This window comes from Falco cherrug, chromosome 1, assembly GCF_023634085.1.
Source record: "Falco cherrug isolate bFalChe1 chromosome 1, bFalChe1.pri, whole genome shotgun sequence".
Taxonomy (NCBI): domain Eukaryota; kingdom Metazoa; phylum Chordata; class Aves; order Falconiformes; family Falconidae; genus Falco; species Falco cherrug.
In genome coordinates, this window is record NC_073697.1 from 21,281,921 (window position 1) to 21,426,099 (window position 144,179).

The 144,179-nt window shown below is 39.8% G+C and overlaps 1 protein-coding gene across 2 annotated transcripts; it reads right to left on the reverse strand.

Moving 5' to 3' along the window:
• Window positions 1-282: 282 nt before the first annotated feature.
• Window positions 283-70,390, reverse strand: LOC102052020 (bifunctional heparan sulfate N-deacetylase/N-sulfotransferase 3). 2 transcript variants are annotated; one of them, XM_055698618.1, is made up of 16 exons: window positions 70,198-70,390; window positions 61,287-62,413; window positions 40,348-40,435; window positions 36,562-36,716; window positions 32,757-32,942; window positions 29,954-30,082; window positions 17,201-17,383; window positions 15,079-15,175; window positions 14,104-14,227; window positions 9,989-10,163; window positions 9,384-9,554; window positions 6,564-6,673; window positions 5,850-5,952; window positions 4,532-4,642; window positions 2,813-2,887; window positions 283-1,257 (listed from the first exon to the last, which is right to left on the reverse strand). In XM_055698618.1, exons 2-15 carry the CDS (start codon window positions 62,265-62,267, stop codon window positions 2,816-2,818), a joined length of 2,685 nt encoding a protein of 894 aa, XP_055554593.1. In that variant the 5' UTR covers window positions 62,268-62,413; window positions 70,198-70,390; the 3' UTR covers window positions 283-1,257; window positions 2,813-2,815. The 2 variants fall into 2 exon arrangements, with proteins under 2 accessions (XP_055554593.1, XP_055554591.1); XM_055698616.1 differs by lacking the exon at window positions 283-1,257 and having other exon boundaries at window positions 1,861-2,887.
• Window positions 70,391-144,179: the final 73,789 nt, after the last annotated feature.

Here is a 144,179-nt window from a genome sequence, read left to right on the forward strand (position 1 = left end):
TTTTCCTTTGGACGTTCATACCATCTTTAGAGGTTTCTCTTAAGAAGGGTTTTCTCAGGTCTCTGTAGACTGATGCATTGGCACAACTACTGAATCTCTGAGGCAAATAATTTGAATGAATTCTGCTTGTTATCTTAAAAATAGCAAGCTCTGGAAATGTCTCTATAGCACATTAGCAATTTGTGGCACAAGAAATAAAAAGGAAGCAGGAAGCAAAAGCAGTAAAACGAGCAGCTGCATAAAGCAGTAACATTCACTCATGGAGAGAATAAGTAATACTTTTCATTTCTGAAAACATTTCATGCTGCTTCTGTGCTCCTGGATTGTGTTGTAGCTCAGTGTCAAGCTGCAACAGCTGCTAGCAAACCTGGAAAAGGACAACTTTTGTGAACATAAGAATCACTTCCACACAGTACTACATTTTCTTATCAGAGTTTATTGTTGCACTTCAGATACCATGCCACTATCAGAATAATATCTATTTTTTATTTTAAAAAACTTTGAGAAAAATGTTTCCAGCAATTTTCATTCAATGTGAATGACAAGAGTATTACATCTATAAACATTGAAATATCTATTTAATTTCTTCCTGAGGAAGTTTCACATATTTAAGCAATGAAAAAGGATACTCTGTACAAGATCAACTGCAAATCATTGAAACTAATTCTTTCTGCACAAGTAGAACTGGGAAAATATCACAGTATTATCAGGAATTTTTGCTCAAATAATTAAGTGATTTCATATCAGGCTCTGTATTTACGCCCCCTCTAATGGTCACTTTCTGCTCATAATCACATCTATTTTCAATGGCGCAGATGTCTGCAGAAAGCAAATTTGGAAATTGTATTTAAGAAAATAAAGGTGAAGCTCACATAATCAACATTTGTTAAAGAAATTGCTTGTGCAGTTATCTACTGGGTGAACAGAAACCATGGCTGTGTTACCAACCACAATAAAACATCTGACTTTGACTAGCAAATATAAATTCATTGTAATGAATCAGAGTTTTAAAAAAGTGTTAATATTGATAGTCTATTTCTGGAAATCAAACACTGATTGTAGGTAAGCTGTGAATAGAAGAGGTTAAGCTTTGTCAGGTAACTCATGTTGTATGACTTGCTTACTCAGCTGCACTCATGTGCATCCTGTGATTTGGAGAATAACTCATCTAGCTGTTGTCTGCATGCTTTGCTCAGACTCTTCATTCTTCACCAAGTTGACTGCACATTAAAAGTCATTCTGTTTTTTTAAAGTCTCCTGTTAAATGTAAGAACATATTTAAATAGAATAGTTCTGGAGGGAAAAAAAGTGGCTCCGTACCATCTTTGTATAAACAAGTAACAAGCAAACATCAGACGCTCAGAACTGCAAAGAGCACCAGCAGTTTGCCTTTACTTCTCTATTGCTTTTGTGTCTCAGCCTAGCCTGCCTAGTGTACAAAAAGGTAATCCTGCAGCAGCTTTTCTAAAGATGCTAGTGCTTAACAGCTGCATCTCAACAGGATCTTGGAATTACAGAGATTCTAGATCACGGTCTTTCAAACGCACAGTACCAGGTCAAGCTACTTTGTTCACAGTATCAACTCAGGTAAAGTTACCACAGGAGTCCACTGAAGATTTCACAAGGAACTCATTCATCTTCTTCCCAGTTCCCTCCCTTAGGAAGGGCACTGGGATGACACCAGAGCTCCACCCTGCTGTTCCTCATTGGGACTCGAGAGTCACTGTGGCGCTCCTTCCTAGAGCATGACTTTGTGTTTAGCTGCAGAACCAAGCCTAGTCCACCCAAAGCCAAGGCCACGCACGTCGGGGGCTGATCCTCCCAGTGCTACTTGGTGACTGCAGATGGGCTGTTTTACCAACCAGCTCACCAGCAATTGTAGGGGGTCTCCTCACCATACCTCAGAGAGGGCTTCACAGTAGTAGTCCTCAGATCTGAGACATGTCACCTTCTCTGTCATAAAATTTCTGGAGGGATAATGCGACCGATGTCTACGTCCCCATCACCACTCTATCCTCGACTGCCCACTCATTCTCTCATTCTCGTTCTGGGGGGAGTGGGGCTTGATTTCCCAGAGAAGGAAAACAGAAAGGGAGTTCTTGAAAACAAAGAATAAACCATGAATGTGGCTGAAGCCCATCCCTCCTGCATGTAGGAGGCACTCGGTTTCTGTGCAGAGGGTCCTCTCACCATGAAAACTTCAGGCACTTGATAGTGCCCAAGGTTTTTCCTATATTCTGCTATTTTATAATTGCTGCCCTGAAGAATATGGAGTAACTGACACAGCAGTGCACATAACAGGAGCTTCGTGCAATCCCTGCGGATTTGTTAAAAATGTTTGAGTGATGTTACATCAGGTTATATCAAGGGTAAAATCAATCATGCCAGGATGAAAACCCCAGGTATTTTCTACAGTTATTCAATTTAGTTGTAACAAATCCATATAGATGCTTGCAGGACGCATGAGCTGTCCACAGCATGCAGAGTATTTGCTTTTACAGATGTTCAGAATCCAGAGTGTTTCTTTTATCAAATAATTATTTTAAGACAAGTCAGCTTTTTGGACAAATCCATATGACAGTGACTATTTAAAGTGATGTGAAAATTCTCATTCTAATAAATAATAAAGATGTTCACCTTAAAAAAAGTCTACTCTAGTAGGTCCTCATCATTAATCATGCATATTCCCTTAGCAAAAATGTGCTGCGTAAAGAATATTGTTATATACAGCAAATTTGTCTAGATTTTTTCATTACAGGCCTATCAAAACCACGTATTACATAGACAAAAATCAATAAATAATAAAGATTACCAGTTAGAGGTACAGTAAGGATTTCAACATCTGTTTTCTATTTAGGGAGTAACAGACTGGTTTCCATTCCACTACCTTGAAAGTTAAATTATATGATTACATAAATGTCATAAACCAGCACTGAGACACATAAAGTTTTTCCACCATTTGATGCATGTTTTTAACTATTCACCCTAAAACAAATTATGGTAACATTATAGAGCTACTGTAAAAAACATTGCATTTAGTACTGTAGTTCTGTTTGGTTTTCAGTACCTCTTCATGCCTTTAGACACACTCAAGCCAAAGTTCAGTGGAGAAGCATTAAGGCTGTACTCAGCTGAAGTTTTCATTGATCTTTCCCAGCTTTCAAGTACTAGTAACCACACTTTTACTCACATCTAAACTGATGCATTGAGATGTATCATTGAAATGTATCACATAAATATAAGGCTGCATCTTTGTGTTTTCCATGATTACAGCATAATTTTCTACCATGTTTACACCCTGTGTTAATTTCCCCCCCCCTAAAGCTTATTCCTAATATCTAACACCAAACATGTTTAAAACGTCTGGAACAAGAACCAGTATTTTCACCTGACAGATCTTTGCAGCTGACGTAAACTGAAGGTTACTGAAAGATGCTACAGTTTTGATCAGGTTGAGGGATCTTGGAATACACAAAGCACAGACTGAAGGCAAATAAATTAAGGAAAACATAGTGGTTGAAATTAAGGCAATTTAAGTATGGATCTGTTTCTGCTCTTTACAAGTTCTTCATTCATTTCAGTGGAGTCACTCCTGATTCACAGCAATGTAAGCCCAGAGTGCAGCACCCAGATCTGGCTGCTCACAGAAGCCAGGAGTGAGAAAGCCTGTTCATTACGCTGCTTCAGTCTGGTTCACAACTGCTGAAGTGTAACACTGCTCATAAGGATTATACTGCAACTTCTGTGCTTCACGTGTCCAGTTAAATTTCTGTTCACGTAACAGCTAGATGCTGTATTTTGCCATTTCAGTCAGTATAAAATCAGACACAGTAATTATGGACAAAGGCCCATACCACATTGTAAAGGTTTGCTGTTACAGGCTGTAATCATAGGTAATGATTTTTGTGTGCGTGTGTTTTTTTCTACACTGCTTCTGCCTGTGGCTTCCAGATTTTGGTCCACGTATTTTGTTGCTGTGCACAGCTAAATCATATATGATAACTGTACTTCTCACCCTTGTTAGTATATACTTTGGGTATTAGCAAGCTGATTCCAAAGGCAGAAGTACACTTGGCATCTTGTGCTACGTTAAATTTTCTTATTTTATGCAAGACAATAATCAAATAGTAAGAAAAACTGTCAGTGGTCTTAACAATGGGCTACAAAACCTACATGAGACACAATACTTTTAAACTGATTTATAAAAATGTAAATATTTACTGTGACATTGGACAGGTCATGTATCTCTGAAGCTTATACTAGCTGCAAATAACTTCCACATAGGTGCACAGTAGTCCACAAGTCCACAGGCCCAGAAATGTTTATGAGAAAGATTTGGCCCACCAGAGATCTAAGAAACACATGTATTTTCACAATCCACATGCCAGCATATGGAAATAATTTCTATCTTTAACTCTTTTTTGAAGAGGTATATTTTACAAGACCTTCTGGCAGCTACTGGAGACTTTGGGTATGATGACTGAAGTGTGGAAGAGAGATTTCAGAAAGCCGGTTTCCAATGCTATCTTACTTTCTGTAGCTCCTGTCTCAGCCATGATGGCAGGGGTTGTCCCAATTTGTGTAGGAGTTTTGACAGTTCCACATTGTGATCTCTGTAGTAGCTTGACAGAAAAGCCCTGCACTGATGGATACAAAAGGAGATATTTTTATTTAATAAAATGCTGTACTGCAGTTGCTGTGAATTCTAGGTTTCAAAGTTTGTTTTACCTCTGTCAAAACTTTACTTTCTCTTTTGCAATTTATATTGTTTTATGCTATCTACTGCATGCAAGTTTAAGCTCATCAGTTAGGAGCAGAATTTGAAAAGGTAATTTCAAGAGAAACAAAGGTTGTCTAAAACAAACACTGAAATCAAAGCATAGAACCTGATTCTACTCTCAGTCACGTAAATTAAGAATTGCACTGAAGCTGATGCAGTTACTTTGCATTTACCAAAGTGTGATTGAAACCAAAGCTTCTAAAATATCTTCATATGCAGGCATGTATCAATTAGTAACCCTATCTTCAGAAGCATTTAGAGTTGAAAAATAGAACAGTAAACAAACAAAGTCTTATCTCTGGTCAAAAGCCTTCTCACCCAATGATTTTATATCAGTATGATTCTATTGATGTAAAGTTAATTAGAATTTAAGTAACGTGAGAAAAAAATCCCCACTTACTCGCCACATTAATATCTACTGCTGTGCACACTGAAGTTTTTACTTGTGTTCCAGTCAGGCTAAATGAAATGGGAATACAGGACGGAATAAACATAAAAGTTACAGCTAGAATAGTAGACTAAACTGCCCTTAGGTACAGGCTGCAGCATTTGATCTGATGGAAATTTCTTCGTTTGAGCATCTGTCTGGGGAAGATACTTATAAAATTCATAGAAACAGGACCTAACCTCTCTTAAAACTGGATTACATGAGAGCCTGCATTACTTGTCATGGTCTAAGTACTCTCAAAGACAAGGGACTAGACATAAATACACATACCTGATCCTGACTGAGAAAAAAACATGCGCTGTGGAGCCTCTGCTGCTTAAATCACTTTGGTAAAGGGGACAGGTTTCCACATGAATTTCAGACATACAAAGTTTATTTTTTCTAAGAGGTGCCAAAAAGTTGTTTTTTTTAATGACTTAAACTCTTCACATTTGAAATAAAGAACTGAAAAAGTCTATGCACTCCACAGCTCTCTTAAATGTTTATTTTGTAGGGAAAAGTAGTTAGATAATCAACGTCTATTTCATTTTGTCTCATGTCCCTTCTTATGATTTTGCCTGTGTGGTGTCCCATATGTGTCAACTGAATCCCTGTATAATGCCAATGAGCATAACTGTTTACCTCAGAATCCATAGGAGGGTATTTTCTACCTTTGCTCTTTCCAAGACACTTTGTTTTTCCTTCTTCCAGAAGCTGACACCAGAAACCTTTATGTGAATCGAACCTGAAACAAATATTTGGCAGTGTAAAGGCCGTCAGATACTGCAAAGAGGATGCATCTCCCAAATTTAGACTGAAGACTCAAAAGAATAAACCTAAGGTTATCAGTCTTATTTTAAGGGCAACCAAATCTAAATGTCTAAATCCAAAAGATTGTGTACATGTGTATTTATGATGTGCAGAGTGAATGTTACGTGCCTGACTGATACCGCTGAACCTGTCTTGCAGCTAATGTCAAAAATAAAGAGAAGCTAATTCTCTTTCCTTTCTGTTTATATGCCAGCATTTCACGTTCCACTTATGGAAATAAAATTCCTTTTGATTCATCCAGAATTCATACACAATTCTCACAAAGCAATACTTGCTTTGTCCATTTGTCAGAGGTCTACTTGTGTAACACTCAAGCTCCACAACTTTGAGTGGCTTGGTGGATGGCTCACAGAAAATCTAACCCTGATTTATGTTCATTGCAAGCATTGAAGAATACATGCTACTGACAGCTCAAAGGAGTATGAGAGGCTTTACTTTGCAGTGAGCTTACATACTCTTACATACTTAATAACTGGTATTTTAAGTATGTAGGAACATGTGAAAAGGATGATTGAAGTAACTCACGTTAGGGCTTCAGAGTAATTATAATGAGGAGAGACTCCCAGAAATTTCTGTACTTCATCCATTACGGTAGACGGGTCAGTTCTCAGCTGCTGGCCATCAATAATTAGCAACTACAACAAATAAAATAAAAGGAAGTTTAATTTAAAATTCATTATTTCAAGCTTCAAACTGAAACCTCCACCTCTGTCAAACTCATTCATTATATAGAAAGTACTGCCCCAGAGACTGATAATTGGTTCAGTTTTAATTGTCATCATTATTAATGACCTGGGAGCAGGGTAAATGGCATGTTAATTAAATCTGAAATTATATTAAATTGGAAGCTGTTATGACAACAGAGAAATAGCAGTGAAGGATCTAGAAAGATAAGGCAAGTGGGCTGTTACCACTTTTCTAACAAAAAGGGGAACCTTAGCTATCCTGTTGCTGCTTCTACCATTTACTGTATGCCTGCTGACTTCATAACAGGTATTAAAACTTCAGTTCAGTCACACATGTAGAGACCCCCAAATTTAAACACCATTAAAAACACATAGAGACCCCCAAATTTAAGCACCATTAAAAATGCCAGATAGCCCTAGATAGTCTGGGTGAGAGGTCTTTTGCTGAAGGAAGGCTCTCATTTCTTTAGTGAAGGCTGCAATTTTAAGCTGAGCTGATTTTAGGTCTGCCTTATGTAACTTTTTATGCTGCAGCTGTTCCTTGAGCTTGCTAACTAGTTTGGATATGGCCTACTGCCTATCATTGCTTTTGTAATGCAAGTTAATCCCTAGCAGTATTACAGAGAAAACATAAGGCTAACCAGGGCTGGTTCTTCACTGTATCTGTGGGATGTAAAACCTGGCAAAAATCTGCAGGACAATGTATATTGTTCAGTATTCATGGGTTACTTTTGGAGAAAAGCTAATGAAAACATAAGGCAGAAAATTTCCTGTGAGTATCATGGTATTACAGTACTGTGTATCGCATGAAGTCTGCAAGGCTTGCCCAAAAGAGAATGTGGGGAGATTAACATCAACTAGATGCATCAGAGCCTCCTCGGCACGCTCCAGGAAAACAGAAGGTGCAGGCTCCAGCCAACTTGCCTCAGCTAAGTGAGTCCTGGGTAAACAGAAGTTTCAGGCCACAGCCAAGCTCCCTCAACTAAAGTAATCTTTAAATGTTAGGTGGGGAGCAGTGCCAGACACACTGCCAATGCCAGAAAAATTAATTCCAGAAATAAATCTAACAAGGAGATATGGGTCATGTGATATTGCCTGCCTGGTCTTGTATATCCCATGATGTTCAGGGCTTAGGAGGTGCATCTTTTGAGGCCAGATCGCACACAGGGCCAGCAGGAGGCTAATGATTTGTATGTTATATGCCAACAGAAGCTTGCAGGCAGATCTGATTTTCAAGTTGCTTATGAGCCACCTGTTCTGAAACCTACAGGTCCATAAACACGCACCCTTTGAGACTCAAAGACAGACAGAGAAACTGGTCTTAACACAAAGAATACGTTGAGGACTCAGGATCAGTGACAGATACGCAATGTAAATGATTAGGAACACCAAACTGTTTCAGTGCATGAGAGAGTCATAACAGAGGCTCTGGTATGTGGATGCACTGGTATGGGCAGCAACATGTGAGGAATTCCCAAAAAAAAAAGTGTGCAAAAGAAACCCAGTGCTTCGACAGTTACAGAAGAGTGGTTAGGCAAAATGTGAACTGACTTAAATAATTGGTGATGCCCGAGTTGGCAAACACGTTGATGTACACAAAGGCTTTATCTATATTACTCACTAAACCAAATTAGAGACAGCTTTCTGGTCTCAGGGCCAAGCAGCACAGCGTGACCTGGGTCCACATTGCTAAACTTTCTCACCTGCAAAACCAGGTTGATTGTATCCACACTCCCCAATGGTAATGGTTCTTGTTATCTTTCCAGCTGTGCTCTGGAACTGATTGGGAAGATACTTTTCGCTCTGGGTCCAAACTGTGCCAGAAGTGTGTTAAAAATCAAGCAGTATGGACAGCAGTGGGACAGTGTGTGAACTCTTGCTCAGGTACAGGTTTATTTACTACTACAATCACAGCCTAAGGAGGCTGACACAGTGGGAGGTTATTGCATGGAAGGACCAAGAAGTGGGTGAAAACTGATGCGTTTAAATATCAAGGTGTTACAAAACCACTAGATCACATGCATTTCCATGTGGTAATCCCCATTTCAGATGGAAAAGATACTTTTTACACTCCAAAGTGTACAGACACCAAAACTCTTCTCAGCCCATGCAGGGAGGGCTGCTGACATCCCTTGCTGCTCGCTGACACTTGCTACCACTCAGAGTAGGCAGAAATATTGTTGCGCAGCTTCCCTTTGTTTTCCTTCATGTTTTCTTTTGGGAACCCTGATGGAACATCTGATATTAAAGAGACCACAAAGCACTGCATGCCTGGTTCTCTCAACATTACTGGCAAAGAGCCAGAAACAGAGTAATGAAACTACGAGCAAATGAAAACCAGCTGTAAGTTAAAGGCAGTTCAGTGTACAAGAGAGTTTAAGGAGCAGTAGTGACATTTCTTGAGCTTCCAATTTTTGTTCTGATTTGTTTTGCAGAAGAAGCTCCCAGCCATAAGGTGCTAAGACATGATATCCCTAGCAATGCCAACCAACTACTTAGAACATGGCTATGAAGAATCACAGTCAATGACTTACAACATGCTCTAGCATATCTGGGATATTCCCGAGGATCACTATTCAGTAGGCAAGATTTTTACAAAGATAATCTTTCAGGATAGTGTATATATAAGATTAGGATGTCAAGTTACAGTCTTATTCACCTGATAAGGTGGGAAGTAAGTTAGCCACCTTTCAATATGGGTAGCATACCATCCAGGTGCTAGGCATCTCTTTTGGAGAGCTCTGAGCTCAGATGGGGCTCGAGGTCCAGCTGTGATCACCTGGTAGAAGCTGAATTTTAGAGCTGCAGGGTCTTCATGTGATCGCTGATGCTGTAAAAGAAGTTACATTGCTGGAACTTTACAGACCACAAAATGGGAAAATAAGACATACTGACCTGGCCTTACTGACAAACATTTTTTAATCTATCTTTTATTTTGAGCATGAACTAGATAACTGTGTCTATAAACTAATTTTTGTATGTGCTGATTACATAAATTAATCAAGTTAGCAAGCATTTTTACATGCTTATATTACAGGGAGACTTTTGAAAAGGTGGTTTCCGGTATTTTAACCCTTGAAAGATTTTCAGGTTGACATTGATAGACACCTCAGCCCACGGGTGATCATATATGGTGCACTGACTGACAAATAAAAGCTTGTATTACCCAAACTCTTTCTGTACATACTCCCTGAAAGGATATACAGAGAAGATTCAAGGTGGAAACCTTGGTATGTGCCTGCCCCTGTTCTTCGAAGTGCATACCTGATACCAGGAATATGCCCGATCGGATGGGTCGATGAGGATGGTGATGATCTTGGCCTTGGGGATGAGGGAAGCAGCTCGCTTAGGAGCTTCCTCAGAATGGAAATAGTTGGCACTTTTCTCAAAGAGGAAGTCCGTGGTGACATTAGAAGGAGTGGGGAAGAAATCCATGTACCTAGGAAAGCAACATCATTCTCAGAATTACTTCGAAGTCACAGAGAGACTGACAAATCTGTTAAGTATATTTTATTCTAGAAAAACCAATTAAAACAATAGCCTAATTGCCAAATAAAAGCAAACAGAAGTTTACATTATATTTTTGATCATATTTCACTTGGTACTAGCTTTCTTCTTCTCACTACATATAACCAGACATTGCAGCTTTTTCTTTTGGTAACTGGATGAAAATGTTATGATATTCATATATTTTCTTAAAATTAGTGAATTCTCACTTTTCAGTCAGAACAAACTCCCATCAAAGTCAAAAGCAGAAAATGAGTTTTCAAATGTGACCTTTTGCTGACATCGATTACAGAGCAAAACCATAAGAAAAAGATACTCAGTATCAGAATTGCTTTTACTCAAAAGAGAAAAATGCTCATTTATGCAGGGAAGGGGCACTGGAAAAATCCCCTCCACAGCTTCATGATGTAAAAGGTTTCTAAGCAGTGCCAGCATCTTTCACTTATTGTTCTTTAAGTCACATTTAGGTGAAAATATGGGTTGTATTCCTTTTAGTTTTCTTTGTGAGCCTTCCTCATGTGTTATGAAGTTAAAGTTACTTTTCAGCAATCTCCTGTGTCACACACAGACTTCTTTATCCATGGCCCTCAGACCACTTTTCATTACTGCATGAGAAAAGAATAAATGGGAAATGCTGGTCTTCTTGATTTTTGAGTTAAATTCTGTACTGATATAATAAATGTAATTTAAAACAACCTCTTCTGAAGATCATGCTTAAGGACTGAAATTTCTTCCAGTGCTTAGACTTTGTTCTATTCATCATGAGTTACTTCTACTACAAATTACATGCTCCTGTTTGAAATTGCGACCATTGCAGCCAAGGCCATCAGTGGGATGGAACTGACCAGTGCACATGCAGTTTTCTTTAGGATATGGATCTCACAAGGTGATGATTAGCACACAGGCACCCATTACAAGGTACTTAGGGAAAAGGAAGGAACCTACAGTTGTTTAAAGAAACTGAAGTCTGTGACACCCAATTCTGAGAAGTTAATTCTTATGAGGGACTTCTATTGTTTTGTGCTTCTTTGGCACATGAATGGATTTCTGTTGTCAAAATTGTGCAAGAGAAGTGGGCTAGCGTTCCGGTGACCATTTTAATATGCATTAGATAAGGAATAATAGCTGTGGATTCATTCAAGGTCTTACAAGTAGTGGCTGGTAGATTACCTTGTACCAGAGACACCTAAATGACGTCACGTGAATGGCTGATGGACAGGTAGGTCCCTGCATAATATGCTCCAAGTTGCATTCAAAAATTCTGCTACAACGCTGCATAGCTATTGCTAGTCTCCCATGCAGACTGTATGGGAAAAAGATGAAATAAGAGGACAACCAAACAGAACAGAATGAAAGGCTGTCACTGCCCTGCTAGTTTATTGTTTATATCTGCCTAATGCTAATGCAAAGATCTGAGAATATAAGACTGTTTCATTGAACAACAGACTCTATTTCCCAAAAATATTAGGGCTGATTTGATGAAAAGGATGAGGCTATACCAATTTCTGCTCACAGATAAAATTATTTGAAACTAATGACTCAACCTGACCGTGTGACCTCATGATGTTTTACCAGCACATCAACAGCGAAGAAAACAACTGGCTTTGAAAGAAGCAATAGGCACTACAGGCAAACCTGCTCCAGATCATGTATCGTGTCATGATGCTGCTCCGCTGAAGGCCTGGTAATAGACTGAGTAAATACAAGGCAATGAGGACTACAACCTTACATGGAAACATTCAACATTAAATATGGGACTATACCAAATTTTGGAAAAAAGTTAATTGATTCTTTAGATAACATGGCAAATTTGGAAAAAGTAGAAGTTGATGTGGTGTCAAGGAAAAATGCTAGAGAGATCGGACCAGGTGGGGTATCAAGAGGTTACAAAGTTTAGTCTCAGCATTTCTGCTAAACACAGACTGCAAAACCCTTGCCCAGTACCTCATTCATGAGACAATTACTAAACTCGACAAGGGCAAAGCTGAGAAGGCTTTAGAGAAACTTGGCTAAGAAATCTGTAACAATGCTTACTAAAGAAATGCCTGGCTGGTTTATTTAGATTTCTCCGTTTCAGGAACAGAGAGATCAGTTCTCATCTTGCTGTTCTGTCATCTCTACTGGGAGATTACAATATACCTCTATACCTCTTTCAAGATGGTAGTACTGAGGTTGCCAAGGGCTGAAAGAACCTTTTCCTGCTTCTGTAGTTAGCCTTGGTCTAAATGTGAGCTCGGACAAAGACAAAGTCAGAGTCAGCCCTGGGAAAAAGCTGTATCTCCACAACCATAAAAGAAATTGAACTGATTGTTATTTGTGAATACTCTTGCCTTGAAAGAATCCTAGCCAATTAACGGACTAATGAGGAGAGACCTTGTATCTAATTACCATTCGGTAAGCTCATTACATGCCAGCATTAAAATACACTATCAGATTGAAGGTCTGAGAGATTTGTCTGGCAGCCAGAATGCAAATGTAAGAGTTAAGAAACTACACCAATGGGTAGCTCTGAGCATCCAAGACTTAACTGTGAGAACCTGGCAGGGGTGAGTGGGGCATGTAGTGCAGAGGTGCAAACAGCCAAATGAGTGCTGCAGAGTGAGAACCTGTCAAAAAGATGTGCCTGGTCTGTACAGGCTGACCACTGGGACCTTTACGCACCAGTGCTGTATTAGGATGAAGGTAATTTGGCACACGTCGAGCAGCCAAATGGTATCTGCATGTGAGGGAAGTGGATACGGCAGGAGGAACGCGAGAGGCAGCAAAGTGCTCTTGTAGCAGCATGAAAACATTGACTTTGTGGAGGAACTGGCTCACTGTACTTCGGCTGGCTCTGTCAGTGTGGACCTGCTATGCCTCGCTTGCATGTCATCCCCACTGACTTCAAAAGTCTCAACAGCAAGGAGTCAGCTTTCTAATTCCCAGTCACTCAGCCAGCACCTCTCTATCGGTAATAACTGGCTGACTCACCACACTTGGTAGCAGGAATCTGCTGCAACAATTACAACTCCGTAAAAACTAAGCGACTTAAAAAGAAATTGGATCTGACGTATCTGCACTAAGACCATATAACAGTGTTTTCACCCTGTTAATTTTATGGATGAATACAAAGTCAAAGGCAATAAAACTATTTTCCCTTAAGCTGGGGGCAGCAGGGGGATGAAACAAGACAAAATATCAATAATCTTCTACTGGTGCTCCCCAGCCACTACAGCACATTACCGCTTTTCATCTTGCAGTGTTTTATACTGCAGCATTTTCTGAAAGCAAGAGAAATCAAGAATGACCTTCTCGGTGTAGCTATGTCCGCTGATTCCTGGTAGTGAAGATGGCAGCAGTGACACCGACTCTTTTTTAGCACCACTTACTAACCCTGCAGAGACACCAATATTCTCCTAATGAGCTGTTTTTTGAAAAACATTTTGAGAGGCTTTCCCTGTCCCCCTTTTACCTGATTGATATTTCCAAATCCTATTTAAAGGAAAAATTGCCTCTCCTTGATATTACCTTTTTTTTCTCTTAAGAAATAAGATTTCCAGCAGGAATATAGTTTTTGCCTCCATATATCCAACTAACAACCATTACTGTCCCAACTTCAAAGGCACTTGTAATGAGAAATACATATTTTGTTGCTGTTTTCCATATTAATACATGGATATTTGCAAGACAGCCTCACAAAAGTTGTGCATTTGTAATATTCTGTAGTAAAATTGTTATTCAGTTGCATTTATTAACCATTTTAGAAGGACACTGAAGGTTATTTTTGTTTATCTCACTCTATGTATAAACAGTTACCATTACCAACACTAACGTCATTTTTGTATTGTTCACAATATATAAACTTTTATATTTATACTAATAACCCATCTTACCAATCAATCCCCCTGTGGTAGTTATTTCTATTAAAGAACTGTACCTCCTCAAAGGTTTTTGGGCTGGGGGAGTTACTAATGATGGAAGGATGCATGATCAGGAACAAATACAAGGCTGTGGTACCTGCAAGTAGGATAAAAGTCCAAGATTTAAAAAGTCCAAAACATACACACACATTTTTTTTTCCCAGGTTCATGCTTGCAGATGGACTAAATAATTTTTATTCCATTTCATTTCAGTAAGGGAATGCTGATTTATGTCACCTATGAATCTGTGCTTTCTGTGCTTTTAAATTGAAGACATTTAAAGAACTGCGAAGAGTTAACACAGAAACTGGAGGGCCAGTGCTGAAATCTGTTTTTCACATTTTTAGTAACTGTGTTTTAAAAATAATTACTGGTTTTTATGAGACTGTCTCAAAAAATAATTTAAAAATCTTGCACTCAGTAGCTATTGAGGACTGGCGAAGATGAAAGAAGCACATAGGCAATTTTCTGATTACAGAGAAGAAAATTAACCATTAAGTGAATTTATAAACTACTGCAACCTTGCAATTCAAACTGTCCGTTAGGAACTTCTGGGCTTGAAATAAATGTCACACAATAACAAGTTTCTATAAATAAGACACTAGCTGGACAGACAAGAACTTGCAGTTAAGGATCTACACCATGTGAAAAACGGCTGCCCTTTCCTCCTTCCACTTTGACAAGATCTTGTCTATCTTGTTGACATCTGTCAAATGAAGCCAAAAAAATCCAACACACACTTGAACCCTGTATTTTCAGTATGTGTACTGTCTTTTGTTGTAACTTACATTATTAAACTATATTTGGATGGTATCTGAAAATTACAAAAAAAAAATGCTTTTAGATGATCAAGAGCTATACACAGCAGTCTGAGTAAAAAGTGATTAATCGGAATAATTATTTGAACTTACACATAGCCTATCTTGTTGAAATACAGTAAAATCTCACCAGTTTTCTGTGGTCCTACAACCAAGAATTTTGGTAATCTATCACAGGTTTTTTCTTTAGACCAGATATCTCTGTGCCGTTTGTCATCACAGGGATTCTAAAATGGAAAAGAACAACTAAGAATTTCATTGGTAATCACACCTGATAAAGTTCTCAAATTCTGTTTATATAAATTACCATTTTTTCACCAACGTACAAATATTCTTACCAGAAAAATATTTTTTCCCTTATGACAAAACCCCACATTATAAAGGTAATTGCAATGTAACCATGTAACCAGGGCAGAAACTGTATCTCTTAAGTTTTTTGATTTAGGTTTGTTTTTTTTTTTTAAGAGATAAGTATGTTATAGAAATGTGGTTTTCATTAGACATATATATAATTGCCCCAGCTGTTCGACACACTCCGGGTCAAGATGATTTCTTGTATGAAACATCAGTACGTTCAGTGGAATTATGACAAAGACAAATTTGATCCCACATACTTAAGATGTGGGAATATTTCAAAATCAATTGATCAATTGCATACAAGTTAGGAAGACCTGAAATTGCTAATGAGTTATCTAATTACCGACTTTTGCGTTACTCTAACAGCTACCACCCCACACACGCCATAGCTCCTAAGCTAGAAGAGTAAATCATTTATGATTTAAGGCTTTCCATTCACAAATACATATTCTAATGGTCCAATTCAAATCAGTACATAACATTGAATCTTGTTTTTCCATTTGCTGCTTTACAACTGAAGCAGTTTAAATTTGTTTTAGAAATGCTGCTTTCAAACAGTTTTTAACACTGTTGTTTGGCAGTACCGCACTGAGATGAAGGGAGCTGCCAATCTTCTGCGCTTAGGAAAATTTAACTGTATTCAGATTCATGTGCATTATAGACAAAAGACACCATATTCAGTGACGTCACTGTCACTGTTACTTAGAAATGTTTTTTCTAAGTAATTCTAATTTTTCAAGTTATTTGGCCACAGGCTAATTTCCATTTCTTCAGTTCATCCTTTTTTAACATTATGCGATATTCTTGACATTTTTTCCCCTAGTCCAAGGTTTTAACCAACAACAGCACGAATTTCCAGATGTCTACCAAAGCTCAAATCTGCAAACTCATACTCAGATTCTAAGTTGGCAATTCTTCATCCAATGCTAGAAAACATTTAAGTAAGCAAGCTTAAATACATTTTTATGTTTGATTTAGTGAAATTTGCTCCTTAGAATATTTGTAACCAAGTCACCTCAACAGGATGATATTTGGGATATCTATTATCACTGTGAGGACACATGTACCTACAGCGCTCTGACATTCCCCTGAACTGGTTGAACCATCCCCAGGCACGTGCAAGAAGAACATGCCAGCGTGCACTGCTTGGTGCAGCAGTTTCTCCTTAAGGACTGTGCTCGTCGCACTGGGTGATGGGCTGAAGACGTGTCAACTGCAAGGTCAGCGCAGGCTTCAGTCCTATCAGGTCCTCACATTCCTGCTATTTTCAATTTGCTCAATTACGAGCATAGGATAATCAAGCAGCAGAGTAAATAACATCCATGTAATAAATTCTGAAAAACTTCTTGCTTCATCAGTTCTTGGCCTTTTGTGAATAATTTTCTAATCTGTCTAATCTATTTCTACTTGGCTGATCAGTTTTAGCATTAAGGTAGCCATGGTCTTAATGCTCTTTTCTCTTTTTGGCTGCCCTCTCCTCCTCACACATTTGGAGAAAAGTTCATGTCTTTAATGGCCAGTCGCTAAAATATGCATATATCTCTGTCAACTGCTTCATCCCTGCAGGTTCAAAAGGAGAAGAGAAACAACATAACATTTACCTTTCCTGCGCTTCCCACATCTCTAAAAGCAAGTAAAATCATAAATAAAATGTATTAAAGATAATTTTAATTACACATCTTAATACATATTAATTTTGCAACCTTTCTATGGAATTTAAGCGACAGGGAATAACAAGCACATACACTGAAGCCTCAGTAAGCTGCTTCATGGAACCAACTAGTAACTCTAACAATATTACTGCTTTCCTCTACAAGAAACTGAAACAAAAAACTCCAGAAAAAACACCATCAAGACGATTTTCTTCTGATCTCTTCATCAACAAATGTGCCTACCTGCCAGAGAGGGTCCTTTTGCTCAGGGAACAGTTCAAAATACTTGTGAGCCAGCTGAACTGGAGGAAGAGTCTGCAGTTTCAGGTTTGTCCAGGTATGAACAAAGTTGGCCAAATTCACAAAGGTGTATAACCCCAGGCGGTCGTTTCCATAATTAGACAAATGTGTCATGAAGATGCTAATCTTTAGAAAACAAAACAAAGCAAGCCGACATTGACTCTTGGTATCACTAGATGGCAGTGTAACCACAGATAACACAAATTCAATTTGCATTTTGCTCTTAAAGCTGCAAGACTTTGGATCACATTTGCGTAGATTTTACTGTCCTTGCTCTTTGTTGAATTACATCCTCCTTCTCAAGTCAAATCAGTGTAATCAATGAAGGAAATGGTGGAATAGGTACTATGAGCTCTGTGCAAACTAGGATAGGCAATCCTGCCCCGGGGTTGTATACAATATTTACATAATCTTTATGTCAATTTACTTAATGGAGCAAAACAGCAAAAACAATACTCACAGTTTTACTTCCAGTGGAATACAAATGCAATATGAAAAATGTGAATTATGCTTACATGGAAGAGTAAAGTCAGAGATCAAGAGGACAGCTCACCTCTACTGGTATGGTTTAAATCTTGTTGCTCCTACTCTTTAAGTTTTTTAGGATAAGTAGCTTATCTCTTCTACAAAGCTATTCTGCAAGCACTGGGCAGATAGTCTGATCATAGGCAGAAACAAAAAATATCTGAAACCTGATTGAGTACTTTCAAATAATTGTGCATTAAATACTCCCAAGTGAAAAAGACAACAAAACTCAATATCCCATCAGTTGTAAGGCTGCTTGCATTTTGCTCTTCCAACAGCTGACTATGAAATTGCTAGTCAGATAAATCCTCCCTGGTACATCCCTTGCCCCAGCTGCACTCTCACACTCCCAATGGAAGCAATGCTTGCCACGAAGGCTTCTCACAGGAGGGGCACATCTGGATGCATGTAAACAGTGCTGATGAGCAGCACAGGACTGCAAGGATGGTCTTGCAGGGACTGGGGAAGGGCTGAAGACTAAAACCTCTGTTTTGTGAAATGATCCACTTCCAAAGTAATTTTTCCCTGATGAAACAGTCTGCTCTTACACCAAAATCTGCAAACCCTTGCTCTCTAGCAGTGATGGTTTCTTTTTAAGATTATTTTTAAAATAGGAAAACTCTCCCAAGATAAATTTGCCAGACTAATTTCCATTAAAAAATCAGAAACACGACTCTTCTTATAAATAAATCTGCTAATGCCATGAATGGGCAATTGCTATTTAAGGTAAAACTTGATGTAAGCCACTTTAAAAAGGTTTACTATGGCCATAATTCTGAAATTAGTTCAGGAACTGAAGTTAATCTTTTGCAAAGGAACTCCAGCCTGCACTTTACAAAAGGAAAAAAAAAAAAAGGAATGAAAAACTGGTATCTACAGCTGTATTCTTTTGTTTCAGAGTATTTAAAACACCACCTTCCTTTGATATAAAATGTTCAAAGCTACTGAACTGTTTTTGAACACCTAACTGTAATGCTACAGGATACTTGCCGTGACTGGACACAGAAACTGTGTTTTATTAACAGTGTTATTTGGTGACACCTCTTACCTTATAAAGTGCGGCCTTCAGTTTGGCTGACTTAAGCAAAATTAGAAGACATACACTGCTAAAACACTAGGATACAATCTTCCTTTTCAGATAGGACTGACACTGAAAAAACCCCACCCCTCCACTTTAGGGAACCAATAATTAGCAATTTACCTAAATGTATAACCTTTTCCCGTTTCCTCTTTCATTTCAGTTCTCAAAGCAGGAAAAGACCAGCTGTAAGACTACGTTGTTCTCAGCAAAGACACGCTCTGAGGGTTTCTGTATAAAAAGGTACACTTGTTTTCTTGACAGCCCCTTTCTTTCCTACACGTGGGCTGACCTCTTGACGTTTCTAATGTCAGTTCACCTCCTGGCAACTCCTTACCTGCCAACAACTACAGCCCTGCCGTGGAAGAAAAAGCAAGAGAACTTGAAAAGATTGCTAGTTTGGGGAAAATAGGTATTATCTTTTCCCCGAAGAGAATATCACTGTAATTTTAAGAATGTCAGAGTGGAGGCTGAAAACTGATTGGACATATCACCATAAATAATTTCCAGAGTATGAAACTGTCAATGAAGGGCAAAAATATATCAGAGACCCTAGTTCCCAATTTATGGTTATTTTTTTATGTCAAATACTTTATGGTTAAATATTTACAACAAAAAGAAAGATAATCAAATGCTGGTAGGTCTTATAGAGTCCATACTTTGTGTAACCAAATACATGATCCAACATACAACTTTACATTGTAGAAAAGATCTCGTTCACCTCTATACGGCATCAAAAACAGTACAGATAGCTGAGACTATCTTCCAGGAAAATATGAACAAAAGTTTTTCCCCTTCTTTTGGTGCTGTACAAACAAATTCCTAGTAAAATCACTACCAATCCTTGTGTAACATTAGCAAAGGACAATCCTGTGCTTCATAGAACAATGAAATATTGCTGATCTAGGGCCTAATCCACCCGATCTGCCCTTACTCTTGCTTTTAGCTGCAAAAGATCTTTACAGGCTAAGCTAGCAGCCTGTGTAGCTAGCCGGAGCAAATTGCTGCAATGGCCACAGTCACACTTCTCCGAGCAGGATCTTGGACTGTGCTGCACACCAGGGATGCTGATGAGAGGTAGCTTACGGTACGTGGTGCCCACCTGCCAGCCACTCTTTCCTACTCTAGGGGTGTTCCTGCGAGTTTCTCAACAACAGCTACGCAAGCCACAGCACTGGGAGAGACGTATAAGCTGATCCTCTGGTTTCCCTGGTTCCAAGGAGAAACTGATATTCAAGTGCCATTTTGAGGGATTTCACCTTGGCGCTGGCCCAGCTGCAAGGGATGCTGTGTTGCTACCCGCTTCCCTGCCCTCCCACCAAGCTGTGCAGAAGGACGGAAACTCCTACCATTAATTACCCTTCCTTTTGCAGGTGTGCAGTTTCACACCCAGACAAAACACAGTTACTACTTGTTGCCTTCTATACTGAGTTACACTGCTTTGTTTTGCTGTATCACACACATTCTGTTTCATGCAAACAAGTTCTAACTAATGAGAATGATTACTCTTTCCGTGCCAACTAATAGTTAGCATGCCACGCTATTGAAGATTTACTCTCTTGAAACCACATACCAAGAGATATAAAAGGAATCCTTTGTGGGCATCTCAGAAGACTAGACCTAGTAAATAACACTATTTGTTCAATAACCTTGCACCTCTGGGAAATGCTGCAGAATACAAATAGAGCTTCACGTATTTCTTTATTCCTTCTTCAAAAGGGAAGCAGCTGTGAATGGATTTACATTTACTCTAATAAGCATTTTAGCCTACCTTTCAGTTAAAAAGAACTTACTTGATTTTATTATTTCCAGCCAACTTCCAAAATAATTTCTTTCAGGGCATCTCAGCATTTTCTTTATCTTAGTGCAAGAAGGATCACCCTTTTTAGCTGTTCCTCATAAACAAACTATCATCTTGGTTGCACTTCAATGCACAGTCTCCACAGGATTTAATATCTTTCATGACGAGACTGAAATGGAATGCAGACAATTTTTAAAATGATGGTTTGGGACTAAATCTGGCCTCTGGGCAGCAGCTCCTTTCTCATTCCCACACATTTTCAGATCAGAGCAGTAAAGGTGCCTTCCTGTACTCTGCCTTCTCACAGAGCCTTATAGGCAACTGTACGACCCGCTCCTTTCAGCTGCTCCTTAGCATTTCTCACTCCCTCTTCCCCAGAATGAAAGGGCAGAGGGCTACTTCTGTTTTGCTCTCCTTCCCAAGCTCTGATTTTATTTGGGATTCTGACTAGTACTGCAGGGATGTAAGGAAATGAGGACAAGCGCTCAGATAAACAGCTTTTATCTTTTTGAATGCTCATTCTGGGCTGTGTATTTCCTTACTACAATAACACTTCCCAATTAGAGGCAATAGCTTCTAGGTCAACAAATTAGAGTTGAGACCGAGATTGAGTTCCTGCTGTTAAATCACATGTACCAGGAAAAGATGAACCAGCATGATCTAATTTATGTATCAAGAACAGAGGAAACAATAGATGCTTGACAAACAACTTACAGAAAATGAAGGAAAAAATATGCAACAAGTTAACCCAGCTTCTAGTGATGGATGTTATTTTAGCAGGCTGGGTATTTAAAAAAATATTTATCACTACAAAATCAACACTATTAGGATGCTGCACCTATTAAAATTATACAGTAAGGACACTACTCACTAAGTTTCTACAATCTTGATAAGAGTTGTTGTTTTCCTGGCAAAACCAGAGGTGCCTGCCTCCCAAAAGAATGACGTTACCCTTCATTCACAAGCACGAGAAGCCTCTCTTACAGCTGCTGGCTTGTGCCACTGTTGTATTCCTGGCTTCTTCCACCTGGTGTCAAGGGGTCTCTGTTTTCGGAAAGACAGGGACAAGAGGAACCATTCAAGGACAGTGGATTCCAGGGTATTTTTTTTTTTTTTTCTTACCAAGCTCCCTGTGAAGGTCTGGAAGGGTCAATTATGAAGCTTCTCTACTTTGGGACAGAAATGATTTACGGTGAGCAGGACCAGCTGTTCTGATGGAAAACAGCAAAGAGGGTAGTTTGGGCTGGGCAGCCTGTAGATATTCCCACTCCCTTCCATGCATACCAATAAGCAAAATGTACCTTGCTTCGTATTCAAACTCCATTTTACACAAACATTTTGCAGATGAATAGGTTGCACTTATACCTCACTATTAACTCTTCTTCATACTCCTGTTCATACCTCCTTAATGGTGTACAGCATCAGGAGGACTTTTTGATTTGGCTTCAGTTACAGTAATAAAGCAGGAAAGAAAAGAAGTGGCGATGTCTACAGCAGAGTGAAACAAATGAAGCACAAAACCCTCTAGAACAATAAAAAGCATGTAGAACAGGAGTCCACTAAGCCACTGGTCTCCAAACCTTTTTGATCACGCACACCTATTAGTAAAATTTTTTTGAGCGTGCATCCACAGTGTATGTATATTTATTTATAAATTATATAATTCTAACACTGAAATTCCAACGTTTTCTTCCCACACCTAGATGGATTATATTGCGTGGTCCCTGGGGTGCACGTGCCTCGCTTTGGAGACCACTGCACTAAGCTGTCAGGGCTGGACTGCAACCCAAGCGCAGAGAGGAGGCTCCCTTTCCACAAGTTAGCTGTACCCTCTTGGCCAAGCACCAGGGAAGTGGAGGGAGGACTGAGACCTGCAGTGACAATGATGATGTTAAGCAGATTTATTATTATTTTGGCATTTTCAACCTGGAGCTCGACGAGTTGCTATAAGAAAAAACCTGGTAATAACCATCTCTTGCAGACTGGGCACATCCTTCCTGTTTTTTACTGTATATAAATCTATTGCAGGCAATCCAACTTAAATAAATTCATAGCGTTAAACCAGTCATCGAGGCACTTTGGTCACGGGCACTGGTTACCCTCCAATCTGTGCAACAGCATTAAAGGGGTGCACTGAGGCCTCCCAACTCAATGGAGTTAAGCACAACACTTTAAAATGAAGTTAAATTATGATTGACAATTAATTACATGATCTCTGCTAAGCACTAAGCAGATGCATTACCAATTTAGGTTATTGCTGATATTTTAGCTACTGAACAAATGTTTACAGGTCACAAGAGTATGTCTAACTCTCAGAATGCCTATATTCCAATTAATTTGGCATTGTGCACACTCTGCACTTCAGCTACCATCTCCACATTACTCAGAACAGTTTTGTTTCAGGTATTCAAAGACTCAGTAACAGCTGGTCTTGCTCCATGAGACTAACAAAGTGATAGAATAATGAACTAGATTGCAGTCTATGCTCAAATATGTATTTTTAGTAGTTGAAAGATATTCCTTTTAGACCTGTATGCTACCAGGAAAGCTGTGTTCGGTTCCACCACAGAGAAATTCCAGCTTGCAACTCCCTGTTTTGTTCTGAGGCTGTCCTGCCCATTTCACAGCTGTCATGGATCTGCCCACTTGCAAAGACACCAAGCTAACTAGCTGAATTTGATGTGTATAGCACTGTCTCCACTACAGATATAATGGAACCGGGGAAGATATATAGGATCAAACAAAACTACGTATTTGGTGTAGTTCTGAATTATTAATCTGATAGTCAGGAAACCAGAGTTTATTTTCAGCTGTTGCACAAACTTTTTTTGCCTTTCTCTGTCGATTGCTCGTTACCCTTGTGACTCAATTTCCCACTTGGCAGTACCATCCAAAAAGCTTGCTTCACATAGCTACCATGGGATGCCTATGACGAACCCCACACATCAGGGCTTAGGGGGGTACCTGCACATCAGTGTGCTTCTCAACACAGGTGCTATCTTCCCTGCTTCTCACACTCAGCACGATCATATATGAGGTTGTGTGAAGTGAGACAGATAGGGAAGATGCCTTCATTTTTCTGTTTTCCTCTGTAGTCCCAAAGCCTGACTATTCATCTCATTCAGGGTCACATTAAGATACAGTAGGTTCTGCTGATGCTCATAAATTCTCTCATTTCTAGTGCTAAAGGAGATAATTTCTCCCTTGCTGCAAGTCGATTAGCTTAATAGCAGGTCTACTCACTGTAACTAGGGAGAGGTAAAAATTAGAGGAAAATAATACTTAGAACTGAATGCGTACAAAGATTACAATTATTTTAAGATCAATCCGACACAGGGCCTAAACCGTTAACAGCCTTGATCAGTACTGCTGTAACCATACGACGAAAACACAGCTGGCTACACATTAGTTTCATTGTTGGGCTGTCAACCATTTGAAGGCTTTCACCAAATTCCTCTCCACAGGGCATTTTCCCTTTTCTTTAGATCTGTAGACACGTAGTACTTTGCAAGGAAGTGTATGTAAGGGCATGTAATGCAATTACTGTATTCTGCTCTGTTTGTTTTTCTTGGGGACAGAAAAGGTATAGAAGATCTTAATGAACCATTGTTTTCCCTTAAACATTCATCTTTTAGGATAGCAAAGCTCCCGATCTGTGTCTTCCAGATATTTCAGGACTGGCTTATGTGTGCCTTCTACAAATATGAACTGAGGCACCTTAACTTCTACTACTGGATGCTGCTGAAAAAGGAAAAGCATACAGTATTGTTTTAGACCATGTCTCTCATCAAAGTTGCAGCCTAGTATTAAGAAAAATGGGGTTTACTAGATTACTTGGATTTTAGAATAAAAATATACCTTCCACATCATCATTTGAAAACTAAACCAAACATTAACAAATTGGAATAGACTTTAGGAATAAAATCTAAAGAAGTGGTAGAAACCAGATGAGATATACTCAATGTCATATTGTTGATCTGCTTCATGAATTTTCCTATTGAAACTCTGCACTTAGAAAAACAGTCAGCTTTTCCATATATATATATATGTGTATATAATAAAACTAATATGTCCCTCCTGCATTTTTTCTGTTTATCTAGTGCAGCATGCTGCCTACAGAAACAGATGGCATCAGAGATACGCGTGAGGAAAGTACAGGATACTCTACACCTGGGAGATGCGTGAAAAATAATCCTCTATGAAAGTCCTCCCCGCTTTCAAGGGTTACCTAAAGCACGGAAGTATACATGGAATCCGTTATTACCAGATACTACAGGCAAGAATACCCAGTCAAATTTAATTCTGTATTTCAAATCTTGGTAAGTTCTTCACGTCAAAACCACTACTTTGGAGGAAGATCATGATACAGTTCTCATTAAAATTCTCATCCTCATTTAATTGGCTATCCTCTGGTTTTCTGTTTCAAGACAGCTAACGAGCTCATTGTCTAGGTTCTTCATGCAATTTCATAGTTGTTTCTGTTTTTTATCTCTTTTCAAATATAATCAATCTTGATCATTTTGATTTCTCTTCAAATTTGAGTCCTCCTCAGTCCTTCACAGTTCTCTTCATTCAACTGCCTCCAGTTCTGCACATAAGATTGAGTCTGCAGACTGTTCTGGATGGACCTGTACCATGGATTTCCACATCTTCATTACACAACTCTGCATTATTTTCAACTCTATTCCTTCCACAGCGTGTCAATGCCTTAAAGAATAAGGAACATGGATATACCTATGTATTATCCCACTAATAGGAATGACAAATGGAAGGAAATGAGAAAAATCCTACTGACTTTGGTGTGCAAAATGTGCAGATTTACGTTAAGATTATTGATTTTTGTACATTCCCTGGAATCCGAATCAACAAACTCACAGACAGGAACCTTTCTCTTCTGTTACTGTGATATAATGTGCTGTTCACAGTAACACCTTAAAAACAGGCTTAACTATAAGCAAGTTATTTCATAGAACAGTGAACTCATATTCCTATTGTCTGTGTAGCACTGAGTAAGCTAACACACCGTTTGTGTCAACATAGGTGGCTGCCCATGCAGCCTCAAGGAGAACAAGTGCTGTTAACTTGCTTGCCTCTTACTCCACAGCCTCCATCAGCCCTGTGGGACAGGTGAGAATTTCAAGTGTTCATCTGACAATAGCTGCTCTAATAGCTGCTCTCATGGGACAACATGTACATCAGGACAGAAAATGCTGCAGTATGCAGTGCTGTCCTTAGCAGAATCCTCTTCCAGTCACAATTTCTACCTTTCCTGGAAAGATGAAGGGCGTATGGCCTTTATGTATACGTATTATCGTAACAAGCATAGCTACTCACCAAGACAGTCAGATTTGTTATGTTCCTGTTAATGATTGAACAGTACTGTCGCATATCAAACAGTTTTGCAACAGATAGCCTTAGTTACTCAGTTAATCAAGTTTTGGTACTTAAATCCATTGCAACACATGTGCAAGCTGAAAGAAGCTCATTTGCAACTTAGGTCTTTGAAAACTTTATTGTATCAGTGCTTTTTGAACCATTTTGGTCTCAGGTCTTACTTAGCTAATTTTATTGCACATGTTCCACATCAACTACAACAACCTACCATGGCTATGGCACAGATCAGTAACTAGTACAGACATATTTTCATAAAGAAGCAATATGTGTGCCTGTTCCTACTTGCAGATGAGTAAAATATACAGTGGCAGACAAAGAAATGTTCAAATAATCTTTATAAAGGTATGTTCAGTTCAGCTATGTTTAGTTTGGTTTGGTTCTTAGGTCTAATTATTTTCAGAGTGGTACAGAAGTACTGATAGTCTTGTCAGTATTGATAAAGATTTGCTAGCAAATCTGAGAAGAAATGATTGCAGTGTCTATACCTACCTCATCAAAATATCTATATCTAGATATATCTCAAACTCTAATTGCTTACTTCCTTTATCATTTAAAAGACATATTTAGGTGACTGGTACGATTTCATTCTAAGACACACTGAACAGAAATTTTGTTAATCCAAGAACTTCAATCAATATTGCAGACAGAGACAGATGAATCTGAAGTCACTGAAGATTCTAACAAGTTTATCTGGAAAAATACTTGTTAAAATATTTTAAAGTCAGTACAGTGCTATTAAAAATAGCAACAATGTGAATTAGTAGAACTAAGGCAAAGAGCTGCCTAACTGCATAAGATACTAATCACTACAGACTTCTACAATGCATGTTCTCCTTGTGGCTTTGCTAAAGAATTCCCTGGTTAGATCAGTGCAAGTCACACAACCTTCCTCTAAGTCAATTATTCAACCAATAATGTGGAGAATATAATGCCAGTATACTCGTAATACAGGGTTACTGAAGGTTACTTTTTCCTTTTTTTCCCTTTTTTTTCTCCTGTAAAACATTTTGTGCAAGATCCTGATATAGCACGATCTTGCCTAAGGGCCGCTGAAGTCAGCAAGATCTTTAACAGAAGACAGACATAAAAAATATTACTGGAAGAGCAGGTGGAGTGTTATATTACTACTTAGGCTCTATTTCAGCTTGGTGGCACTTCAGCATTCTAGAAGCCTTATGAACACAACGGGCATAGCTGTCAAGATCACTTTACAGCCACCATCAGATGGCAATCGAACCAGCAGTGTGAGGATATAAATGTGTACCACATAAATACAGCTAGGCCAACCACAAGACTAGCCACTCCAACAAACCAACCGTTAGTTCCCATATAAAATATAACTAGCAGAGATCACTTGCAGAGCAGGATTTCCTGATGCTTTTCTTGCCTGCAGGACTTTGGACCGTACAATAGCCTGGGAACAGGGCAATAATGCTGGTTCTCATGTCAAAAGCTTACAGATGCACATATGGCCCCATGGTTTTTTGTGGTTTATTCTGCCGAGTATGGTTGATCTCACATACGATAAGGAAGCAGAGCCTTTCTTGTGAATAGCTACCGTTACAACCAAACCACAAAGACATTTTGGGCTTTATTCTTAGGGGCTTTTATTTCAGTGTAGGGCACTCTGTTTCTAAAGCCTCAGCCTAGTAATTTACACCTCAGAAACTATATTAAGACCAGTTACCCAAATTAAGTCAGGAAATGTAACAGAGGATTTACATTGTTAGTTAAGTTAACATGTAGTGTTAAGATTTACATTTAATTTACACTCCCATTTTCAATTTTTGGAAACTAAATATTTATGTACTCACTGTTGAGAATATTTAGCTGACATTGTAATGATTCTCAGGTAATGTTTCTTCTTATTTTTGCATCGTGAGAAATAACGTTTAGAAAATGTCTCATAACGCAATTTTTGCATCCTCTGAAAAGCTGTGTGTTTTGTATTAAGAAAAGCCAGCAACTTTAATAAAAACACAAGAAAGCTTATGAAATCCAAAATACCACTTCATAATTAGACAAATTCTTAAAGCTACTTAGTTTTCACTTTAATGTTTAAATCTTTGCCCAACTCTGACTTGCATATTATGGTATAAATACACATAATACTTAGAAAGCACAAAGATGCAAACCCTAATCTTTAAATTGATTACATGCCAAGCTAACGCTTACCACTTGAGAAAGTGTTTATAAGCAGATATTTAAAACCAGATACATCATCTTTTCAAAGGAACTCTTTAAAGGAATTGCAATAATTTGTCTTGGGCAAGTTTTGGCCTAATATTTACAGTTGTATTCAGAAAACAGCATATTTAACTCCTATTCTTTTACCCTGTACTGGGGACATCACATTTCTCGGAACCAGGTGATCACACAGTCTACATTACACTGCATAAATCAAAGATCTAATTCTAATATATCAAAAGTAGGCAGGCACGATTAAACTTCTATGATTAATACCAATAATCATGATTGTTTCACTGCTTATCTTGTCTTTCCCTCCATTCTCTTCATTCTTTTAATTTGAAAGGCTTATGCCTCCAGCATCCATATTAAAATTTGCTGTTTCTCTACTCTTTAAGACCCTAAAATAGTTTTTGGCTAAGTTGTGGCTGTGTTCCAATATGGAATATGGTTTGTCCTAACTCAAAATGTTGTTACTATGCCTTCTTCTAAGTCTCATTTGTTAAGCTAGTAACTCTTAGCTAAAATCATATATTGACAAAGCATTGCTATGGTGCCAATAGCATCCATCCAAATAATTTTGCAGGTCTCACCTGTGTTAACACACTGTGCCTGAAATATATATATTATCATAGTTAGGACTGGAACTACTGCCATTCTCTGGAAGAGACTACATGTGTGCTGAGGAAGTGAAATTTTTGTTCCCTAATTCCACTCTGTGAACATTAAAAAGGAGAACAAAACACAGGAACTGCTCTGAAAGAACCAAAACTATAGCCTGAAAGAATTTGAGGCTTGACAAACAGACCTGCATATAAACTGCTGAAGTAGCTGACAGAAGCCTTTTTCCTTTGAATTTCCATTAAATTATGGAAGATTAATAAGGGGCACAAAAATATTTAGGCTATTATTCCAAAGTATTTGAGTGGAAATATGTTTTGTTCCCTTTGGTTTTCTGAAAAAATGAGTCCTAGTGATTACATTTATATAAACCGGGTAAATTTTATTGGTATGTTTCATTTGGACTTCAGATGAGAAACTCACCTAAAAGCTTGTCTAAAAGGTCAATTTTGATGCAATTGACCTAATCCCATGCCATTCTGAAGTACTGTACTGTTCTCTTCTGTCAGTATTCCATAGTTTCATAGCCTCATTTGTTTATCCTTCCATTAAAGATAAATGAAGGGTTAGGCAGATGTATTAATTGCGTGGTTCATTTACTTGGATCTTTTCTTTGAAGCTGATATGAAAGAGCAACTAAAAATTCTCAAAACAGATTTAAGTGCAAGCACTCCTTGCTTGCAACTTTCTCAAACCAATAAATGTTATCAACATTTCTGATTATGAATTTGGCAAAGCAGGAAAATGGACTTCATCTGACATACTTGTCTGCTAGTAGTATCGGTTCTTAATGCTTGAACTCTTTTAAAAATTAAAACTCAAGGTTCTTATTTCATGCAAAAATAAGGAAGAACAAGAAAGGTTTACACTACTGCATCACTAACAGAACTTGTCAGAAAAAGAATAGAGATTATCTTTGTACAACTAACAGAACATACATGATATTAGATATTAAATTAATTAACTGAAAAAGTAGAACTCACTGTGACTAATCAATACTATTGCGGAGACCCAGCTGATGAGCGTTGAAGAATTCAGTGACTTCTTTAACTACTTTTTAAAAAACATTTCAAAGTTACACTGTACTTACTGGATTGAGAACCAGTGTGAAGAACAACTCTCCTCCTTGAATACTTTTGTCTAGTTCCTTTGGGCCTCCAGGATATTCTTTATAGAAAATCGTGTGGGTGAATAGACCACAAGTTTGCCTAGGAAGCACCTGAATTTATTGAAAGGAAAAAAGAAGGATGTAAGAGACATTCACAAAACAAAAATATTTATACTTCTAAGGAAATGATACATGCCAGGTAACCAACACATAACTGATAATGTTCCTTTGTGATAACTGCTGGGTAGATTTGCCATCACAACTTTGCCAGAAATCAATTAAGATCTAGCTGAATTAATCGACTGGCAGATCAATAAACAGTGCTTACTGAAAAATACAACATTTTTATTATCAGTGAAATCATAATGTCCAAAAATTCATCACGTTTTGTTTGAAACTGGAGATCGACCTCAATCAGTAAGTTACAATTCAGCAACTTCCTCAAACTAATTTTGTCCATAACACCTGACCCTAAAACCAAATATTTGAAACCTAGTCAACAAATATTTCTAAAATGTTAAAATATTTTGAAACATAATCTGAAATACTATGTCTATGCTTTATTTATCAATTCTACTTTTTATTTGAATGATGGCTTTGTTGTAAATTTAAACTGGAAGTCGAAAGTCAATTATTTTTTTTTTGGCTCAGGCATCACGACCAGTAATAATTCTACACTGACACATGATGAATTTTGCCGATAATGCTCACACTGTAAGAAAGATCTGCCTCCCATTCAACTGTGCTGTTTTTTTTAAGACCAGTTGCAAAAAAAAGCCGCATAAACAAAAGTATTTTTAAAAACATGTAAAGAACAAGTCTTTTGAATAGGAAGAACTAATAAATGCAGTTAGGTTTTCCAGTAGAACTTCAAAATATTTTGTATCAACTTCAGAAAATAATTAACTGGAGAGTATTTTGTCTATTTTTAATAGAAAATAATCAGCTGAGTATTGACGTTTATGTGTAATTCTTAAACTAGGATTGTTTTCAAACATTTTATTCCCATTTAGAACATGTATTATATGATAGCTTAAACTTTTAAAGCATACAAATCCCTTGCTTGATATAGACTGTGGCTTTGTAAATACTCCTTATTTCTTGTAGTTTAATTTCTCGGCATCCTTTCTGTCATGTATGGGATACTGGACCACAGATGGTAAACTGTGTTGTCAGAAAATGTATGAAATTTATACATTTGCTATAAACTTGTATATGCTTTTTAAAAACCTTTGGATTTTATCGTGAAATATGAGAACAATTCTTCACAGAGGCAGGCAATGAAGCTGTACTAGATGGGAAATGCTCTGGCAAATCTTACACAACGATTTTATTACTGAATGTATTCATCACTGTAAGCCCACAGATGTAAAATTCTAATGCATTTACCCTGGAGAACTGAAAGCCTGAGACACCCAAAACAGGTGGTTTTATATGACTGTTCTTGCTTGGAAATAGATTTTTGGCCCCAGCATCCTTGTATTAAATCCTATTACATGTCTTCAAATGACATGTTTTAACAAAAATTTATGAGTTTATTTTTGGAGATTTTGAAAGTCTGTCAGTCTGCCTCAAATCCTTCATGCCCCCTGAGCATATCCACAAACCTGTTATTTTACATGCAGCAATTGCTTTGAGGAGAACAAACTGTAGCTCAAATCTGTACGGTGTCAATTTTTTTCCTGGATGTCTGGAGATCATTTTAGTTTGCTTCATCCAAAAATAGATCAAAACTTTTAAATACTATTATTCTGCTTAGAAAAGTGGTATCCGTGGTAACTTGAGGACAATACCAGAATTCTGTTACATGCTGAGTGGCAGTCTTGCGCTAAGGCGCTTGACCCTCTCCAAAACTGCTTGTTTGCAGCCAGAGGTGTAACACTGTACACACCCTAGTAGGATCTCTCCCATTCACCGCTCTCCTACATGCTCCAGAAGAAAGTTACTCGAGAACATTCCATCAAGCATTTTGGAAAGTTATTTTGAAACACTTCTCAGACAATATTAACAATACGGGACCCAGAAATAGCTTGCATCCTGGTGACCAGGCAGTTGTAACTTAACACCTTCCATATCAGCCGTGTAGAACCCCTTTTGGCAAACGCTGCTGTCAGTGAACAACGCTGTGAATTATGCGATACCAAAAAAGTGTGTGATTTGACTTGCGGCTGCCTCAACAGAGTGGTTTCATACCCTGGAGGGGTGTGTTGGGGGTGTGTGTGTCTCCCCCTTGCTCCAGCCTTTGGAGCGTTTGACCTGCATCCAGCCTGGTCACCTGCGCCCACAGCCTAGGCACAGCTCACATCTCTGTGTGTCAGGAAGCAAAATCAGGGCAACCGTGCACTGATCAAATGGAAGAAAAATTTGTATGCACAAAGATCCAGATTCTTACATGGCATAAACTGGCAGAACTCTTTCGCAGTTAATGGAACTATGCAAATTTAAAACCTGCTAGAAATCTAACTCATAATATTCTGTTAAAAGATGCAAAGCTGACTTTTTCCTTGAGCTCTCTAAACCAGTATTAACAGCAGGGCTAGATCAGTTAACAGCCTGTTAAGTGTTAACACTGGTGTGCCTGGAGGCCACCTTCATCAGCAGTAACATCATCAGCAACAGACTGATTTTAATTAACAAGATACTGTCAGATGTATCTTGCTACTTATGCATGGCAATATCTGCTTCTCACAATGTGAACTTTTGGGATACTGTGCTTTTCCACAAAAATAAATTGTTCATAAAACTGTAGAGTGGTTGTAATATGAACATCATAAATACAACTCACCATGATATTTTTGTGGATGAAGCCTCGTCTATACCTTGCAGGCTTCAGATGTGGGTATTCTTCTGTGCTGGTAACTCTGATATTCCAGACCTTTTTCCAGGCATCGTAAAGTTGAACATGTACTGGATAGACTCCAGAATGGTGTGGAGCCACCGCATAGCCCAAATCAGTTGGAATACCATGTTCCTAAAACATAAAAGAACAATGACTGCTTTCAAAAACTTAAGAAATTTGATGCTTTGGCACTTCTCAAATCCCTTGTTTGTGAGAGCTCAAGAACTGGTCTGAAATGCAAATAGTGGTGATATCAAAATATGCTGATATGTAAAGGAGACGGAAGGCAGCATGGTCAGAAGAAACATAGGATTTTAATAGAAAAGCCTTTTAAATCAATATTTTTATGAGAGTGTAGGGAACAGTGATTAGATATATTTTACATTGATTTTTTCAATCTACATTAAACAGAAAACTTCTTTCAAGTTCTTGCAAGGAATTTGCTCACAAACTAAGAATTCAGAGAGGAAACTACTGGCACATATTCAACAGAATAGGTAGCCTTTGACAGTTACAAACAAAAGTGTGATTTCCACTACATGGGCCCTACACCATTATATGGATTGTTACCCAAATTTCACAGTCACTGCATTTCCTTTCTAGTCCACTTGAAACATAAAAACATATTCAGAAACCAGCTTAACCATTTTAGTGTCATTTTTAAAAAGGAGAAAGATAATCACTTGTAAAATTCTGAAGATAATAGGCAGATGTCGTAGACTAACCCCTTTTGTGGTACATCTTCCATTTTTGCAGACTCCTATCATTTATCTTGTTTACATACTGATCTTGCTGGTATTACCTTCTCTTGACATTCAATATATTTTGTTTCCAGTTTCTGGTTTCCAACATACTCTAATAAATTTTGACACCTTTTCTCCTTCCTTTCAGGTAACTTTTCAAAGGAACAGTATATAGCAGATATTTCTTTGATAGTCTGATTAGCAGAATACACTGTCCATAAGATGATGTTGTGTAGCAATGATTTAGGAAAGCTGCCTTTGCTCAACCTTTGAATTTCAAGGTTTTTTTTGGATTGTTTGCGCTTCTATAGTCATCTTCACCCTGTCTTCTAATTATACTTTGTGCACAAAGGTAAGAGTTGGTTGATACTTGAGTCTCTTCCTTTGAGTAAACTAGTTACTAAGGAATATGAAAAACTCTCTAAGTTTTATCGCAAATAAAAATGGGTGTGTGACCTTAGCAAAATCATCCGTCCTCATCTTTTCTGGAGGAGGACTGGACTACTGCAGGAAAGCTAATGACTTGAAAAGCTCAGATGGTCAGGATTCAGTATTAGACCTATCTGTTATAATTTAAATATGACAACTTTACTCCCAGCTCAAAAGAAAGCAAATTCACAAAAAGCAGCATTTGCTTTTGCTCTGGAAAACCATGGGAAATAAGACTTTAAAGATGTGAAGTGTGGAAGGGAAGAAAGCTATTTTTTCCTCAATAAAGGGCTATTTTGAACCCGGTGTAACACCATGTGTAACAGACAGGTATGGTTTAATCACAGCCAAGAACCCTAATTTTTCTATATTTAAAAAAACTGGTGAAATTACTATTTCCTTTTAGCAATTTATGGCACACATAATGGGGCACAAGATTTTACCACCCTGAGGCTGATGCAGCTTTTGGAATACTCATAAGGCTGTAGCATTCCCGGATAAGATCCAAACACCCCATCAGAGACCCCGCTGCACCCTGGGAGTATGTCGTCTGCTGGTTTACAGCTGGGGTGCACTATGTAATCTGGCAAAGTAGCAATGAGTAAGATCTGGCCTATTGGTTTTACTGTGTGGGGAGATAAAGAATGGATATGCCATCAGTTACACAGCTTTACACTATTCAATTCCATGGCAGATATTTCAATTCTTCTTCCTTTTACCTTTCCTACCCCCCTTAGGCATGCATAAACATTAGAAAGAAAAATCTTTACAGAGCATGTAAGAAATTGCATTCTCTAGTGCCCCATTTCATCTCCTTCATTCAGCTACAAACAAATGTCTGATTTTTAAGGGTTTTCCCCTCAAGTTTTACAATATGCAGTAATAAATACGTAATTAAAATCTTTCATTCTAATTATGAGCCTATCATCTTCAATGTATTAGTGTCTCTGTTATTTCTTAGTGACTGTAATTCCCAAGTTGCACATTTCACACACAATATACACATTCAGTTTGGTAATGCATGAGGCATGAGCAATTTCAGCCTCTTTCAAAAAAGCAGGATACTTATCTTTGTTATTAATTTAAATGCTTTAAGCAAATGAAACATAATGAGTAGCTTCACGTCTGTATGTCTATACATAGCTTCAGACATGAAAAACATTTAATATAAGGTATCTGTCAGTATTAAGAGCATTCAAAGTAGTGAAGAAAATGGAAATTCATGAAGTTACTTAAAACAGGGTTGAATATGAATGACTCTAACGACACACCTTAATGGTTACATACTGTAGACTAATCCCAGAGGATGTCTTAGGCCACAATGGAACTACAAGAACTTAATCTAATTTCCAGTGGAGCTTGCAACAGTACACAGATTCATAGAAAAACGGGAACTTTGGGCACTTGATTTTTAAATTTTCATCATTCTCATTTCTACTGAAATGCTTTCTTGAAAGGAAACATTAAAATTGAGCTGGCCTGTACCCAGTACAACTACAGTTTACTGTAAACCTGGTAAAATCTTTGGTTGAAAGAATGCATACATCTTACTTAAAAGCAAAGTTTTCAAATACAAATTTTAATTGCTTGATATTCTAGGTCTATCTCCTCTTCCTCCAGTCACTGACACATGGCCATAAGTGCACACTTTTCTGTTCTGGTATTGCAAATTCTGCTGCTCTTTCAAGTAACTAAATCATTACCTTCCAGCTGAAGAGCAACCAGTGTATTTTGCAAAGGGAGAAGTAAAACTAGGCTGTTGGAAGAGTAGATGTATTTATTTCAGCAAACAAGTAACGTTTGCTGAGATATTCTGATATAACACTTCTTTATGTCTTTGCATTGCACCATTTCTTCAGACAAATAATACATATCATTGCATGAAATTAACTGTAGAGAAAAGGTAATCCTGTTTCTCTAGTATCCTCAGACCTAAAAATCTGGTTTTGTTCTTCTTACATTCTCACCAAAACATTTTTTTTCAGAGTTTTACTGTGAATAAATAATTAGTAAAGGCAATACTTTTCAAAACAAGTTTTTGTAATGCCGATCCAAAAGGAATATAGAAGATGTTAATAGGTATCACTGCAGAAAACCCTTTCGAAAATGTGGTATGATTAGTTAATCCTAACATGCAGTGTTTTCATAAAGTCATTTGACATGTTTTGACAGAGTATTTATTCTTTCAGTAAACTGGGTTTTTCCTATTCTAAACAATAGGTTATTTAGAAAAAAAATTATGTAGAAAAATATTGAAATAGAAGAATTTTTATCTATATTGACTTTTGAAGATAGGAACATATTTATTCTTCATTCTGAAAGAATTTTCCATTCAGCATTTTTCATAAAGTAATAAAATAAATTAACATTTAATGGAGAAGGAAATACAAAATTCAGAGAAACAAAATGTTCATAGCACAAACCAGCATGATTGCAAAAAGCACTTTTTCATAACTTTTTTTTTTTTTTCCAAATCATTGAGATGAAAACAAATTCCACAAGGACTGATTTTCCAACAAAATAAGAGTAATGGTTTTTGAATGCCTAAATTAAATATAAAATGTAAAAATTTAACTCACTAAGGCAAATTTTTTGTTGAGGATCATCTGCTCCACCAGTGACGACTCATTGTGGAAGAGATGAGGCTGCATGTGGCTCCACATATGGGGAAACCACCAAAACTCATCCACGGACCTCAACAGCAGGTCATCACCCTCATCTTCCTCCTCGGTGCCTGGGGAAAAAAAAAAGTATCTTTGAAGTAAAGCCTCTACTTTTATTATATTCTTACAAATGTTTGCAAATATAAGAAAGAAACTGGCATGATAAAATGTGACCATTAAAAAGCAGTGAGGATTTTAAATGTGTCCAAGTCCATATTCCTTTTCCTGAAGTAATTACAGCCAAGTAAAAGCCCTAGTGCCCTGTTTTCACCGCATCTCGATTGCGTGCTACAGCACTGTCCTCACGTGCATGTGCTGTATCAGTAATGTCAGTAGCTGAGGGATGGCATCGGATAAATGGTATATGAGACAGTTCAATACAGAGTGTGAATGAAAATGCTAGCAACTCTCTTCTAGTATTTCTTATCCAAACTAAATTCACTCCCCAATCACACTTATCTTCTTTTTGTTACATCTGACATGTGGAAGTATTTTTTCCAGTGGCCTTTTCAAATTATAATGCAGAATACAACTATTTGCTCTTCCCCACTCATTCCTACCTCTCCAGTCGGGGCTTATTCCAGACTTCCCAGGAATCTGTGTCTTTGAAGGGACTTACAGGGTGGCTGGAGCTCCCAGCATTAATCCCCAAGCTCCGAGCTCAGCTTTCCCAATGCTCTCCCGCCTGCCCCTGAGGATGCAGTGCAGGGATAAGGCCCCACTGCCATCCCTAAGCACAGCCCCAGTGAAGCGGGATCACTGGGGCCCTGCTGCTCTCCCCACCTCCTACCTACAGCAGCGCATCGGGCAGCGGTGGGGCCTCTCCTGCACCCCCGAGCTGGCCAGCCTGGTGCTGGTGGGTCCCCAGGCTGTGAGAAGCATGGGCCAGGATAGCCCCGGCTCCCTGGGGCAGGCAGCAGGCCCACTGGCCCCCAGCACCCCAGCAGTTGTTCTGGTGGTCCAAGGGCCACGGCAAGCCGCTCTCGGCACTGGGGCCCTGCCGCAGCTCTGCTAGCTCCTCGCCGAGGGTCAGCCTGGGTGCCTGGCAGCCCCGTGGGGACGGGAGGTGTCAGGGTCTCGCTAGCTGGTACAGCAGGCCGCTCCCCCTCCCCCTCGCCCTCAAGCCCAACCATTTATCCTAGTCCCAGGGCACTTCTAATGACAGGCTAGCTCTGTCAAAGGCCGCCAAATGTCAATAAGCCTTTCACAGGCCGCCATATAAAGATCGTACGAGCTGAACTCTGACAGCCCGTAGCTTAACACATCTCCATGGCCCACCTGCTTCCTTCCTTTCAGATCATTCCTACTCCCGCCACCAATACAACTTGACAAATCCTTTCTCTCTCTCATCATTCTGTAACATCTATTTTTCTTTTTCAGTCTTCCAGCCAAACATTTGGCTCCGATGCTCTCTGCATCTGCACAGTCATACTCTCACTAACCCTATGTGCCTTTTGCTTTTTCCCCTTTCCTTCAGCAAACTTTGCCAGACATACCGTCACTGTTGCAATTATATTCCTCATTACCTCTGAGGGAACTATAGCAGGGAATGAAAAATGTGGGCAGACATCGGTAACGATGTGTCAATATTTGTAGGATCATTAGACTTCAGGACTCCATCTGAGTCCACAGGGCACTGTGTGATGCTCACATGCTACCAAAGAAAGCGCCAGGAGCACCTGAAGGTCGTGCGATAGCCAGATCGGGGAGAAGAAACCACACCAAGAAAGGGAGAAACCCACAGCGAGGGATGGGTTGTCACACACACAGGCTCAACTCATTGAGTCTACAGCCAGTAACTGGGTTGGTTTGTACTACAAACATGCAATACCTTTGCTAAATCCTACTCATCCCAAACCAGGAAACCCATGTGCGTGTCCCCCTCCAAAGCATCTGAACTGTCAAGTGAGGCAAAAGACATGGTCTGAAAAGTACCTCTGCCTGCTGAGACACTGGTGACAAACCAGCCAGTTGGGACCATGTTGATGGCAAAAGAAAGGGGAAGAAGGAATGGGAACAGAAGGAGGAAGGGATGTCCTGAATGTAAAAAAATTAAGGCACCTCTAGTCTCTCTGAACTGTGCAGGTGACACTGGGATTGCAGAGGTGAAACCTGGACATGTACCAAGCCTAGCTGAAGTCTGCTGAGCCCAAGAGAGACCTGTGGAGGGACTGTACAGCCCCAGCCGCTTTCTTCTGCAGCTGTTCAGCTCTAAATAACAGATTTCTTTCCTTGCCTCTTCTCTTCTTAATATAAGTAATACTGACCAAGGTGCACAACCGAGCACAGGAAAAGTTATGCTTATCCCTCTGCTATGTAATTTCCACAACTGTCGAGCATACTCAAGCTCTGTATATCCTTCTCTGGTTTTGAATAACTCCTTTGGTTCCTAGTCTCAGCTAATATGTCACTTCACTTCCCTCCTTCCATATTAACATCCTTCAACTATGACACTATCTTGTGCTATCTTTTGTCTCTCTTCCAGGCTCTGCTGTTGTCCTATTTTGCACCTGTGTCTTTTTTTCCCTGTTTGACAGTGGAGAGCACCTTCTTTCTTCTACATCACATCCTATTTAATAGCTTATCTTTTATGTCTGCCTTTTTCCACAGCAGTTGAAGTATAAAATTATTTTAATGGGTAATATATTACTGTATCTCTACAGTAGAGATTAAAGTATCCAAAAGGATAAACTGTAGTAGCTCAACAGATCTCTCCGTGAAGTCAACGGGAAATTTCATTTGATCGGTGGAATTTACCACTCAACAACAGGATGAAAGGAACTGCATTTCAATGCAAGGGAAGAAGAATTCAATATGTTCTACACCTGCACCTAATGAAGGCATCACAGCTTACTAGAACGACAGGTGTCTCATCCCAGATGCTCCTGCTCACTTAAAATCACCACCTAAATTCTGTGTGCTCAGGAAATGGATGCAGAGAAAAATCCAGCTCACCTATTCTATCTGCCTCCCTCTCACTGTTTCCTGGGAGAGGTTCTGTAGTGAGCATCTGAGCTAGCTCAAATTGAATGAAATTATAAAGCAATGGTAAGAGATGTGTTTATCCCACCCTCAGGACGGATGTTACTGTTATCCAATGACACACATGTAATGTGTAGAACCCCTACACAAAGCTGTCAACCCAAGCTTGAAATGCTTCTTGCAAGCTCTCCTCCTGGCCCTGTGACTCTTGGGCTTCTGCATGTCCCAGCTTGCAGGAGGAGGAGGAACATTCCTCTTTTTCAGGACACTTCATATATGGTCTGACAGTACACTTCTCTGGAGGGCTTAGTCTCTCCCTTAGAAACTACAGCCTGGCTCTCCTACTTCCACATCATTGCTCTATTTATTGGACTATTATGCAAAGAATGAGCACCTTTTTTCTTTTCTTTTTGTTTTAAAAGAGAAATGCTGCTGCAAAAAGATGTTACAGACTCTACCTATGTGGTTATTTCCAGACAGACTACAGTTCAAACAAAAGGTTAATCAAGTATAATAACTTTAGGAGAAAAATTTGATTTGCAAATTGCAGAAATGCATGTCCCAAAGCAATCTGGAAGAAGGAACAATTTGAATTTTTAGTTATCCTGTTACGAAGGAAACTCTTTTCTCTACTCAGACCCTCAAGTCTACTTTCCTACTTCCCTCATATTTACAAAAAACACCATCACAATGAAATTGATTTTAGTATTTCATTCTTACCTGTGTGATAAAACTTCCCTGAAAATCCCAGGTTGAAAGTAAAATTTGTAATCTGAGCTCTCAAAAGATTCTGAGTGTCAAGCAGGGCCTGAAAAAAAACACAACCCACCATATAAACATATCTGCAGAACACACACCTGACACAGAAATGTAATATAACAATATATATATATATATTTACAGGTACACATCTTTTCAATTGGTTTTGCTATTTAAAAACAGCTCTCTATATATGACAAACAAGTAACAGGTATTTCCATTACCATATAAAGATTAAAGACAGCATGCAAACTCCATCATTTTCCTTATAAAGGTGCCCAGCTGTTAAATACTGTTTTACCCCCTGAACCATGGGATAGGAAAACAAAGGCACCGACCAGACAAAAGACCTTCCACTGATTGATTACTCAGTAAACCTGGGACACAGCCAGGAATGAAATTCAGATCTCTTGTGCTCCATTTTCTAGGGTGAACAGCATCTATTAGAATTATGTTTCTCTAGATCTGGTCAAGTACATACATAGCATTTAAGTCGTGTTTCAAAACTACTGGCAATGAAAAAAACCCCACACCCAGAAAGACCAAAAGAAGCTAGATGAAGCCTATTCTACATCAAAGAACTTAATCCTAAATTCACCCAAGTTCTGACTCATTTCTCAGACAGTTAGCATACTGGCTGTCAGCATACATGTACTTGCACTAAATTAGTACAAACAAAAAAATAGCATGTAGGAAGAAAGAGGAAAGCTATTATTCATCAGATACAGCTTCACTCTGATTTCAGTCTGGTCTTCTTGATTTGTTGCTCTCAAGATTTACATATTATTTGCAGGAGTTATCTCCCAAGCTCTTACTCTCTGCTGCTATTTGCTCCCTCCGTTTTCCAGGTGTAACAAAGAAACCTAGCTCTTCAACGCAAAATAAAACTTTGCAAGGCAAGAACAAAACAAAAGAGCAAAAAGACTCCTCTAAAATGAGACTTTGATTGCACATTTCTCCAAATAGCCTGCCTTTAACTGAGCACTTGATAGTTGGTAATTTATGAACACATTGGACTCTTTGGAGATTTGTGATGCTGCACACAACACAGCAGAAGTGTACGGCCGGCTACAGCACGCACACACATGTGCACTCTTGGAGACAGGCACTCATGCAGTAGCTTTGAATGTAAGGGAAGTATTTATATGTCAAAGGTGATAAAAGAATTTTCAAAGTCAACATATGTTATAGCACAATGATTTAAAAAAAGTAATTAAAAGCATTACTATTGTCAGAAATGAGTAACTACGCATGTTATGAAAGGGGAATGTATTTAAAAGCACAAAAAGATTAAAGTAACTGGAGATCTTCAAAGATTTAAAGGTCTAGTAGGCTCCCTACTCTTGAAATTCAATGACAATTTGGTGCCCTGCAAAACATGAGCCAGTAATTTTAATAACAGTTTCTTTGAACATTTTCTTTATACAAGTGATTTGTCTACAATTATTTTTTTAAACGGAACACCAATGACCATAAAATGTTAGCACAGAAGTTGAGCCCTGCTTTAGACACAGGCATAGCATGGGCGAGTTACACGTGTCCTTACAACATGACCCATTTTACAGAAGGAGGCGATACCCGCCTTATCAGAGAAACTTTTGGGGGTACGAGCTCTTCTTCAGCTCTTTTCCAGGGCTCATCTCTATCGGTTCTAATAACAGTACGAACTCCAGCCACAAGCTCTGTCAAGCTCATTTCCTTACACTATCAAACCTACACCAGCACAGTGACAAAAGGCAAAGGGTGCCAGCAGCAGGGGCTCCCCCCTGCGCGCCAGCCTGGAGAGGCCATGGCAGCAGGCCCAGTGGAGCTCCCGTTCCCGGTGAGGGGTGGCCATGGGCCATGGCCACAGCCCCTGCCCCGTGCCGGCCTGTCCCAGCACTCCCTTTCCAGAGCCCAGCATTCCGCCCTGGCCCTGCGGGAGCACAGCCGCTCTCCACTCCTCCGCCACCTGGCCTGGGAGGGTCGGTCAGCTCGCCAAGCTCGGCGCTCTGGCCGGCCCGGGAAGCTGGTACCGGAGGGAGCTCATGGGCAGCGGCAGTACACTCAGTTGTCCCCATCCCGGTGGGGTGCAAATTTGAGTTTTGCTGACATGGCTGACAAAACCCGGATCGTTTCAATTTAGAATCATCAGCAGTACTTGCCACCTTCACCACATCGGCAGAGCAGAACATTATGCCTAAGTGGATTCATTCAACATATATGAATCACAAAACTACATCTATGAAAGCACCATCACTTTTCTGCCTCCTATTAAGGTCCTCTCAGATCTGGAAGTAACTTGCCTCTCCCACTGTCTTCTCCTGCAGCGTAGCTCCAGCAACAACAGTGCAGGCGTTTCAAAGAACAGTACGAGTAAGGTGAAGATCATCTTCTTTCACGAAAGCCTGAAAAATGTCGTGTGAACAAGGGACTTTCTAAAGGGATGAGTAAAATACAGCACAGAATGGAGATAATTGAAAACAAGCTCAGGACTTCTGAAGTGGAGTATTAAGACAGAAAAATCTTGCAACACTGTAATGAGGGCTTTTGCACAGGCTGAGTGCAAAGATCGCTGAAGAGACTTCTTATTCTAATGAAAGGGAGCAAATCTGCTGAGGATTTATTATGAAAACCATCCTTGAGCTGCTAGGAACCTATTCAATGAAATAACTTTATCTTTGCATGGTTAAAAATGTAGGAGGCAAATGATATGGCTATACACTTTTTACGCCTGTCGAATGAAAGAGATGTGAGTGCAGCTTGACAGCGAGGCGGCATGAATGGGCTGCGCAGCTCTTCCCCACCAGAGCAGAACTGTGAGCATTTTTTGAGCTGAAGGTCTTACTCTGTACCTTTTTAACATCTTCTCAGCTTTTCAGCTCCAGTCTAATCTCAGCATGATGGATAAACACAATGGGAAAAACGAAGAGCAGCTGGAAATGCCAGAGAAATACAACCTGGCAGGAGATCTTTGCTGCACCCCCCTGGCCTACTGCAGCCACAGGGCTGATGGGAGAGCCGCAAACCCAGGACTGCAAATGGGAGGAGGGTAGCAAGAAGCCCATGGCATTTCTATGATAATGCAACACAGAGTTTATTCTTTGCTGGGAATTAATTTTGCTAGTATAGTTACCACCTTCTCACCTCAATGACTGCCTGGTAGTGGCATTTTATTTAGGCCAGCAGTCACAATAACACACTCCAAGTAACAGGAAACTAAAGGAAATTGGAAGTTCACTTTCTACAGAAAGAACTTTGAAAGCTATGCCATTGGTTTTGGTTTGTTGTTTTTTTTTCCTACATTACTCTCATAAAAATCAACAGGAGATTTTCTGTGAAAGCCTTGTGGTGTTCAAAAATGTATCAGATAATACCAAGGGCGCACCTGCTCACCTGCTCTGTCTGCAGCGAGGGAGGGCACAGACCTGCTGTGAACCACTTCTTGTACAGACAAGCTGAGATAACATTTGAGTTGTCATGCCTATGATTATTTTCTGGGTGACTTGACATTTTACTCATCTTTCAGGTTCTAAAAACAAAATGTTAAAACTCATGAAAAATATATAGTAGCAGATGGCAGGGCCTATTACTGTGAGCTTCTATCAGAAAGAGAGAAAAGCAGGAGGACGAAAAACCTGAAATTTCATTTCTAAATGCTGTTTTATATGCTGAAGGTAAGCTGGTGATATTTTCTGTATATTTTATGACTGGTTTATGAACAGTCCCTCTGGATATCTGTGTGAGATGTTACACTAGTACTGAAGATTATCTTTAAAAAACTGTCCAGTTTAGAATGCAACACATGATGAAAGACCCCCTTCTTCACCAAAAGTCTAAAAAAATCTCAGAAAAAGGCCCTGTTACAATCCAAGGAATAGACAAAAGTTATCCTGACAGCAAAACAACACAGCTCTTTCAATCCTTGCATCTGACAAGTTTATAGCATAACAAAGGAATATAAGAAATCAGGTATGTTGTAAATAAAGCCAGATTCTCAGATTAATCAGCACCATCCCATTGACGTTATTTCTATTTAATTTCTGATGAAACACCTCGGCAAACATAACCTGCTGTAATTGCCACTGGGATCTCAACTAACTGAGAATTTAGGAGAAAATGGACTCTAAGATCATAAACGGAACACAAGGAACCATGAGAGTTATTCTTCAATTGAAATATCTGTGCAATGGAAATGTATGAAAATTCCTGCCTTTGTATAGATGGCCTCTTTCTTTCTCAACAACCGTAATGTTTAGCTCTTTTAATCAATTTTCATTCAGAAATATCAACTTTGTTTACAAAGCAAGCAGTTTTATTCGATTTTTCTCACCTTACATATGGGACAGAGGCACAGACAGATGACACAGGCTGTCAAAAGCTCCTGCTCAAGTAAATCAGCAGTAGAGCCAAGGATAAAACTCGTCTCGCCAGACTTGCTTCCCATTTCCATCTCCAGGAAACCACCCTGCATCCCATCCTCCAATATTTCTTTATATGATTTCATTTTATAGTCTGTCACAGAGAAGTCACAAGTGTCAGCCTGTCTTCAGTAGACAGAATGAAGAAATAGCAATTTCTTCAGCACCAACAAAAACATTCAGGCCCAAACACCTTGGCTGATGAAACAAAGAATTCAAGAATGTTTTGTTGAACTCTGCTTCACTGAAGAGGAACTATGACTTCTTTCTGTAGTCATGCCAGCATAGCTACGACTGTTTTCCTACTGAAAGGCTGCTGAAGAACTTAGCCACTTGAAAAGCGGAATAGCTCAAAATGCTGTTAATTTTACTTGTAATCACACGAATTTTAACTAGATGGGCAAGCACACAGACATAGCCTCACAATGCTGGAGCAATAGTATATTGAACTTCCAATCAGTGCATGCTTTCATGTCTGTAACAAAAGCAAGGCCAGCTTCGTAATTTTCCAAAAAGGCTACCTCCTCCTCCTTTTTTTGGGAAGCAGATCACATCTCTCAACTCTTGCTTTACTATTTCGTGTCTAACAATGCTATCAAAGGAGCCATTACATTAGGAATTACTTTGCTTTTGAGGAAAACATCTAATGCTGTACTGGCTCTTTAATAAAGGCACATACCTTCTGAAAAGGTAAAAGAAATTAATAGAAAGTGTAATGTGAAAGCACACAAAGCCCCTTTATGGGAGTTTGTATGCAGAAGTAGCTTTAATTTTCTGTATGTTATTTCCTCCTTGGTTTAACCCCTGCAAAAGAGGGAAGAAACAGAACTAAAGCCAAGTTTTTTGAGGAACGTAACACACATGTGACTGAAGTTTGCATTTATGACACATATAAAAATTATGATTTTGAGAGTGTTGTGTTGCTCTTCAGAGTTCAACAAACAGTCTTTAAAATTTCCCAGATATATTTTGAGATTTGCTTTATCAGGTTTTATATACCAGTCCCTAAACTTAAAGGCTCCAGTGAAGTGTCCCACATCAGAGCCAGTATGTGGCACAGAGGAGAGGCCAGGCCAAGCAGCCATGCCTACTTATCAGTCCCCAGGTTTATCCCGGCACTGCTGAGGGGGATGGCAGAAAGGCAGGAGCAGGGACACGCTGACTCGGGAAGGGAGAGGGAAGGGGAGGGATCCACAACAAATGGTGTAGCAGCAGTGCAGCAGGGCCCGAAAGTGAGAAATGCTGAGACCGTGATGGCAGGTGGTCAAGAAACTGTGGCAGCGATGAGGGATGGGAAGGCAGTCGCCAAGAATTTGGGGTGTTTGGAGGCAGCAAGAGGCAGCATGGCAAGAAGCATGGAAGACAGTCTCCACGAAGGTCCGTCCCAAATGGCTGGGAATCATTATTCTATTAAACTATTTTGCTACTGAGGAAAAATGTTTCCCTCATGATAAATTATGTATTTTGGAACATCATTAAAATTCAACGTCTATTCTTTCTGGATTTCCAAGATTAGCATTTTGACACCCATTACCATAAACATTTAATCTATGCAGGAGAATGAATAATTGCTTTGGGCATACTGGGTGTATCTGAAAAAATATTCTGAATATCCTTCAGACAAAAGGAAAGGAATACTTAAATTTTTTTTTTTGACTGTACTCTCCTAACAGATCTGACACTACAGGAGAGGGCAAGAGAAAAAAACAAAGAAAATCCTCGGCTTTTCCTGCCAAGTGTTTAGCTGGCAGAGACCATAAATTATAAATAGACCCTAAACTGTGTTCTACAGTTTGGTGGAAGCGAGATGTCCAAGAGGACACAAGCCAGCATAAATAGAAAGACATGAAACAGGGCTGGAAAAGCTAAACTGCTGACGGTACATATATTCAAGTTTATGAAATATCAGATTCCACATGAGCTGAAGACAACAATTCCTGTTACTTTGTACAACAAAATTAAAATGGGGCAGAGGATGAAACTTAAGTTTAAGATACAGTAGCTTCAAGAAACTAATTATTCTTTCAGTTAAAACCATGGATTTTGATAAGTCTACCAAGTCCTTCAAAAGATGTAACAGTTACAACAGTACCACATGCCAGTAGGATGCCTATTTACAAAGGGCCATGTAGCATGGTAGAGTTTAAAACAGAAAATGTGCGCAGAAATTCCCTGGAGATGAAACGAAGTACCTGGTTTCAGTGACTTGGTATTTACTGTACTTTACTGACAGCTAGGTTCTACCTGCAGCAATTGTATTTTGAAATTATCACACAGAGATGCCTTGGAGCCTTTAATGTGCAGGACAGGCAAAGCTCCCACTGATTGCTTGGGTTGATCTGGACTGTTTGCCAGATCCATTTACCCGAGTATCCTACCTGACCTCCTATAATATCAGGGTCTATGCTCACCAGCTGAAGAAGTCAGTGTGAGCCTTTCCAATAAATTCAATAAGCACCATTAACTAGGTAATGCAGCTTCTCTTCAAAGTGTCAGTAAGATGAGATATCAGGCTGGAGCCCAATTACGTGTATCTTATATTGGACACTGAAAAACTAAGACACACCGGACCTGATTTAAAAAAAACCCTCAGGTGCCACAACTTTATTTTATGTGCACAGTCTCCGCAACTAGGTATCTGAATTCAAGGTCTACTAAAGGATACTACAAATATATGTAGCCACTTTGGAAAACATTGTCTCAAATGATTTCATTCGAAAGTTTTTTTCATCAGAACACACAGTTTTAATGTCACTGGGCCTTCCTTTGTAGGTATTTTTAATATCACACACAATAATGACCTTGATGGCGGTCCAAATATAAATTTTTGAGTAATTAGGCTCTTTCATCTAGGTAAATCATTTGTACAACCAAGAGATTTAAGAAATATTTCTAACTTCCTTCACCAGCTTCTTACTTCTCGGAGGTTGAGATAGCGGCTAATGAGAATAAGCCAATTATGGCAAGGTAAGTTAAAGGATTTAAATGCTTGGTGTCAATACTTTTTAATAAGGTAAAGTAATTAGCATGCTGTTTTCAGGATTCCATATGAAATTCTATGTTATTAGTTCTTGATTAAACTATACTTTGATGAAAGAGGTTACTGTTACTAAACAGCTAAATGATCTCATTATTCTGTAGTTAACAGAAATAAAGTCCTGCATTTCCTTTAATTAAAGGTCAAACACCACCCCCCTTCCTTCCCCCCCCCCCCCCCCCCCCCCGGGCCAACTGAAATAGAACTAATAAACACCCAACTGCTGCATATGATCTTTTCCCCTGGATTTTGGTCAGACAGGATTCAATAGAAAACTTTTTGGGTCTTGCATTTTTGTCTAACACTTTGTCTGTTTATGAAACACCAAGTACGAAGAGGTTAAGTTCTCAGAGCATAACAGAACTCAAAGTACAACCAAAAGTGACGTCTAAAATGCATTTAAAATCTCTTCATGTTTATCCAGTTAAGTTCTTGTGATCTGGTGACTGTTAATAAGCCAGTACAGTGGGAAGCCAAGGTTTGTTAGTCACAACGTGAGAATTCAGGTGGGTGCGCTGCAAAGCCACGCACACCCCTCGCCCAGCTGCCTCGGCGCCAAGCATGACCAGCCATCTCTTGGGGTGATGGAGCAGTCCAGACCCTGTTCCAGGTCACTTCTGGGCTGCTTTGCTCTGCCTGCTTCGTCTGCCTTGCCTCTGTTGCATCCCATTAGCAGTAGATAAACTGTAAGAGCTGCTCACCAATCCATGCTGACATTTGTCTATCTACCAGTAAGTGTTCGGCCTCAAAAACTCAGGTTCAAATAACAACCTCGGATACAAAGTATTTATACCTCTGCATCCCCTCATCAGACAACCCACGCTTCTACAGCTTCAGGTCTTGTTTGGTAGGACGCACAATATTTTGTCATAAAATTTAAAAGGATGGCACAGCTCTTCAGTCTAACGGTGCATATATTTTATAGTCACCCAGCTCAGAAAGAACAGAGGTTATTATCCAAGCTCCTAGTAGCACATTCATTATGAACAGCACGTTTGCTTCTTAATGCCTCCTCACACGCCAGCTGCAGCTTTAGCTTTCTCCGCAGCCAACATGCACAGCAAGCAGCTTGGCTGGAGGACAAGGGCTACTCCCCATTAGGTCCCCAAAGCACCTCCTTCCCGCTCTGCCCCACGCAGCCTGTCTAGATGAAAAAGGGACAGTACGTGCTATCGCTGGCTCCGAGGCACAGCACGTGGATCAGCCAGGGGCAGCTCGCAGTGAAGGATAAATGCAGAGCTCGCTCTGAAACCTCTGCTTCAGTGCAGGCATGGCTTTTGTGTACAGGCCTTGCCCCATGCTGAACTCCAGGATGCCAGCAGGAATTCTACAGCCTTTGAGAACAGCGCGTTATCTGTCAGCAGGTTCAAACGTCATTAGATTGACCATAGAATCACAGAACAGTTTGGGTTGGAAGAGACCTCCAAAGATCCTCTAGTTCCACCCACCCCTGCCATGGGCAAGGACACCTCCCACCAGCCCAGGCTGCTCCCAGCCCCGTCCAGCCTGGCCCTGAGCACTGCCAGGGATGGGGCACCACAGCTGCTCTGGGCAGCCTGGGCCAGCGCCTCGCCACCCTCATTGTAAAAAATTCCTTATGTCCAATCTAAATATAGCTTCTTTCAATCTCATTGCTGGACTGACAAAGAGGGACATGAAAAATACCCAATTTTTTTAAGAAATGAAAGTAAAAATGGGGTGTCTGTTGTATACATCAAATTCCAACATTCTGCAAATATGGCCTTCCAAAAAACATTCAGTATTATTTTTTCCTTCAATGTCAGTATTCTCCAGACCTCAATGGCCACGCCTGGATAAACTAAGACTCACCTGTCTCCATAAGACCTGAAAGCTGTGCTTCCTGCTCAGCAGAATTTTAAATAAACAAGATTTCAATGTTTTGTCTACATCATTATATAGATGATCACAGTTAAACAGTAGGTAGTATTCATCTGTTTTTCCAGAGCACATAAAATTCAAAGCATTTAAACTTTTACAATATTTTCCCATCATTGTGAAAGTGATCACTGAGTAACAGTGGCCACAATTACAATATAATTCTGTTATGCGATCACAGAAAAACTCAAGTCCACAGACCAATGTGTAAGAAGCTGCTATTTAGGTAGCTTGAAAAAAATACTGGATACAAGCTATGCGTAAAATGTTGTTACCAATCAAAAAGAAACACTCTGGGCTTTGTTTGCTTCTTAGTTTATACTTTCTGCCCCTCATAAGACTGAAGCTTCTAGACAAGCACAATATTTGTGTTAATGCTTAGTTTTATATACTAGAGAACAAATACAGTGGAAATAAATCAAGACTCAAACCCTCTGTATAAAAATCACAGTAGAGCTGGTTGCTCCCCCAATTTATTAAAGCACGACAGAATTACCACATCACTAGCATGTTAAATACACTGACTACTCCACAGGCTGCGCAACACACTGATGATGAAGTCCATTCACAGATGTTTCTTGGTTTGTTTTCTTCTCCCCCTAATAGAGCAAAACACGATACCTGTGCTTCTCTTATAATGTATCTGATTAAAAATATCTACCTGTCTTTGTACCTATGTTTGGGGTGAGCCGAGGCATACCAAAAGGTCTTTTTCTCTCTATGCTCCACCTTTATTGAAAGAAAAAATAAAAATCTCTCTGATCAAATAGATTTTCGTATTCTCTTTCTGCCTGGAAAGCTACATGTCAGAAACAGCTGGGAATTCACTTTTCAGCTTGCTCACCAGCTAAGGGTCACAAATACGTATTTTTTTTCCTTGTCTTTGTGAGTAGTCCTTAAGTTGCTGAATGAAATTCCCCTGCTACATGAGTGTCGGTATCAAAGAAATGACAGAAAAAGAGAAAGCAAGACAAAGTTGCATGAAATAACAGATAAAAAGTTTTATGATTTTATGTAGTCAACAAAGAAAAGATGTTAAGAACTTGAAGTTAATAAAAATTTGGACAGTTTCATTGACTCCTACGTAGTACCTAGTCTAAGGGATATAGTTTAGCAGAAAAACAGCCGAGACTGTAGTGAAACACAGGACATTAAGAAGAGAAACACGGGGGATAATTTTGCTAGAGGTGTTAATACACATCTTTCCTGTTTTTGCACAAAAGACATTTCTAAAAGACAGGATTACGGAAAGTAGATCTATGTAGATAAACATCCCAGCTTGCCAAATTCTACACTTGCAGCCTCAAACTGACACACAGGAATCCAGACAGAGTTCTGCATTTGATTATACTGTAAGAGATTGAGAATATATCTTAGTACAAATTCCCTGCCAATATTATATTCCTTCCAATAGCGTATTTCATACCCTTTTGCCAAGTCTAATTTTTAAAGACTTACATAATCCTTTTACTTCCTTTTGGTTATTAGCCTCTACTCTATTCTGCCTTCTATTGGCTATTCAGCCTACACTTAAGTATCTCTGTGCCTTACATTAAATATTTTTATCTATCCTCACTGTTTATACCCTGCAGGCATCTGCAGCCTATTGCTTTCTGCTTTGTTCATCATTACTTACCGAATTCTTTAGCCTTTATTTTTTAATTTTTTGCTCAGACATTTCCTGACTATGCTGGTGTCCCTACACACTCTCTGAATATTTCTGATTAAGTGGTGCATAACTGAACACAATATTCTAGAAACCTCCTCAGTTACTAAGATGAAGTACTTTCCTGATGTAAAATGATAGCCTTCATAGACAGCTTGAATTTCAACCCCGCTTATGTTAAAAACTCAGGTATATTTTAGTATTCATCTTGGTTTTAGGATGTTTTCTGGATTACGACTTCCAACATTTCTATTACCTTTAACAAAGGCAATGAGAAAGGACAAGGGATAACAGAAATGTTTTGCAGCATAAAAAGCCCACTTTTTACATCAATGCAAAATTCTTTTTCAGCCTCCTTTTGAATGCCATTAGAGTTTTATCAAAAAAACTTATTTTAGTCCAAGTCTGCTTTAAAACAGGAGAAGACACAGTTGGGTTACTCCCAGCCGTGCTAACACTGAATGGGAGCCTGGCGTAGAGCTGTGTGGCTTACAGCTCCATGGAAATACCCGTGGTGTTCCCAGCCCTACCTCTGCACAGCACGGCATGGCTGCTGTCCCTCTAATTTACTGGCTTGGATTGGAACGAATCCACAGAGCCTTACTCTTACACAGTCGCTGACTTTTTATTTGTCCTCTCCACTATTTCTATTTGCAAATGTATTGTAATTTGCAAAATTATTGTAATATTGTAAAATTATATATAAAATGGTATTTCACTTATGATTTATTCCAAATAGGAAAATACATTTTAAGGAGCAACACTAACTCATCTCCAGGACCGCAAAGTATCAGAAGGAGCACCCTAAATTGTAAAGATTGTTAAAAATTGGGCATAAGGTTTTTATGCTCTGTCAATTGTTCAATAGGGAGTAACACTTACACAAGTGTTGACGTTTGCGCAGGAAAAGAAACTGGAATTGGAGATAGAGCACTGTTATTCCATGAGGGATTAGATATACACTGGCAACCAAGCGCTTTTCTTTTCTTTTGTGAGCATAATCACCAAGAATCAGTCACATAGTTGCACTGACTTCTTTCAGACTGAACAGCTAAGAAGAAAGGACATTCCATGCAAAAGAAACTAAGAAAGAGAGTCCCACTTCTACATTAATTTTTCTCTCTTTGCCAGACAGTGCCTTCTTGATGTGACTGAAGATGGGGAAGGAGGCAGGCTCAACGCTGGTATCATGTTTTACAGTTAATTGCTTGGATTTCTAGATCTACCTGTGGTGTGGTTTTTTTTATTTGATGACTGTGAAAGTTTTATTCAGTTCCACTAACAGCAGGAATTGGATGGTTAACTTGTCGTGTGAAAAAGCCCAGGAGAAACCTTGCAGCAGCCGTCAGTACCGCAACAAATCTGTACAGCTCTGTGGTAAGCTGTAGTTGCATTATTATTATTTCTATTATCAAAGTGTTTTCTGAACCAAGAGAACCTGTAAACTAAGGAAGGAGAGGGATTTACAGAATAGCTGAGGGACACACTGCCAGGAGGCTGGAAAGCTGCTTCAGCACCTAACTGTTGTTAATTATGCCTCCAGGTGTGCTGCAGACAGAGCCAGAACTCTGCCCCCAGTCCGGTGCTTTACCTCTGGAAAAGTCATGCCCAGCAAATGCCATCTCAGAGCATCCTTCCTTTGCTCCTGAACATTGCTACTCAGTGAACAATGGGCAGCTTTTAAAATACTAATCTTGAAACACTGAAATAAACTGTTTTAGTGGAGACAAATTAACCAGTAGATTTGAACATCTTATGGTGCACACGGAAGTTTCAGTATGTCTTGACACACATTTCACTTCATACATTTTGGAATGGCAGGTTTTGCTTTCACAGCCAGGTAGATCAAGCCAAACAGAGCCAAGCTTAGGCTGCATGGATGATATTTGAAGGAAATAACACATGTGATACTGCACACTTCTCATCCATGAGAATATTCATGTACATGATTAAAGTTTAAGTTTCTAAGTGGAGAGAGGAAGACAACTTGCTAACTACATGGCTGTGAGCCAAACATCATCACTGAAGGCTGGCACGCTGGGTGGACACAAGCATTTGTGTAGATGTCTTTGCAAGGGAAGCCTTATGCTTAAGTATAAAGTTATCTCCACATAACAAAATCAAGGGAAAAATAGCAGCAGTGTTACAAAGCATTCAGTTAGCCCAGGTGATCTCAGGTGAGTGTAACTGCTTAAGCTTGAACTAAAAGAGCTACATCGCTCCACTCCACTGAGAGCAGGAATCAGAATACACAGAGACACCACTGTTACAAGAGCTCCAGTAAGCCTAAGGATAGCTAAGTATTCACCACTACAGAGAAATGTGGGGAACTAAAAAAATGAAAAAAAAACCCCTGCAAATTTCTGGAAAGATGCAGATGACTGTATCCATAGTGCACATCTACTTATTTGGGAAATCAACAGTGGATTCACAGAAGCCATGATTTCTTTCCTTTGGTTCTATCATGAAGAGAGACCAAGGACCAGGGAGTGTGTAACCCACAGTCAAATCTGGTGCTGGGGTAGAAGAGCCTGAAGCAAATCTTTCTCACTGCCTTTGAAGATCTCATGGGATTTACCATGCCAACAGGCAGTTTCTGCAGTCTCTCTGACAATTAAAAAAGCTCAACTGAGATGGATTTCTCTTGTTCCCTGCCACTGAATTCAAAACAGGAGGAGATGGCACAATCCTTGACAAAATCTGTTTCAAAATTTACATTTGAATGAAAGGGCATACTATCACAGGTTTTAAATTTTTTTATAAAAAGAAACATAACCAAAACAAACAAATTGGTTACTCCAGCATTGCAAAAAATAAGCAGAAGAAAAAATACTATATATTTTAGAGAAACAACCCCAAAATACCATCAACAAAACAAACAACACCAGCCGTGAATTTCAACAAATGCAGAACTAACGAAACCCACCAAACCAACAGGACCAACGACTGAAATTTGGTTTCCTCATGACAGACATGGCACTGGAACTATAAGCCTGCTCACGCTTAGGACTGCTAACAGGAATCGACTCTGCTGGAAATAACATCTGCTGGTCAATCAGTGGTCGCTCTCTTTCACATGTTCGATGTAGAACATGATAGCTCAGATACATAGCATCCGTTTTACAGCTGCTGTGCCTGAGAACTATGGTATAGGTGAACAAAGTGGATAGTTGAGCCAACTGGTAAGAAGGGACAAATGCAGTTACCATTTGGCACAAGTGCGGCTTCTTGGGTAGCTATGGAAGCACATGCCAGCGCTGCTCTCTGACAAACACTCTCTTCTCACCCATCTCCTGCGCAGGACTGTGCTCACCCCACAGCCCTGGGGAACGAGGCAGCATGGTTTGAGCAAACATTTCTGAACCTCACCCCTTCCTGCATATAACACCTATACGTGTATCAACACAAAGCATTGAACAGGGGCATCCAAACACACAAAAAAGGTAGGCTCCTCTCCGTTTGCCTGGCAGCCCACAGATACGATGTGGAACCTGGCTATTATTAGACACACCACTACCATGCAAGTTTTCTGTCTTCATACACCATGGATAAGCTGTAAAATTATTCTTGGTGCCATGCTTACTCCATGGAGTTTGGCTGTACCTAGCTTTACACAGCTGTGGAATGGGAAGAGGAAGCATGCGTGGAATTCCCAACATCACCCTGGCGGTCCCAGAATTGTTATAGCCAAGGCAGAGCCAGCTCTCCTGTGTCCCAGTCACCCCCCTGCAGCCACCCTCCTCTGGTGGAGGGCTTTTATCCAGCTTCCTGTTTCAAACATCAGTACACCTCTCTTTAGAACAAAAGCTGGGCTGTACTGAGCAAAAGTTGTACCAATCTTGCGAGATTAAAATTCACATAAGCTGGTACATAAACCAAATTGCTTTTAGAAGTTAAATTTTAAGATGAATGACTGGTAAAGCCTTCTATATGCTGGCAGGAGCCCATAAAATATATAAAACATTTTTTTCACTTGTTTTAAAGTTGTATTTTAGTTCTGAGATCTAATTCTGATTCTCTACTGCTTCATAGTACATGATATTCCACACTATTACATCTGAAACAGTACGCTCAAGAAGTTAAATCAGTGTTCCTAGTGCATCAGACAGCTACAGAAACACCACCATTGTTAACATTCCTTTTCTTTGACTCTTTTTAAGGACAGAATGTACTTTTTACTTGTTATTTCAGCCAAGTCAATATAAAATACCTTAGGAGCTTCAGGTCAAATTAAGAAGGAACACATGTACACACCAGTAAGCACACTGAACAACAGCATAAAGCTACTACGGCTTTTGCATGGGGAATGTAAAATGATTTAGCAGAACAAAAGTTCTCAACAGTTAATTTCTTATGTAATTTAAACAGGTGATTAAGAAGATTTTTTGATTCTCCCCAAAGGAAAGATTCCAGTGCAGCCGAATAGATGTGAGCATCTCTGGTGGTTCTGCAGCTGACACATTTGATGACATATCTATCATTTCTTTACTGATAACCTTCTATGTGATCCTATCAATAAAGAAGCAATTAACTTACAGAATTAGACTTCCTCCTATGACAGGAACCATTCTGTGTCTTGACAGTTCAGGCTTTCTGCACCTTTTAGCCATTCTGCCTTAACACAAAATGTATCTAAGCTTCTCTCTTCTGAGGCAAACATTTAGGTGATTCCTATGCAAGAGTAACTGAAAAGGTCCATTACTGTATTGTTTAAATTTATATCCAAGTGGTATGCTTTACCATGAAGTTCTGGTTTCTTTCCACATGTGCTACACAGGGTGAAAAGACACTTAATGGGTTTTAAACAACTGTATTAATTTAAGCTGTGCTGACTAATGTGGATGAATTTGTAATATTCTGAATAAACAAACAATTAGCTCTTAGGGTAGAAATCTGTTATTAAACAAAATAACATTATATTAAACAAAAGATTAAGCCACCAATGCACAAAGGAAATAACAAAAAATGTGACAGCACTGGCTTTGGAACATGGAAGAAGACTGGTTTGACCAAATGCAAATGTTTATATTTGGTCTTAGTCACTCTAGAAGCATTTTGTGAACAACAGAAAGAAACACATAGTTTTAAAGTGCAATTCACTTAACCATGCCTGCCTAGAGATGAGCTATTTTTTCTACGCTGTCTACTACAGAAAGTTTAGAGGACTAGCTCCAATATACACATCTACATTATAAACCTAAAAATCTGGGCAAGATGACAGACTGTGCAAGTGATGGAGACTAAAATACTACGAATTTATTCCTTCTGGCTAAATCCCCTCCATTACCAGAATGCAGTTTGGCACAGATGATTCACAAAGGGCTCTTGTTGCCTAAACCTTCACTGACTCTAATGCTGAAAGACTGCAGATTCAAGACTGTATTGCCCATTTCAATGCACATATACTAACAGACGCATTGCCTAAGCTCTCACTAATTAGAACAGAAAAAAAGATATATATCATCCCCTTCCCAATAATGTAATGGACACTGTTAATCTGAAGCTTTTCCCTTGGCAATTATAAAAGAATAATTACAAGTGTAGCAAAAGATTGATCAGGTTTATATGAAGAAAGTGAAGAGATCCCCATCCTGACTTCAAATTTAAATGTCTCTTTTGAACTGCACACAAGGACAAGACAGTCAAGAGGATATCACACAGCTAATTATTTGGAAAAAGTAATTTCACAGTGGTCTAATTTTTGCTTTTGAAAATGTGATCAACTCTTAAGGAAGCACGGAAGGTGCATGTGTTAGGGAAATGAAGGAAAAGGTACACCAACTTACTGCCTAGACCACCAGCACCACACAAAGTGTCGACAGGGAAAAAAAAAATCATATTTAATTTCCCCCCATATTATCAGCTGCTTTTCCCTTGGAAAAAATCTCAGTGCTGTACAGTCATAAAAATTTCAAAAAGAGAAACTGTAACGAAAAAGATATTAAATTAGTTGACCATCATCCAGGACAATCATGGTGTATTAAGATAAACTTACTCTGTGGATATCTAGATAGATTTTCTTTGTATGTCCATTTACATGAATTATTTGCACTGCATAGGCTCTTAGTCTTCTAAAAGACATAAGGAAAATAAAATATAACTTTGTCACAGCATAATCGTCCCTTCTGTCTGACAGACATTAGGAGAGGAAAAAAAAATGTTACTGAAAAAATGAATATTGAAATGACATTACCAAGCTTATTTTCAAAGTGGAAGGCAATTAGACTGTGAAAATATTCTCTTCCATTAACTTCCTCTGGTAAGATAGAAATAAAGTAAATAAATATGAAGATGGATGGTTATCATTGATGCACAGTGACAGCTACTCAGTACGTTACATTGAAGGACTATGTTCTATCAGTCCAGACTTTATGCAGTGACAGGCAAATCCCTAACAATCAGGTAGGCTAAAAATCCACTTACGTACAGTTTAAAAGTTGTTTGGGCCTTTTTTTAAAAAAAAAACCTGAAGAAGTTGTGGTGAAATTAGAATAAACTTAATTTGTTGTTTAATTAAACAAACCATTTATTAGTTTTATGGGATTTAGGCTGATAACTATGTCAAAGGATTTTCAGAATGGCTCTTTGTACCTATGCCCCTGACACTATAGATACTCAAGCTGAAGTACCACCACTGCCTCATCTTTAGAGGTGCAGAAGACACTCGTTTTAGAGGGTGTGCTTTTGGCTTGACCTCTTTGGAGGTCAATATATAATGTTGACAAAAAATTACCACTTAACCTTGTAATAGCAATTTTTAAACTTTAAAGAGGGCAGTTTTGCTTAACGTCCAACTATTAACTATTCCGGCCACTCTGCAATCTCATTCAGGCATTTCTAGAAGAAATTCCCTTGACAACCTGATCTTACATGCAACTGGGATCTCCCTGCCCAGAGACAGGCAAAAGGCACCTGGACATGGCCCAGCCTAGAGCAGGGGGGATGGACCAGATGACCTCCAGAGGTACCCCCCAACCTCAGCACTCTGTCATTCTGTGAATTGAAACGTAACAAGTAACCCCGTACCTCTGCAGGGCTACAGGGTACCTTTTGCTGCGATGGCCCTCGATCTTAACGCTTACAACGAAAAAGCAGTACAGACATAGCTTTCAACTTGCTCGCTTGTGCTCAAGCTTCAGGGGCTTAATGCATCAGTCCTAAAGCAAATCCAGGTTCCCTCTGCACCCAACAGAGAGCAGCTTTGTCTCAGAAGACCCAAGACAAGCGCTGCCTTCTTGAGTTAGGCAGTCAATCATGAGTGATTTGGTTTGCTATGGATTCTGCATCAGCCCTCCAGTTCCTGAACTCTGTCCTATACAGAGGAACAGGTGGAACCAGTCTCAGAGGTTCTCTGGATGCTGGGAGGTTTCTGAAGTGTTCTAATGCAAATTACTTTGCATTAATAGAGCACATACAGTAACATTCACCTTACTCCCAGCAAGCTCCCAGTCCTTCCTGATGTGAGCATAACCGGAGACATGTCAAACAAAATCAAAACACAAAAAAGTGTTACACCCAATTCTATATTGCTACTTTTTAAAATGTAAGCTTAGTAGAAACGAGTTAATCTTCAGTACTGAAATTATACAAAGGCTACATTTAGCAACCTATTTTCACCCTTGCAGCACACAATTCTCTGTCACAATCAATGCAGCAGAACTCAGTAAAACACTCCTGTTTAATAGGATGTCATTTATCCGCAAATATACTTTACAATAACGGATTTTCAACTACCGCAAATTGATTTTATTTCATTCCTTCCACATGTCATTGTGCCACAGAGGATAACTCCTTTGATATTAATAGTAATGAAGATGCATTGCATCTGACAGCCCTAACAACATGTTTAATAGAACATTTTAACTTTAAGTAGATGAAGAATCAGAAGGGAACACTTTTTCAGATTCCACTGTTTCAGAACACAGTTCTGAATAAATGAAATTATGCTACTTAAAAGTTATTTCCACTTTGATATTATTTCTATTTAATTTGACAGTTTTATTTTGGGAAGATCACATTCTGACATACTGCAAATTATTCTCCCCAAACAATACAGTTTATCCTTTTGTATCTGCTTTAATCAAATTTGTCTCAACAGCCTCCTGTTTCTGGTAAATAATTCTGGCAATTAATCACCCTAACTTACCCTAAAATGACAATCCTGTGGTGTCACTCATAGAGAAACACTACAAAACATATTCTTTCAAACTGCTCCTGCACAATATGGTGAGAGATTTATTCAGGCTTTATTTTACATATTTTGTTAACAGAAACTGCTGCTTCTGTGGAATAGCAGGAGTTTTGCCAGTCATGTGGGTCAGACCTTATTTCTTTCCTGCAGTTTGAGTTTGCACTTAGGAGCTCCTCAAAGCATGCTCACCTACCTACCTCAAATGGTGCCATCATGTTCTACACAGAAACTCCCTTTACTGAGTTTCACCTTTATTCCAGCTCTCTCCCATGCAATCTGTTTGCATAAGGAAAACACCTACTTTTCTAGGAGGTGTATCTTCTCTATAATTGCATGTGCAGAGAATGCTTAGGAAGAGAGTGCATGTGGCAATTTTAAAGTAAAGTGTAACTACAAGTTCAAGCGTTTTGTTTAAGGAAGCAATATATGTGCGGTTATTACAGCTTGGCAAATTTAATAACACTGAAAAAAACCCCAAACCCTAGCTAAAAATGAAACAAAAATCACCATCAACTGCACACTGTGCTGTCATTGCCTTTCCTTTTCCCAGTTCCTCTTTTCATTATGAAAGTTCTAACAAAACATTCCCCCTCATTTTTAGCGCAAACAGGGCAGCAATCAGCACCTTACACATTTTTAGCTTCTGGACCAAGTACAGCTGTGCAAGGTGACCTCTATCTACCTGCTTTGTAACAACACTCTTCACAAAAAGAAAACACGGTAGACAGCAAGACATAGCGTTAAGATGTTACTCCTACTGACCCAGAACTACCACCTCATTTGAACAGCACAACAGAGTGAAAAATGACCTTCAGGAATGTACGTTTTTAAATGTTAAAATGGAAATCATCAAGTCATTTAGCAACAGAACAAGCTTTTAAGACCAGTGTTAACACAAACCTTGCTTGCAAACAAAAGCCATAAACCAGAGATGATAAGAAAGGTGAAATGCTGTAACCAACTCCTGACACCTGAAACCTATTTCAAAGAGCTAATAATCCAGTCTATTCTTGAAAATTTATGTTGACATTTACTTTTGCTCACCACATTTACCTCTTGCTTGTAAGACTAGCAACTTGAACATTACATACGAACAGCTCTTGGCTCCAGCCCTGAAGTCCTGTGCTGTTTGCAAATGCCACTGGAATATGTGCTTAGACAGAAGCCACCATCAGGCTGGAGTTAAACACTCTGCAATTACGTTTAGAATTGTGCGTGTTGGGTGGGTTGTGGTGTGCGTGAAAACACTACCATTCTTACACCCTTTTCTTTATCCATTACTTAGCAACTAGTTGTCTTCCAGTTTCCTTTTGGGAAACTATTTTCCCTATATACTAAGTAGGAAGGAATCCAGAGGTGCCCACCAACCTGCTTGTGGAACTTAGCTCAGCAGGCACTTGTGTGTCACTTGAGAGAAAACAAGCGACAGTAACCAGTAAGTCATCTTATCTTACACTTTTATTCACATAGAGGTACAAGCAACACTGCATGGACTCTCCTCTAGCCTGAAGGTTGAAGGAACTGCTACACCTGGAATCAGAGACTACTCAAAGCCAGACAGACTGTCTTTTTTCTCAAGGCCCAAACAATCTGCATTGGTAGTTACTGATCTGCATCCTCGGTGAGTTCTGGCTACTAATAACTACTCACTTTAAGACAAAAGAAATGGCACTTTGCTGTAACGATGATTAGTTTCTGCATATACTTTACCTGTACATCGTTGGTGTTCATTCTTGTTCCCTCCTTCCCAACGAAGATGTCATCTATGTCAACCAGAATGTACCTATCCAAGGACAGTCTGAGCTTCTTTCCAGACAGGAAAGAGATGGCATCTATGAAAATCAGCTTGTGCAGCCAAAAATTCAAGTTACTGCCGAAAAGGACCCGTTGAATCCCATCGTGAAGCCCCAGGTCATGAATTACTGTGGCATAGAGAGCACTTATAGCAGCAGGTGGTGAAAGTTTTTCTGGTGTCTTTACTTTTGCAAATATCACTGGTTGATAAGCTGTGTGATTAATCTGGAAAACCGCCCAGTCATTTCCAAGCAAGGGACCTTTCTCAAGCTTAGAAGATTTAGTCACATGAAGCAGTGGGGAATGAGGGTTAATGCAACAGTCCTTAATACCCAGATTGCTGTGGACATGAAAAGGAAAGCCCTTCAACTGAACGCTCTGCAAGCTGTTATCATTGCCTTTGTGAAATCCAATAACACCTACACCATATTCTATACAGTACTTATCTAGAAGGCCTCTGTTCCAAGAGTCCATGTTCACATACTTTAGAATATTTTCATATACTATGAGAGCATATTTGCCTTTATTTTTGTCTATGAGCACCGGGAGGTCACCTTTCCCAGGTGCAATCTCAATGTGAAACTGAAATCTGCTAGATTCTAAAATGGTTATTATATCTTGGCCTAATGCCGAGTACTGGCTTTCCACAAACACCAGCACTACAAGATCTGTCCTCAGGGGATCAATAGGCTTCATGGTCTTCAACTCCATCAGCTTGTATGGCAATAGTTGAGGATCACCACATTCCACTTCTGAAGAGATTTCAGAAAGTTCATTTTCCTGTTTGTAGCCATTATACAAGTAGTACGCAGAAATAACTATGCTCACCATGCAAAAAGTGGCCAGCAAAATAACTGTTCTTTGAAAATGTCTGTGAAGTTTCACGATAAAACTCATGTTGTTTACTTGCCTTAGATTGTTCTTGACAGCAGCATTAAAAACAAATACAGATTCTCAATAACTTGTTCCTGTCCTCTGAAATATTTATGTCACCATTGCAGCGCGTACCTCTATCTTCCACAAAGCTTTACAGAAGGTATAGTCTAGAAGAAAAGAAAATCAGAGATTTAATTGAGGCATCATGCTTGTGAAGTCTCATCGCACCTAAGCTAATGGTGAGCAAAGAAATCACTGCCAAACAGAGGTTTGGGAAGAAACAGCTCAAAATTTCATAGTGCAAATTTGAAATTTTGCACTGGTACCGTTACTTCTTCCTGCTCCCATTAGCTGCCATGCGCATCTGAATGTCTCTAAATCTCACAGGCTCCTTACCCTGGAGGATCAAGTAAAAGAGGGTACACACAGGAGGCACTGAAAAGCAAGATACAGCCTCAAGGGAACTTTATGTTTTTCTGAAAACTTTTTTTACCTAAAGATAACTCCAAGTAGAAAACTGCTGACAACACAAATATTGAAGAAAATTTATAACCTTCCTCCTTCCACCCCCACACCCCATCCTACATAGTTAAACAAATTCCATCATATATTAATTTTTGAAGAACCAAGGAGTTCTTTATAAAACATGCGCATTTTAACTGTTGTATACATACATAATGATATACTCTGTATTACACGTATTACAGGAGTATATTTAAAACAAAGCTACACTTTTTCCTGCAACATTAGAAATAAACAAATAGCATTTAGTGGACTATGTACTGTTTTGCAAATTGTTGGAAGCACTTTGTATTTCTTTGTATAAAGAAAGCATAAAATAATCCAGCCCTTAAATTTGAGAAAATAAAGTAATATATCAAAAGCTAACTTAGAGGCAGATCACCTAAGGATATATTTATGCTTTGACTTGTACCTAAAGAAAGCCAACAAAGTTCAAGCCAACAGTACGATTGCTGTCAGAAGTTTCTAACGAAACAACTGAAGGATGTGACAGGCATAAATACCATACGTTACAAAGGAAGGTTTTGAAATATCTAAAGGGTATGAAGATCTAGAACATGCTACAGTAACTTCACAATGTAGTACACAACCATTCCCATTTGTAAATGGGACTAGGAGAAGCTACGTGTGTAACATCAACATGGTCATTTCCAAACAGCGCTTAATCCTTCCAGGCTCAGTTTTTAGTAAAAATAAAAAGGCTAAAAATAGAGCTGAAAAAGTGAGCATCAAGAAGCTCCAGAAGTATAACCAATATATAATATGAACTTTTCTGTAGAGACTGACAGGAACAAATAAATTTTCTCGAGAGATCATAATAACAAATGATACCTACTCAAGCTCTATCCCAAGTTTTGTACTTTCTAAGGTTTACTAGGTTTTTGTTAGAGATTTTGATTCCTAGAATGGCTGACAACCTTCAGTACTGCATCGGGAAGCAGGTGAGGACAGTCAGCTTCTGATCTGAAGAGATTTTCTGATCTGATCTGAGCATATACAAGACTAATCACATATTAATAAAGGGAGAAAAAGGAGGAGTTGTAAAAAAAACCCCAAAAACAACCAAACAAATGAAACCACCAACCCACCAGCAGCAAAACCAAAGGAGAGGTCCTGCACCTGTGCCACTGACCCACTGACAGGTGCTCCTCTCCCCACACTGTGAAGGTGGCAGCCTCTCACTCCAGGTTTTCAAAAATGTTAAGAAATATAATGGGCTTAACAGCACCTATGTAACTGCCAAACTGCCACAGCTTTAAGTCCCAAAGACTGATCCTCCCAGTGCCATGATGAGCACAAAGTAAAAATAAGAGAGTAGGAAAATGAGATAAGGGGAAAGAAACTACACGGCATCCTAGTTATCAAAACAGCAAAATTAAGCACCAAGAGTAAGTGTATGTAAGTTGCCTCATTCCCAGCTAAGATTCCCTTTAAACTTGCATCTCACCAGAAAAGCCTGCTTTCTGGATATATTCTACTCTCTTCATCATTTCCTCACAGATGCCAGCATATTAACCCTTTCTGTTCTGGGTGGACTTAGATCCAGCCTTGAACCTTACTTGCAACTGCACAAAGGCTCGCATATAGCTTTTAGAGAGAAGACTTGCCTTTCACCCAGCATACAGGCTCATTAATTGGTGTTGGGCAAAAATGACATAATCCCCGTTTTTTAGTTTCTAGGTGCATGTATCCGAAAAGAATTTGAAGAAGGCATAGACCGAGTGACAATCTGCAAGTACCTTTAGAAGAACTCAAAGTACAATTGTAAGTATTGAAATGTCCGATCCTTGTCAAGCTAGCTTCAAGAATATCAGCTTAGATAGCAGAAAAGATATTTAATGTGGTAAGAAGTCAGGTGAAAGAAAGAACTCTACCCTGAATGAGTAAAACCAGAGAGATGTTTCCAGACAGATGATTTTTCATTACACACACAAAGGATTCTTTTCATTTTGCATTTTCAATTCAGCTGCCTGAATGCCAAGAAACTTGTAATTTAGTGGCAAAAATTAATACTTACTGCATTCTGTAGAAAAGCTGTACACACACCTACTTATCTTCAATAACCACAGACCTGGCTGGCTTACCTCACACAGAGCCCAGGATACAAGAGATGCCAGCCTGCAAAGCCCAACTCTTGCTGACAAAAGTACCACGAATAACTTGTTTGAATGACATAGTCAACCATCAGCCAGCCTGCAAGCACAATGCCTGTCTGCTTCTTTTAGCCCTAAGCTCCTCTAACACGTCCCAAAATACCCCTATTCTTACAACAGAAACCACCAAAGTCCTACCGAGAGGAATTCCCAGCAGCATGATACAAAAGTTTCTTTACTGGCATATGCTTCTGACAGTCACCTGAACCTGAGGATCCTGTCTGGAGCAGGGAAAAATTACAGTGACCTAAGCTCATGGCAAGAAAGGGCTGATTAGACAGAGTTGTTTGAATGAGAGGTTACAGACAGGCTACAACCCAAGGGCTGCTAAAGTAAGCAGCAGGAGCAGCCGACACATTTGCAGCAAGGATGCAGTTCCTAATGCCGTTCCATGGAGCAGAAAATCTGGAGCCAACCCAGAAACCTGTACTTTTGTCAAGAAATCTTCTGTCATTTTATCCTTAGCTCCTAATTGCAGGTACCTCCTGGGGCTACAGAGTGCAGCTGTAGGGAGGAGTGGATGGAAATGCCAAGACAGATGTGAGGTTTGACTCTGAGGAATGAGGAATTCTCCCCAGACCCAGCAGGACACAGCCAGACTTGGCACCCTCACCACTGAAGACAGGAAGAAAGGGGAATGGAATGGAGTAAGGCACAAGTTTTACATGCATGCTTTCGCCAATCAGCTTGATGCTTATGTAATTTTCACTTATTTAAGGACTGTTTTACATGCCAAGAGTTCAAAAGAACATTGACAGAAAAAATAAAAAACCCAAGGAGAACACACATTTAGTAATATCAAAATAGTTTCAAAGCCTGACAGGGTACAGCTGCTTTCCTAGAGGAACAGCAGCATTTTACTGTAGGCGACAGTACTTGCTAGGTATTCCACTGGCATCTTAACAGTACCATGCTAAAGGAAGTCATCATGCACCAGACTTCACAACTGTATAGAGATCTTCAGTGTGCATCACCCACAACATGCTGTGGGACCTCTCAAGACCACTACAGTGGCATTTATCACAGCTTCAGGCATGGCTTCAGGGAAAATGGTCCTTGTTCCCTTTCACTACCAACAGTAAAACCAGACCAAGGGCGTAATCCAGACTGTATCAACAGTGGGTAAGCTGATAGAAGCAGCATCTCAGAGCAGGACAGTACTTATGGAGTCTTACTTTCATGATGAAAGAACACAGTATTTTAAAAAAAAAAATGAAGAAGTCATGATAGCTTGAACTGCAATACAATAAAAAATATAATAATCCAGGTACAGGAAAAAGCCTTAAAGAAAAAAAAAAAAAAGAGTCTAGAAACTCTTCACCAGAGTTCAAGCTCGTTAGTATTGTTTCAGTGGAAAAGCCATGAAAAAGACCTGTAGCTAACATAAGCAGCCTAAGCTCATTGATTCCCATGGAGTCATGTGGTGTTCAGTGAAAGAAAGATATGGTCTCACCTGTATCTCAAAGGACTTGAAAACGGGTGCCAGACATTATACGAATCCAATGTTCCACAAAGATGAAGTTGAAATTTTACCTCCAAAATGATTTGTACGGTATTTTTTCACTGTCTGAAGCAATAAAAGCTGCCTCATTGTTCTGTATCTAGAACCTTATTGTTTCATCTCCACAGAACTTCGCATTTTCATGCTACCTTCTGAAAATTCAGAGCAGAACCTTTTCCCTGTGCTGCTCCAAGTATGAGGTATCAGAATACCTCCCCAACGTGAAAATTGGGGATCTTCGAATATTTAGAATATTTAGATTAATTTTTTTTTAACTTGTGGACACACTATGGAGGAGAAGATCTGGCTAAGAGAAAGCTGACTCATGGAAGTAAGTTTTGTATTTTATTCTGAATACAGCAATGCTCAATAACATTCTCATCTACTGCAGAAGCAACTGCAGCCCAGGATTAGTTCACATGAAAAATCTCATGACTACAGGAAGGAAGTATCACCTTATTAACTGGAAGATTTAAAATTCTAAGCAGTACTGCTGGGTAGTCACAATTACAGGTATCTTCAGACAGATAGAAGAAACAGATGTATTAGAATAGAGATCTTCAGCTGTGGGTTTTTTGTTGCTTTTTTAAAAAATTGTTTTGTTGTTTGTTTTGGGGTTTTATTTAATTCACTAACAAGGCAGTACTGGTAAGACAACAAATAATGTGATGAACTCAAACAAGCTGAACTGCACCATAAGGAGCCTGGTGAGTTCCTACCATTTGCAGCTTCCCTTAGTTTGTTGTTCCATCGCTAACCATAAATGACCAAATTCTTGGCTTCTACAAATCATTTCAGCACAATAACCCTAATGGAAATATTTACATGAGACAATACTGGCTGGGGACTTAGCCCATTAACGAGGTGCAGTAAGTGAACATAAAGAACATGAAATCATAAGTCTTGATTTTTGTATTTTCTGGCAGTAAGATTTATGTAATAAATAGTAAAGCAGCGTCCCCAGAAGTCTTCGCAGTCAGCCTGGAACCCAGTCCCTGGGCTCAGGCTCACAGGCAGCCGCTGACGGTCTCTGCCCCGTGAGCGTCATGGCAACCCTGCAAACATTGTGTCCTCCGTGGTACATTTTTTGCACGAAGACTTTCATGGTGCACACAGCTCCTTTCCATGGGGTTTGTAAGACCGGCTTTTCCACACAGCAGAAACACACTGTGTTCTGGACTCAGTAGCTGCAAAGAAATGTGGTTCTGACCATTCAATTTCATAATCGGTATTTATATTTTCTGGAACTAAAAAAAATAATATATCCCTCAGATGATAGCAATTTCAGGTTCACATCATCATACAGTAATGAACAGATACCCAATAGGAAAGCAGGTACCCACATAAAGATAGACACATAAAACTGCATACCATTTAAAAAACAAAAAAAATTATTCAAGTTGCACCATGAATATCAGTAAGATTCTTAAAACTATAAGAAACATTCTTCTTGAATTCTGTTGTGTTAAAAACTATCAAGATTAAAACAATGGGCTGAGCTAAAATATCCACACGCAAATGAGAAATTGCTCTCAAATCACATTTTTCAAAGCCCAGTAAAAAAAAAAAAATATATAAAAAATATCTGGTTTAGCTTAAACTCATGCCTGTGCAAGGGCACCTGCTTACTGTGACCCTTGATTAGAAATGATAAAGTTGTGTCATACTTCTGTACAGACATTAAAATACATTGTTAGTAACAAAAATCCTTTTTATCTAGAACTGCCAAAAAATGGTGCTAGCTCAGAGTTGACTAATCATCAATATTATTCAGCTATATTACATTTGTCTGGTTACATATGCCTGAACATATTTCTAAGTATCTTTCTCCTCTTCTAATAATCCCCATCATTATATTCAGGTTCTGTTCTTTACCAAACTAGCCACTACCACAGTCCAAGCAACATATATTAAATGAAGGGTAATTTTTAAATGAACAATAAATGAAAAATAGACATATTGTTCAGCATGTTAATATAAGCAGTTACATCTCCACTGATTAGAATGCTTTGAACCTACAAGCCTGCTTTGGCAAGCCACTATGAAATAGACCTTAAAGAAGTATTCTGAAGTCATTACATTAGGATTACTAAAATGGAAATCTTTGGATATACAAACGACCTGGCAGAAAGCAGCAAGGTGCATCTGGAAACAACCGAACCTGGGACAGATAGCAGTGCTCAGAATTTTAAATCAATTATGAAAATGCGAAACTGGTCTCCAAATACAGAGTGCTCCTACTTACAACATGATTCTACTGACTGAAGTATTCAAGGAGGGTAACTCAGACAAGCAAATCCAGGCTGAGAATGAGATCTTACGACTGCATATTAAGAAGACATTTTCAGCCTGAAAAGATGGTGATGAGATGTGAACTGTCAAGGGAAGTCATCGAGACCCTTCAGCATCACATAACAAACCCTGTAATGTGTGAATATTGAAGGGCTTATGTTCTCTCATATACATTTTTAAAAAAAAAATTAGGCAGAACAACAATTCTGGTAGACAGATATGCTTTTTCAAGTCCTCGGGGCACACAGTTTTTAGTTCCTACTGTACCTATGAGATCCTTAGCTTCACACTGTATTGCCTCATGCTTTCCTAGAGAACCTTACAGGACAGGAATTCATGCATCAGGATTTGACATTAAGAGATATTTATAAAGATTAAATATATAGTATTTCAAAATACTTTAAAGGAAAGCTTGGAGGACTTTAAGAGTCCAGAAGTTGGCTTTCGTCTTCACATTACTACTTTAACCTTCATACAATACTTTCTATCAAAAGATCTCAAACCACTTTATATCTCATACTATTTTTCTGAGACAAAACCTATTATTTTTCACCACTCACAGAAACATCGCTATGGAAAGATTAAACGATTTGTCCAAGGTCTTGAAGCCAAACACACGGCACATTCCCTTGCCTGTGCCCCCCACCCACATTGCTTCCCCCTCTCGTTTCTCCAACTGCTGCCAGGCACGAGCTGTGTCAAGGATTAAGGCGCAGAGTTCACCCCCCCTCTCCGAGAGACTGCAGTGGGGATGCCAGCAGTGAAAGAAACGCCGTTTCCCCCACTTTCCATTTTATTATGAAGAAAAAAAGTGTAACCCACCACACCAAAACTTGAAGTAATCCCCTGTGGCACCTCAACTAGCGACTTAAATAATATCAGAGTTCTCTGCCACGTCCAAAAGGGTGCGTGCGGCAGCTGAAACGCGCAGTAACGCACCGCGGCCTCTCCGCGGGATGCCAGCAACGCAGGTCGCTCCCAACACCTGAGGTTATCAATAATCACGGCACTCGGATGCCCAATTGCGCTCCCGCCGCAGCGCTCGGCCGGTGCCCGCAGACACTAGAGGGCAACAGCGTCGCACGGCAGCGGCGGGCAGCGGCGAGGGGCAGCAGCCGATCTGGCGGCGGGGCCGGGGGTACCGCGCCAGCCGGCGGTGTTCGGTGTTCGATGAGCGGCGCACGGAGAGCACCAGCCCCGAACGCGGGGAGCCCCGCCAGGCCGCCCCGCAAGCGGGTCCGCACGCAGCCCACCGGGGCGCGGAGCCCGGCACCGCCGCCGCCCCAGCCCTGGGCAGCCGCCCCGTCCCGCCGCGCTGCCGGCCGGTGCCCGCGGCGGGCAGGAGCCTCCGGGCGGGCCGGTCCCCGCCCCGCAACTTTGCCGGAGGAGCCCCGCACCCGCCCGTCCGCCGAGTTGGGGGACCGGTCCCCGCCGGGCCGGGGGCACCGCGCGGAGGGACCGCCCGCCCCGCCCCGCCCGTTACCTCCAGGCGCGCGCCGCCGCCATGCCACCGCCCCGGGGCCCGCCGCCCGCCCGCCCGCCGCAGCTGCCGCTCCCGTCCCCCGGCGGCGGCGGGCGCAGGGAGCTGTGGCGGCTCCTCCAGGGAGAGGCGCCTGCACCCGGCGGGCGCGGGGAGCGCGGCACGGCACCGCCCCGGCCCCGGCCCGCCCGCGGGGAGGGAGGGAGGGGAGGGGCGGCGAGGGGCGGTGGGGCCGCCCGCCCGGGGCTGCGAGCACCGCCCGCCCCGCCGCGCCCTCCCGGAGGCGGGGCCCCGCGCCGCCGCTCCCGCGCTTACCGGCCAGGGGCCCCGCCGCGCCGAGCCGAGCCGAGCCGCGCCGCCTCCGCGCCCTGGGCCGCCCGCGGGGCTGCGGGGCGGGGGCCGCCCCCGCGGGCTGCCCGGCCCCGAGCGAGTGGCGGCCGCCGGGCACCGGGCACCTGCCGCGCCTCCTTCCCAGGGCGCCGGCGGCCGCGCTCCCGCCGCAGGCGACCCGCAGCAGCCCCACGCTACCCCGACCGACCTCCCCCGCGGGTCCGTCACCCTCCGTTCACAGGCCGTGTGCCGTGTGTGTCCGCTCCGCAAAAACTAAACACGCCGCAGCGAGCCCTCCTGCAGCCGCGGAGGGAACCCCTCTGGGAAGCGCTTCCCGTGCAGCGCACGACGGTGGAAATCCCGTAAGGTCAATCATATTTTCTTTAGAGAACTGAGGGTCAAAGTCTTGACAGAATGCCAGGTAACGTGTTTGCAGCCTCACTGCTTTGCTTTATTGAATTTTCTAACCTCGTCTTTAAATGGTGTTCGTCCCTCCGGGTTTTGCACTGATACTCTCGCCCCTCCTTGCCGGAGATGGGGCTGCTCCAGCCCTGCGGGTTAGGCAGCCCCCTTCCCGCTCCCAACCCCGTCAGCTGACTTCCAGCCTCCGCACATGGGAAATAAAATTAATAAATTTTACAAGCGCCGTCTTGATCTAACTAACTGCTTCCCAATTGCATGGTGATAACTAGCTCACCTAGCAGCCGACAGTTTAACATGCCAGGCTAACTCCATCGCTGGTGGGGATTTTTCCCTCAGCGTGCCATGAGCCATGGGGCGGAAGGTAGTCAAAGTGACTGAAATTCTTGGATGGGGCTTCAAAGTCCCCAATGTGTATGGCTTCCCTCCCACCTTTCTGTCTCGGTAGCTGGCACTGGTTTTCAGTTATCACAGGTCAACGTAGACAGAAAAGCGTTACATCCCGCTTGTCCTCATGTGCACTTGGCTGCTCCCCGAGATGTGCTAGACATCTTGCAGTGAGGGCTTCAGCACTGCAAGACAGCAGCTGTAGTACCAAGCCGTTCTGGCAAGAGTATTAACAGCTTTGATCTTTCCTGGTGCTACTTTTCATGTTTTTGCTCTTGAGCTGTCATTGCAGTGTGACCTGGGCATGATGTCTCAGCCATTCTTTTAGCAGTGCTTCTTAAAGGCACTGCTGAGTGTGCTCCTGGCCAGGATCTCTGCCTGGCCGCTGGCACCTCACAGAACAACCTGTAGCAATGTGGCGTTGTGTTATCACAGACTGCTACCACAACTGGCATAACTGTGGCCGTTTCACAACATCTGAGGTCACATCTAACGTGCACCACCCCAGAACTGAATAGGTAAATGCGTAGTTAATCCAGACAAGAAATGAGGTGGGAGGGAAACCAGTGGGCTACTGAACCATGAGCAACACAGAGGCACATAGTCATACAGAACTGAGGCAACCCTATGCTGTTGCTGCCGCTGGTATGCAAGGCAGGGACTGAACCCTATTTCCCAGATATACTGACTGACCCGTGTCCATATATTCAGTAAAGAACACGGTGAAGGGAAGTGTCCCCTGTTCAGTGCCTGGGAATGTTTTCCAAGGAAGCTACTTACATCCTTTCAGACTGTTGCTCCAAACCACCTATATTCCAGGTGAAGGATCCAAGACTTTAGGATGCAGACCAACACTACAGATCACAGAATGGCTGAGTTTCAAAGACACTTCTGGGGGTCAAATGTCCATCCCCCTGCCCGAGCAAGGTCACCCACAGCTGGCTGCCCAGGACCCTGTCCTGATGGCTTTTGAACACCTCTAAAGACAGAGGCTTCATCACCTCTCTGGGCAACCTCTGCCAGTGCTCGGTCACCCTCACAGCAAAATAAGTGTTTCCTGATGTTCAGGGGGAACCTCCTGTGTTTCAGTTTGTGCCCACGGCCTCTGGTCCTGGCACTGGGCACCAAGAAAAAGAGCCTGGCTCCATCCACTCTGCATCCTCCCTGCAGGTATTTGTACACATTGATGAGACCTGCCCCGAGCCGTCCCTTCTGCAGGCTGAACAGTCCCAGCTCTCTCAGCTTTTACTCACAGGAGAGATGCTCCAGTCCCTTAATCACATTAGTTGCCCTTCACAGGGCTCTTCCCCCACAGCTCCACATCTGTCCTCTACTGAGGAGCCCAGAACCAGACCCCGCACTCCAGGTGTGGCCTTAGCAGAGCTCAGCAGATGGGCGAGGACCACCTCCCTTGACCTGCTGGCAACATTCTCCCCACGCAGCCCAGGATGCTGTTAGCCCCCTGCGCAAGGGCACACTGTTGACTGTGTTCGCTGGGTGCCCACCAGGACCACCAGGGCCCTCTCTGCACAGCTGCTTTCTAGCCGGTCGGCCCCCGGCACATCCCGGTGCCTGGGGTTGCTCCTCCCCGGGTGCAGGACTCCGCACTTCCCCTTGTTGAACTGCATGAGGTTCCTGTTGGCCCCTGTCTCCAGCCAGTCCAGGTCCCTCTACAGACACATCCCATGCACTCAGACTTGAATACCCTCATTTCCCATGAATGGGTGCCTTCATTTTGCATGTACACAGGTCACTTCAGCGTGAATTAGCTAAACTTGGAAAAAATAAAACACTTTGTGCACACAAGCCTTTACTCTCCTGCTGAAACACGCAACATAGGCACTGAGATGCTGTTCAGTACCTGGTCCTTACTTTGAATATCTGTCCTGTTTCTGATAAATTGGTTATTTTCAAGCTAATTACCTTGAAAATTGTACCTTAATGAATTCCTATCTATACAAATTACATTGTGTTCTGACAGCACTGCTGACTACTACTTGTACCCTCATACATACACATGGCTATGTGTGTACACTTACACACAAGCTGGTAATTCTGATCATGCTCTCTCTCTTGGAATAACATAGCGAAAGAAGATGGAAAAATGTGTTTTAAGAATTTCCAGCAACAGTTCCATCTCAGTTCAGCTTGGCTTTTTAGTCATCTATTTGGAGCACATTTCAACGTGTTTTCTTGCAATAAAGATACGCTTAAAAAGAGGTAGTCTACCTTTCCTGGTGACTGCTTCAGTTTTTGCCTTTCTTGCTGCTGGCCTCTACACATGAATGCTCTCTTTCTCATTCACGTTTTTCTTCAAACTCAAGCCTTCACACAGTGCTTCCTCCTTTTGCATCATCAGCAATCTTACTATCTTTCTCAAGTGAACTGAATCCTATCTTGCCTTGTGGTCTTCTTACCTCTTTCAGGCTATTACTGCAAGAAATCATTCTAAACATTGCATGGTTCCAAGCCTGCAAACAAACTCTTGTTCTTCCCAAGTCCTGCTGAAATCTGTATAAAATTTAGGCACTTTTGTTAGAGTGGTTATTACTAAAACTCCCACCACAATTTGCATCTGTAAGATAGACAAGTTGATTATATAAATTCGATAAACCAGGGAAAGGTTACCGACTGGAGTTACATGTAATAAAACCAGTTTTCAATTAAAAGAGAAATACTTGATCTAGTCCTGCCATTTCAAAGATTAGATGCATCTCTTAACCAATTAATCATTATTTGTATTATTTTTGTTGACATTTTCTTGCAGGGAGCCATTACAGTGACCTAGTTTTCTGAAAACAAGGAGCATCTAGACAATTGCCTGTTATTAGTCATTTCAATGTTACTTTTTTAAAGCTATTACAAGTCCTACTAGCCAAAAGGCAAAGCTACTGCAGATTCATAATGCTCTTTGAATTAAGCAGAAACTAGATTTAAAAACAAATCCAATAAACACATAATATTAACAATGCTTAACATGTTTATCTTTGAAATACCATGCAAATATGAATGAATACTTAAAGGGTATTTTTGTCAGGGGTATCGATACTAGTATTGCTCTCCACATACTTGGCATAGAGTATTACATCCAAAATTGCCAGAGATCGGGGCAGTGACTCAGTGAAAGTTACGAGGTTCTTGACTCAGGGCTGGGTTCAGAGTGTGAGACCATATCACACTGTACTAGCACAGGCATGGTCTGAAGCCAGTGAATGCTGTTCCACATTAAAAATGCAAGGACCTAAAATTTCTCCCCTTAGTTAAACTAGAAAAGGCTTTCTTTGCTAGTTTCATCTATACAATGAAGAGAAAAATGTGGCCTAAGATTTAAGAAACACGTGTGGTCAAAAAAGCAATCAACTAAGACCTTATCTCAAAGAAGAAAAAAACCAAAACCCCAACACTGTTCACGTTTATAATTGTGCTACATTTTTTCCATGTTATTACAATACCCTTCAATTGTGAAGTGTTTAAAGATTATTCTGTAGCAAACAATATGGGAAACCAGCCATGCTTATGCATTTTCTCCAAAACGTCGCTAGCTTTCATATGGAAAATACATTTATTGTTTCTTTTCAGTAGTTTCTATTTAATTTTCAATACCTTATCCTAAAAAATCCTGCTATCTGCATACATTGTAGTAGTACCTTTCAAACCAGTGGAAGGCAAGTTGCTAATTACATGCCGTGGGTGATGAGTACTTGGCAGCAGGAAGGCAGTTTCATCTCTAAGCTTAGAATAAACTATTGTTATAAATATGTTTTGTTCCATTTTAATCGGGGTGTCGAAACAATTGTCATTTCTGTACAATGATCAAATGGCCACCTCTGGGATTCAAGAAGCTCAAAAAATCATTAGGTATTTCTGTTCTAAGCTGCAAAACCATTATTTACTGCTCAAGTCACATGCCATGTGAAGTGTAAGACAGATTCATTAATGAGGAAGACTGAGTATTTTCTGTCACAATTTACCAGGAAATTTGCTTATAAAAGGAGAGGAAAGACTCTTCCTTCCCATTATATCAGGTTCATAGGTTTCAAGTTAATAAATATTCAAAAAAATAGCAGCAGAGATTCAGAATGTATTAATTTTAGTTAGCTGGTTTGAATGTATGTCAATTTGAGTGAAAGCTCCTTAGTAATATTGGAATTGGTTACAGGAAATGATAATGGGGATGGAAGAGAATTACAAAGAAAACCAGTTGCTGTAAGCACAGTCAACATTCTAAAGCATCTTTGCCCTTTTAAAGAAAGTAATATGTAATTAAAATTTCTGTCAAGAATGGATTTTAGGATATGTAGTAAAATAGGGCATACTCTGGGCTAAGAAGAACTTGCATTATTACCCTAAAACCAACTCATTTCTCCCCATCAATAACAAATGAAAAGTTCTGAAAAAAAATGTAATGTGCAAAGGGGAAAAAAATTAAATTGCTATACCCAGTTCTTCAGTCAAGCAATAATCCAAACTCTTCCCAATGCAGAATGTCATTTACAGTCAGCCAGAAAAATCATCATAATTTCATCTTTCCTTTCCCTCGGCAAAAGTAACTCTGGAGAACAAGGCTAATTTAACGACTTTTTTTTTAAAAAAAAAAAAAAAAAGAAGCATCCTTCAGCACTGCCTTCAACTTCCTCACGCCCTTCCCTTTCTTCTACACAAATAAATTCCTCCTGCCTTCTCTGTTCCTTCAACATGCAACACCTAAAGCACAGCCTAGATTCCCCATGCCCTTGGGGAACAAAGAGCAATAAACAGAGGAGTTTGCACAGGAATGGGAAGTTATTCAGAATGCAAGGTAACGCGCTGTAGGATCGATGACATGAATGTCTGCTATAAACTGTGAGCTCATCAGTTGGAAATCACTGAGGTGAGAAAGGACGTGGGTACTAGTCAAAGTTAGAGAACGTCTGTCAGCTGCCAAAGTGACGTGTCTAGAAAATACCACAAGCAGTGCTTGCAGAGGAAAAGAAGAGGTGGAAATATTGGAAGTGTTGGTGCTGTTGCATAAGGCTGCAGTAAGTCCTCACCTGGAGGGCTGTGTAAAGTTCAGGGAAAGCGATTCAAAGTGGAAGAGGTGAAGATAAGGGCTGTTACCCAGATCAGGGGAATGTGAAGCCTGTCAAACAACAAGCAGGTGAAGGCTGAGAACGTGATGTAGCTGCTGCACGTGAGAGCGAGAGTTAAATATGCAATGGCAGCTAACAAGTATTTAAGCTGAAAGAGATTTTTAGCATAAAAATGACTGGGTAAAAACTGTGCACATAGTTAGGCTGCAAATTAGAAGCAGCTTTTAAATCATCAGAGTGAAGCAGACTCATTCTGTGACCAGCGAGAGAAAAAAGCGTAGCTAACTTTAAGGCAGAGCCTGAGCGATTGCAGGACATTATTCATCAGTGTTAGATTGGACTTGATGACTTCAGAGGGTTTTATCAATCAGTGACCATATAATTTTTATGGTGCTGGGATCAACAACAGCAAGAACACTGATAGTATATCCTCATTGCTGATGCTGAAAGTTGCTATCAGCTGATACAGCTGCAGGATTTTGTTTGTCACATTGATTGTTTCACCCCGTCTGCAGGCGCTAGCAAAGAAGAGCACCTGCAGTCAGTTCACATGGATATGAACATCATCTTCCAAATCATAATTTTTTAATGAAAGCCTGTGTTCTAGAACACAAGATGTTAGCCTCCAGGGAAATGTATCAGGTTGTCATCTGTCCCAGAAGTCAACAGGTAAAAGAAAAAAAAAGGGGAAAAAATGTGGGGTTTTTTTTTCCTGTTAGAATTAATTTGAATACTTTATTTTTCTGCTTATTAATATTTCAGTTCTCCCCAAACATGAAATGGATTAAATTATCAGATATGCTGATAGAAATCTTATTTTTGTCATGTATTATTTGATTTAATCATTATGAATTATGCCAATAGGTCGCCCATATGTAATCATGCACCATGTGCAGAGATCTTAATTACCCTGTTCATCAAGTAAGGATATTCATGATAGCACATATTATCCAGGGTATTATCCTATATTGTAATATGTGATGCCACATGAATACCATATGGGAGAGGGATTTAAAAAAAGGTTACAGGCTAATAAGACTATTTTATTCCATTCAGAAAACTCTAGAGAAACAGTTCTTTTCAAAGATCCAGAGAGAGTAATTACATGCAAAAAGTTAAGTCACCTTAAAGGTAAATGCTAACCCAGAGAGACTGAAGATTAAAATTAAAAGCTGAAACTTCCTATTGTTATCAGTGCCCCACTGCACTAGATATTGTGCAAATACATCAAAAAGGTGGCTCCCGTCACAAGGAGTTTAATTCTACCTTTCAGCTTGTGTTGTTCTAGAGAAGAAATTGCAGTAGGTTTAAGCCAGCAGCTGGTGGTCATATAATAGCAGTGAATTATAATGCTTTATAATGCCATGAATTTTGTATGTAATTCCCTGTGAAATTTACTATGAGCCGTGCCTAGAAAATGATGCTTTGGCATAACCGCAAATGTCAGACTTACTATTTTGTTTCATTTACCCAGTATGTGCCACATCCCTTGCGCATCGTTCCTCCTCCTAGGTCATGAACTCCACAGGACAGGGCACCGAAGGAGCCAGAGAACTACACTGACTTACACAAAACTGGGATAGGGCTCTCTGCCCACTGTACGCCCATGCAGTGTCATGTGCATTTGAGATCATATAGATATACTAACAGTAAGTGACTCTTCTACTATCATATTTCAATACAGCAGGGGGAGCACAACTGGTATCACTGTTGCATGACAACACTACTGTGATTCTGAATTAACTATGTTGTATCTTCCAACACGATTTGTAATATCTGGATCATATTTAAAGCCTTGATCCTGCAAACGAATCAAGTATACACTTGACTTTACACATAGGAGTAGTCTCTGTAGCAGAAAGACCTAGTAATCTCTGTGTGACTTCAGATTCAGAGGCCTGGACTCAGTTGCAGCGTCCCCCTGCTTCCCTCCTCTCTTGCATCACCTCAGCCTAACACTCCTGGGCAGGGAATTGACACAATTTGCAATACTGCAAAATTCTAGTACTGTAGAAATAATTCTAGTACTGTAGTAAAGGGATTAATTGCAGGTTGAGTCAGGGGGCAAATGTCTCTTCTCATGGCTCTGGAGGGCTGAGGCACATTCACAATGGCATGCTGCATCCCCTGCTGCTGTGCTTGGGTGCAGGCTGGGCTTTGATGATGTGCTACTGTGGGGCTGGGTTGCTCTGCATGACCCATCAACACAGGGCGTGGAAAGGGCTGTGACTACACGGGAGGTATTCTTTCCCTTCCAAAAAACAAATGAATTGCCATGGAATAAAGAACAAAATCAAACAAAAATAGCAACCTGCTTACAAATCTTGCATTTCCTGAAGTATTATTCTCCCACCACAGTGAAAGCCCTGATTAATTCTCAGAACCTCTTGTCTTCAAGAGGCCCTTCAGGAGGGCTAGATTGCCAAAGACAGGTCTGTGCAGGTGCAATGTGATCGCAAGGAGCATTTCTCTGTGTGCTAGGCAGAGCCATTTGCTACTGTGGCGCATAGACAGAAACCACATGTGAGGCAGGCACCATGTGCTCCTACCAGTATCGGCAGAGCAGGTACGGCCTCATCTCTAAATCTCTGTGCCTCTTTGAGGGATCATTCCTTCTCCATTTCACTCTTCTACCAGCACACTGTCCCCATGGTTTGAAGTGAAGTTTCCTGTTCAAAAGGGCTGCAAATAGGTAGCAATCTTAGAGAGTACAGGGAGAATTCCCTTTCCCCCCACTTCTTTTCCTTCCTTTTCCTGCCTCTCTTCTTGCTTTTCTCATTCCTTCCCCCTCCCCCTCCCCCTCCCCTCCCCTCTTCTCCTCTTCTCTCCCTTTTATCTCTTTTATTTCTTCAGAGAAGCCAGACATAAATAAGATGTGCATGTTTAAAACAAAACCACACACATTATACAGAACTACAATAATATTGATCTCAGCAATGCTATTATTAGATGAAAAAAGGACAAAATTTACCCTATAGTAGCAATGCTTTAAAAAAATACAGCGAAGCACTGTCAACGTTTATAAGCCAATTCAGACAAATGTAAATTTAGCATGTTACTTCCTATTAAAATATCTGAGCCATCTGACTAGCAATCGTTGTCTTCAGAGGCTGTCAGTGATACTGCAGCAGGATAAATCTCACCATGGCGACTGACCTTCTCCCCCTCTCACCTCCCTTTCATTTACTCCCCATATAAATCAGACACAGAAGTTTTATAATTTTAATAGTATCAATATAACATCCTCCAACTGAAATATAGCCTACAGAGGCTACAGGACTCGAGTCATAATTTTACAATGTAAAAAACAGACACAGCAGAACCACTGCAAGCCTTTGTAATTGTGCATCTCTAGGGTTTTGATACCATCATCTCAGGCAGAAGTTACGGGAATTGACTTCACTGGGATACTGGAGGCTGATCACTGACCATCTCTGCCTCTCACTCTGCACAATGGGTGGGCCTAATCTCCCTAGTCAGTCAAATTAAAAACACAGTGGTTTGCTGTGGTCAGTGAGATGCTGAAAGAGCTTGAAGGTTTCCTGAGTCTAACTCTCCAGTCTATTGGCCTCTCTCGTGCTTCTGATTAATAATACAGTAACATTTACTCTATAAACTTCCTCCTCTGATCTAGTACCCAACTGGAGTACAGAGGCAAAATACCTAACTGGTTTTAAGATGGATCTATCTATCAAATGCCATAAGGCATGTGGGAAAGCAGAGTTTAAATAAAAGGCTCAAGTTCACGATGTGTGAGCACCAGAGCCAGAGGAAGAACTAGAATTCTGATCCCTACTGAGGAGCTTCCACTTCAGTACGTTTTTGTGTCAGTTATTTTTCACTGAGGGACTCTATACCCTACCAGGCCCTCTCAGTTAGTACATGACATTGTTTTGAAATTATTTGGCTAGAAATAGTACTTTTGCTCTTCCAGACAATACTTGCCATTTGAAGCTTGTTCCTGACTGCAGATCGGTGGAGGTGCGTGTTTTGCCGGTAGCATAGGAGCATTCTCCTTCTTTATCTTAGCACGGCAATATTTCTTCTCTTTGACATAAACAGTGTCCAAAGTACTCTAATCCCATCCACGTACAGTACAAATAGAACAAACAAGGAATGATTTATGCACACTTGACTGTGCTCTATATCTTATTAGATGAAGATGAATTACTGTGTTGGACAGGGACACATTCTTCTGAAAAATCCATCTTTGTAGATTTCTGGTGCTCAATCTCATGTCTTCTGCAAATGTATTTTAGCATGCTATCACTATTTTCCACTTGGTGATCTCTGCTGTACCATGCACAGTACACGTGGCCCTGAAGGAATACTGAAGTAGGTTCCCTTGCTAGCAGACTGCCATAGCTGCAAGATATAGCCCCCGTTGTATCACTTACTCACTAATGAGTCTGCTCGTGTTCTATGACAGATGTCATTTCCCAATTTCTGCCAGATGTTGATGATGTTATTTAAGCAAAAGGATTAATCCTCTCCCTCTTTCCTTCCATCATCATATTGTATACACTATACTCTCAGCCTTCATAGTAATTTCCAAGACACAAGTCCATCAATTTATATACAGAGCAAGAATTTAACTTTGTTGACATTTGACAGAAAGCCTAGGTTTTGCATCTTGTGAGAAGTCATGTGCACAGCTATAGTATATAAGTAATGCTTTCTTCTAGAGAAAATCTATTCGGAAAAGCATGAATTGTTGGTATGTGTTCATTTGGTATCCGAAAAGACCCCAAACAGTTTGTACTTAAAGTCATTGGACAGGTACATTGGCTATTGCTCAAACCTACAAAACAGTAAATTAACAACAGACAAGCTGATTTCCCCCTTCTTTCATTTTCTTCAGCTTTCAATGTGAAGTGATCAAGCTCAAATTTCATTTGTCTCCTCCCACAGTACTTTACTCTCTACCCATGTAAACACTCAATAAACAGATTTGCAAGCTCCTTCTTCCAAAGGTAACATAGTGACAGCATTTAAGTGAGACAAGCTGCATCAACCGTTTTTAATAAATCAGTCTTCACATAAGCATTTCTAGAATTCTTCTTCTAGAACTCACAGAGTAATGAAGAGTGTCCCCTACCACTTAGTTCTCAAACCGCATTATTAAAAATACTTTTCAACAGTTTTATATTTTCTAATGGGATTTAGGGTAGTACTGTTACTATTGCGTGAATACACATATCCATACCAGAAACACCCAGGCATTCTCTATCTACCCACAAGCCTTACATTACATTTAAGAGCGAGAAACTGAGGAGAAAAGCAATTAAGAGATTCAGTGATGGTCCAGAAATAAAGCAAAGAGATTGGAAATCCAGAGGAGGAACAGCTAGAAGCAGTACTTGCATTACGGAAAGGTATACTGGCTTGCAGCCCTTGGCATATATTGCACTCCCCAAAATGGAGTGACTCATCGTGCTCAGATCGAAGGCAAGGAACTGCCTTGGTCAAGCCCAAGAAGTCAGAACCACCCACACCCACCGCAGCCGTGTATACGATATAAACAGTGCCACAGATAGATGGTGGATCAACCGCGCGACACAGAGCTGTATCTGCAAATGGCATTAGGAAGGGACAAAAGGACACTGCAGTCTGGCAAGGCAGGAAAAACCAGCTACTTGCCTGGTGTTTTATTGTTTCTTTCAAAAAACAGCTGCCTGTGCACAGCAAAAGTCCAAGCAGTCAAGTAGATGGATACTGTCACTGCACTGTACTGTGTCAGTATTCATCATTACGAAAGACATGTAAAGACAAGTGTTGGCCTGCTAAGCAGCCCGGTGCTGACCGGTGCTTTACGGTTCGTTTGCAGCCTGGCACACCTGCCTACCTTTGAAATAGATCGGCTGAGGCGACTCAAGAATTTCTCTACACCAAACAGAAAAATGCTTTGGTGAAGTCTTTTAATGACAGTCTATATTCTTATTTTACTCAGTCTTCTCTTTGTAAAAAATTTATATAATTGTTGTGAAAGATGGGATTCTCAGCAAATGAGCTTTTCTTTCTTACTTCTCACTTCGTACTTGCTGAGACAATGGAGAGGCAAACCTGTATAGCTTCATTTGCAACAGGCAATACTCTAGGATTTCAGGGTCACGGTTAGTAGTGAGTGGGTAGGTACCTGCTCATTCACTGTATCCCAGCTAAGACGCCAGACAAAACTAGCTGTGATGGTGCTGGTTACTTTTCCTGCCAAAGGCATCCACTGGGAACTGAACTGAGAACTCTCACTTCACAAAAGCCACTGAATAGCAATTAAGAGAGGTTTATTATGAATTCCTTCTGCATGCAAGGCTACCACTGACTTAAGAGGATTTTTTGTCTGCCAAGAAATGTAAGACCAGGTCTCAGATGGTAGTGATTTTCAATTGATGTGGACACAAACCAGCTTGAAATATCACCTCTAGAAGCAAAAAGTTCTATGAGTGTAATGATGCCATTGAAATACCCAGTTACACAGGTCTTTGCTTTAAAAATAATGAATCATGTCCTTTTCTCCACCCCTTTAAATCAAAAGAATATTTTGCCACGTAATGAGAAGGCTGCATTCCAACATGACCTAATGAGTGTGATTACAAGTCCTGCATTTTTCGAATTTATATGACTATTGCACAGAAAATGTTCCCCTATTTTGCAGCAGACATTCCCTAGTGCAACATTTTTTCTTTCAGCCTTAATTGAATTTTGAAGCATTCGCTTGTTCACGTTGTTGTCCATGTAAGCTTTTCATTTTTCTCTTTTTTATTTCCTTTTTTTTGATTTAGATGTGCCATTTACAGTACACCTTCCACCAGGTAAAAGAATAGAAGAATAGAAATCCAATGTAACAGCCAGCGATAATTTTTAAATCAAGCTGAGAGTTAGTATAATGCAGTGTTAATTTTCATATGGTAGATAGAATATGAAATATTCTTATATCCCTAATCGTTAACAAACAGAGTACGTTAGTTTTATGTTTTGAAATCAGGTAGTTACCGAGGGGTTTGTCTTTAAAACTATTTTATGAAACCAAGGAAGGAAAAATCCAGTACTTACTCAGGAGCTGGGAAATTGTCACCATGTTGAACACTCAGTTACTTCTTCATTAAATTGACACCTTAGGCAGTACTCTTACAGGAGAACTGGGAGAAGTTAAAACACATTAACCCTCCTGCCATCTCATGCTCAGAGTTGTGGACAAAACAGATATTTAAATTATAGTGCCTGTTCGGTTTCACTCAGCTCTTCAACTGCTGACCAAAAGCAGTAGGATTTCAGAAGCGCTCTCTCCTCTTCCGCTACTTGTAATTACACATTTTCTGAACTGACACTTGTACTTTTATTATGCGTTAGAGCGAGAAGTGCAAAGACTATCAGCTGGAGTCCTGGGTTTACTGAAACTTTGTGTGAGGTCTACAGCAGGTGTCCATCAATCATTGAACACTCGATGTCAATGCAAGAACTCAGCTTTATCCTGTGCCCTCTTCCAACTGACTACGCGTAACAGCAGCAGTCTCCTATGTGTAGGCGTGACGGAAAATGTAAAGTACAAGAAAAAGGACACAGACCAGAAAGGCCTCTGTGCTTGCAATGATGACTTGTTCAAGTCACAGCATTTGATACTATTCTTTTCTAGACCAAAACTATCGCCAAGAGCCTTGAAAACTAACACCAAAGTATGATCAAGCTGCACATACAACCAACCTTATGGTAATCCGCACACACACTTCTATTGCTAACTTTCAGTTATGTAACCTGTTATTAAGAGTTTATTTCACTGACCGACTTTAGCACAAACCCTTTTTTATCTCAAAGCTGCCTGAAGCCTGTCACAATGTTGATATACCTTTATTTCCTCGGAAAAAAAACCACCAGTAAAATGGTAGAACTCTCTACCATAAAAATGCACTGTATTTTCCAGAGAAATACCCAGAGTATCCAAAGTATCAGACACAAATGAAATGGAAGTCTGCAGAGAAAGCTTCAGTGTTCTGTTTGTGCAAGAACACATGGATGATTTTCCAAAGACAACTTGCAGAAGCCTTCTGAAATATCCAGCATGAAAACTCCCTTGGCACTGGCCAGCTCCCCAGACGCTACCCACCCTGCAGGGCAAAACACTTCCTTTGGATGCATTAATTGACTCATTTTCCCTCTCTATTTAGTTTGTAATTCCCAGTGAAATCATCCTGCCCGGCTCCTCTGGTCTATCAGGCTGATGAAGGTCTAAAGGATCTCAGCTGTGCAGTAGCTAGACTTCTCTTCTGGGAGACTGGTCTTGTTTCCTGGAAACCATCCTCAAATCCTTCCTCAACTATTTCCACTCCATCAATTAGCCTCTCATAAATGGGATGAAGGACTTCACATGTGTTTCATCAAAAAACACATGACCTTTTCTCTGATACTAATACAAGACAAAAGCACTACTGGTATAATGTGTCTTTGATCAAAAATGCCTCTTTTGTGTGCTTCATAATACTCATTTCTCCGGCGTCTACAATAGTTACTTGCACCTCGCTTAACGAAAGCTGCTAAAAACATCAGGTGCTTCAGTATCATTTTTCAGAAAATTTTCATTTTGCTGTCACCCACACTTTCAGATGAAAAGTAAACTCCCCCCACCCCAAATTCCCAGAATTTTTCTCATTCATTTTTAGCTTTTGTATAATATAGTGCACAATAAAAGATGACCTGGTGTTTCAAGTGGCTGAAAAACATCTACTAAGCCTTATCCAAATATTCCCACATAATGAAACCTTTCCTGTACTCCAGCTAGTCTGTGAGACTGAAGTTCAGTCTTAAATGCTCATTTTCAGTGTCTCTTCTAGCAGAAGCAATCCAGGAAGAGATTCTTTTTGAGAATGAGCAAAGCCTACATCCATGTTGCTACTGGATTTCATTTACCTCTATGAGAAAATAGAGGTAAAATTTCCTCTGTGGCACTTCCAATTAGTAGGACATATTACTACATTTTCTATTCCTTTTTTAAATGAAGGCAATAGGTCTCAAAAATATGAAGCTTGGACATAAAAGTAAAGGGTCAAAAAGCAACAAGAGTAAGCAAAGTTCAGAACAGCAGGGATCCAGTGATACTGGACTTGTTCAGTGAGCCTGGGCTGTACTGCTGGGATGGGCTGGGTGAAGGGATTGCAGCGGGTAATCTTAAAGCGGGAGAACCCATAATGATCCCTGAGAGCTGTAAGAGCTAGAAGAAAAACACGCTGGATGGGAATGTTGCTATGGCTGTCCTTTAGCCTATCACATCTGGTCCACCAGTAAGGTAACTTAATCTTTGCTGCCTTTTCCTCCAGTTCTTTGACACACAAATTACCTCATCTGAGACATACCTGTATGTGAGTAGAGTCTACGGGAATTTAAGAGAACACTAAGGGATCTAACATAGACATCCCTTGCAATTAAGTAATTACCTCTACCAGATGGGTAGAAACCATGCTGACACAGCAGATAGTGCACCTCTGCACCACCCCTACTGATAGGCCAAATCAGATTTCATATAAAAGCAATAAAAAAAACAAAACCAGAATGCTGGAAGCAAACGATGGCATCTCTCTGGCGCATCTGGAGCATCTCTCCCATGAGGAAAGGCTGAGAGCTGGGACTGTTCAGCCTGGAGAAAGGAAAGCTCAGGGGGGATTACTCCCTGTGCAGGTATACCTGCAGGGAGGATGCAGAGTGGATGGAGCCAGGCTCTTTTTCTTGGTGCCCAGTGCCAGGACCAGAGGCCGTGGGCACAAACTGAAACACAGGAGGTTCCCCCTGAACATCAGGAAACACTTATTTTGCTGTGAGGGTGACCGAGCACTGGCAGAGGTTGCCCAGAGAGGTGATGAAGCCTCTGTCTTTAGAGGTGTTCAAAAGCCATCAGGACTGGGTCCTGGGCAGCCAGCTGTGGGTGACCTTGCTCGGGCAGGGGGATGGACCAGATGATCCCCAGAGGTGTCTTCCGACCTCTGCCATTCTGTGAAACCAAAGGATTTTACTCTACGCTTGCTGCTGCCATGTGGGCATTCTGTCCCAAATGTCTTAAACTCAGTTTTTGTAGATGCTTGTGAGATAACTGTTTGACTTGCTTGACTTCCTTGAGAACAAACTAGTTCTCTTCATATACACTCTAAGTTTTCTTATATTATTATCTTGCTCCTTTAGACCTTAATCAATGAGGCAAATCCTCCACTGATTTTAATGACAATATTGCTGTAATAAGTACTGCAGGGCTGAGCCCTAGAAAATCATCAAACTTTTCTTTCTTCTAATTGTGTTTTGAGAGGCAAATTACCTGTGGTGCTTCCTGCAGTTTATTTATGCTTCAGAGTGCAGAAATACACAACTTACAAGTCTTTTGCTGCAAAGCCATTCACCCTGCTGATTGCTGATATGATTAAACCCCCAAACCTAGTGTTTCTCACTCCTACTTGAATTTAGACTGGTGCTTTGTGAGCAGACACACAGCCTCTCTGCTCTCAGGTATCTGGATGGGCTTCTGTTGTGCCAACTTGACAGCACTAGCCAACCTTGGCAGCTTCTGAGTTTTGTGAGCTGCTTTGCTTTAAAAGCAGTCTGTGGTGCTGAGGCCTGAATAAGGACAAAATATGTTACCATGTGATATACAAACAAATTCTCCGAGGCACAATAGATACTCTTACAAGAATGTTCTGCTCTGCTTGGTGCAGTCTTCCTGGTCTGTAACTTTTAGACTATGCCAGAACTGGAAATAAATCAAAAGCTGGGGAAAAAAAAAATCGCATTTCAGAGAATCTTGCAGTTATTTTCAAAGAAAAGTTAATTAGTTTTCTATCCTTGTGACCAAAAAGCATGTCTTTTTCTTTTGTCAAACCTGAAAGAATTATGGAACTTAGCACAAGTATGTGTTGTGATGCTAATGAAGCTTCCTCTTAGTTTCAATTCACTGTACACAGAAGCAATCAGACTGAATTGTACTCGGAAAACAAAACAAACATAAACCCCTGCAAAAACCCCAAACCAACCCCAAATCCTATTTGCTCCTACCTTTGAAGAATTTAAGGAAAGGGTTTGGTGAATCTGATTTTTTTTACTCCTATCTCGATTATTTATATTTCAATGTTCTGAAAAAATGAAGAGATGTATTATTCTTCTCTTGATTTCTATTATTTACATAACTTGAAGTTGATGACTCTTTTCTTCTGGTTGATGTTTGACCTATACTCAAGAAGAGCAGCCTGAAGAGCAGTCCACTTCAAAAAATGAAAGGAAATGACTACAAAGCTCCATGGATTTATTATGATGAATACTTAAGAGAGTCTTTGTTCTTGCTCATGGAGCTATATATCTCCTTAAAAATAATTTATTTCATGTCATTCTCTTGGGGGAAAATCTGTGCAAATGGGAATGAAGCTGTGAAATAAGTTCTGCTTTCTCTAAGCCAGGTTAAGATAATTAACTGAAGGTCAAAAAGCTATTTCTTTTGGTTTTATTTTTAATATAGACACAGGGATGTGCACTCTACTTAAGATACGAACCAGATGACAAGTCTAACTATGTTCATTAGATAGACAATTCAGAGTTAAGGTCAATAAAGCTGTAGGAAATACCAACTTTATTTTTGTTCAATATCCATGTACTTCCATGCCATGCACATAATTTGAATCAGTTCCTATAATCATGTAAGTACATGCAGGTGGTATTGCCTTTATTGCACAGTATGAAATTCTACCTTTCCAACTTGCTAGCATGTTGGGGTGGCCTCCCTCTAAGAGTGGGTGGAGATGGTGCCTCTAAATTGCTCTGAATGTGTAAAGAGGGCAGAGAGGAGTAAAATCTGCAAACTTCATAAAGATAAATACGAAATGTTAACAACTTATGCAAACGGTCACAGTTGTGGTTTTTTTACTCAAAGCTAGGAAGTTTCTTCAAGAGGCTGCAAGAACAAGGCACAGACTGAGGACTTCACAGAAAACCAGAACTGAACATGTGCCCATTCAAATGAAGAACGTGGTGATGCCTTAATCGTTTTGCCTTACCCCTATTGAACATGACAGCAAACCCTTTTTAAGTAACAAACTGGTAAAATGCTGGTGTTTAAATTTGTAACAAGGTTAGAGTTAACAAAAAATCTTGGTGTAGAAATATTTGAACACTTTATCCTAATATTTATTGCCAAAATTATTTCCTGTAAGCCCTTGACACTGAACCCCTTTATTTTTTTAACTGCTGGACAAACACAGAACTAAACTGACTGTGTCTACTGAAGAATGCAAATATCAGGGAAGAGATGAATACAGACACACCAAGGACACACAAAGAAAGCTCCTGAAATGGTTTTAATGCTTCCAAGCAGTGCAGGCAAAATTAAGGACAAAATAACTGAAGGGGGTGAAGTAGGAGGATAACAAAAGTTAAAGGACTCTGGGTTAAGGAAGCTAAGGTAAAGATAAACAGGGTTTTGAAGAGCAATGAGAAGCTGGAAAGAATTTATGACTATGGATGGGATCTCAGTATCACCTTCCTTCCTCACGAAACCAGTTGAACTTTGAAGCATTGCTATTCCTTGGGTCCTCTCCTTGTTCCCATTCCTCCCTCCATGCAGCAATCTGTAACAGAGCTTCCCTGCCCCATCTTCTCCCAGCAACAGCTGTGTTCTTGCCTCTGTATTGCTTTGTTTGTGGCTGCGAGAAGTGAAGAGAGAAGCTGCTGAAGGCAGCAGGATGGTGGTATGTAACTGTGCAGAGGAAAAGCAGAGTCTGGAGGCTTAGGAAATAGTTGCTGCTCAAACAGGTCAGTCTCTGGTCTCCTCCAGCATGGGCAGAACGGCTCTTTGCTGCTGCCACTAGCCTGCTGCCATGGGGTAACTGCCTACCTCGCTATAACCAAAGCTGGCCCCAAGTCGAATCACAACCACAGAAATCAAGATGTGTTACGTTAATATTTCTTGTGGTTTGTAACAGCATGGGGTTCTGTACCAGTTACTATACAGGTAAACAGTGTACAAAGTAAAGGCATAAGGAATTTATACCTTCTACACAAGATCTGGTCTTGTGGTCATCTGGTTTTAGTCACTAGCAGTATATTCATCCACAGAAATAAGAAACACCCTTTTCAAAGCATCAGAATGAACAGGATATGTTATATTTTAATTCTCTATATTAGAAGTACTGCATAGTAATCTCAATCCTTTCCAGATATCCTGCAAACAAGGCTTACCATCGTTAAGAATTTCATTTGCAGGAGACTGTACAACTTATTAGGCCTGATATAAATATATCTGAATAAAAAATCATTTACATAGAGTGAAAATATACAATTTGATGGAAGAAGCATTTTTTTAATCCATTAAATCCTAACTCTGACATGCACTGACATTTATCTATGGTATTTCCTTCAATTGTTCTCATTAAAATTGTACTACAGTTACTTGTAGCCTTGCAATGTGTTAAAATGAAGAAGAAGGAAAAAAAGTACTTTTGAGAGCAGTTAATTTGGAATTAAATTAGTTTTTTCGCAGATCAGAAGCTATGTACATAGCAGAATCTTATTGAATTATACCAGCATGCTTCACTATGTAAGAAAGAGCAAAGGACAGTGAGACATTACTCCTCACAGAATTGCAAAGCTATACCCCCAATCAAATCCAATCGAGAAGAGAGAAGAAAGAATATGAAAACAATTCTGTTGTGAAGGATCATTTGTCTTTTTTTTTTTTTTTTTTTTTTTAAAGTCAGGTAAAAATAGAACAGTTTGGTGTGCCAAAAAGTAGTTTTAAACATGGGCCTCATTCAAGTAAGCTGGCGTTTTTCCACTGACTTCATTCAGTGTCTTTCTAACCTAAAAGGTACCACAGCCCACCCAGGATTAGTCTGCTGCAACTGGGTGACAATGCAGAAGGTCAGATGAGTCACTGGACTAGACCCCAGCTGTTGTTTGAGAAACAGTGATTTCAACCCTGCTAGGTCCAGTTTGAGAAAATAGGAAAGCATTCCAACCAAAATACATATAGGTATGCATTCTATATGTTTCAAAGGGGCTAATTTTCCAATCCAGAAGAAAATATGAGAGAAATGGATTAGAAAGAAAATTCATAAAGAAAAATATGAATAACATTTACTTAAAATCAAAACCATACTGTGAAAAAGGAAGAGAATTCCAGGCAACTTCTGGTTCAGTACAGAAATAAAGGCAACAATAAAAGTGAAGCCTACTTCTAAATCTAGGGATGAAACAAATGAAGACCAGATAGACAACAGTACAAAATACAGGTTTAAAAGTACAGAAATTTCATATTGTTGCTAAAGATGTAGACTCAAATCCATGATGGCCAGAAGCAAGTATCTATAGCTGTTAATAGAGATGCAGAAGAGTTGCAATTACTTCATAAATATTTTTTCTGAACTTTGGAAAAACAGGTTGGTGCACCTGTATTGTGTGAACATAGGTGCTTTCTAGTCTATTAGTTCCAAAGAGGATACTAAACCGCAACCATGGGGGATAAATGCTTTTTAGTCAGAGGATCTAGATTATTTCTACCCAGAAGCCCAAAATTTTGCTCAGCATTTTTTTACTGAAAGGAATTTTTTAATATGTCTTCAAATACCAGGGCACAGATAGAACATTAATGTACCAAAATCTTGTGCCACTATTTTAAAAGTTCTGTATAGTACCCTCTGCAAGTATGATCAGTTCATAAGGAAAACATGGTTTGGTGAAAATCAAATCAGGTAAATTGCCTTCTGGACAACAGGATGGTTTAGCTGCAGCTGCAAGCCAAAAAAGGGTAATGCTATTAAATTGCCTCCCACAGATACATGCAAAAGACAGAAGACCTGGAGTTCAATTTAAGAGGAACTAGCTAGAGAGAGAAAAGTTGCAAGTAGCAAGATTCTAAAACAGAAACTGAGAGAGAGAAGGAGAAGATTGGGAGCAAACCAGAAATCAGAAAAAGCTATCAGAATCCATAGGCATCAAAAGCAACTAATTAGAACAGGTATGGAGAAACATGATTGGTGACTTTTAAATTAATAAAAGCTTAACAAGCTTTTTTTACTTGCAAATCCAGTGAAATGAGAATTGACTGTAGATCTGATAAGCTCTTTGGTTAAAAACATGGGGATAGGCAAAAATGCATTCACCTATATTCTTCTGAACTACCTCCAAAGAAAAGTAATAGCTTAATTTTAACCTTCATCCCTACCAGCAAAAGCAAGCAAACACAACACTGTTAGTGAAGGATTCTGCTGGTGTAAGAAGCAGACGTGAGTCAGATCTGCACTAACCTCTCCGTATCTTCAGGCTGTCCTGGTGGCAGCCATCTACCGATGAGCATGGAACGGAGCACGGACTACAGAGCAGCCTGAGTGGGACGAACACGCAGCAGTGTCTTGCAAGATGGAATGACTCCGTGGCTGCTGGTGCTGGACCAGCTGGTTCAACATACAGCCAGACCTAAGCAGATCAAGAGTTTCTGATTCAAGGTGGGGGGAAAGGAAAGAGGTAAACATAGGCATTTGGCCCAGTATATGTTTTGGCTCAGCTCTATGAAAGGAAAAAGAAACGCCTTGTGAAGAAATGTCACAAAGAACAAGTGATAAATAATGAATAAAGATTTTGCATTGTTTGTTTATGGAATATCAAGAGCATCCTGCTAGATGCGTTTTCATTTATCATTCATTCTGCAAAGTCCTACTGTGATTGCTTTAACCTTGATTTTAAGACAGAAATAACGGTAATGTGCAAGCATATTGGTACAGACACGGTATCAAGGAAAGAATGGTGAAAAGTGTATTTATAAAGCAGTAAAATCACATTAAAACTGCTATGCAATAAAAACTACATTGTAGGCAGCATCTGGGAAAAGGGTATTCACAAACCAATAATATCCTATTAAAACTAATGTGCAATAAAAACATACTGTAGCAGAATTTGTAACAGTTTTCAGAGCAGGGCCCTAGAAATAGGTTTTTGACCTTTTTCAGTATTGCTAGTTTCAACTTGGCACTTCAGGTATGGCTCAGGAAGCACCCAGGATGCAGCTTGGCTTAAGAAATTAGGTTGTTTCCTCATTAATCAACAAACTCACAAATGTGGCCTGTTAACCAATTATGCAGTGAGTAATCATACTTAAAAGAAAAACTGCTCCTGAACCTAATTGAACTATCCTGATGGATAGAAGAATGCAAATACATGTCTGCTTCAAAAAACACAGCCTGCAAATAGCACGTGGTCATACTGTCAAAAATGTTATGCTCCTGCGTCCAAAATGCAGTCAGAATAACAGGTTTTGAGAATAAATAATGGTTTGGTATATATTTTAGCAGCTAAAAAAACTCATGAATTGTCCCAAAATGATTCTTTTGCTTTTTTCCTCACCAAATTGAATCTGGTATTCTACTTTAAATATTTTTTTTAAAGTGACAATGAAATTAATCACACAATTCTGAAATGAAAAGTGTTTTTCATGTTTTGTTTTCATAGCTTCAGAATGTTTAGACTTCTCACTTTTTGGATAAACAATCTGCTGAGTTGAGTGTGGATTTACAGAAATAGTTTTGAGCCGTTCAAGAGTGCATGTTTTTAATGAATAACTGATTTACTTACAACCGTCTCTGATGCCTCTCTGATTCTTCTCTATAGAAGGTGTAATCTAAAATCCGTTGAAGTTGATTGGAATTTCTGCGTGTCAGTGAGCAAATGTCAAACTCCTCACTGCTCAGACACGGTTATACTAAGGGAACTTGATACAGAAAAGCAAGAAAAATTAAAAGTAAACAGTAGAAAGTAATATTAATGTTTGTTAGGGTTGCAGTGGCTTGAATTCTGAGGCTACCCTGCAACTGTAAACAAACCTTTCTCAAGGTAAGCTGCCAAAACAGCAGACACAAAGCCATCAGGGTACAGCTCCAGAAATGTAATCAGGATATATAAAGAAAGAAAAAACTAGAAGTGTTGTGGTTCAGGTAAGATTCTATGGTGACAAGGAGGTGCAGCGGGAGCTGCTGGGGAGACCGAGTGGTGCCAGACAAATGATTTCATTAGGGACAGCGTTCTACTGTCATTCACATCTCCTGTGCCTGCTAGCAAGAGACTAAGGGTGCTGATGAATGTCCCCCAACCCTTCCAGGACAAAGCCCATGTGATAAGATATGGGGCTCTCAGAAACATCACTGCAAAGGGCTGACTGACACCACTGTTAAGTGAGAGCAGGATGTGACCATGTTACTGCCCTTGAGGAGATCAGTTTTTCATGTGCCTGACAGATGCTGTATCTGACAGAAAGAAATCCAGGTTCTGTGTTCTGCAGACCAAACGTAAGTCTTTCTGGAGATCTTCCCAAATCCCAGGTAATAAATGATGCTTCTCTGTTCATCAGAGGATTTTTGCCAGATTTGTTTGACTAGAGTAAACTTCACCACCACTACTGCAGATGCATCGTGCTCCCTGTACACGACAGGACCTTGTTCTTGGTCTTAATAGCTACCGTGGGCTATTTACCCTAACATGATGTCATAGCCCATGTCGTGCTTTAACCCCAGCTGGCAATCCAAACCTGGGAAATTCACACGTATTCAGTACGCCATTATAAGGTCCTTCATTTTGTTCTTTACCAGAAACTCATCTCACATACATTACATACATGGATATGCTGGCCTCATGTTTTAAACATCTGAAAAAGCCAATTAAGCTTGTCCCTGATCCCATTGTTTCTTTCTTTTATATTAAGGCTTCTTTATAGTTGAGATCCCTATATGGGATATGTCTCCAAGAAAAGTAACATAAAAACGAGAAGCTGAATTTTATTCCTCTTGTATAATGAGCTTCCAGTATGGCACTTACAAAGACTCTGTTCTTATGTAAAATAAGCAGGCAGGATTAAAAGAGTAGGGGCTGTATTTTATGTTCACTATCAGCTGTGGCTCACAGTTCTTCCATGAACTGTATTATCTAATTAAAAACCCACTGAATGTCATGTTGCTCAGTCAGGCTATACGGGAAGCTGCTGTTCTCCTTCGGAGAATGACAGGCATCACAAGAACTGTAGTGGGATGAGTGACACAAATGGCAGGGAAGCATAAACACAAAATGGGACAAAAGAAATGGAAAGACATTATTCCAACGTGATTCTGCTCATTTTAGCAGAGATTTAGATCAATGTACTTGGGACCAAAATTTGGTTTGGCATCTCTTTTTTTCCCCAGTGTGAAAAGAAAAAAACCCGTGAACTAGAGATGCATATAGGCTCTTTTTCACCGCAAGATAAGAACAGAGTCCAAGTATGAGATAAGCAAATACAAATCTCAAAAGTCAGAGTACTGATCTTGAACCTCTTGATGACTAACATTTTTGCAAAGCTTAGTGGAACAGGCTCGCTCATAGAATTTGAGCTGTGACAGTCCCAGGTAAAGAAACAAGAAAAATTAAATGTTTTAATACTACATTTTTTGGCACTTTGTAGATTTCAGAAAATGCCAGTCAGGGATGAAATTTAAATTCCTTTTTACTTCATCTGAAAGAGATTGCCAAGGTCTAAGCAAAGTTTTTCTTGAGGAAAGGAAATACCTTTTGGGTGCTCAGGGGTGGCAGATTTTTATTTGAGCAGGTTGTTGATACCTGCTTTTACCTGGATACTTCTTGTGAAGTCCTTCCCTCTGAAGCTACAGGTGGTCACTATGAATGAGCCCTCAATGCAGCAGATTATCACCCCTGAGTCCAAGGTGGTGCCTGATGTTTAACATTAAGCACGTCCTCAAGTACATCCCTGAAGTAATGCACTTTAGCAGCCTTTGGCGCAGGATGTATTTCCCAGTTACAAGAAGGATTGAAAATAAAGTGCTGGGATGACATGGGTTTCTTTAACTCAATTTGTAATCTGTTGGGGGTTTTTTGGGGTTTTTTTTCCACCAGGGAAAAAGGCATTTATTGGTATAAAGGGATCAATCTGGCATTTGTGCATCCAGCCCTTCATACTGAATCAGTGGCATGCCTGCCCTGGTCTTACATGATAATACTGGTGATTGCAATTCTTTACTATTGAGATGATTTCTAGATTATCATGTTAAATCTTTTTTACTAAAAATTGTGAAGTGGGGAGGAAGGAGGAAGTTTTCCAACAGAAGACAAAGTGAAATGATTGCTCTCTTCCTGGACTGAAGTACAAACTGAATACATTTAAAAGCTATGTAATAGTTCATGCATCTATTTTTCTAAACTATTTCTCATCTCATAGGAAAATCACAGCTTTTTGATTGAAAATAATAATTAGGAAAGTTGCTGTTGGGTTTCACATCATGAGAAATTTATCTCTATTTTCATCAATCAGCAGGAGTGAAACTCATCGGTGCAGTGAGCCAGAACAAGGGCTTCCGTGCACCACAGAATTCCGATGTCAACGCGCTTCTGACATTAGTCATCTTCAATGCCTAAACTTTGTACTAGTTCTCTGACCAGGAAAAAAACACATTGGGAACATGATGTATTCTAAACCTGCACCATTGTTTATCCATATCATACTGTTACTGCTGTCTAATTTGTTGACTAGCGTCACCTCAGGGTCTCTTTAATCACTACCACTTCCCAGTTTTCTCTTGCTTATTGAATGTGTGTGCTCAGGAGTAATTTCCCCAGGAGATATCTGTCTGCATTTTTTTTCAGGTTGATTCTCATTTTGCATTTCCAGTGCATATACTTTTTGCACCAGACACTATTTTGTTCTATTATGTCTCTACTCCTGTAGTGTTTATAGCACCTCTCACCTCAATATCACCTACAAATTGTATTAACATTCTTTTTCCCCTTCTCAAAACTGCAGCATTTTTCAGTATTTCTTTATGATGAAGCATCCTCCCCTCCATCCTCCCCAACAGAACAACAGACCTCTTAAAACAATGACTTTAAAAAGTAATTTTGTTTAATTGGAAAAAATATCTTGTTTATCTCCTTTACCGACTAGTTTAATCATGTCTGCTTCATAAATTTGAAATGTTTACAACTGAAAAATAGCAGTATAATTCAATATAGTGAAATCTGGAAAACAGGAACTGGTCCACACTTGTGCCTGGTGCATAAAATAGGCTCATTTCTCCCTAGTGAGGCTCAGGCATCCATATCTTTATGGCAGCGTAAAGACTAAAGCAGATGTATTCTTTTGTTCTCTGTGCATAAACCAAGAAACTGATGTTATTTGTGTTTCTTCTTTTCATTTTGTCATTACCTTTTGTCGATGGATGCCACTGAAACAGTTGACTATTCTGAACGACACTTCTCTGTTATAATTTGTGTTGGGGAGCTATAGCAAAGGAAACTTCTGTTAGGGGGTCATCTATGCAGTTTTGAAAGGGTTTTTTGCCTTATTTGTCATTAAAATTCTACAAATCACAAGCTGGGTTTGCAGTGTTTTCCCTTGACTGTCAAATGAACTTTCTCATGGCTGCTGTCTAGGTCCTTGCTCTGTAAGCACACTGATACTTCCTAATCCATTACTATTTTTAAAACAGACATAAAAAGGTTGCAGGAAAAATATTTACAGTAAGATCAGAAAACCAGGACCAGTATTTTGCAATCTGACTACTCTTCCCTAACCATGGATATTCAACAGGCCACATCATAATTATGTATTTTCTACCTTGCTGACCTTTGCTGCCTAATGATATATTCCCAGGGTTCCTGACATTGCCTGGCCCATATGAATGTTTTCCCGTTATGTGACGATTACAAGCAATGTTTTTCCTACAGTCTTAGTGAAAATATTCACATAACAGCACACAATAATCATTAAAATTTGTGCTAGGAGAATCTCGAGGCTTTATTTTCCTCTTGATTGCAGAAGAAATTTATAAAGTTTGGCAAGCTGTTCTTTATGGAGATGCTTTCTGTTCTCATCACCAATACAATGTCCTAGTTATTTAAGGGTTTGCTGGTGTGCCATGAAAATCATAGTTTGCTTGTGCTTCAGAGAATGCCAGGGATTTTTAAATTTGTACAGGATGCAGCGGAGTGGCTGCAAAGTAAACACCGAGAAAGGAGGGAAAAAAAATTAAGGGCGTTAGCCCAGCTGGGGCTGTGCAGAGATGCTCTTCCAGTGGCTGAGGGAAGCTCAGCTCCAGAAGCTGCTCTTCGCCCATGCACATCCCTCTGTGGTTCTGCTGGACAAAGGGCACAACATGGGGATACGGGACAGGGCTGTGAGCCTGTACCTGCCCTGCCCTCTGGAAAATCAAATGTAGCATTTACACTTGCATTACATGTCTATCGTTTGACATGACCTGTAAGGATAGCAGGTATATCAAGTCCTCGTTAACAGAAAGAAGGTAATTGTGAACTCCTGACTACCTTGCCTGACCATGGTTTAGGACATCTCTAACACAGAAGTTCTTGAGACGATATATTTGAGCTGTATATTGGTTGCCCGCTACTGGTGTTCCCTGAGTGCTGCTGACTGTATGGTAGGTTTGTATTTATCAGGGAAGATGAACAAATAAACAGAGATGCTATTTATAAACCTAGGTACAGACAATATCAACTTCAGTGCTACACAAACAGCATGCTCCTTAATTAGTGTAGTGAGGAAAACTTTTCCCTCCGGTGATTTCAAAATAGACAGAAATATCCCGAAGAATATACCTTTTTTGACATTCCAACAGCAACAGGAAAGTGGCTGCTACAGAAAGAATAGTAGAAACCTGAGAAGTACAGATAGTATTAAAACAAAGAGAGCTTTCAGGGAAGTGACACAGAAAGGTGGCCTTGCAATATAATATTGTCTCTCTCTTACAGGTTTTAAAAATTAACAGGGTAAGTTACAAGTCTACCTGATACTTTGTAGGCAGACAGCACCCTACGGTAACCTGCCACATCAGTTTATTCCAAGGAATAAGTGTGCCACTAAATGCTACCCTAGAGCCGCATGAGGCAGAGAAAGCCCAGCAGAAGCAAAGCTAATGCAGAATTACAGTAATTAAGCTTTGTAGCCATGAAGGTGGATTACTTTTGTAAGGTCACTGCAGATAAATACAGAGAATAGTTCAGAAATATTGTGCAGCTGTGGAAAAAACATTCTTACGCTCTATCAGATGCAGTTTTCTACAGACATGGCACAGTCAGAAACCACAAACTTTGTCTGGAAGCTGTAAGTACTTTTCAGTGTGCTTCCTGGATAAAAGACAACAAAGTAAGCAACGAGAGTCACCAAACTAACTGCTCCCCTGTATCAAAATTCTGCCTGATAAGGGTAGAAAACAAGCCATCTTTGGGTCTTCAGAAAACATTATTAATTAGGTCTAGCACCTGCTGCTGACAACATCAGAAAGGTTCCAATGGGAAAGCCTGTTCAGTGGTGTCATGGGCTACGACAACCAAAAGGAGTTAACAGCGCCTCTGCTCTGGGCACGTGATTATGAACTTGGCACATGCATGTGTCAGGCTGAAAACTTAATTTCTACCCTTCTTCTTTTGCTAGTCAGAAAGAAAAAGCAGATTCTACAGAAACAGAAGTCTAATGTAGAAAAACTCTTGTGTACAGCCAGCAAACACGCCAGTGCTATAACAACAACTAAAGAACAACCACCAAACCAAAAAACTTGCAGAGTACAATAACTAATTATTAACCCAAACAGGTCATGGAAGTTAAGAAGAGCTCCGACTGCCTTTCTACTGGCTCTGCTCTAACTCACAGGAGAGTCTCATAATCTGTCTTCACATGATAGGTGTGAAAGTATGAAGTCAGCTTGTAAACTTTTGATGCAATCAATGGGCCCCTTTATTCTGCTTCACTTGATACAGAGCAATGTGTCTCCATGTACTGAATTAGAAGTATGACCATAAAGGTTAGAGAGGGTATTTCATTGTCTGAAACTTTCCTATTGTAACAAATCTATTGGTTAACAACCACAGTTTTATACTCGCTATTAGTCACTTCTCCCATCCTATGCAACGTTATTCTCCTGGAGTAACAAGGACTCTTAATCTTTCTATTGATAGAGTTAAATGAGAAATCTCTTATCTAATGAAGGTAAGTAGGAACCCAATTATCCATTACTTGCCTCTATGAATGGGTAATAGGATAACACTAGAGCTGTCTGAAATTTTCAGATAACGCTTTTAGAGGACTTTCCATACTCAAAGCAGTGTGAAAAGAAGTAATCCTCTTACCATCTCTGTAGGGAAAGGAAGTATCACATCTCCAACTTTGCAAAAAGAAATAATAAGGCTGAGAAAGCAAACCTTTCCAAAACCAGATGCCTCAAATTTTGAATTAAATTCATATTTAGCTGCCCAACAGAGTGACCTAATTATCAGATTTCAACATTTTCTAAATCAGGCTGCTTGCTTGGGTGTCTGGTGTTTTCAGTTTCTATTCAGTCATTTAGTTTTGACAGTCTGCATGGTGTTTTCCTATTACAACTGCATTACCTTCTTGAACAAATAGTTACATTTCCAAATTCAAAATTGGCAATTTAGACAAATGCTTATACACTGTGTTTGCCAATTGTGTGCACATTAGGCTCAGTAAACTCATTCACTACACGGTATGAAGAACAGAAACAAAAGAATGCAAACACAGGAAGAGAGAATTTGTAACCCTCAAATAAGACATCTTTGCAGTGCTAGTCTGTATTTACACCCACTGTGGACTTCAGATAATGTGCTCAAAATATTAATGTCCCACCTGAAACACTTGTCAAAATTTACCTCTGTAAGTTTACTAAAATATGCACATTTTCTGCATATTTATTTCCCTGTTCCTGGCCTCTCCCATGGTCATAAACTTCAGAGGGGTTACCCATCATAGCTCTAATAATTTCAGTACTGCTATGCTGATTTGTTCCTCAGCTTGTAAGCATAACAACAATATTCACTTGAACCTTATGAAGTTTCTTCATTTCGTTAATTGCATTAAGCTTGGATTTAAACTTGGTTTATATTTCAGCAATAATTCATTCCAGTTTCAACTTCACAGACAAATCAGAACTAATTCTATTTCATGAAAGGAAAAGCTTTAACACCTTTTCAAATCCAGACTTAATTTGCTTTTGATATAATAAACAAGTATCTTGTTCACATTTTAATTTAGATTGTGCTAACTTAATGAAATTGTATTAAATGCAACAGGAAAAATGCTCTTCTGAGTGTGAATTATTGTAATGGTATTTGCTTTTCTTAAAAAAAACTAAAAGAGTCAATCACAAAACTCTACCTCTATAAATTATGGATACCTTGACAATTCAATAGCCTGATTAAATCTCATGGAAATCAACAGAAGCGTTTCCTGGCCAGGAAAGCACACCAAAATAAAAAAGCTGATTGTCACAAGATGAAACGATGGCACAGGCAGTCCCTCTGCCACCAACACTAATTTCCCTCTGCTTTTGAGAACTCTGGTTTCTGCATTTGAATACTGCCCCACACTCTTATTGCACCTTTACATTTCTGAGAATAAATTTCTGAGCACTGAAGTGAGTTTCTCATGAAAATTACTGGTTTAAAAGGAAAACGTGGTATTTCATGTTTTCTGGTGAATGTGCCCTGCAGCCCACCCATTCTCTCCTCTTTCTCTAGCCACAATCCTTTGGACCATATTTTCTTCTTCCCACACATTCTGCACTGAAACTGGTGATGCCATTCCCAACTCACTGCCATGGAAACCTAAAATTTTTCATTTTTTCAATCTCCTTTATGACATGGCCCTAGATAAGACCAAGTGGTCTGCAGGACGCTGATCATCTGGAACACAGTCATGCTTCTGGTAATAGTTGCCATGTTTCAAAAAACCGACTTAGATCCTTACTCACTTCTAGGAGTATATGAGTAGCTTATCCTGGAAAGAGATCCTAGTTAGATCATTGTCCTGAATTATGGCCTACAATAAAGCTGTATTTTTTAGAAGGAATTTATTACTCTTTCCTCCGTTGCCAAATGATACAAATAAAATGAGAATTTGTTTGTGACTTCTTGCTGCAGCATCCTGGACTACAGCAGAGCACTGGTTCCTATCCAGTGAAGCACAACTGGCTAGTAAGGCACGTCACCATCAGACAGTGCAAGGTACAGTGTGGAATCCATGTTAAGATGTTTTGCTGGGCCCTGCAGGTAGTGCTGTGAGCTAGGGGCAATGGTCTGAGCTGGAGAAGATGCTTGGCTGGAGGTATTAGGAGAGAAAAGAAAAGGAGGTGACAGTGAGGCTTGCTTCAAATTATTATACGGGATAGCATTCACCTCAGGAACATTCACTCCTGGGGCATGGAAATGGTGTCACAGAACTAATATAGGCACACTACATTTATTCATTTGATATGTGGAGAGTGATGGGATGAGGATACAATTTTCCATCTAGTTCAGACAAGGCAACTGGGTCAATGTTATTTTCACCCATCTGTCTCTCCTTCCCTTACCTCCTGTAGTCCTTCTGCCAAATTTGCCCTGAGTTACAATCTGTGCAATCAACCTAGAAATCAAGATGGAGACTGCAGGCTGAAAATAATCCCAACAGGAGAGGACAGGATGAGGAAGACTGGATAAATGTTGTTGAGGAGTGGCAGCCACTACACAGCGTGGAAGCTGGCAGAATGGTCCAAGAGTTGCTGGTTAGACAGCTCATGTCCTCCCTTTGGACTAGGAATGATGGCCTAGTAATTACCTGAGTAATTACCTAGCTGATTATCTGCTGGGCATTGCTTTTCCTTCACACTGCTGCAACAGAATGTTAGTTGAGACTGGCAACCAGAATGCTAATTGGGGCTAATATCTTATATGTGCTGCAAAAATATAAATCTTGAGATGATATGGGTTTCATCCCTCTCACCTCTCTGTGCCTGGCAGTTGGGAAGCAGCGGTCACCCACCTCTACACCGTTAAATGTCTTGTCTTGGAAGTCTTTCAGGGAGAGTCAAATCCCACTTAAAATAACACAAGACTGGCTACTCCAAGTAGCTAAAAAATTCTTTCTATCAATCAAGAACTGTAAAAGCGCTTTTTTGAGGTAATTAAAGCTGTCAGAATTAGAACTTTTGTAAGTGATAGAGATAAAACCCAAACTGATCTGATGACTAACGTGGCAGAGAGGGGGCTTTGCTTATGTGTGGAGCACTTCAACAGCAATAATTGCTAATGTCCTGTTGTCGTAACATAAAAGGGCATGGATTTCAGCAAGACAGCAAAGCACAAGACAAAATGCACAGAAATAAAACAAATGGTCTATGAGAATCATCTGTTGTCTGTGATTAAATGGTTGGCAGCAATTCAGTTTGCTTACAATCTTGACAAGCATCTCCCTCCCTGACAGAGCAACTAATGTGCCTCAGCAGTAGCTGCAGAAGTAGCCCAAAGTGATTAAATCTCACTCTTTCTTTCAGGAAATTGCCTGTGATGTCTTGTCTCACAACTACATTATGTCTCATTATAAGTTCTGCCTCCTGTATAGATTGGACTTCAGTTTAAAAGTCCCACAGAGCATCTGCTGTTTAAGGTTTCCTAACAGTATGCTGCAGATGACAGGAATATGCTATATATACATTATTGGAAACTTGAACATTTTAATCATTTCTCAGGAACAGTTGCTCTGTAAGTGGAAACATTTCTGTTTCTGTTTGCATGCTTTCTTTACTGGAACCAGAGATTTTGAGGGCTCCTTTTTGTCACTTTGCTCTTGAGGTGGAGAAACTTTCTTAATTCAGTAAAGGTAGAATCTAACAAACGAAGACAGCCACCACAATAACTTGTAGAGGCTTGAGAAATCCCCATTATTTTTAAGATAATATTAAAATTAAGGGAGATCTGTATTGAAAATGTTAAGTTAGTGTGCATCAAGTTGTCTAAGGACTGTTATGATATGCAGGGGTCCATTACACTTCAAACAAAAAAGCAAGTGTTATCTGGCTTGAAATAGTGAACTTGTCTCATTCTGAGAACGTTTAAAAGAAAAAAATATTTCCTTCAATGAAGCACACGCAAAAATCCTCAAAGTGAATATGCAGATAACTTTAAAGTAGAAACCACTTGGAAAAGTATTTTTAAACAGTAGCCATTTACATTGATTTTCATAATTTCTTATCATAAATAGTGACTTACTGAGGCAGTGCAATATACATAGCAGTATGCCCCAAGGCTTTTGCTCTGATGCTGCTTCCGCTCGTAAAGAAGGAGCTTTCATTTTTACCAAAGCTTTTTTGCCTTTTTTAATTCTTAAGCTTTTAATCACAAGCTGTCTAAGCTATCTCACAGTGCTGAGATGAAAAAGAGATCCCACCTTTCCGAGAGCCTTCTAGACAGACTGAGAACCTGATTCTGGACCAGACTGCATGGGACAGGTCTTGTAGAGGAGTAAGAATTCCCATCAGACTTGGTCTCATTAGTTCACCACCTGCAACAGCCCCAACATGGTACTGAAGCGTGAAGGATGCTGCTGCTGCCATAGAAGGGATTTGGGAATTCAGTCTGTTCCTGAGAGTCCTGGACAAAGCCATTTCTGCCTTGTGGTGTTGGCAACTTGTAACAGGGAAACTTGTAAGAGGGAGGATGCCTCCAGGGATCAAAACCAGCCGTTGTGCCATAGGCATGTTGTAAAACAGCTGAAACAGCAGCCTTGAAAGAGGCTTTATATACGGCCATGAAACATTTTTTGTATCATATTAAATACAAATATGATTAAAAGAATTAGGGATTTGGAATGTGACACTGACTTATTTTATATAGTTTGCTGGGATGTTTTTTAGACAAAGTACTACTGCGAACAGACATGACCAACTACGTTTCTCCCAAACATTCCCGTGTCTGATTTTAAAAATAATTGTTCAAAATCCTATTATTACAAAAGTGAAAGGCACAAACTAACTGAGGAGGGGACTTAGCACTTTGCATTAGCGTCCCTCCATTAGCACTGTGCACTCCTGAACAGCCACCAGTATGCACTGTCCCCTGATGACAGCTGGTTTAAACTGTATCTGCTGGGGAGGTCTGTGGTGCTCTTCTCTAAGAATATATTACTCAGAAGTTGTGAGGAATTACTGTGAACTGGTACTATACAAATGAGTTTTTGGAGCAGACTGCTATGTTAATAAGGAACTTCCACTTAAGGCTTTAAGTAATCAGATCTGTGCTTGATTATTACGGTATGTCATTAAATGTAAAAATGATTTACTGTTTTCTATTTTCTAGGCTATCTGGTACTTCAGACAGTAGAAAGAAGAAAGATACTTAAAGTCTTCTTCCCTTAGGAGAGATACAATCCTAAGGCTCTAAATTGCTCCCTAGCAAAGCCATCTGTAAAACCGCCACAGAGCAGCTTGTTTTGCAAAACAGTGACTGCTGCATACGTTCCCTTCAGCAACATATATTTACCCTTAATGAAATCAAGAATTTATTCAAACTGACCGGAACCACTCAAGTGAAATATGCTACAGATATTAATAGGGGTGAACCCAGCTGGATTTCAGTTATGCACAGAGAAGTCCTTTAACAGTGTGCTATGACTTCATCATCATTAAAATGAAGTAGTCAAAAGGAAGAAATCAAAAGGAAGTCTAGAAACCTGAGACTGTAGCATGGTGTGAAACCTATTGGTTCTCCTGCCTGCACGTAGAAGGTACTGAACTTCATTAGTGTACCTGCCCAGGCACATTCCTTCATACACAACTCCCTTCTGAGCCCTGATGATTTGAATTACAGTGGATTCTATAGATCCCTCACGAAAACTTTATTCCAAGTCCTAGACAAGCACAGGAGAAACAGTCCTGCCCCAGAGGATTAATAACATGAAGAGATGAATGAAAATGCAGAAAGGCACTGTGTCTTACTTGAGTGTGGCACAAGGTAAACAGCAAAACTTCAGCTGAAACTGCCCATTCCCCAGTCTTACCACAGTGCAATTTTTAATGCACTCCATAGTTTATTCAACATTTGCTACTCTATTATAGATCTCATCAGAAAAAAAAAAGAAAAAGCTGCCCCCCAGGACTCCATCAAGAGTCCCTGCTACTCCCTAGTGCAAGCCAACTTGGGAATTTTTGGTCCCAGTTCTCCTCCCAGGTCCAGCCAGAGACAGGATTTGATCTTTCTTATACAAAATAAAATGGAGCAGATGAAAAACAGGAAAAAGGGAAAAGGGGAAGAAAAGAAAATGCTTTTTGGAACTTTTCAAAGCTAGCACTTGTCTGAGAATTAAAAACACAGAGTGAAATAAACAGCAAAAGGTTAAAGACCTGTGCAGCAGCTTTGCTGATTTCCACATTGATGGGATGGATTTACATTCTTATCTGAGTTCAGGACTGGTATCTCTGACACAGAATGGCCATACTGGGAAGGGGGAAGCCGATGACGCTTTGGAACAGACATTCAGTAGGTGGAGAAGAATAACTACCCTCCTAGTTTTCTGTCAATAATCCTTTCTTAAAGAGACACAAACAGTGTGTAGCATCAACAGAGAAATACTTAAAATTTATTGACTGGTATGCACAAAACCATGCTCACACACTCAGTGGTATTTTAGATAGGGGAAATCTGGTGTTACATTAGCTACTAGCTATAGCTACAGTAACACAAAAAATGTTTGTAGGATTCCCAACCCCCTCCTCATCATTTGTCTCTCAGCCATTTTCTGTCAAAGCACAGAAATCAATAGCGGCACACTGATAGAGCCCAGATTGGTTTGAAGATCCAGAACAGTCAAGTGTGATGGATTTAATTCATGCAGCACTTATTATTCCCAAGCTTTGCTTGTCAACAGGAAAAAAAAGTATAGTTCTGAAAAGCAATCAGGCAGTTTTCAGAAAGACAAATCTTGCAGTGGTTCCACTCTCCCCCTTCCCCCATTAGTTTAGATTTCCTTCCTTCACTCTCATTTCTGTACTTTTCATATCTGTAATACTGGCATCAGAAGAAGGGCAGCTGTTGCCACATAAAGTCTATTAAATTTTCTGGTACTTTCTATAGCACATGCACAAATGTCTTAACTACAGCATAATGACACCATTCTCTGATGGGCAGAGATGATAAATTTTGAATCCAATATGATGAAACACATTTAAAATATTAAGGATTATAGACATTAACATGCAGACCCCTAACAGAGAGATTTGGTCTACATTTTCAGATGGCTTCCCTTTTTCAGACAGAGACTAGCATTTTACTTTGTATTTTCACAGTTAGTTAATGGCATAAATCCTTTTGTGTGAATAGCTCTGCATCTAAACAGAATTTTTTCCGTATGAGCAGTAAGGATATTTTGAATGCTAAAGTTTAAACAGAACTCCAGGGGATACTTGAGAAGTCCATGGAACCCCCAAAGTGTTACTAACCACATAGAAACCACATACATTTTAGCACATTTTGGGAGTGGTGGAATTAGGTGAGGGCTGAATCCATTTTAAGAAAATGTCCTGTCGTTATTCTTCTCCAAGTATCTGCTCATGTTCACTGGCGGAGAGAGGATACACCAAGATGTACGGACCCATGTAACAGGACAATTCCCATGATCTTCTGATTAGTGTGCTGGTATGATTTAGCCTGCTCACATTTGCTGGAACCTGGCTTTCTGGAAGCTTGTCTTCAAGTCATCAAAAAGGAATTACTTGTGTGCTGTCAAAAATGTAATAGAACTGCTAACACGGGAAGTTCACAGTCCTGACATGAAGACATTTATAGCATCAGTGTAGTGTAATCCTTACAGCTCTGAGACGCAGCTAGATGCTGTCAGAGAGCAGGAACAGCTCATTCCACAACTCTCGCCTTTGGGTGCACACCTCAGCGAAACCTTGCTTTAGGTCAGGGCAAGCCACTGGCATGCTGTGCTTGCCATTTCGCAAGGGAAGGATGCCCAGGCCACAGTGACATGGCAGGATGCTCCAGGCAGTCTGACACGGTCTGAGATGTGATGAGGTATGCATTTACCTCCTGGATCACACATAGCTGCTGAAACCAGGCAGGAACAACACTAGAACTGTCAAAGCTCTTTACTGTTAACCAGCTGAGCCTGACAGCCTTCCCCTCCTTCCACTTACGCTCCTCCCTAGCTGACCACAGCATTGGAATTGTTCCCTCTCCTACTTACTTCTTTTTATTTCTTCTTTCTCTCTGTAAATGGGTATCTGTTAGCTAGGCAAGGAAGTTTGTGGGCAGTCATCTTGTTGTGGAATGACTACGCTATTTTTTATTTGCCCTTGGTATCAGCTAGCACTTCACAGAATAAGCAATTTCATATGTGGTATGTCTGAGATTGCCCAGGATGGGCACCTCAGGTGAGAAGCTTTCCGCTGTAAATTAACCCCTATGCTTACTACCCGATACCATGTCTATAAGGAAAAATCCTGCTCAAAGACTTTACGCTGCCACATAATATATCAAAGCAGAACAGGAATCACATTTTGCACAGCCTAAATACTATGCAGGGCTTCCAGTGCTTCTACAGTATGTATGACAGCCACTGGAAACAGTGGTTTTGTAACATCCCTGAAAAGGTGACTCGTTGATGCAGCTTTCTATTTTAAGCCCATTTTAGCAGTTATTTTCCCAGCTTCTACTAAAGTAAATGGCATTGCACAGTAACAGTTTAAGATTAATCATATGCATCAGACATACACCTTCACTAATGCTTCAGGGGAAGTGCCTTGTTTCCATATTGTTTCACCTATCAAGTTGTTTGTTTTAAGCGTTGAATCAGGACATTCATTCTTGGTTTTGACTGCTGCTAATAACAGGGTAATAACCTCCATCTTGGAAAGATTAATCTATGTTCACATGTCAACTATAGGTTTCTATCTGGTAACCTGATTTCCTGTTTCTACATTCCCACACGGCTGAAGACCAAGGCTGCTACACTAACATATGGCTACACCTGCATTGCCATCTGCTCCACAGCAAAGCCTTTCTAAGATGACAGTGGTGGGGCCTGAAGAGAAAGAGAAGATTAATACTATTTTACTGTACATTAATAATAGTATACTTGATTTCATATAACCACCATCCTTATTTACCATATACAAGAAGTCAAAGAAATACGCCTTCCTTTACAGACAAGAATAAAGAGGTTTCTAAATTCAAAACCTCAGAAGTTACGGTTGCAATCTCTTACTCTTTCTTTGTGTATTTCACTTATAAGGGCTAGAATTTCTCCATTACAAGGCTGGGCCCCAGCAGAATGCACTTCATGTGGACTTCACTGGCATGACACACATGGAGAGTTTTATTTTATTTTACATGTCAAGAAACAAGAAGTCGGGACAAAAAAGCTCTAGGTGCTTTATTTCAATGTGAATTTTAATATATTTTATTTCAGAGTAAGATTATACTCTAATGGAAATGAAATTAATATACTATGCAGTGAGACATGAAAACAAATCCTTTGAATGGACAGGGATTCAAAGGCAAGACTATTATTACTGCACTGGAGGATGAAGACTACTTTAGGTCTAGACTGAAAATAAAATACCAGAATCAGTCATTCAGTTATCCTATTGAGCAGGATAATTTTTTTTTCTGAAAGAAACATATCCTCTACCAAGTTTTTTTTTTAAAAAATTAGTAAATAACTAAAGACATAGTACCAAACCTCAAGCATATCCAGAATCTCTAAGATGTTTCCAGAGATGCCAGGAAAAGGTTTGCTATGATTTTACATAAAAGACTTTAAATTACTATGGTGATGAATGCTTGTATAAAATCTTAAGATAAAGTTTTCCCAGAAATTAGTGAAGGTTTCTGAGTTGTTATTAACCTGACTCCTAGGCTTGCTTAAAAGTGGAGGTTTCATGAACCAGGGTCATGAATAATTTCTGGTTCTGAACAAACTAGGCAGGCCATTGCTGCTGTTAAGCCAGACTTCTCATCAGCTACTTGAAATGGTGGATCTTCGTGGGAACTGAGGCTAGAAGGGCTCCAGTTTTCCCCATTGCCCCATGACAGGACAGTTATATTTTGCACTTTTCTTTAGCAACTGCACACAAGGCATTCTTGACAAGTCTCCTATTTTTTTCTTTAAACTTATGATAAATATTTCACAGCTTCCCTAAGCAATCTATTTCAGTAACTAACTATCATTTACTATCTCAGAGAACTTAATGCTTAATCAGAATTTCACCTTTTTTGCAATTTGTGGTCCTTTATTTCTTGTCCCGTTCTATTTACATCCACAGAAAACCCTGAGAACAGATTACTGCTCTTTCTCTTTAAATGCTTGTGCTCAGTTTGTTCAGTCTTTCTCCAAAGGATCCCTGAATATTACTCTTTCTTTTTGAAACTCTCTGTAATGGCTGCACTCTAAAGCTTTAGAGGAAGGAACTAACATTTCTGCTTCTAACTGGGCTTCCAGGAGGGCTTGGAGGGCTTCAACCTTCAGCACCAGTGACCCTGTTACTGCCCAGCTGAGAGGAAGCAGGACATTTCTGTTCCCCAGCACCCCAAAGGCTTCTGAGGTCATCCAAGGCAGAGCACAAAACAGTCACCAAAATCCCACAGCAAGAACTAACCTACGCGGCACAGTAGGAGCACTCAGCGTGCCACACTGTGACGTTGCTCTCAGTCCCTGCAAGTTGGGCCCCAATGAACCCCAAATCAAAGTAACTGGTTACATCAGTGCTACCACAGCACAGCTTTCAGCAAACAAGAATGTTCACGCTCTTCAACAGACATTACTGATAGCATCTCCTAATCTTTGAGATGATTTATTGTAGGCACTGAACTTTCACACCCTCCTCCCTTTTGCACAGGGAGATTCTTCAAGTATTCGCTTCAAGAGCTGAATGGTGTTCAGGTAACAGACTTCAGGATTGTATGTGATATGAAACTCCTCAGGCTATGCACAGAGGACTCGTGGCTGTCTTGGCCTCTGAACAGCCATTTCTCTTTTTGTAACGTAGCCATCCAAACTTCATGATTGTGCAACTTTCAACCATCCAGCACCATTGCTATGTGCACCAAGAACATAGACGTGATGCACAAGAGTGAACAAGAAATCACAGACTTCAAAATCACTGTGGGAACTTCAGTTTGGATTAAGAATATGCATCCTGAAAATTTGCATCATATTAGTTCTATTAGCAACCCAGTTTCCAAGTCAGTATTGACCCGTCATTAATTATGTGTCAATAATTCACAGGGAAACACGCTCGGAGTTTCTTAAAGGCAAGGCAGGATGATAGGAAGGCAGACCAGAAAGGGGTTTCAAAACCACAAGCGCTAATTTACCACATTATCCACAGCCACAGTGAAGCATGCAGTGTGAAAATAAACTCTGAGTCTAAACCCAGGATCCAAATCTGAAAATCTGCTAGTGCTACAGTTGTATCTTCTATCTCCAGAACAAACTTAGTGACCAAATGGAGGTTACAGCCACCAAGTCAATGACAGCGTTATTTGGTTCTTAAAAAAAATTTCTGTTTTCTTTTTGCAATTATTGCCTTCATTTATGCACAAGGCCATACTCTTCTGGCCCTGCTGAGCCTGCAGCTAGACAGCCTGAAACAATAGCACCAAAAGAGATGCGAGCTTCCCACCCACTCGTGAGTTGCTCGCTTCATAGCCTGGATCTGTTAATTTACATGCTAACACTATTAACAAGTAAGCAAAACACAAACGATTTTTTTTTTTTTTTTTTTTTTAAGGCAGCTGGGCTTGTTTTGGGGTTTTCACAGTGAAGACACACAAGGCAAAACAAAACCCAGCATACAAAACAAAACCAACCCAGATGTCCCGTACCAGCTTAAAGGAATTAAGAAAGAGGGGAGGGGGGAAAGGAACAGAAAAGAAAAAAAGTATTTTCTAAACTGCTTCTTCTGAGCTTTTATCTAGATTTGATGGATACATTAATTCAATTGATGTGCAGTTTAGCCAGCCGGCAACACATGAATACCTTCCACAAATGGTAGGATTTGCCTTTTTTTTCCCCCTGCAGAGACATTACCACAGATGTGAGGTTTTTCCTTCTGCTCTTTTCCTTCCCCCATCCCCCTCTGTGTAATATTTTAGCAAATAATGAAATGTACCACATGTCTCCAAACAACCAGGCTCAATAATGCTGAAAGGGAGCTGCTGCTGACTCTACACTGCTGTTTCTTCCTTAACTGTGTCAGTCTCTTATTGAAATTTTCTTTGCTTTTTTATTCTTTCCTGGACAAATATTAATATGCTAATGACTTTCAAATGAGTATCCAAGAACATATTGTCTTACTTATTAAAAAAAAACCCAGATTTCTTTACCTGGCATTGGCATGATGTCTGAGGATAGGCATAAAAAGAAGTGAAGCTGGGCATTAGGAAAAAAGGGATGTCGATAGAGAAATTCTTATAATAAGGAAAAAAAAATAATGGCGTGAATGCAAAAATAAAGCAAAAGAAAAGGAAAAGACAGTAGTGGAAGGGAAATCTGACATTTAAACCTAGGCTCCTGGCTGGTGCCCATGGCAACTCCACTGACAAGTTGGTAAAAACTATTCTCTCCTTTGATTGCTTTCAAGGATAATCCTTGCTTCTCTTTCCTGGGAACCATGACAGATTTTCTCTCTTTAGGGACAGTGCAGGAGTTTCTTTTATAATTGCTCTAATAAATAATGGAGTGTTGATGTCCTTTAGGACAACCAGTTGTGAAATCTGATCTGTTTAGGACACATTTGCACACTTGTATATAATTGAGGCATTATGTAGTAAGGAATACAGGTATGTTCAAATGCTTTATATCACGTGTTTATGCTATTTTTAAAATTCTAAATGGAATCCAGCATTTAAAAAAATATTAATTTAGGGGAAACCGACTTGAATTGCTCCACTGAGCTCAGCATGTGGTATTCATGGTTTCTAAATTTAAATAAGGTTTCCATCTGCTCTGTTGTTCAAGAGTCTCATGGAAAACTATTAGAGAGCAAGGAGGGGGTGGGAAGGGAGAACAAGCATACATATTTATGCAAAGTTATGCTTTATACATGGGACACTTCTGATGCAAACATAGGTCTTGCAGTGTGCTGGTTCTTTATTTGAGACACACCTCTAGTTTGGTCCAGCAGTTGGGTCTGGACCTGGAAACAGCACAATGCCATGCTGCTTCCCAACGGCCTGCCCAGCTCATCCTACTGCTCCTCAGGGGCTTCCAGGTGCACTGCCAGCTGCACAGGGACAGCAGAAAGGCTCTCTGCCTCTCCTAAGTGAGAAAAGATTCTCTCTTCAGCAAAAATCATGTGACTAAGAAGCCAGAGGAACAGCACTAACAGAACATGCATATCTACCAGGGATATCCCTGAATCACAAACCAAGGAAGACCAGGTTTTCAGTTCTTCCAAAGGAACACAGGACTCAGTTCCAGTGTTTAGTTCAAAATTGTCTCAGCTACTGAATCTCCATGAATAAAGTGGCACTGGCAACACTCGCTAAATATTCCAATTATATTGCATTCCTTGAGGGGAGGTGAAGGTAACAATTAAATGAAATTATCAAGACAATGCATAAAATTCCTTCAAATAGTATTTTCATTGCAGTTTGTGAGGGAAGGCCTAGTTCTCTAAGCCCTTTCCTAAACATGATAGACTGTACCCTTAGGTATAAGGGAAACCAGGCTTTTTTGGAACAAGAATGGAAGCAGCTGCAGGAACGAAGGCTCTCTCACAGGGGCCTGCTGCTCTTATTTCCTCACTGAAATACAAGCAACAAATTTAGCATTCCCAGTTACTTTTACCACATAAGGTAGAAAGCGAAGGAATGCCAAAAGCCGTACAGACTTGTACTAATACGTCAAAGTCAGCATGATAAAATGAACTCAGAAATCCCAAGCAGCACAGACAAGATGTATAGCTCTAGGCCAGAAGAGGAAAAATATAGTGGAAATAAGTAGTAAACTGTGTATGTTTAAAGCGAGTCGTAATGTTCTATATTCGCTTTATAAGTTTTTAATATATTTAACAGCCATCTGGAAAATGGGCATGACAAAAACGTCATGATATTATATAACGTAGAAAACAAACATGTCTGCAAAGGACACAGGAGCCCAAGAAAGCCAGGCAAAAGAGAAGCACGACAGCAGATGGAATTGGTTGTTAGTAAAAGCAAAATAATACGCGACCGATCATTGTAACTTAAAACTATTTGCACTATCTGTGCATTCAAACAAGTTAACCACCCAAGAAAGGTAAGAGAAAGCTATTAGGGACAGTTACATGAAAACCTCCTCTCTCTCTCTGCCACAGTTGTTCTAAAAGCAAATTTCTCACAGTGGGGTTGGTAGGAGCATGTAGGCATCTTAGGACTCTCAAGTCCTTCCTTTCAAAACCCTCCGAGAATGGTTAAGAAATAGGCTATTGGGAAATTATTGGGAAAATAGTTCTGCAGCTTTTTAATGTAAATCAGCAGTGCATTTTTTGGCAAAAATACTTTGTTCATTTCCTGTCATTGGTAAAAGATACATACATAAAGTTTTGCGGGGACAGGAGAGGAGACTAAAAAGATCAATTTTAATGATTAAAGGAATGCAGCCATTTCCATATGAAGGACGATTAACAAGTTATGGGGCTGGTCTCTATGTTCTGTTTGTGCAACTCTCACTAATGTAAGACAAATGACAATAATAATGAGCAGCGGGAAGAGGAGATCAGAACTGTTCTGATTAAAGAGGATACATCTTAGGGAAACTGTGACACCAGGCTACAAAGTACTGTGCAGATAAGCCATGCATTTTTATAGGCCTTCTTCTAATGTAAGATCAAGGAGGATGTTTAAAAGCAAAAAATGTAGAACTGATAAAATGCCCTGCATAATGAACCCATCACCACCATCACCGAAGGCAAGGGCTCAATGGGGTTTGAAAAGATGTATGGTTTTACCGCTATGAAATCCATATCTCTTTCTAAAATCAATAAAAACTTTCCTAAACACAATTATAAAATACTACAGATAGGATGAAGAAGGAGTACCTCGTTATTCAAGCGCTGATTCAAGAAGGTAGTCAAGGATTAGCCTCCTTTTTACTTGCAGATATTCCCATGCAGATCATGATGATAACTCACACACTCAAAATTAGACAAAAACTTGAGCAGCCTGTATGAATTGATGACTAACCGATGAGAGGGCAAGAGGCACTTCCAGTGTGGACAGTCCATTGCTCACACTGTCACCATGCTGTAACTGTAATTGATAGCAGGATTTTCTTCCCTCAGAAACCACAGCTGCTCCAGCAACAGGATATCTGACAACCCAGAGCCCAGATTAAATTTTCCTGAATGGGTTTAAAAAAGAATTTGGTGAATGGTAACAGGTTTGAGAAAATGTGCTTGCTTCTAAAGCAGAAAGAGGTTAGACACGGATGGAATAAATAGCCTGGAAAAAGCAGATGGTGTGGTTGTGATGGACCATCAGCAATGTCTTACTGCAGCTGGGATGCAAACTAAGTGTGTCTCAGCACTCCTACCTTTTAATAGAGGCACATCTAACAACTATGAAAAAAATATAGGCTTGTTTGTCCTCACAGGCTTTTTTCCTGCAGTGTAGCCACAACAAATGACCACACAGTCATAAATTAGTTGAGAAAGCTGAGTAATATTTAAAGTAGTGATTATTAGTGACAGCTGTTAAAAAAGATAAAAAAATGCAAAGAAGAATGCAAACATTCTACTCTTCAAAACCAACTGATAAAATGATTAATGGGCCCCTTTTTCAAGCAATTTTCTGCAATGAGGGCTTAAAACTTTTGTTTCTAAAGGAAGCTGAGACTCCTCATTCAGCTGCTTGAGTACAGAAACTGACACTCGATGAAAAATGTCAAATACCACAGCAATCACAAATAAAAAATAATAAAAAAAAAGAGTTCTAAACACAAGGATTGGCATCACTGTACTAGAGTGCTAAAATACGCTTGTATTACAGCCTGTTCTAGTGGTGAGAGCATTTGTCTGAAAACGATGAGACAAGATTTATTTGTGGCTTTCAGTAGTGTCTTTTGGGGCAATTATACAAACCACCTGTAGAGCCGCTTCCAACTTTCACTTAGAGAAACAGCACTGAGTTTACGGGTCTGTACAATGCTTAGTAAATTGGTCCCCAATTTAAATTTGGGCTATATGTGTAACTTCACTAGAAATAACAGCAAGCAAGATACTCCAATGCCCTACTTTTATCTCCCTGTGAGAATAACAAGTCACAGGAGACACGTTAGCCGAGGTCCCAGCTGCAGCAGAGTGAGCATTCAGAATCCTCAGCAACAGTGGCTCCGTACCAGTGTGTACAGGCAACACATGTCAGTCCTAATGCACTCTCTTTCCCTACCTCTCCTGCTCCTTGGAACAGAATGCAAACATACCTACATACATAAATACATACAGCATGGCTTAAAGCTTCAGGTTCATCAACTCAGTCTAGGGAATATTATTTCTAGCATTCTACTTGAAGGAAAGACATACTTCAGCAGCATCAAGGTCTGCCCTTCTCCTAGCGTCTCTATCTTGTATTTCTTTAACATTTGGGAACCAGGAAAAAGTCATTTAAACAGCAATATTGTCTAAAATGTAGTTCCCAAAATACATTTTCAACGACAGATTTAAAGGTCTTCTAGTATTGGCCAAGTTGTGTGGGAGGGCACAGCAGGACACTAATAATGCTCATGGGAAAGGGTGGGAGATGAATTTTATATGCAAATGTGGAACACAACATGATGGGAAGGAGGAAAGAAATTAAGCACAAATATTATTTTTTTTTATCCCCAAAGCTTTTTATTACGGATATTATTTATGCTGTTTGTTCTATAAGGAAATCTACGGAAAAGAAAATTAAGAGTTTCCAGCCTTTTAAAAGATAAACAGCTTGCTAAGCGGAGGGGAGGAAGCGCTAATAGCTTGCATGTGTATAACTTTAGCACACAATTCTTTAGCGTATCACAGTAATTTCCATGACATGCTAACATTGTTCCTTTAGGTACTGCTTCATGAAGTCAGTATTTCTCTTATAGTCCACAAAGAACACTAAAAAAAACCACCTGCTGGCCCTTGAGAGATGCTAAGCAATGATCTGAGTACCAAAATACATCAGTAATTCAGATCTGTCTTTAGAGGTAACTGAGAGTTACCTATGAGAGCCCTATTCTTCTGGCACTGCACCTGGACCGTAAAATAATACACTGTTTGTTTCTGTTGGACTAAGCTTTAAGCAGAATAACAAATATGCTTTAGGATATACCTATACAGACTCATAGACGGCAAACTGGTTGATACTTTTAACACGCAGATAACCTGCTTTTCTAAACCAGTTCCTTGAGAATAATTTCTTGGTAACTCACACAAAATCAGAGTTAGTGGCAGAGGTGCTGAAAGGGGGATCAAATACCCAGAGACAGAAGCAGCAGACTGTGCGGTAAGAGGGGGATCAGAGTTTTCAGGAGAAATGGGGAAAAGGGGACTCTTACCACACTTGTTCTACTGTAAATGTGTATAATTTACACTCCCTTTTGATCCTCTATTCAAACGTTTGTAATTCACAGATAATCTGAGAGTTATGATCATAAAATTAGTAGAATTCAGACATGGCAAGAAACCAAAACAATTGGGCATTACACTGCAAGCTTCTTCCTTTCTTCATTTAGGCTAAACGTTACATTTACAAAACAAGAGCAGCACTTCATGCTTGCAGAATTTCCATAAACAGAAAAGCTCAAAGTACCAGGAGATGAGAGGAAGTACTTGAAAACTCATGCTACAAAAAATCTTGCTCTTTGCAGTAAACAGACACCTAAACCTCCAGCCATAAAGAGTGCATGAATGAGGCTACTCCTGCTTTTTTGAAGAGTCCCAAATGGTGAAACTCACTGGCCACGTGGGAGGTCCCAGGAATGAAATTGCCATCACTGAGCCTGAGTCCCTACAGGTACTACAGCTGATTAATTTCCTACAACTGCAGACTCACTGACCCCTGAAAGCATAAAACCACCAAGAAGGAGTGTGCTCCAGCCTTGCAGCTTCTTTCACAGTGTGTGGTACTTGTGGGAGCCAGGTGATGTTATATCACTTCCAGACAGAACGGCTTGGGAAGTGACTGCAGGACTCCCACGCTGTCTTCCCCCTTCCTCCCTGCAGGCGTCCTTTGGCCTTTGAAACAGCAAATGGGGGCTTTAGCTCTCAAAAGTTTGTTACGCTGTCAGAAATCTTTGTCAGAACTCTATCAAAATTCCCCTAGCAATTCCTTCCTCACTGCCTCTGGCCCAAGGCAGCCGGCTAGGCTGCATTTCTCCCTCCTCATTTGACTCTTTCTGCAGAGCTCTCAGCCACTCCACTTCCATCACCCTGGCACAGCTCCCTAGCTCCAGCTCCTGTTTTGGGTTACACATCAGCTCTCCTCCAAATGCTCTACCAGCACACAATCATGCCTGTGTGACAGAGAAGGAAGGGGTTTCTTTGCTGGGGTATTTAAAATCTACTTCAAATTTCAAAAATGTTTGTCAGTTATTGAAGTAAAACTAACATTTTTCATCTCCATGCAGTCAAGAAGCAGTGAAGGTGTAAAGGCATGTATCTTTAGCAAACCTTGGAATATCCTACAGAAAGCAGGACTATATTTCACTGAGCCTACCACTCCCTACCACATCAATTTTGTGCTAGATGCAGCCTTTCAAAACCACTGTCACACTGGCAGCAAGGTGTGCTTAGTTCGGCTGATCAGACTCTTGTCCTGTGGACAGAACTGCAAGAAGTCTATATGTGCAGGTTAGTTATAGACTGGAAGCAAGTAGCTGGACTCTGTTTATGCTACGGAAGTACAACAGGATGAAAATACAGCTCCCTGCACTCTCACTGCCCTCCAGCTGAGTTCCCTTCGGTATACAGGATAAGCCATGAGTCATGAACTGGTATGCTGCTCTTGCATAACATGATCAGATACTGTTATTTTGTACATGCCTAATATTTTGGGGGACTATTTTATTTGCTGATATAGAAACAACTGAGAAAATAAGCTTTTTTCTCTCCCCCCCCCCCCCAGCCCCCCCTTAAAATACCACTCAAGACTGACACTGGAACATCTGCGTATAGGTCAGTGTTACTGCATCTGCCCTTGTTCATAATCAGCCTCTGCCACAGCCAAAATGCATGGAATGTAGACAGATTGAGCTAAAGGCATTACTCAACAAAGTGAGATCAGAAATGATCAAAAAATACTACATGTTCCCTGGAAAATCTTATAAATAGGCAGAAATTAACTCCACTGTTCAGCAAAACTCTTTATGCCCGAATGTTTTGAGGACACTTGGAAAAGACAAAGCCTCCAGCGGCACGGAGCTGCCTGGTGCTGGTCAGCACTCGATTCAGTGACAGTTTACGGAGCAAACCTACTAAAATTGCCAACATCATTTCATGAAACACCCTGTACATCTCCAGTTACAGTCCCAGTCCAAAATAGTACTGTTCAAGTAGAGTAGCAGGCAGGGCACCAAGCAGATTAACAAACTGAAGGCTGTAGAAAGAAACACATCAACAAGCTTTTGCTTTACAGCTTGAGCAGGAACATCATTCACAGGGCCTGAGGAAGCAGCATATCAATAAACAAACAAAGACCCAAATTAATAAGGGAATGTGGTAACATGCTTTACATCTGACATTTCCATTCTGTATCTAAGTAAATGTTAACTCAAAATACCTTGGTCTTGGCAACACATTATCCTAACAGTGGATGATTTGACATGTTCTTTCCTTTAACAGCCGAACAGGCAGTAAGTACAGTCTATCGAGCTTCTATCAGCTTGAATTTCTCTGCATCTTAGGAGGATACTGAAACTGCTATGCACCATGCATACGGATTTTCTAATAAAATACTCATCACTGCTTCTCCTGAACAGGTTCAATTAATTTGGTAGATTGGCACTTCAGCTCCTTGATGAAATTTAGTAGCACTTAACACTTCTAGAAATCTTAAGAAGAAATGAGGGAGCAACCAAATGGTCTTTCTGCCTTTGTCAGCCCATGAAAATGATAACATCCTTCCTAAAACTCTCCAAAGTCTAAGGTTATAGATATAATATTTAATCTTCATCTGTGTTTTGCACATCTGTATTGCTGGTTTATACAGCAGTTCTGTAAATACTCCCTGTAGACCTCAAAAGACTTGTTTCAAATCTGATTTATGAGCCAACAGTCATGCTCAGCACTTATGGTATTCATATCCCTACAAATGAAAAGCTGAGCATGAGTGATGGATATAATCTGTTAACAGGACTTAAAGACTATTTGTTTTCCATTTTCATTTCCCTGCACAGTCATAAATTGGTGCAAAATTGATTCAATGACCCAGATATTACTACTTTTACAACTTGGTCATTTTTATCTCTTGATCAAAGTGGCTGCAGTATAGAAAGAATCTTTATGTCTTTTTCTATCAAGTTGCTATGCTAGTCGTTTGCAACATAAATGCTAAAATGGCCATGCCAAAGGAAAGGCGTTATTATTTTTACTGTAAACAGAACAGAATTAGGCATAGCTGCAGACTAAATTCTTTTTTCCTTAGCCTTTTATAAAATTAGCTCGCTTTGTCATCTGGTGTCCAATTATCCCTCAGACAGATAAACTGCATCTTCCACAAAGAAGGTAAAAGCTGACTGAACATCTTCACTTGAACAGCGTTTCTCTTTTGGTCCCTCTCGGTAAAATGAAGGTATAAACAGCCACACATATTCCTCTGTCCAACACAGGAAGCTTCCCATCTGTCTGCAAACAAGGGCTCATTTTTATTACTTTGGATACCGCCTAGGGAACAGAAAATACGACTGCCAATTTCTGTCCTGGAAAGTATTATGTTTGATTTTAATTATATTTCTAGAGCATTTTAGGACTACAGCATTTCTAATTATTAGTGCAAACTGAAGGTATCAGGAAAGAATGCCCCCTTGACATCCTAAACACAGCAAAACAGCCAAGCTAATCACGTTGTTCCCACCTCCACACACACATCTCATGGTATTGATTACTACCAAAGGCAAGATAACAGATTTTATAAACCTCTCGTAGGCAGTGGGGCAGCAAGCGGCGAGACTGGGAAAAGGCGCCTGGGGAGATGCTTTGTTATAGGTGTCACCAGAGCATTCTGCCACAGGAGAGAAATGCATTATGACTGGAGACACCACTGAGGTCCTGCGGACACCTGGACTACCTCAATCCCACCTATGCACTATAAAAGGAGAGAAAATGCCTGAAATATTGGGCAGTGAATGCATTGTGGAGAGAACGTGTTCCTCTCGTAGGCTAAAGCATGATGCACGATGGGTAAGAATGGGGAGAAGTTATTTCTTTAGTTACCTATTTATCCATTGTTCACCTCCCCGCTGCTACACTCTCCTGGCTTAGTTCCTGCAGAAGATCCCAGTTTTGGTACCCACATACTGAAAACAGTACCAAAACTTAACAACAAACAAACTGGAACAGAGTGTTGAAATAATACAGCAAAGATTAATTCTTTCTAAGAATAACTGTGAAGAACAAGAAAGGCTTTTAACTCCTTTTTTAACTACAGAGAAAAGAAAAGCTTTCACTGGAAACAATTAAAATTCACTAAACCTTAGGAAACTGGATTCCATTAATATGTGAAATTCTCTTTGGTGCTATACAAGCAATCAGGATATAGAGAACAAGAAGGAAAGCTTTATGTCATGAATCAGGATAGACAATTTCATTACTAAAGCACATCTATTCCAGACACCCACTTCTGAAAACCAAGTTAGGGAAAAAAAATATCTCAAAACAGTTCTCTGTTGATGTTTAATATTAAGGATAGCCACAAATGGCATCAAGGAAATAACTCCCAACACTATTGGGACACGAAAGCATGTGGAGGAATTAGGTGAGAAAAGAATCAGGTATGTGAATTGCCAAAACTTGTCTTGGAAGAGGTAATCAACCCCTCTTTGTCCCGACATTTATTCAAAATGCCTGTAGAAGATGGATTAAAACTTTGTTTTAGAGACTGATGAAGCAAATCCATTGGAAAAAAGATAAAAGCCAAATAAAACTATTAAACAAAGCTAATCTTTCTCTCCACATTAGCCTGAACAAAAATACAAGATGCTGAAATAGGATGGTATGAAAACTCCATCCCTGCAAGCAGGGGGTGGGATAAAGCACATCCAGCTGAAGGCATGCAAGGACCTAACGTATTGTGAGGCACAGGGTTTACGGTGTGCACACGTTTGTACAGCATTTGACCAGTAGCTAGCTGGATGATGCTTTCCAAAAATGGAGCAGAGGAGCCCATGGTTGCTCTTGTTTTCTGAAGGGGTGCTGACTGCACCAGCTGATCTGCTGAGGGGGATGTGAAAGCTCCCCACTGAACTCTCCTGCTGCTCCCACTATTTCATCCCACTGTGCAGAGGACAGGAGAGAAACTGAAGGAGTTAATTACATACCAAATGGAACTCTTGACTTCTCTTGACTTCTCTATGTGATAGTGTAAAGGAAAAATGTGTCTCCTCTTAAATTCTGGACAGCTTACATTGCTTTTCTGAGTAACTGATGCTAAAACTAAGCTGTACCCAGAAATAAATGGTTTGGTTTAGGTGATACTGCTGACTAGATTTGGAAGATGTATGTTTTGGAAGCCCAGAAAAATACACTTTTGCAGCTAGAAGTTTTACAAATGCTATACACAGGCAGTACACAAGCCTTCCTTTGAAGTCTAGCGTGTGGACAGGATCATGTTTCTCGGTTGACTGGAACCCCACAGAAACAGTACAAATTATTCTCTTTGTTTGTTGAAATGTAACACTATTTGATAGTGACAGTGCCCGGATAGTCTGTGTGTCTGTTTGGGGACACAGGAGAGGCCAGAGGCTAGCCACCAGAGACAGGTTAAAAAAACAGTTATTTTTGCATTCACTGCTATCCAAAGCTATTATTATAGCTTATCTTATCTTTAAAAACAAACTTAAATGAATTAACACACCAACGCAATGTAACCTCTTCAGCCTAGTATCTAGTTAAAACAACAAAAAGTCATGGGGACAGCCTGCCAGGTCCCTACCATGCTTGCAGAGAGAGGGCTCACTAGCCTTTTGGTTTGACAATTACTTTCTCAATGCTGTTATATTCTACTATGTTTAAATGTCGGTCTTCCAAGCCTTTGTTGGTGCTGTGGACATAACCTGTCTTCACTTCAGGGTACATGAGCATTGTCCTTTTCCTGTCTGTCCCCTGTGCCAAGGCTTACTCTGGAAGATAATTAGGCAAGAGAGCTAGAAAAGAACTGCCCAGGTCCCTAGTCTGGACAGACAGGCCCTGAGGACACTCCAGATCCTACCTGTAGCCACTGTCATACTTCTTCTCACACGAGTTACCTCCTCTGGAAGCCTGCTCATTGCTGGCTTGATTCTACCATATTTAATCCACATTTGCTTTTCTAAAACCAGTGAGCAAGTGCATGTGTGGTATTTCTGTTGGCACATGGATGCTGCCAAGCACAGTCTAGAGCCATGCAGGAATGAAAGAGCCAGTTTTTCTACAGGAGATTAGTTACATTGTTCTGTAATCAAACATAGGATCACTGGAGTTCACAAAGGACTTCTTCCCTAAATAAAGTTTTTTGCTAATTCAAATCAGCTGTTCATTCACCCAACTAATGAGACATAGCAAAGCCAGTGTATTACTATCCTGCTGCTTGAGCACTGTAAATTGTCTAGAGTAGATAGGGCAATAATAAATAATAGCTTAAATTTGTCTCACTTGATTATTTTCTCTGAAATATTGTTCAAGAGCAAGATGCTGAAGTCTTTCTCAGTGGTTCTTTTAGACCAAGTTATCTTAGAGTGCTATAGCTCTGCAACATGTAAAGGAGAATTCTGTTACTTGAGATGCCCAGTATCTGTCTGAGCTTGATGCTCAAGAAAGAACTTGCCTATACATTAGTGCTACCTGGAGATTGTTTTAATAGCAAGAGAGAATACAAGTGAAATCTCACCTCTCTGGGTTTTCTTGTTTTCTGTTTTACAAACCAGATTTAGAATTCTTATGGAAACATTTTGTAAGTTTACTTACAAATCTAATGGCAACTAAGTGTTTTTGCACTGCCCCTTTCACGTTCTAATCCACTGAGATTCAAACAGCTGAAAATCTATACCCACTAATGCTCCATCAGTACTTTCAATATCATAAATACATGTATGAACTATGAAGACAAGGATTCACCTACAATAACCCAACACAGGCGACACATTAAATTCACCATGAGCTCTTCATTACAGAGTGCATTAAAGGGTAAAACTGGCTCAGTCCTCTTCCTGAATTTTCAGCTATACTTTTTCTAGCTATTTTCTGAAATGTACATTTGTGATAGATTTTCTCTCTTACTTACTTAATTTTTAGTCTCTTTCCACTCCCTGGTCAAGACCTGGTACCCCGGATATCAGCCTGCTTGAAAACCTGTGGCTACAGCCCCTCTGAGGTTTGCCAACAAGTTTCCACTATGTGAATATATCTGTTATGTGTCCCTTCAGTCCTGTTCCCATTTTGCCCAGACACTGGTTATCACATTCCCCTCCTAACAAAAGGCTTCAGAAGCAGTTTATTCATGAGTCATAAATCTGAATTCACTTGATATTTATTAGCACAGCCACACAAATTCAGACATGGCCCAAACCGGAATTTGAGATACTAAAGCCACAGTCCTTGCAATGCATGACAGAGTTTAAAGAAGATGGGTTATGAATCATGCAGCTTGATCTGCTCCCTCCATGCTGCCTTCAGTTTGGCTTCCAGGCTAGGTTTTTCACTTCTGGTTCCTATTGCAAACAAGTGTTCATGACTGAATCCCATGAGCCCAGTGACATTTTGCAGGCCTGATGCAAATGTCTAATGGGATTGAATTTTAATTCCCCTGAAGATCTTTTAAAACAAATAAACTTCACAATAGCTTGCATGCACTCAGCTTTGTTCACATCATATACATGTTCACCACTGCTCTCCACTGCAGTGGAGATCTGCTCTGGAAGGGAGAGAACCTGTGTGAGTGCACTTAGGTTGCAAGTACTGGCATAGGACTGCAAAATATCTTATACCACTATACAAATATGTACATTTTATTAATTCTACTTGGTTAATAATTAATTGGCCTACAACCCAGACAGAAACACTGGGTTACTTCGCTACTGGGAGAACTAAGTGCTTGAAAAATTAAAATTGAAATCATAAAAACTCTATGCTAGTTCACTGTTCAGATACATGCAGTTACAAATACAAAAAAATGAAGACAAATATGAAGCTCTTACTGCTTTTAACTCATATACCTGACAGATGGGTACTGTACTTTTACATCAACAAAGATAATTTAATTTTTTAGGCAGAAAACTAGAAATACAAGTTAGGTTGTACCTGTAATTGAGCTGAGTTATAATTAAGATTGAAAACTTCGTTGCTGCACTTCTCATGTTTTGTTGTTTTAATGATACAACCATAAAAGCATTTTTACTTTGAAAGTAGTTACATAAATATGCCATCTACTCAGAAGACCTGTTTTACTTGAGTATTCTGACATGCCTTTGCAATTTTAATGATTAAAATAGGTCCTCTGGGCTTTTTATTGCTGATGCTATCAGAAAGTCAGAACACAGTAGAACAGGTCGATCGTCCTTTATCATTACCCACAGAGTAATTTACTAAATTAAGTAAGCTTTTCCATCTCAAATAATTTAATGCAATTAAACACACTTCTCCCCATTTATTTCTGCAAAAAATAAAGAAGTGTTTGGAAATCAGATGTATATTTATTTATTAATCAACTGGAATTTGCAAGAAACCAGAGGAAAAAATGGTCTGGTTCAGTAATTGAAATGAAATTAATTTTCATTAGTCAATATATCAGGAAGTACACAACTACTGGAGATCTGTGAGTGCATCCTTTTGTGCAGCGAGGGTTCTGAGTGAAGGGGCATAAGCAAAGATTTCTGGCTTTGACTGGATTACAGCAAGAAAGGGCACACAAGCAAGAAACATTACAAGCCCAGAAGGCCAGAGACAGAATGGCCATCTAAGCCTGGGAACTGCTAATTGACAGGGCAATCACTTGGGTAATTAGGGCCCTAGCTATGCAGATCCTTATTTATGTTTTATCAGATAAATCTCTGTTTTAAAAGATGTGTAATCTGGTCTCCCTTGAAGCTGAAAGGATTGAAATCAATTCCAAATCAGAAGTAAACCTCTTCCACTTAACACCTGGTATAGATAGCAAGAAAAATACTCTTTTTGCCCTTTTTTGTCCATCTAGGGAGACAGGCTCGTGATAGCCTGGCTACTGGTTGACAAAACTATTTGTAAGAACCTACTAGCATACTAATTATCAGCAGAGTTAGGTACAAAACAATTAGCATGTGCCATGAAAAAACATAAAATATAGAAAATTCAATTCTCATTATCTGGGATTTTTGTACATTTGTGGGAAAGAAAACACTAGCAAATGTTTGCTGAGAACCCAGTGATTTTTACTAGAGACTTGATTTTGCTGGTGCCATCAATTTTTCACACCACTTCAACTAAATCTAAACATTAGGGGATTCTGTTTCTGAGTTGAGAAGAAGATGATAATCAACAGATCACAGACACATCACACCAAAGCCAGTGTGTTTCTTCTGGTGGACAGTGTGACAAAGTGAATTGGACATGAACTTGTTATTATGCTATGAAATACACGGCCTCCATTCCCTACTACCTCTGAGCTGTCTGTGGCAACCTAAGTTATCTTAAGCAAGGGACCGACTATATGTCTCAGACACCAGATAATGAGGTCTTGATGAACCAAGTGTCATGAAAAAAACAAGCTGCAAGAGTAGTGAGTGAATGAGCACATCCATCATACATATTTTCTTTCCCTACAGTTCAGCATAAATTCTAGGGCAGAAAAAGGTCCATGGGTTTGATATAGGGCCTGAGATACTGTTTCAAATAGCACATCACAACTGCCATTCCAAAGGGAAAGTGGGTGCTGTCATCCCACCAATGAAAAGTAATTGTACCACAGACTTCTCAAACATTAGCCCAAAAAGAGGAGCAATGCTTGACAAGCTTGCCTGCTGGAAACTTGGTCCTGCCTCCAGCTCTGACCTGTTCCATCAGGAATGCCTGGGGCTGCATGAACAGTGGCTACTTTACATCCCCTTGAGTGGAGCCACCTCAGCACCAAGAATAGTGGTCAACATTCAAAAACAAACCCTGGTACAGACACGATTTACAAATACTCCTTGACACTGACAACATGAGTGAGATACTCAGGCCTTTGTCCTTCTGCTGTGGGTTGTCCCCGCTGTCTCCACTGTCCAACAGCAGCGAAGTACCCACACAGCTGCTGGCTCATTTCCCCCACAGCAGAACAGGGAAGAGAACAGGAAAAGCCAAAGCAAAACTCATGGGTCAAGATAAAGACAGTTTAATAAGTGAAGAGGGGAAAAAACAGTGATGTAAAGGCAATCACTCGCCAACACCCACAAGCAGACTGATGTCCAGGCAGTCTCTGAGCAACAACTACCTTGGAAGACAGTGCCGTCTGTCCGTCCCCCCCGCTTCCTCCAGCACCCCAGTTTCATTGCTGAGCATGACACACTATTGTACAGAATATCTCTTTGGCCAGTTTGTGTCCTGCCTGTGCCCATTCCCGGCTAATTTGTGTCCTGCCTGTGCCCATTCCTGGCCTACTTAGTGCTGGGGTATGTGCGTGTGTGTGTGTGTAGGCAGTTCTCCATTCTTTACATCTCTCCATTTTCTCTTTCAAAGAGAAAGCCTTGACCCTGCCCAAGCGCTCTTCAGCCATGGCCAAAGCATTGCTGTGCTACCTGCACTGTCTGAATCACAAATCTAAAACACAGCACCATATGCACCGCTACAAAGAAAGTTAACTCCATTCCAGCCAGATCCAGCACAGCAATATCCCCTGAATAAAACCCCAAAAAGTCTTTCCAGTAATTCAATGGGCAGCAACTGAGCTTGAAAGGATTATCATCACCATTTTATTTGCTATTTTTTTTAATTTCAATGCATCAGGATTGCTGTAGGCTTTGCCTTAAGCTTCGACTGACATTTTGGCAGCCTTTCTCCACAAAATGAATCTACAGAGATCAACAAAACAGTCTGATAAACTTCTTCCTTAGTGAACAGAAAACAAACCTGTACCATTTATTCTGCTCCCAGATATACTTTTTTAAAAGCCTACTATGTCTCTTCTGGGGAAAGAAAGAGGGGAAAAAAGATACATAAAAAAAGAAAGCAAAATAAAACAAAACAAATAAAACCCCACAACAACAAAAAAAATGAGTCTAACAGCAAAATAAACTATTTTTCCCCAAATGAATCTCTGTTACTGGGGTTGCACATAATCTAGACAGTGGAGTTTACCAAAATCAATTCAAAGAAATACAATGAGAAAGTGGAAAGATGGTATCTTCAATGAAATGAGCTAGGGATGATGATAGATGCAAAAAAAAATTTGGTTTTGTCCTAAAATGAAAGGCATCAGCACCGTTTCCACTCCAGAAGACGGCAAGCCTACAGCCCTTCAGGGCCACACTCTGACTTGAGACACGTAACCCTGAGAACGCAGAGGAAGCACAGAGGACTTGGGTGGGTGCTGCTGAAAGAACACTGAATTATTAAGAAAAGAGGCAGAGGAAAATACATGCTAATAAGACCTCACCTGGGTTTTAAATGATTTTATTATACCTAAATTAAATAATAATTTCAGTCGGTAATCAAATAGCTACTTATTCTGTCTTCCCAAGTTTCAAAGCCCTCAGTCTATTTAATGATCATCACAATAAAGCACTTCTAGATTTTGTGTTTAAATAAATTATATCAGTGAGGGCACTGACTACCCATTGCTTGTTATTGCCTCATTCCTATTCTTCAGAGGTTGCATGGCTGAGAGTAGGCTGGAGGAAAAGGTGAGCTATACAGAAAAGCTCACATAAAAAACCAGACTGTCTTCACTTCAAAATCTCTACTTCATAGGAAAAAAATAAGAAGAAAGAAGTCTTTTCAGATGCAAGACTTCCAAAAAGAAATGCACTTTCTCAATCCTTATTCAGTCTGTTCCTGCAGCCCTTATTTTAAAGACTCTATGTTAGTTTGACATACGCATACTTCCTAAAGGAGAGGAAATCACCACACAGAAGACGCTGTGCAGACAAAAGGAAATTCCCTCAAATTTTGACCCAGAGTTTATAAATTGCACTCTTCCCAATTAGTTGCTTGAAGAAGCTTGAAATGAAGCCTGCTCATTAGAGGCCAGTTTCTTAAGAAAAGAACACAAGGAGTACAACTAAAAAAACCTGCAAGTTGAAGCTTTTTCTCAGATTTTGGAAGATTTTTTCCCAGAAAGGATGTTTTTTTAGAGGATGGACTTCAGAGATTTAGTCTGTGCCTTTCTAAAAGCAGCAAACCTATCAAAATCACAAAGTTAATGAAAGGAAAAATGTGTAATTATTGTTATTCCTATAATAGTAACAGCAAGATAAATTTAATTTGTTGACTTCACTGCATTAGTAGAAAGCCCATATATACTGTGGCTCACCAAACCTACGCCAGATTTACAACATTTCAGAAAAGCACTAAAAAGTTTTCAGAGGTTTTTTTTTTTTTTCTGGGAAAGTACCACACATCCCAAATGATCAGCCATGGCAGCTGCAATCTGCAGCATGAAACAGTACCACCAACAGCATCTTTTTTTCCATAGAACCTGCCCATTAATACCACAGCCCTTTAGGGCTACAAAAGCAGCACCTGGGCGGAGGCCAGGCACTGCTGTCAGCTCCAGGAACTGCCTGTTTGGGAACTCATCAGTCCTGGAATCAGCTTCCATGATCTGCTTGGAGGATTGTGAGTAATTAAGTGACTAAATCTTCTCCAGCTTCAGGGAAAACGACTAAACTCGGGGCCAGTTTTCATGGCTTTTTCCCACTCATCCTACCTTTCCTTTAATAAGGCCTTTTCTTAAAGTGTCTCCTTTGCTACAGCCAGACAACTCACATTTTTGTAAAATCCTGAAGAGATCTTTAATGGAGTCAAACCATTTATCCCTGAGCTTTAAAATACTTAGAAATGAAAATGAATAAGAATGTCATTTACACATTAATATCTGGTGAATAGGAATATCTTTAACTCATTCCTTTGATCTATATACATCTGGAGTGGCTAGTAGTCTCTAAATGGAGAGCAGTTTTGGAAAACTGTAAGTCACAGCTATAAAACTCCTACTGACAGCAGAAAATAGCATGGTGAACAGCAAGGTGCAGAAAAACAGATATAAAAAATTCTAGTTTAAAGTAATTATTATTCATGTTACAGGGCCTTTTGTGCAAATAAGGGTGGTAAAACCTGATCTTGTGTAAAGCCAATTTTTCCAAAAAAGAACTACAAAAGATACAACTTAAGTACTAGAATTGCAGTGTGCAGAAAAACACGCACTGACAAATACACATATTTATGCACATTACAGATTCATTCCTAAAGTGCATCACTGTTGGAAAGTTTCTTGTAAAAGTGTGTTTTAAGAGGAAACAGAAATTAATGGGTAACCACTTGGTACACGGAACAGAATGCGTTTCACACCTGAGGACATCATAGGTGACAGATACAGCACTTACTAAAAATGTGGGAGGCAAATCACAGATAATAAAGATGAAAATTGGCACTGAGTCCATGGAGTTCAAGCTTAGTTTGGAGGGAAAAGTAAAAAAGGTTTAGAAATCAGGAATGACTTGCTTGACATAGAAGGAAAGACAGGCAGGTTTTCTCTGTTTTCCTTGTGGCATATGTGATAAGCAGTATGAGCAGTGAAGAAGCAAGTCACAATAGCTAAGTGTCCAAAAACTCTGGACTGGTGAAACCACTTAACAACTGCTTTTGAGCCCTCCAGCTAAGCAGAAAGCAACTACTTGCTGTAGCATTACATTCCTAATTGACATTATACTTACTGGTGAGGGTTTGGCTATTTCCAGTTCATTTAATATCAGTGCTGAAAAGTACATTCCTCTTAAATGCCTTTGCATGTCCAAGTAGGCTTTACTTTAGATAAATATGACCAGAGATGTGCATACAATTTTCCTCAAAAGGGATAAGCCATGTATATATGAAAAAAAACAAAAGATATATGTCTTGAATCATGTTGCTCTTATTTTAACAGCAAATATTATAATTCTTCTTGTACAACTTTTTGTCCCACTATAGATTTAGCGTGCGTTGTTTTGCACTGACAGGTTAGCAGAAGTGAGAAACCTTGGAAAGGTATTGTGACCTTTGCTGGTAATATTCATTCAGCAGCACTTTGAAGTTACAGCAATCTAAACCTTTAAGAATTTCTGCCACAAAAGCTGCATGCAGCTACAGCTTTCCGTGCTGTTTGCTTCAGATATACATTCACAGCTACAAAGTGGAACTGGAAGTCAGTATAAACACCACCTTTCTGATTCTTTGTCAAAAGAAGTCAAACTGAGGTCTTTGTTTAGTGCATTCATAAGATCATACAAACAAGTCAGTTAAGATACCGCCAGAGTCATATCTACTACTAGGGGATCCTAAGCCTCTAGATAATATATGTAAAGAATTCTTTTATGTTTGGAGCCTAAATAAAGACACTATGAAGATCATCGATAGACCGAAAGAAAATTAGTATTAGTAGAAACCTCCAGAACTCATCTAAGCTATCCCCTTGCCCTAACAAATGAGTAATAGACATTCCTTAATGTACTTGAAAATATCCACAGGAGACTACAAAACCTTTCCAAGCAACCTACTCTAGTGCCTCATTATCTGGACCACTAGAATGGTTTTCAATTGCTTACCCTAAATCTTCTTTCCTGCAGCTTCAGGTCATCTGTCCTAGTGCTGATCCCCAAGGACATGACATATACATTTTGCCTGTAGCAGCCTTTTATATACCTTTTACAACTATTACTGCATCCCTCTCCTCCCACCTCCCTCTCTTTACATCCAGTTTCCAAAGCTAAGCATTCCTAGCTCTTTCAGTGTCTTCTTAGATGTCATCCTCTAAAAGTTATTTAACCCTTGTCTTTCCTATGCCCCTTTATAAACGGGAAACTGTCACTCAGAATCAGTACAACAGTACACAATCCATCTTTTTAAGTGGTCATCATCAATTAACATAAACTTTCTGTGAGATCAGTAGATTGAGATTCTTATGATAGTGGAGGATCTTTTAATATTGGATTTACATTGTGTAACTAGCATTTGTGATCGATGATTAATTTTTTTTATTTGAACCCCTACGGGGAAGCATGTATCCCTATGTACTTTTATTTATCAAAGCAAGGTTGGATTGTCTAAAATGGATAATTACAGAATAACATGGCCACAGGGTGTTCAGGTGTTTCTTTTAACTTAGGTAAAGGCTTCCACTAATATAGATATCCCAATGTTATGGGAACAGCCTGTCCTTTCATGTGACATATGGCTAATGTCACAAGTATGTATGAAATGCTTCTACTTCAGGAATTACTTCAAGAACTCAAAGATAAAAGGTCAGATAGGTAAACAATGTATGTTTTTATTTTCATTTTGTCTTTGAAGTTTTAATTCAACAGCAAAATTCTGTCAAATAGAAGTACAAGCTTTTAGTTCTATTTTTCCTGGCTTGATTTTTCTATGTATCTACATTTAAGAAAAACAAAGTAAACAAGGGAAGACAAAAAGAGGTTGCCTGCCATTTCTTCAAAGAGTAGTTAGTATCCACAGTGCTCTGCCTAATGATTTTCCTTTTTGAATTTTGGACAGGAGGCACTGAAAGGATTTTATGAACATCAGTCCATTTAAATGCAACCCCAGGGAGATAAGGAAGCACTGTCCCCACTCAGCAGATGGAGATCACTGAAAAAGAGGCCAAATGATTTGCCCAAAGATATCTAAGTTAGTAGACTGAAAGTCTGGGGATATTTAGAAAGCATGACATGAAATAAACATACAAGAGAGGAAATAAAGAAGTGATGATAGGCTAATTTCCAGGAGAAAATTATTTATATCAGATTAATGATGTCTCCTGAATAAACACAGAAACACATTCGTTGGAAAACTTCACCAAAACTGGATAAAATGCAAATGATCTGATTTTTCTGATAATATATGGTACAACTTATTTTCTAAGAAGTAATTTCTAACAAATGTGGAATGCTCTTTCATGTTCTAAAGTGCTTTTCCATCATCTATTATAGAATTAATTTACGATTTATTCACTGCTAAATTATGCAATGTCCTTAAAAAAAACAAAAAAACAAGCATGGGAGTTCTTCAGAAATAAGTTTATCTTTGTACCAGTATTATCATTATTCTTAAACTGACAATCTTAAATAATTCCTACACATTACAAGCTGCAACTCCACACAAACCAACCCAAATCATAAGAGGTTTTGGTGTATTTCTTATGTCCTTTTCACATTTGAAAATACTGGAACAGTACTTCCCCATTATCCTTTATAGTTTTGAATTACAGTGGCCCATTTTGTTTCCACCAGATGGAGATGCAGTGACTTGCTGTGACCCAAGCACAAAGCAGAAGCCCTTTGACCTTAAGAAGAAAGGTTCAGGCAAGCCTTCAGCAAGGGGGTCTCGTTATCTCTCCTTTTACCTGGGCATAGGATGTTACTGCTTCCATTTTTTTTCCCTTTCACCCTGAAATTACTTTTGTTTGTGTGGAAGGTATATCCTTATGAGAGAGGTGGTCAATGCCCCATCCCTGGAAACATTCAAGGCCAGGTTGGATGGGGCTCTGAGCAACCTGATCTAGTGGAAGATGTCCCTGCTGACTGCAGGGTGGGTGGGCTGGATGGGCTTTAACGCTCCCTTCCAACCCAAACGATCTGATCCTAAGAGAAAATGTGATGACAAAATACCACAGATTTATGAATAAACCAAAACACAACACAGTGAAAAAAGCATCTGCTTATCTTCCAACATTTCCTGGAGTTTAAGTATCCCAAGGACCAAGATACCAAAAAGCTACTGCACAGATGGTAGGCAAACAATGAAGGAGACTTCAGGTGAGACCACAACGTGGTAAACAAGGGTCCCCCTTCTAGGGCTAAAGACCTGAACTATGTGAACAATAGTATATCATGTATTTGTGTCCTGATATCATAATACATCTTCTACACATTGTTGAAACAGAACAGTGACAGGCAAGACATAGTGGAATCTTGCACATCAAAACAAACAAGATGTGATGATTTTTAAATCAGCAATCATTACACAAGAAAAAAGGCAATAAGATAGAAAAAGTTTGTTGTCTTACTCTGCATCTCCTAAGGGACTTCTATTCATTTTGTTTTTAAAAATAGGATCAGCAGAGATGTGTAGAAAAAGATAGGGCTGTCTACCACCTACGAGCTTCCACTTCAAAATGAGTCAAATCCCCCTGCCTAAAAGAAAAGCTTAGTGCATTCTGTTTGTGTCACAGCAGTGTAAGAGAGATTAATTTATCTTGATCAAAAACAGAGAGAAGCATATCATCTTACTATGTTGATTTCTCTTCCAGTTACCTCAACTAGCAAGGACCGAGCTTAAACTGGAATCTGTGGGTGTGAAAGGGAATAATTTACTTCAAGTCAGTATTTGTAAAAGCACATCTGGAGGAAGGACGGGTCATTCCCATTGTGGGAGGAAGTTACGTACAGTTTCATGCTCACTGTTCCATTTCAAATACTGGAGGGCTGTTATTCCTGCCAAAGCACGCAGTATTCCAAGCCAACAACTGGTAGGAAAACACAATGTGTTGGTAAAACAAGGCCACTGACTGTGCACCATGGGAATATACTTTCAGGAGTGGAAAAGAGTCAGTTATGGCCTAGAAAGTTATCTTACCATCATGTCATTATCCCTGTGAAACAGCAAAATATAGTTAAAACTTTTATTTGCATCTGCAATGTTTATTAATTTTAGTTTTTATCAATGTTTTGAATTTTGACAAAAGAGAGGGAAGACCTTGTGCTAAGTTTAGCAAAATTCTTCTTTATATTGTCTCATGGCTTCTACGAAAGCCACAGTTCCCTTTGCATTCCCTGGAACATCTGTTCAGAACATGGAAGCATTGGAGCAGTAAAAAATTGTACAATAAATATCTAACTGTATTCTAGTTGACAAGGAAAATCTTCATCAAGAAGATTGGAACTGCAAAGAACAACAATCATTTCTGGAAGCTTCTGGTCCTTTCTTATCAATCTACATTGTGAACCCTTAGCAGGTACTAGCTTAAGAAATGCTGTACATAGGAAGGTTTTGGGGTAAAGACGGTAGGTCTAATGATGAGATGATCTTCAAGCTAAACAGCTTAAGGCAGTAATGGCTGACATGTTCCTAAGTATTTGCCAACAGTGTAGGTTATTCCACATGGACAAAATTACTGACTTGATATAACATTCCTTGCTTAATGAATGGCCAAGACTTAAGTGACTGGCAGTTTAACATCTCTCTCATTTCCTTCAGAGACTGCGAAGGAAAAGAAATAATGTTTCAGTTTGTAATGTGAAAAGCTGACACAGAGCTGTCAGACATTTCATTTCAGCTAATTCTCCCTAGGAAGTGCAACGTTGTGTGAGCTCTGAATTCCCTGCGAGTTTATCGATCTCACATTTGCCAGATAAACAAGTGACATCAGACCTGCAGACTCTGCCAGAAAGTAAAATGGCAGTTTCTTGTATCCAGGTGCAGGCTGGTTGGTTTGTTCGTTTAAACTGCATGAGCAGAAGATGCTGAAGGTGCCTCAGCAGATACAGAATGTGACAGCTGCCAGGATGTAACCTCTTACTGTAGTCACTACCAAGCTGAAGACAATCTCATGGAAGAGCTGTTTATAAATGCAAATTTTTGTATAATGAGTGCAGGTCACTCAGTGATGAAGTAGCCCATGCCATTTGTTTTAACTGCAGTTGACAACACACTGCTTAATTGACTAGAGCTAATCCAGCATGGTGTACTTGCACATGAATATGTGGAAGAAGCAGCTTCCTGAATATTTAAATGGACAATGTCAAGGCAGTCACAAATACATTAGCATGACTAATACAGTTTGCTATCTCGAATTAGAGAAAAAAAATCTCATTGCTGAGTACAATAGGCTACTTTCTGTAGCCTATTTGTACTTATTTAGCATCTCCTGTCTGCCCTCATTCTTAGAAATGCTGCTCGTTCATCAGCAAAAGGTCTGTGCAGACTAGATACTCAGTAAGCCAGACCAGCACGGAGCTGCTCTCATACATCACAGAACTTATTAGCCATGTGCATTTCTTACCCCCCCACCCCCCCGCCCCCACCCCCGGCCCCGTTTCAAATGAGCTGGGCCAATTTGTTACACAACTCACAGGTGGGAGTGAAAGGTATACAGAACACAGTATTGCCAAATATATGTAGTTCATTTACAACAAGTAGGATAGTACAATTACAAAAATGCGGTGGATAACTAATTGCTTGGAGAACATGCCTTCAGACATAAGCTGTTCTCCCAGTGCAAGAGTGAAGCATAGGCATATGGCAATAAAACATACATAAGCATTTTAGGTGTAACTCCACAGTTCCATTTAGGATGGGATGTATTTCTTTGAAGGGAACAGAGTCTAAAACCCTCAGACTCTACTTCACATTGAAAACAGCACGAGAAAACTTGTCAGTATTCTTTTGCTAAATTTAATTGCTTTGAAGAGCAGCAATGGTGTAACTGTTGAATGCCCTCTCCCTCTGTAGACACAACTGCAGAACAGTTTGTTGTTTCTATTATTTCCTTGATTCTGCAGGACTGCTGCAGGAGCATTTTAACAGGAATCAAGAAAATGGCGCTTTTAGGCAGTATTTTATTAGCATCGTTAAATGACTAAAAAAGAGGAGGTTTTGTCTCCAACCATCTTTTTGAACTATATTCTATAAGATCTTTTTTTTCCACAATATTTGACTTTGTGAGCTACTTTTCCTAGGGAAAGATTTACCCTTCTACTTCTTGAACATTTTCTGATTTTTGGGGGTTTATTATGCTACAGGTTTTGCTTCTGAAGTTTGTTAAGACTCAGTTTCTTAAGTGGGAGCTGTGCAGTTCAATATGGGAAGCATAGCGTGCTCACAGGGGTGTTATTCTTTTTGATGGCTTCATATCCAGTTACTATTCTTTTCTGCAAATGCTTTTTGAATTGTATTGTTTGCACTGTTTCCCAGTTTCATCTCCATTAAATTTCTGTTGACTTTTTCAAATATGTTCTTTCATTATGCAGGAGAATTTGCTATGAGCCACTTCTTCCTACTCCTGTTCCCAGTGAGTAGCATCTACTTTCCCAACAAGTCTCCCACTGCCTCCTGCACTTTCGTGCTGTCCAACACTAATGCCACTGACGGTACCCTCAAGGCTAAATCGCTTGCCCTCCTGCACTGTCAGGAGGCCAGGAGCACCAGGCCTGTGTGGGACTTTCCAAAGGGGTCACAGAACACTAAACAATCTGCTGCATCTGAGCATGTCAACATAATCCCACCAGGCAGTCCAGTGTGGTTTGCATCTCCTTGCCACACTGGAGAGCCTCCAGGCCCTCACACACTGCTTGCACCAAAGACAGAGCTGGTCACAGAAATAGGCAAGCAGCTTGGAAAAGGTCCTCAGCACCCACTCAATGGACATGGCAGATACCCATACCTCTAAACCCCGAGGATACTTGCAGAGGGGACAACACCACAACACCTAGCACTTCTTTACAGCTCATCTCATATTCACACCAACAGGCAGATTAGAACTTCTGCTAATCAGGACTGTCCTCAGGGAGGATACCATGAGATAGGACTGGGTTGCCTTCCTTTGAGAAGACCACCACAGCACTCTGCTGATGCTCCCCATGTAACATTGTACATCACCAGCTCTGCTCCCACATCACCTGGCTGCCAGACCTCCTGCATCTGGCACCAGGCACAGCAATAAGAGATAGAGTATAGCTCCAGCTCCACAATGAAGAGCTAAGCTGCCATGAGACAGTACTGCTCCCTTCTGCGCAAGCAGCACCGTACTGAACTCAGCTCCTGTCACTTCTGTGGTCCTGCTGGAACAGGCTTTGTTGCAGGAAAAGGAAGCCCTCCACTTGTCCCGGTTTCAGCTGGGATAGAGTTCATTTTCTTCTTATGTATTTTGGATTTGGTGTGACAGCAATGTTGATAGGACACTGGTGGTTTTAGTTGTTGCTGAGTGATGTTTATGTTAAATCAAGGAGTTTTCAGCTTCTTGGGCCCTGCCAGCGAGAGGGCTGGGAGGGGCATGGGAAACTGGGAGGGGACACAACCAGGACAGGTGACCCAAGCTAGCCAAAGGGATATTGCATACCATATGACATCATGCTGAGTATATAAACTGGGGGAAGAAGAAGGAAGGAGGGGACATTTAGCATTGTGGCATTTGTCTTCCTGATTAACTGTTACGCGTGATGGAGCCCTGCTGTTCTGGGGATGGCCGAACACCTGCCTGCCCATGGGAAGTGGGGAATGAATTCCTTGCTTTGCTTTGTTTGCATTCATGGCTTTTGCTTTACCTATTAAACTGTTATCTCAACCCTTGAGTTTTACATTCCTTTCTGATTCTCCTCCCATCCTTCTGGGGGGCAGTGGGTGGGTGAACGAGCGGCTGCGTGGTGCTTGGCTGCCAACTGGGGTTAAACCACAACACCAATTTAAGACAATATGCCTCCATTTCAAAACAGGAGAGCCATTAGCTCTTTCCCCCCTTTGCTCCTCCAAATCTCTGTGCTTGTTCTAGGGAGACATTTCTGGCTCATGCTAAAATAACAAATACATATCAGGGGTGACTGAGTAACGAAGCTTCATCCAACACTGCTCTTCATGCAGGTCCCATGCACATGGTTCCCCCAAGGCTCTCCTAGACCAACCTACTCCTTTGGAGGTTTCCTTGTTCATATCCATACAAAATGTGAGGGTCTGTCTTCTGACAGTTACTTGTTAATCTCCATACTGATTTTGCCAAGTTATTTTGATTTGTGTTCTTAACATCAAAGTCTCCAAATCTTGACAACTAAAGTAAAAATTACACAGCTGTCTTCTACTAACGATTTTACCAATTCATTTTGAGTGAAAGATTTATCCAGAGTATTCCAAAGAACTATTAGGAAACAAAATTTCAGTGAAACTAAACCAGAACTTCTTGAAACTATTTAGAAAAGGCTCAAATCTAAAAGGTACACCTGAAAAAACAGTGAATTCCTTAGGGAAACTAAATCAGAGCATTATCACCTCTTGCAGATCCATATTTAGCATTTACGTTTTGTACTGGATGAACACAAAACCTGTGAAAGAACTGAACATCCTTCCAAATACTGTACTGTACTCTGCTGTCTCAATACTGACATAATTTCCAATGATAATAAACATAGTTCCATCTTACAATAAGACATAATTTATAAAATAATTACGCATTACAATAAGACAGAAATAAAACTATTTTTCCTCTGTTAATGGCCACATCTTAACAGATAGGTTTAAAAACATAGGCACCAGAGTTTATTCTATTTCTAATGCAAACCACTAAGAGGCATAGGAGATACTGCTTGTATTCCCGACAAATGAGAAAAGGGTAGAATTCTAGTCATTTATAAAAAATACCTACATTTTCATAAGATGGAGCCTACACAATAAAACCAAAAGTGCTGTGCTACAATTGACTATGTACGTGCATGTGCTGTCACGCATGGAAGGTACTGGTCTGTTTTTCACACACGGGGAATGCAGAGAAGGGTTTAACATCTCTGTGATGATGCCAATTGTGATGAGTCTTAGCACTTCACCTACCCTGCAGGGTGGGAAACTTTGCCAAGAAATATATATTATTGAATGAAGTTTATTCTCTAGGGCCCAAATTTCTCTACTAGACAGGTAATAGCACAGGGTGGTATAACCAGAGAATGTAATTCTGCATCTGAGTGAAGATGAAAGTCAGATATTCTTTGGATATACACTAGAAATAAACAAAAACAAACAGATTTTACTGCGGTAGGCTCAATGTCATACTTGGCAACGTTTTTACTCTTGGCAGCAGTGAAGGCCAAGGTAAGGGGGTCTGAATATTACCAATGCTTGCACAAAGCTGGCAGGAAGGGCTACCTAGATTACTTAATGATGTGTGCTTTGCAGTTGATGAGCCATTCCTCAGTTTTGTCCATTTAATAAAGGAAAGAGAAGTTCCTTTGAGAAGTACATTTGTCATGACAGGATGAGTTGTTTTGATGCTTGGTATTACAAAAACATAGTATTGGATATAAATACATACATACATACGCAGTCTAAAATGTATTTTTTTCTTGTACTAAGCATAGTATTAATAAGACACAGACTATCATGTTCATATATTAAACGTTTTTTTATAACATATGCTGTCTGAAGTTACACAAAGGTAATTTTGTGACATAATGAATTTTGCCTTAGGTGTGCTAAAAAATACATAAGTGTAAGGTACTACCAATTTCTTCATTATGGTAGCTAAGTTGCATTTACTGTGAAGAAAAACAGAATGAACTTGTAATACTGAATTACAATTCACAGGTGACTGATTCTTAATGAAATATTCTAGAATTTGCTTTACCTGACTTATCCATTTGATAAAACCTATTATTGCTTAGTCCACAAGCACAATTAAATAGAAAGCAAGCACATAAATGTGTTTAATATATACAATTTTATCCATATACATCCCTCGAATATATTATATAGTATATATTTGTATAGTCTTGCCTTAAAGTCTATTGCTAACGCATTTTTTGAGGGTGTTGCAATATCTTTCCACTATGAAAGAGAAGCTATTAAAAAAAATAATATTGAAACTCATGCAGAAGACATGCTAACATTCAAAATGAAAAGGTTTTAAGACCAACAAACTGCTGAAGTTCTTCCTACAAGCCCTTTTCTCTTATTCTTACAAACAGAATGTTACAACACTGCTTTCACCTTTGTGAGAGGAGACCAGCATTGATCCTGAGGATAACAAGTTTGTTGCCCACCACCAACTAATGCAAAATAGTGCCCTGAAGGGAAAGAAATCATCCAGGCTCAAACCAGCAGGAATTCAGCCTGCCACTCCCTAGGCAAATCAAAGGCTCAGCTCATTACAGTTGATGTCCATGCACGTAAAAACGCACATGCACGCACACATGCATGCTTTGATGTTCTGCTTGTGTCATTTGCTGTATTACTGTGAGAGACTACATCACTTCCCATTTTAAAGACAATAAATACAATCTACATATGCCTAAGTATCCTAAAGATGCAAAGATTTGTCCTCAGTATGAAGTACCATTGATAGGCACCCTTACATGTGGTTATAATTCTGGGTAAGTATCCAGGTAGTGTTTAATACAATGTAATTTCTGTATTTTATGAGTAAGGCAGAAGCTGAAAGATCTAGATAGTGCAGCAGGATACTGCCAATAGGTGGTAAATGAAACATAACTGCAACATACTTTACTATTAAATGTTCTGGTCAGTGTCTCAAAACATTTTCTTATTTTGAAATAGCTACAATTTAACAAAATGGAAAACAGACAGTTAACACCATTGTTGCCAGGGTAAGAAACATGACTGCAAGTCAGGAGACTGGGATTTAACTCTCAGATATGCTACCCAGTTGCTAGTATGACAGCTAATTATCCTCACAACAAGGCAATAAATGAGAAGTTCTGGGTACAGGGAAATGCTAAGGTACAGTAACTGCCAATGCTGCAGCAGAAAGGAAAGTACTTGTTCCAGAGGGGATACAAAAAACCCCCACCCACAACCAACCAAAAAACCCACACCCAAAACCAAACCAAAACAACACAACCCCAGCAATAGAAGAAAAAAAAAAGAAAAAAAGAAAAAAAGAAATTGCCTTAAAAGGCAGTTCCCATAATTCCTAATTTTGGCTGTACGCTCTGTATGAATCCCAGCTACCCTACAGCTGTGCCTCAAGTCTGCCCCTTCTCCTTCCCTTGCCGTGGCAGGTTTCGTGCTGCTCCCTGCTCCCGAGGACATGCCAAGCTGGGGCTTCGAAGTATGTGAAGCAAGAGCCAGTGTGGCCTGGTAAAAAGCTGTGTGAGAGCTGAGTAGCCCCAGCTCTGTGCTATGCCAAATGTGAAGAAAGATTATAAAGCCCTTAAAAATTGAATGATTTATTCTTTAAATTATGGCAGTTTATAATCGTGTTACTGAATTGAGACAAAAAGCAGATGGAAGCCCTTACTGAACCACAAATTTAACTCCATTACTTGAGTTTTCTGGTTCATTAGGACATTGGAGCATCCCATCTAACTGAATAAAGGATTTCTTGGAAAACTTTCCCTTACGGTAGGAGAAACCAGGGAAACCGAAAACTGCGTTTAACACCTTTACTTGAACAATCTGGGTAATATATCAATTATAATCCTCAGAAATGTGTGACTAAAGCAGGAACATGTATTTTGGTATACTGTTCACAAATGCTTGCTAATTGTCTGCTATATCTACAAATATATATATGTATTTTATTTGGTAATATAAATTTTTATGATAGCGAGTCCTTTTTCTTATATGGGAGAAACAAGGACTTGTACTCACCTTTTCTCTACCTTGTTATTTAAGCAGAAGATTAAAGAATCTTATTCATACACCAATTAGCATATATTTAGCAGAGGCAATTTTACACAGCTCACACTTTGTGTCCAAAGATCAGTCTTCACTTATTTTGGAAAGAATAACAACTAGCCTTAGTAATTTAAGTCATCCTAATACTATGCAGATTTTTCCATTTTATTGGGCTCACAGAGCACTGCTTATAATCTTAATTACTACAACAGTCTTTCAGAAAAAAACCACATTATTTTTCTCTGGACTTTACAGTAGCAGTTTCAGGTAGTATTTGTTATCATTATAAAGTTTTCATGGTTTAGAAGAATTACCACCTCCTGTGACAGACCCTGTAGGACTGAATTTACACAGAATTCGCAATGACAAATTAAACCCAAAACAACCAACTTTCTTGCCTCAGGTTATACATTTTACTTCATCAAGGTGCAGAATTCAGCAAAATATAGCTACAGACCCTCAAAGAGCAGCTGACACATTAGTATTTGTATGAATGATTATGCAAAGAAAGAAAAGCAAGTTGATATCTCAGCCACATCTAACATAACATGTTAAACAGCACAGCCAGGTCTTCCTCCACTTAAGATACACTAAAGCTTTAATCTATTATTATTTTCCAGTCTGCCTTACTCCATCAGAAGGCAGTACATTTCCCAGAAACCTTGTTCTTCCAATAAATAGTCTGAAGCATCTATTATCCTAGCAGGATTCCACCTTTTGAGGATGAACACGTGAGATTTTGTTTACCGGGTTCAGGGTAAAGGGCACTTGTAAGGGAGTCAGTAGAACTGGCTCTGTACTTAGCTCTCTAATTACAATCAGTTTTTGAGACAGTTTTCCCCTGGCAGGCAGGCAGGCAGTAACCTTGGTGTGGAGTTCTCAAAAGAAGAGATTGCCTCTGCAACTGTACCATACACGTGTGTAAATAAAATCAAATTTCACTTACATAACAATCATAGTTTGCATCACTGCATTCGTCCCTCTTGGATAGCTCTTCCTGGAAGGCTCCTGATACCTTCTTTCAGTTGGCATGTTGGCAATATTCCTTTCAGTGAAAGGAGCCTGGTAACATAAGAAAATAAAAAGCAGTATTACATTCTTCTTTCCTTGTCTTTGCACCACTCTTTAGATAAATCAAATGTTAAACATTATTTTATGAAGTCTACAATCTCAAAGCTTCAGGCATATAGCAGAGAGCAAGTTCTGCTACTGTCTGTCAACATCCTTTGCCTACTAAAGCATCTCAAGCCAGCTCAAGCTCCATTTAAACTATTTTTATTGCTCCTTTAATAGAGTTTTACTAACCTGCTTTTTAATTTATAATTGCCCACTGGCCTTCACCTGCTGGTGGTGAAAATCTTCAATCCATTATTCAGAAGAGAATCATGCAAGCATTATTATTAAAAAGGAAGAAGTTAGCTAATGACTGGCAGCTTGAAGAATAATGGAACTGTTAATATTTGAGGCCATCCTCGCTTCTGTCTATCACAAGTACTAGAATAATTTAAATTAAATACTTTATGTGACTAAACCACATTTCGAATGATATAATGAACTAGAGCTACTGCTAGTTGAATGCATCTATCACTTCTAAAGTTAGGCTTAAGTCCAACTGCTCTGTGAGGGCTCAGTTTTACCCTGAGTTACACCTGGGTAATTCCAGTGCTGTGACTCACATGATAGGAGGTATATTAGGGGTATATTTCATCCTTGAAAAGTATTTTTGCTAAGCTTTTTGAAAAAGCAATTAAGTTCTGATAATTTTTACAACTTTTTAAAGATAATCAATTTGTAGAAAAAGTATTGGAGAAAGAACTGCTGCTGGTTTAACAAGACAGTTGCACAAAGAAATGTGAAATGGATTCTTTTAAGATTCTTCTCAAATGCAAAAGATTTAGTTCAAAGGAGGTTGAATTCAAATGGATCTACCAGAAACAAAATATTAAAATGCTCTTTTTTTTACCCTGGAGGGAAAATACCTCTGCACTTGTCGCATTTTGTATTAACAGTCTTAAGTTATTTCTGAAGTGTTGCAGAAAGTTCTGCACCTTGAAATGTATGGGGTATGTGGAATCAATGTTCAGCAGGCATTCCTGGATTGACCCTACTACATGATTACTCTGGAGTTTTGAGACACAAGATACAACACTCAGTGTATTTTTGCCAGTGCTATCATTTCAGTTCAGGCATAGCAGCTTAAGCAGGCTTCCCGCCACCGCTATGAAAAGCCAATCAGAGTACCAATAGAAAAAACCTATTTCAAATTAAACTC

Excerpts from the sequence above, each read along its gene's own strand:
- LOC102052020 (XM_055698618.1), bottom strand. The coding sequence starts at position 62,267 with ATGAGTTTTATCGTGAAACTTCACAGACATTTTCAAAGAACAGTTATT. Across the intron at positions 40,436-61,286 it reads TGAACACCAACGATGTACAG|GCCCTGCTTGACACTCAGAA; the intron begins GTAAAGTATATG and ends GTTTTTTTTCAG. Across the intron at positions 6,674-9,383 it reads CTTACTTCCCACCTTATCAG|TTGCTAATTATTGATGGCCA; the intron begins GTGAATAAGACT and ends TATTTGTTGTAG.